The following is a 131,833-nucleotide window of genomic DNA, read 5'->3' on the forward strand; positions in this document are numbered from 1 at the left end:
CAGAGAACATTAAGTAGATAGCCCTGCAGAGTGATTCTATCATCTTCCCTGTGTTTCCTCCCATTTCCAAATGGAATTAAAAGGATGAGGGGTGACTACGAGGGTGTCAAACGATGCTTTTATGACTTTCAGCTCTGGTGCTCCAAATGTTCTGTTCATTAGGTGTCCCTGAATGAGTGGGTTGGACTGGAATATGAAGAACTATTGAATAGCACAGCACCATTGTCACGCATAATCAGTGAATCTGTAATAATGATACTCTACTGTTCCAACCTCCACACCTCCTAGATTGGAGAGAATATTGTATTTGGCTCATCAGTTCAAACCTGTATGCCAGTGCAACGAAGCAGACAGAACATAGTCAGGCCATGAGCCTTTGTTACTTTACTTACTGCCTTGATCATTCTCACCAGTCATGTTTGTATAAATCTAACAAAGGTTTGTATTTTGCGTCAATACAAAAATGATACTATACAAATCATACATTTTTGCACCAGACTACAATCTGCCAAACACAGCCTACAAAACTTCAAGTTCACTTCCGCTACTGATGCTGAACAACAAAATGGAAAGCTGTGTGCTGAGACAGCACATGTATAAATTGAGGTCAAGCTGCAATTTAAACTCTTCTGAATCCTTCTCCCAGAGAAAGTAATAGGATGAAGAGGTATTATGGGAAAGGCTGAGCCGTTGGAATTGTTTTTTTGCTATCGCAGAGTCCCTCAGGAAGAAGCACCTGTCAACAGGTGTCATGCTTCACTTCTCCTCAAAGAGGTTTCCTGCTTTTCACCTGCAGTGGTTTTGCCTGTTCTTACTGCTGAGTGTTGGTGAGGTAAAATGAATAGAATCTGTCACAAGTAGGGATTTGGTGTCCTCACAGATCAAAGTTCAGCTCCATTTTGAGGAGATCCTAAAAGTCCCTTAAATCAGCTGACCGAGAATGACAACAGACACATCTGCTGTGATCATACCGCAGCTTTACAGTCATGTTCTCTGTAAAACATAGGGCTTCTTTCCAAGGATATGACGTCACACAAGACAAACCAGCATCCTATAAGTGACAGAGGAATACATATTTCAGTCTCATAATAAATTTGTGGATGTATAACATTCTTAAGAGAACATCTTTTTCTTTGAGGAACCGTTTCTTAAAAAGGGGTTTGATAATGGGCAAAACAGCAAGTGGATATTACCTGGGAGACTCAGACCAACTGACATTAACTAACTGTCCATTACAGCCAGAAACCATCAGATTTCAATTAAGGGGGAGATCTCTATCCTCAAAGGACCAAAGCAGGCCAGTGGGGAGGCACCTTGAGGCTCTGACTTGAGTCTATTTCATTATCCTTTCCTTACATGCATGGATTTTTCCGTACCTGTCCCCAGTAGCCATTTTGTATTCAATTCACTCCATTTTGTACCTATAGAGATGTTCAAGGGAAATCAATTAAACGGACTGATGTGGACTCATGCGTGAACAGACAGAGTGCCGAGTGAAATATTTATGCTCCCTGCTCTAAGTTCTTGTAAATGGATTACTTCCTGTGGGTTAATACCGGTTCAATTATTCAATCCTAGAAACCTTATAGTTTCACCTCAAGGGCTTTGGTTATGGTGTTTTGTTAATGACATTTTCTTATGTTGTCATCCATTTTCACGGTTATCAGCCATTTATATATATTTTTTTAAGTATCTGAGAATATTGTTCTGTTCTTGAGTTTAGGTTTATGGTCATTTGAATGTGAATGGATAGCTGTGAGAATTACAGTTTGCACTGTGCACTGTTATATTTGGCTTTCTGTAGCAAAAGAATGACACTTAACAAAAAAATTATATGTTTAAGAAAATATGACAGAGTTCTCAATAATATGCCTGGGACCTTGAGAAATTACAGAATCGCTCAAAGACCATAGTTTTCAATCCAGGAGTTTGGATCCTTCAAGATTTGATAGAAGAACCTAACTTTCTGAACTCTAAATTGCCTCGTGAAGTCAGGCATGAAGAGAGAAGGTAGGTGCACAAGGCATGAATATAAAAAAAATGAGCACAGCTGAAAAATCTGGAATGTCATTTGAATGGAGTTGATTTATGAAGTCACCAGAGGCATCCCACCAAAACTCTATGAATGAGAATGTTAGAGGCTTATGCTGTAATCCTGTGGTTTTGCTGGAGACTAAAGCATTTAAGAATATACGGAGAGACAACGAACGACTGAAATAACAAATGATCTGTTTGTGATTAATATATTGAGGCAGGTATTGAATTGTGCCTTTGTTTCCGTGTGAAAATGCATTTCAAGGAAAACAGTGAACATTTGGGGAAAATGGACCTTTGAAATTGGAAGGCGTTGGATTGACTACTTCCTACAGTAATGTGTGCCAGTATGACCATGAAGCCCCTGGGTTACTGTGCCAAGTTGGCACAGAATCTCAGCACACGGTTGGACGCGTGTCGGTTCTGGAGATAACGGGATTGGCTGGAGTGACCTGAGGTAACTGCTTTGGGATTGGCTGGCTGGGGCCCTCGGGAGATTGTAAGGAGAGGTCATCCAACACTGGCTGTTTCCTGGAAGGCGTCTAGGTGCTGTGTCTGTCTATTGTACAGGACACCACCCAGTAGGCATCCATGATTACTGTTCTGATGATGCTGCTAGTTCAGGAGGTCAGCTACAGAGGACTGTGGGAGGCTTCTGGAATCTCTTTAATGGTCTTAGCTCCAGCCATGTGAACGGAGAGAGAGCGAGTTTCCACGCTGAGACGACAAATCCGTCTCCAGTCTTTATCGAAAGGTTCAAGATGATGTCCACTTGTTCTAGTGTGAGCGTGTTTTAAGAAATGCCCCCGATGCTCACTCATCTCACAGAGAAATTTGGTTCATTTTCCTTGGAGCATGCATAAATAATGATAATGACTTGGGTGAGCTTTGATGAAGAGACGGCTTTGTGTTTCCTGCGGTGAAAGTGCCCTTGAAAATAAAAGGATAATAAAAGGAAAAATAGCTTTCCTCATGCAATTTGTGTTGCATTTCGTAGGGTAAAAAACACAGTCTCATTATATATTTCAGAGCGGTCTTAGAATTGCCATTTGTGCTCCATGTGATGAATTCCTTCCACTTTTACATCTCTATCTTACACCTCATTAAGTGGGATACCAAATTGACTCCAGCACCAAAAAATATCCCTGGAATCAGTTTGACATGAGAAGCGTGTCATTGCACGTTTCATAATAATCACAGCTTCTGAAAGGAACTGAGTCACTGTCGCTCATTGTTTCTTTCACTAGTGTGATAACAGGGTTTAGGATCAGACATGCGTGACCCAGAGGCTTACCTCCTCCTACATCTATGGACTCTACTATCCAACTGACTGACACTTTCCCACTACACACCCAAGCTTGAAAATCCACTAGCCTGACGTACGCCCATTATTGTAGCGTTGTTACCTTCACTCTCTCACTCACTAGCTCTGTCACTCATGCATAGCCAAAGTTCTCATTTGACCGTGAATATTCTTCAAGGGATCTGGAGGTTGTTCATTCGACTGTCTGTTGTGAGTACTCCTGCCAATCCATCACGTGCAGACAGCTGTCAGACTCGCGGAAAAAACAATTAAAGGTTCCTCACACAGGTCGAACACCTCGGAGAGTCAATGAAATAACCTCTATGTGCAGCTTTGTGAACAATAGACTCATTAGAGGGAGCTGGAGGAGAAGGGAAGTGTGTGGGACACAATTAAAATGACCTATGGACCTAACTGGTATATGAGGCAGAAGACTCTTGAGGCTGACTCTTGATGCTTGAGACACAGAGAGCTTTAACTAATGTTCTTCAAGCATTGATCCTCTAAACACTGTGAAGAATTATTGCTAAAAGATTGCTTTGTTACACAAATACAGCAGTTGTGTGTACAGATTTATAATGTGAGCATAACATGAATAATACAACAAGAATGTAATTCAGGGGGGGGTGGGGGTGGAAAGTGATTATGTAATTCTGCAGGGCTCTCAAGTTTGATCAAAAGTTTGGCGTGAGGTTCCCGTTTAAGTCTGTATAACTCGAGTCAACTATCATCTCAGTATGCCTGCGCCTCGTCCATTAATTGTAATTAGCGGGACAAGTTATCCCTTGCTTCTCAGCGTGAGAAATGGTTGAAATGCACGAGTCTCATGGCGAATGTGTGAGACTTGAGAGCCCTGAATTCTGTAGGAAGTCATGTGTTAAGACGGGTGCCTGACTGGCCAGCTATAGGTCCAAATACAGTAGCCATAAGCCAAACCCACCAGCTGTCATGCCTTGACTCCCCACTTTGAACCAAACTAAACAGCCATGTGGGCCACGGCTAGTGCCAAGCCTTCGACGACATCCCCCCCAGCTCAATGCACATAAACACACACACACACAGTCCCTGACAGTCACATGTCGAAATGCAAGCACACAAACATGCATTCTAAGAAAAGACAGTGTTGGCCTATAGTTAGCCAATGTGCTCTTCAATGGACCCCATTGGGTTCTACATTAATCCAGTTGTTTGTGACAGTACATGCAATAATGATGAATCACACTAACTATATACTGATGTTGTTTTTCAGATGTACTGCAGTGCAATCAAGAAAGAAGCAAGTATTGAATCACAGTGCATTGTTCACTAATAGCACATGGCATACCATTGATTCTAGCCAATAGTGTTTAGCCCCCAGGCAGCAGGGATGGCTCATTGAAGAGATGCTTCATCAGTGAAAAAAGGTCAATTGAAGTGATTGATAACCTCTTTTATGAGAGGTAATACCGAGAGCATTACTTGTGAATTTTGTATGATGAATCAGGCTGACATTTGATACAATTGGGTCATAAAACAGACCAATGTGAGAGCTCATGAGTAGTAACATTCTTATTTTTTGTTTTTCTAATCCATGCAGCTGGTAATATATGGAATGATGGTTGAGAAGGTGACCCTTGGGGTTGATATTTGAGTATCAGTTGCAGTGTATGGAGAACTGATGCTAGGGCAAAAGCAGCTGTCCTCAAGTAACCTATGGATTACTTGTTTAAACATTGATCCAGTAGCCTACACAGAATGGCTGTTAGACATTGTGTCGTTAATCTAACCAACCTCTGTTCTTTGAGGAATAAATTAAAAATTGTAGAAAAGACTGAATCCAAATGGTGGAATTGAATATTTAGCCTACTGCTTGTGGGTTGAATGGTACCTCCAGGGAAACCATCTTAGGCCTCAGGTCCCATTTTTCCTTGAAATATTCAAAAATCTGCTAATCTTGAATTTATCCTCAGCCCCTGCACCTTCTTACCTTAGTCACTGACTGGGCTGATCTCATTTCATTTGCATATGCATATTTCTCATCATCTTCCATGCTTACAGCAGCAAATTCATAGCTCAACATGATACAGAAAGACCCATGCACAGCTAATGCTCAACAATAAATTTCATTAATTGTTTTAAGCTTTGACATATCAGCACAATTATACCTGTCTCAGCAGCGTCAGCAAATGTATTATTGATCAAAATGTTCTCATTCTTCAAACGAAATCCCACTTTGCCTGCACTAGGAAGGAAAGCATAGAGACAGATGTGCTTGGGTGAAAACACATTTCTTTTCCCAGGTCTGCCTGTCTGTGACAAACTTCCCACATTTCCTCGTCTCCTCTCCCGTTTGTCACTTATCCCAGTTTAGTTAACTGACAAGATTCATGGCACACAGTCAGCTGCATCTCTCAGCTAACGAGACTTAAAATGGAGAGAGGAAATTGTGTCAGTTAGGGAGATTATTGGTGACCATGGTTGCATGGTGAACAACCCTGTAAGAGAATGGATATGTTACCTTCCGAGGCACAGTGGGTATCACAGAGATCAGTACCAACCAGTCACTGTAGGCTTTTCAGGGGTGTTTCATACTGAACATGATGAGCTGTTTGTTCCTAAATACATCCATAAATGATAACTCTCTTCTCCAAGACGTCAGTTGGGATGAGTCAGTAAGATAAGTTGATCAGTTGGGATGAGTAGGGTAAGTTGATTTTCCCCTTACAGACAATTGCTTTATTTCAGTGTACTCAATAGAACTGAACATATTGAAACATGACATGCACCTATGCATTTCTTAGACACCCTTTTTACTCTGTGTGTTGGGCAATTTATCTCCTATTGACTGAATTTATGTCTGGGCTTTAGAGTGCTATTGAGCACCAGGATGCAAGTCAACAATAACATGAATAATCCATTGGCAGTTCCAGTCAGACGGCCAGGGAACGAGACCTCAATCGTGTTTCCCTGGGAAGCGAAGCCTGGCAGGAAAACACGCAGCGGCCACTCACTCCAAAATAACTTCAGTACTTTAAACATGGGAGGAACCATCTCACTAAAGCTCATTTCTTGAAGGCATTTAAATGATCTGATTTTAGCCTCCCTTTGTAAATATATAAACACTTTGTAGGATGTGGATATTGACCTCTGGCATTCTTTGTGCTGACTGTTTTAGTGGGCTGCATTATATACTTGTGTTATCCCTCCAAGGTGCTTTAATCACATTCAGGTTAAAGAGAGTGGAGCTCCTCCAGCAACAACAGGAGCCATAGCTAATTTAGAAACTTGCTGGTAGTCAGGATTTCTCCCTACCACAGAGTGAAAGTAGATGGCCTCTGGCTTTAGCATAACCAAGCGGAAGTTTCCCCTACTCTGCCCTCCGGCTGAGCGTGGATCATAATTCATTAGACATACGATTTCCATAAAGCCTGTTCTTTCGAAGTTTGGGCATTTGCTAACTGAACATTCCACCATCACATTTTGCAGCAGAAAGCCTCCGTCTTCATTAGTAAGACGTAAAGGCGTCAAGAACTTGTGCGATTTGGGTAAATCGGTCATTTCATGCACGTCTCCCAATCTGCCTGTGGACAGATTGGGAGGCTCTGCCTCTGACACACATGCTTCTTTTCAGCCATCCAAAAAACGATTTCTGAAGTTTCCACACATTGATATCTCCTTTTCAGCTTGCTGATGCTCTCATGGTCATGCTTTTTCCTGCAACATGTGGGATTGAGCAACAAGTAGGTCAGTAATTATTCATTATGGTCAGTGTGAGGCAGCGCTGAGTCAGGCATGTGCATTAAGAGAAAAAAACATAACACCGCACACACGTAAAGCCTTTATCATAACTGATTGTAGACTTCTGCACTGTACCTTATTTAGACTGGTCATTAAGTGTAACTCACTGTTCTGAATTGATGAATTGTGTCTCTTTATATATAAACACAAAAATGAATTCAATGTTATTTCTTGAGCTAGATGTGATTTATATTGCAATCAAATATTTTACTCTTCCAATATCATATTTGAAACGCTTCCGTCATATCTGAATATAACTTGTGTCATCAATAATAGTGCAAATATGGGGGTTATTTGGCATAATCTAGATGGGGAACAAATACCAACCAACAAAATGAAATTACAACACAACATTTTGAAAATTTGATCAGTAGACTCATGAAACATATTCCAGATATTGTCACCATTTTCACATTGACATTTACAAATAAAAATACATCTATAATACACCTCGCTACTGGGGCTGTCGTTACAAAGTAAACAATCCCATGTAAACTTAAGTGAATCATCTGATAATAGTGTTGTGCCATCATCAATACTGACATTTCCAGGTTATGCTCTTGGAGATATTATGGATATTATTACAATCATTCCATTACCAATAAAAAGTACTAGCACTGACTAGTTATAACGTACCTTAAAACAGAATAGTCAACATGTAGAGACAGACCACAGTGACAAAAAATATAAAATGTATTTTTAGGATATACAATAAATCTTAGCCCTAACTTTAACATCTATGTATATCATCATGGAAGGCTCTTGATATATAACATATATCTTTCTTTATTTAAGACCTGAGGAGACAAACGGACTGATTGTCAGTCGTCAGGGCTGAGGGCTTTGTGATGGCGCCCTGACTGGCATGTCTTTTGTATCGCTGAGCGAGACACATCCCCTCTCTAAAGGCAAAGTCATTCCAGTGTGTTTCACGTATCGCAGCATTGGCGATCACACGTTAGGCTGTTCAGATGCATTTGGGTGATCGTGAGTTTTCACATGGAAGTAATCAGAGTGTGCTCCTCTTTTAACTTCTTTCTCAAGCAACTTATTCACCAAGTCCTCTTTGTAAACAGCAGATCGTCCAGTGGACTTGAAGTCTTTATCAAGGGAAGTGTTGTGTCCCACTTCATGTTCCTCGTGTTTAAAATGCTTAGTTCAGTTGGACTGCCGTTTCTCTTGGCCCGGGACTTAAGTATGGTAATAGCAAGTCACACAGTTTATCATCCTTGTGTGGTGTCCTGTTGAACGCTCCCAATAGTCTGCTTGAGTCTCCTTGTGAACAGGTGGCTGGCTCTTCCGCAATAGGTGTGAGTGGTGGTCTGTAGCTTCACCTCTAGGGGGAGCAGGAGAGAGTCGGCCATGTTCTCACCAAATGTGTACTGCGGGGCAAACAAAACACATTTGTCATTGTCAGTTGAAAACAATATCATCATACCTCATTTAATTTCAGGTCAGTCAATGGTCGGTTGATGAATATTGAAATGTATCATAATTACCACAACAATAAGATATTGGGTTAGGTAAAGCATGACGGTGTTATTGAAACACCAGACAAAGCACTCTAGATATTACTTGATGGCTGTTTGCCTTTGTAATGTAAATGCCAGGGATGAAGCCCAACTCAAATGCCAGTCAATATTTGTCTTGTCTCTTGCACACCACAGAGCCCCAAGCACCTCAGTCCCCTTCATGAATAAAAAATCATGCTTCTTCACATTCTGTGGGTGCGCCTCACTTTTACAGCCGTCACAGTAAATAAGAGGAAATTACTTTTTTACGAGGTCTCATTTGACTCTTGTTCGGCCTAGCATTAGGTCACTCAAAGCACACTTGCTTTATTATGGTTCATGCACAACAGCAGGCCATAAAGCACCATTAACAGTCTTTCCTATTGATTTTATGTGGATAGTGGTGGTGCGTTGTCCACATCACATCATTGTGTCTGTAACATGACATCAGCACTAAAAATATTTACTACTCTTCTGAGGGCCTAGCTCTGTAATGGTTGGGCCCTTTACTGCCAGCTACCCTGCAGACCGGGCAAGGACTTGTCTGGGGAGGATTACTGGGCACTTCTTTGTGTGCTGCATCTGAGAGGTTTTTCTAGAACCTTCCACTCTGGGACTCGTAGGACGATCAGGGAGAGGCGGGGGAGGCTGAGAGAGGGCCTGTTAACCCAGCACTGCAGGGGCGGTGCTTCAAATCCCACAAAGTGTGGTAGAATTAAACGCCAGGACGAGGTTTGATTCAGCCACTCACTTCAGAACAATGTTTTAAACCAGTCTATTTTCACATGGATAATTCATGCCATCTATATTGTCTCTCTTAAACCTCCCCATGTCTGGTTGCGGCTTTTAGATAGACCTAACGGGTTTATCAGCATCTGTGTGCTTTTGTGTGGAGTTTGCTATAGGCTTGTGTTGGTTTGAAGATACCTAGTATAAGTTTATATGTTGTATATCTTATCATTCTCATCCGTAAAGGCTGAGTCCAGGGCTAGGGTTAACGACTTGCCACGAATCATATTTCTTTACTCAGTAAACAAGGCCTGTTTGACCATCCTCCCCATCAATCCAGCTCAATGTAGCAGACATAAGGGTGGCCAAGTGAGTTCATTTGTTGTGTGTGTGTGTGTGTACTGTACTGTGCGTGCTGTCAGAGAGGGATGGCAGTGTGGGGCCAAGTGCCCCCTAATGGAGCAAGCTCGTTTACTTAATGGCTGAGAATATTGCCCACAGTGATGGTGGCTGGTCTGGGGGCATGTGGTGGTAATGGATAGAGATCAGCTAATGAAGCACCCCCCTCCATCAATGCTTCTGCCTCGCCTCCCTGCATCCTGAGATCCCAACAGCAGGGGATCGAAGGCGGGCCGGCCGGCCCAGGAGTGCAGGGAGACAGAAGGCCACAGGCTTCCTGTTCTCTGACGGACGGACGGGAGTCAGCCACCCCCATCCATCACAGCTCTAAAGATTTCAGCATTAGGAGGACCGATCGGCACAGTGGAGGAAAGGGCTTTGGAGATTAGTTGGCTTTGGCGGAGCCTGGTCAGAATGACAGAAAAGTTAAAGGGGCTATTGATTTTGCATTCGGGGCTGGACGGAGGGAAGTCACCCTAATAGAAAAGCAATGGTCGGCAGTGCCCTGATGATATAATTGAGCGAACGCTGGTCGAAGAGGTCGTTTCATCACAACAATAGTGATTGGAGAAACAGCAAGGGCTGAGGAGATTTAACCACAATATAGTTGGTGGATGTTTCCCAGCCACAACATTACTCTAGTATTTCTCTGGGTAAAGATGGGAAAATACACTTCCAGCTTGACTTCAAACACCTTTCTACCTAAAACGTTACAAGTACTTCAAATCAACCACGGTACAAGGACAGTGGTACCTTTTGGATGGCCTCATAGACAGCCCGAAACGCTGGCTGCTTGTCATCATGGTAAACGCCTCTATTGCCATGTAGAATGAAGACTCCGTCTTGCTCGGCTTGGCGACAGTTGCTGCCGTAGATACAGTGGTCTGGCCGGTAGTTCCACTGGCAGGGGAACACATGCAGGCTTTCTGCAGGACAGAATGGGGAAAAGTTGCATTGCAGACATTTCTTGTAATAAATGACCTACCCGAAGAGTCTATGGGAGAGTGGATCTTCTAACAAGGATTATGACCAGAGTGATGATGTAAGAAGCTAACCAGAACTGTCCCCTGTGGTTTTAGCATTCTAGATCTATAGCATTTAATTATGGATAGGTATTAGATCAGTGGCAGAGTATTTGACTGCAGATCAGCAGATCAAGAGCTTGCAGGTTTGAATCCCCCGCGTACAACGCTTTGTATAAAAAGCAACTGCTAAATTAGATTGAGGTCAAGGTAACACTTCCAAGTGAGAAGTAACAATCCGCCATGAAACTGTCTCAAACCTGGGTTGTGGTGGAAGATGATGTTGAGGAGGTCCTGGTCCCCCCATGTGATGTTGAGTTTGTATTTCTGGAGGAGAGGCATCAGAAGCTCATTCCAGCTCAGAGGAACACGTGTCATGTCATTCTGTCAAGAAAACAACAACAGTCATACCAAAGTATTTCAAATTCAATAATGATAGACAAATAAGACAAAGCAGAAAGGGCAAACAACCAAATCCACACTGGTGTGAACCCTGAGAACGTGAAGCAGGACATTCACTTCCTTGTAGCGTGCGAGCAATCCAAACAAATGACAACAGTGACCTCCTCTGGTCAACACTGGTGGTACAACAGAGCCATAACGGCAGGTAGATTCAATTCAAGGAAAACAGGACTACTTTTACCTGAAACACACAACAACACAATGTCAACTGCAGCGTGACAATACCTTGAAGAGTCTGCCTCTGATGCGAGTCATGTTCATGAGCATGACCCCAGAGTTGACCCCCGTCCTCCCGTAGTAGGGGTGTCTGGCGAAGCGGTTGTACCAGGCGATGCGCGGCTCCTCGTGCTCCGGAGCCATGGCCGCTACATGGCTGGAGTTGAAGAGGCTGAGGAAGGACCAGATCTCCTCCACTGGCTGCAGGAACAGGATGTCTGTGTCTACGTACAGCAGAGAGTCCACGTCCTTCAGAATCAGCTGATTGACAACAACAAAAAGAGAATTTAAAAAGCTATTCAGTTAGACCTGGCATTCGTTTTAAAAGTCAAAACCACATTTCCTATGTGAAATATGCCATATATCCTTGTACAATAACAAATGGGCCGACTGCCAATCCCCACCTTTGTTCCCATTCCCAACAACACAAGATGACCTCAATTAGACAGTGATGGACGTCACCTGACTGAACTGAACTCTTGTCACAAGCATACGCCCCCACTTTTGTCAAACCCCGAGGATGATCGTTTATGGCGAAGGATGCAGTTGGATAACTAACCGGTAGGAAAAGCCTCTGAGACGCACATGGTTTGAACAGCTTTTTCCACTCGTTGGCATTCTCACGAGGGAAGGTGATGGGATATGTAGTATAATTGAACTTGTTCTGGACGACACTGGGCCAAGTGTTTAACTAGGAGGAAAAACAACACAACGTAGCCTATGTAAAAGCAGACATCACAGCTAATCAGGCTTTCATGAGGAAACATCTAGTCTTATCCCCACATTTGTAATTGATCACTCACTCTGCTACGAAGACTTACAGAATCTTTGAAGCTGTTGTGTAGGTGGTCCTCGGCAAAGATGTGGAAGTGCAGTGGCTTTGTGCTGAACAGGACAGCAGACTTCAGCATGGTGAGTGTCTCTTCCAGTCTGGGGCCACAGGCCACCACACCCAGGTGCATTCTCTCTGTGCTGGTCTTCACGCCAGCGCTTGGTTTCTCCCTGAGACAGAAGGGGGACATAGAAGAGATGTGTGTCAACCAACATCTGTGGCCCAATGTGTCCCTGTAGTGGGAAGAAAGAGGCACCCTAAATGGAGAAAGATATTCCGGTATGTTCTGTCTGGACTTCAAGCCCAAAGCATTTGTAAAATGTCACATGGAATACCTACTTACAGAGGCAGACAAACAATTAGGGCAAACTGGAGGAAACATTTAGTCTTGAGTTGTGTTAAGTTCCACTACAAGTAGTTGAAACAACTTAGCATACATAAAGAAACCAATGTGGCCCTCTCAGGAATTGCCCCAACCAAGCATACCTAGAAGGTGAATCCATAAAGCAGTTCACGTCACAAACATCAGGAGGCAGTCTCCAATAGGGATTCCAGTAAGACACAGACAATGAATTACACCTGACAGAACAAAAAGAAAATACCTTTTGGATTCTTCCAATACTTTTATTTGGGGCATATAGTAAGGGATTTTGTTAGCTCCCGTAGTCATTTATGAAATAAAACAGTGTCGGTGTTAGACACAACTTATGTGCGTAACATAACAGGTTAGTTTTCCGTAAAGCCGTACTGGGCTAAGAGCTGTTTGCCCTTTTGTAATTTCAGAAGTAAATCAATACATGATCAAAGAACCTCACTGTATGTATTCGTTACCTTGGATAATGCTAGTAAGCTAACTACAACGCATGTTATTTGCAAGCTCGTTAGCAAATGTTGTCCATACACATCAATAGGCAAGTGCAGAGCAGCTAGTTAGTTTTAATTGTTGGAAAATGTTGCCATTCCGTCATACCTGTCACGTAGCCTGTCATTTAGGCCTGCCACTCCTGGCTCTTTCCTGAGAACGTACCCCGTGTCATAACTCTTTCTGGAGCCCTTTTGTTTTTCCATGTCTGCCCATCCGCTCTGCGACTCTAAAGAAGACGCTAGTTGGTTAAATACATAAAGCACTGAAAAGAAAGCGAACACCATACACAGCGTAAGTGCTTGGAGATAGCATCGCATTTTTAACCCAGTTCGTTCGTATTTTGGCTAACGTCATCTAATCATGCTGCCTTGGTGTGTGGTTAGACTAGCTAGGTTGGTAGCTAACTAATCTGTTTCACTAACAGCCCCAGTCAATAGTAGGCGCCACCGTCCGAAATGTTATCTTATGAATGTAAGTGTTTTGCTTATTTCAGTCGAAAATAAATACTGAAGGCGTTGCCCGTATCTTGAATCCGTATCAACATTAGCTCTGACAATATTACATGACTCCAAAAGGGTGGAGAAATGAGGCAATTGCTTCTAAACATTATTCATGAGCATAATAGAGCAATCTCTAGCTCTTTTAAAGACCTAAGTTGACAGGGTGGGACCTGTGGATCGTCGAGTACGCTGCTGAGTAATAAGGCTGAGGCCCTGGCTAGTAGGCTACAGGCATTCCGTAGGGTACACATGACAACATGACCAACAGTAGGCTACATCTTTCATAAAAACACAGCTTTACTTAAAAACTTTACAGAATTATCACATTACATTTCATATAAAGACAATAAACGAATCAGTAGTGAAAAATCATGGGATCAACGTTTTACACAGACCTACATTGTCCATGTTGTATTTCAGATAATCTGAAACATCAACAATAAAAGGCACTGACCAATTCTATAACACCCTGAAAAATAATAAATACAACTTCAAACTTGAGCATTAGAAGCGAGTTCCTTTCATAACATCTATCATGTTGATGATATCCCACTTCAGTGGTCCAACCCGGGCTGGACCTCAGCTGTATCTCAGGTCATTCTCCAGGCCATAGATCTTGGCTTTTAGGGTCTTCAGCTCCCCCTGAACCTTCTTGGTGCGGGCATTGGTCTGGCGCACCTCGTGCAGAATTGCCAGGTCCTGGTTAGGGCCCACGTTCAATGTCACCTAAAATAGACAGGTGAGGTAAATTACAGACAACATCCAGTTGAGCACCAATGTGAAACAGATAGATTTGTACAAGAACAACAAACCTATCTATAAATATCTGACACAAAAAGTTTTAAGCTGTATTTGATTCATGTCTGCTTGCTACTGAAATCCCCTCATCTCTCACCTTGAAGAGCTGCTTCTCCACATCTTTGAGTTTCTGCCGCAGGTGTTTGATGTCAGTCTTGAAGCCCTCCACCTCCATGACCCGCCTCTTCTCCAGCGCCTCGTAGCGCTGTGTCATCATCTGCAGACGCTTTGCCATTTTGTCTGAGCGACCCTGCACATGTGATATACAAAACCACTCAGGTATCACAAGGATCACGCACACGCCCTCACGCATGCCCTCGCACATGCACACACATTACCTTAAAGATCTCTCTGCCCACATCCCCTTCCTCTCTAATCTGGGCCAGGTCTGTCTCCAGGGTGACGCACTGCTCCCGGTACATCTCAGCTAGACGGTGGGCCTGCTTCAGCTCCTCCTGCATCGACTGAAGAACAGATAATGGGGTGCAAGACCCCTTGTAACTTAACGAAAAATAGAACAGACTCAGGAGTAATCAAACATTTAATGTCATCTTTAATGAAGGAAATGATTTCAGCCAATGCATGATTAAATAACCAGATACCAGGTGATCTGCTACATGAATACATTACATAACATATTTTTGAAGTCCGGGTCCCACCTTGAGCTCCTCTCTGTAGACCTGGTCCGTGTCTGGTAGGGGCTGGGCCAGGAGCAAGGTTGCGGTGCTGGGACCCGGGTGGTCTCTGCCAACCCTGGCCTCCCTCAGTCTGTCCTGGTTCTGGTCCAGCTCCCGCAGCAGATGGTCCTTCTCCACCATCCAGCTCTTCTCATTGGCCCGTGAGTCAAACTTCAACTTCAGAAAGTCCCTGGTGCTCTCGTACAGCAGGTTCTGAGTACGCTGGAGTCTGGAAAGAGGGCCAGTAGAGACAAACTGTCGATGTACTGAGGCACAAATCGGGACTTGTCTGATATATTGCAAGTCGGTTTACATGGTGACACAATGCAGGACGGTTAGGATAAGGGGTGATGAAGCATTAATAGCAGTACTGTGTGTGAGGTTTAATAGACCTACTTGTCAGTGAGAGCAGTGATGCGGTCCTGGTCTCTCTGGTGCTGGACCTGTCCTTCTTCTACGTGGATCCTGCGGTCCTCCAGCAGAGACTCCACCTGCTCCTTTGACAGACGGGTCTGCTCCTCCATCTGAGCCTGCAGCGCCTCCACCTGGACAGGCAGAGACATTACAAGAGAGTGGGTCAACCTGAGACTGGTAGCCTTACTGGTTTGGGTTCTTATGTGTCACTCAGTACCTGTAGTAATAAGGTCTGGTTGTCCTTTCTGTACTGCTCGGAATCTCCATTCATCCCCTCCTCTGATCTGGCTCTCCGCTTGCCCTCTGCTCAGATACACACAGGATCAGGTAGCAAAGACAGGAAAATATTGCACTCCCAAATCAGATTATTCCACTTTTTGTAATCTAATTAGTTCTAAGAGCTGTAATCCTACTTACAAATTGGGAATTTGGGGGACTTCACTGTTTTGGGCTTAGGTTGATCTTACAGTAAAGGTATAATCTTAAAGTATTTGTATCTGATGAGAACATAGAGTTGCAGGAGAAGTTGGGGAGTATATTGCCATATTGATTTTGGTACACACCTTTAATGGATCCAACTCTTGATTTTGCTGTCCTATGAGGATCCTGGACCTTTGTCTCAAGCTTTTTTTGTGCAACAATGACCTGGAAAATAACCCAATAGATATAAAACAAACCAATGGTATGGTATCTTTGTAAATGAATCTTTATAACAAAATGATCATTACACATCCAAACATCAATACACCTATAAGTTAACTTTAAAATAAGCAAATAAGGAACATTTCTTCTCTCATTATTTGTCATCAACAGTTGGCTGGAACTGACCTTGTGTGGGGGGTCGCGGTGGAAGTAGGTGATCTCCCCAGGGTCGGGTCCCACCAGAGCAAGCAGGTGCTGGATCTTCTTCCTGTCCTCCAACTCTCTACAACACAGAGATGTTTAAGATGAAAAGAATAAGGTTTCTATTAATATCCGTAATCCTTTTTGTTTTACTGTTCAGAAATTTAAAACGTGAACAAATAGACTAATAAATAAGGGAACAAATAAAAAGTGATTGACAGTATGAAACAGTGTGGAACTACTGTCTATGGTCTCATCTTGTATTTGTTGGCATCGTATCTTTTGACAGACCACTCCCTATTCTGCATACTCATGTTTCTCTGAGGCTGTCCTACCTGATTTTTAGCCTGTCGTTCTCTGCGTAGAGGCGCAGGGCCTGTTCTCTCTCTTGGAAGAGGTACACCTGCATGTCGCTCAGCGCCTTCTGCAGTTCAGCAATCTCACCCTCGCGCTGACGCACCTCCCACTGCAGCTTGTGCTGGGAGGGCAGCGAGAGACAGGGAGATTAACAGGCAAACTAGTACATGTGAAAACAGACACACACACACAAACAGACTCTCACAAAAAGACATCTCTCTTACCTGGTCGTCTGTGGTAGCTCTGTACTTCTCCAGCATCTGTAGCAGATCCTCGTGTTCCCCATCAAACTGGGCAATCTTCTGCCTGTAGAACTCCAGCAGCTCCCTGGAGGGCCGCAGGTAGGCCAGGCGCTCATTGATAGGAGGCAGGGGAGAGTCGGGTTCCTGTCCCGGAGTACGACCAGTGGCTCTGGAGAGGGAGCGCACAGGAGACCACTGATCAAACTCAGACATGGTAACGTGAGGACCCCAGGGTTTTAGGGGTTAGAAGCTAGGGAATGTGGACACTAGGCTGAAATATCTAGATAAACCCAATTAAGGAATCATTCCTTAGAGTCAGATTACAATAGGAGCAGGGCTGGATTAGACACAATAACACTAGTATTCTGGGATTACAGTTAATTGTAGAAATCCAAATAGATCCTAATCACATAAATCAGGTCAGAGGTAATGAAACAAAATTATTTTTGCATAACCTCAACAGAAAGGTTGAGAGACAGAATTGAAATAGAGGAAACGTAATTTAGGCACAGATTTAGGAATTACAAAACTTGCATTTTAGAAATAATGTTAAGTAATGAAAATCCAGATACATTAGATATTCTAACCTGTTTGAAACATGATTCCTTGCAGGAGGGGACTCCATCTGTGTTGACCTGTAACGAATCTGCATGGATTGAGTAAATAACTATATGCTTATTATAATGTAGCCTACCTAGGAAACTGTTCATTTGTAAAACTAGCCTATATAGTTAATGTAGTATGACAAAATGTGTGTTTATTTTGAGGCAGTAGATTCTGCAAATCAAAAGTGATTTTACTGTAAATTAACGATGGTAGCTTAAGTTTCAAGTTCCCCAGTGAATGCTTAAATATTAATTCATCAGATGTCATAGAAATACCCCCACATTAATGTTACAGCGGGAACTAGTTTGTTGAGTGACTAACTGGTGGGTTAGTCACTCAACTCAATCCACTGCTCAGTTCGTTGCCACGACACGCTGCTCGAGTTTTCCCATCTCCTGCATATTGTCAAGTCGTTTTTGTAATGGTACTCGTTACAGACTGTACGTTGCAATTGCCAATTGGGCGGCAGGTAAAGCGGGACGTTTAAATCACGGAACATTTATATTATCTAGTGACACTAGTTTATTATGCTGGTTTATCACTATCTTAGTCATGGCATGCAAACAGCCACTGTAGCTGTACTAGTTACATTTTGAAAGCATGACAAAATGAGCTAATCGATTACTGGCAAGTATGATATCTTAAGTTAGCACACTAACAGTAGACTAGTTTACTTAGCGGAATGCGAATGGGTTGTGGATGAGTAGCCTAGCTAATTCAGATGTAGGCTACACTACTCACTTAGTGTCTGTTAGAAATCCACTAGTGTTTCAACCAAATATTTTCATTATCTTACCTCCACTGTTTTGAAGTTACTCTTTTTGCCGTTGTGCCGGAAATGGTCATAAATAGAGGAAGTAGGAAATGACAATGAAAATACATTTTTATTTATTTACCTATTTTAAAACCTCTGAGAAACATATACGACTAGATTATTACTGTAATTAACGTATAAAAACGCATTTATTTACTATATATGTATTTTTGTTATTTTGGTCTTGAAGTAAATTTTATGTGAATGCGTTTAAGTCACATGACAAAACAAAGATGTCGACGCCCTATTCCCACATGTTTTGATAAGGTTGCTATACATTTTGTTGTTATTTCTTTGTAAGCAGATTTAAATTCTCGGTATGTGACTACAAGCAAATTAAAAATCCTGCCAGTTTGCTACCCTGTTACTTGCTAGTCCATGCAGCAACCATACACATTGCATTGACGATGCTATTCTCTGTTGCAGTGCCTACTACATTATTCCAATATGAAGTCGGGAACTGCCCTGATATATGATGAGGAGATGACCAAATATAAACTTCTGTGGGTTGAGTAAGTCTTGATCTAATTCAAATATCGACTTCATATCGCCACCGGACAATTCTTTGTTTGCTTTAGTTTGTTTCTACAGCATTTCAAATAGTGTATTCAAATGTATGAATTTTATGTTTTCACGTTTCTCACGTGTGTCTGCTTTCTTTAGCCCAGCATGTAAGATAGAGGTTCCTGAACGCCTTACTGTGAGCTATAAAGCTCTGGAAGAGAATGGCCTTGCCCAGCGTTGTGTCAATGTGCCTGTGCGCCAGGCCACTGATGCAGAGATTCTACTGGCACACAGGTTAGTCTGACACAGTGACATACACACATCCCTCCTTCGAAAGATGCTGTGAAGCAAATACCATGATTTGCTTCTCAGTACATTATATAAATGTGAAATGGGTTGCTGAAATCATGTGCAAAAACGTGCCAAAGTTTTTTTGCAAAACCATATAGCAGGGAACTTCAATGTAGTTCAGAACAAGACTATGCACGCCTAGCTCAGCTGGACCCTGAATGCAGCTGGTTGGGAACATCGTCTGCCAGAAACAAACTTAAACGTAAATGTTCTGTTGTTTTTGAACGTCATTGTCATCAGTGTTGAGTCTGAATGTTTCAGCCCTATGCCTGGCAAGTGTGAGAGCGCCGAATTGCGTAGAGGCCAAGAGCGGTATTGCAGACAGAGATTTCAATTATAGCTCGCAACATACTGAGACATTTTTGGAGCTGTGAACTTAGTTAAACATTTTTAACTATGAACTGAACTAGTTCATAAAAAAAATTGTTAAAAATGAACTGAACTAGTTCATGTAGAAAGTGAACTTTCCCAACAATGTTTGTCATTACCTAGCATATTGATTACTTGGTAAACTGAAGCCATGTTCATTTTACATTTAGTCATTTAGCAGACGCTAGAGGCAAGTAGGGTGAAGTGCCTTGCCCAAGGACACAACGTCATTTGACTCGGCCGGGAATCGAACTGGCAACCTTCAGATTACTAGCCCGACTCCCTCACCGCTCATCCACCTGACTCCCATTTTAATACCAAGTTTATTTGTATACAGTAGACTAACCTTTTACAGCAGTGAGAGTAGGATGTATGTATGTCCACACAAAAGTTGTATTATAAATGTTTGCATGCATGTCTGCTTATGACAAGATAAATACAGTTAAATTACCCCCAAATTTCCAGTTTATTCCTGTTAATTCCTGTTAATTCCCGTATATTCCCGTAAATTCCCGTATATTCCCGTAAATTCCCGTGGAAATTTTCCAACTTTGAATATTCCCGGAATTTTGCAAACCTAGATATGTGGAGTTAGACTGTTGAACAGTTTCTCACCTGTTTTCAGCTCAGGTTTTGTGTAGGCGGGGCAAAACCCAACCTATCTACGTCACAGACGGTTTATATAACCTGCATTCTGTTACTCAGCTGGTATGATGCAAAGACAAAGTAATTAACACATAAAACACTCAGAGACTGCAGGTAGGTCTGATCTGATATCTGCAATTGATTTAGCGAGTTGTTGCTGTTGTTGCTAAATTCAATAAATTCGAGGGGTCAGAGCTTCAGCTCCTTCAGGTGACACGCCCCCCCAGTATCAAGCAGAGAAGACTGCTGATTTTTCTCACAATTTCAAAGCCTAATTTAACATACTTATCTGTGTTTTTTTCCATTCTAATTTGGGTGGGTAGTTAACAACACATTCTTCTGTGGTGTGATGAACTTACAACTCATTTTAAGTTCTGCTTTACAGCATCTTTAATCTCCTGCTCATCTGTCCCACAGTGAAGAGTATCTGGAGGCTGTCAAGAAGACCCCTCACATGACCCTGGAAGAGCTGATGACCTTTACCCAGCAGTATGGAGATGTCTACTTCCACCCAGTGAGATGAACACTTTCTGGAAGACACACTATAAATACAGTGTACAATATTTTAATTGTTATGGTAGAATGGCAGTATGCAAATGGTGTAGTGTAAATGTGTGTCTTGTCTCTTTCAAAGGAAGGGTGCTAAATACATTAGAAAGCCTGGCATTGGTTGAGCAGACATGGTTCACTGACTGACTTTGAATGAATGATGTGTCTTTTGTTGTTTTCTTCAGAACATCTACCACTGTGCCAAGCTGGCTATAGGTGCCACACTCCAGCTGGTGGACAGTGTGCTGACAGGGAAGGTGAGGAACGGCATGGCGTTGGTCAGGTGAGTCCTCATCATAGAGAGAGTATAGAATCAGCTACCGTAAATCTCAATTGTGTTGTTCTACTACATCTCCCAGAATGCTGTTCTTTGAGTCTAGGGGCTCACGTATCCGGTAGTTGGTTTTTACCCTTATTATTTTTCTCTCTCCAGACCTCCAGGACATCACAGTCAACGTAGTGCTGCTAACGGCTTCTGTGTGTTCAACAATGTAGCTATAGCAGCCCACTATGCTAAAAAGCACCACAATGTTAAAAGGTAAGGAGAAGGTGGGTAGAGCTTAACCTACTTACGACTGTGATTTCATAGTCGTAACATTATGTTTTCTTTGTTGTGTATGTTTTGCTAAATACTGCTGGCTGTGCAACAAATCCCCCCCCCCCCCCAGGGTACAATAAAGATGGCCTTACCGTACATGATTTTGTTCATCTACACTGACATTCCTGAATGTTTTGGGCAATCATTTTCTCACTCTTAGGGTGCTAATTGTGGACTGGGATGTACATCATGGACAAGGGGTGCAGTACAGTTTTGAGGATGACCCAAGGTGAGATTCATCACGTTCAGTGCCGGTCCTAGCACATTTGGTGCCCTACTAGGCAAGATTTACCCCTGGCGCCCCCCCCCCCCCCCCCCCTTTAACCCTAGCCCCACTTTTTAATGCCAGCAGAGGGCGCCAACCACAACACATACATATGACATGCCGCGGTTGGCGCCCCCTGCTGGTAGTGCGTTTGAAACTCAAGGACAGCGGGAGGGTTAATTTAATTGGATGCACTTGGGAAATCGCCGCCCCCCTCTTCATGCCGCTCTAGGCGGCTGCCTATGTCGCCTATAGCAAAAACCAGCACTGATCACATTGGACATTGTAATAATAATAATACATATATTATATTCAGGCTAAGATCATTACTATTCTGGCTTACTATCACTTCTGATATTTGCATACTCCATTTCCCAGTGTCCTCTACTTCTCCTGGCACCGCTATGAGCACCAAGACTTCTGGCCCAAACTTCAAGAGTCAGACTATGACAGTGTAGGCAAGGAGAAAGGAGCTGGCTTCAACATCAATGTTCCCTGGAACAAGGCAAGGCCCCACAACTACTTTCATGTATTCTTCATCAAAATCGTATATGATAACCTTGCTATTTTCACCTTTGTTTCGGTTTCAGGTTGGTATGGAAAACAGTGACTATCTGTCAGTCTTCTTTCATGTCCTCCTACCTGTGGCATACGAGGTGAGTTCATGCGATAGAGAACAATCTCTGTATTTACTTTAGGGATCTGAGAATAACACATTTCATGCTGCTTGTTTCAGTTCTGTCCAGATTTGGTATTGGTGTGTGCAGGGTTCGACTCGGCCATAGGTGATCCAGAGGTCAGTCAGTCTAACCTCCATATAAGGCCTGTTGCAACAGTACACCACAGAAGAACCTTTTTTTTCTAACCCTTTGTGTACATTCTATGTTCCAGGGACACATGTGTGCCACCCCAGACATATTTGCCCACCTCACCCACCTCCTCATGTCCCTGGCTGGGGGTAGACTGTGTGCAGTGCTTGAGGTAAGTGTGATGCCGCTGAAAAAAATAACTCAGCGGCCAATGGTGATAATAAAATATACCAAGAAGACTGTTACTGTTGTATACTTCACTACAAATCATTTGGTTTCTAGGGAGGGTACAACCTGACCTCTCTCGCCCAATCAGTATGCCAGACGGTCCAAACCTTGCTCGGAGATCCCGCCCCCCAACCGTCAGAGCTGAATGGCCCCTGTGAGAGGTCTGCTCAGTTATCAATCATATATATTGTGTCAATCAAAAAGTATGGTACCCTTAATGACGTGTCCTGTAGTGTTGATAGTACTGATGTTTAGCTCAATTTACGTCTTCGACTCTCTTCAGTGCTCTGGAGTCTATTCAGTGTGTCAGGGCAGCACATAAGCCATACTGGGACTGCCTCAAACATGCAGGTACAGGAAGGCAACGCACTCCTATACCCATCAGACACACCACTCACTCAATCTTAACGTACATCATTTCTTTTGCCCTTTACAAACCCAGTAACACTGTCTCCCCCAGAGGCTCCACCCATCTCTGAGCCCAGTACCAAACGCTGTAAACAGACAGAGGGAGAAGGAAACGGGAAGGCAGAAGATGGAGAGAAGGAGGAGGAGGAGGAGATGGTTGTCTGGCAAGAGTCTCCATTGAGGCTGGTCCCTCCATCCCGTACAGCTGCAGTACTGCCAGCTGAGGTGAAGCCTCTGGAGGGATGTGATCTGCTGGAACCCTCCCTGGCTCCTGCAGCAGACATACTGCAGACACTGAGGTCTGCATTAAATATTGGTCTGATTACATTTTTATTATAAAATATTCATTGTCATATGTAATTCTACAAGGACCAAATAGTCTACCATAAACAAGGACCATGAACAAGATGTACACCAATTCAATATGTCCGTGGACAAATTAGTTAAATTAGGTACATTTTGTAATCAATTGAAACACTGGAATTTGTCTCAAATGAGAATTGTTACGATTCCAGCTCAATACAATACTTACTACAACAATACTTGATTTTCTATGATTAACCTTTTTCTTTACATTGTACTGTTGTTTAATTGAAAAAGGAATGACCTTTTTGAAAAATCTGTGGCTGAAGCATCTCTCAAGACCCTTTACAGTGTCATTACTCTTTTTGAAAAAATGAAGAAAAATGAGGTGAGAACATCCTTTGTTGTTTTCCGCTCAGATCATTTCCATGAATACTAATATAGTGCTAAAATGGAAATTGAATATTGTTCTGACTAACCAGTTAACATGTTTCAGATTCTGAATGGTTTGGCGCTGGTTCCTCATGTTCCCATGGCAATTTCATGTGCTGTTAAGCATGCTGCTGAGTCACTTACCAACCGGTACTTGAAATGATAACCTTTGACCTTTTCCAATACTAGACCCACAGTACAGACAATATGTGGGGTATAGCTCATGTAAACACACAGACATCTGGATGCATTTATTCTCTGCAGGGTCCTAGTGGTGTTTGTGGGGGAGGAGGACGTCACAACCTACAGCACAGAAGAGGGGTGAGTATTTGGGTCCTATAGCGTTAACTTGTCTAGTAATATCAGATGTTTTGCATTGGATGTAAAGTATTATAGAATCCTTATTGGCATCTCCTGTCTTGTAGGAAAATGCTGTTCGTGCAGATAAGCAGGGGGCAGTCAGGAGAGCAGAAATCCCAGTATAAAGTCTCTGTGTGTCTGAAAAAGGTAAGCTGATTCAGTACTCATCCACACAAATATTTCATTGTTTCCTGAACTGTGGGCACTTGTTTTGGTCCTGGGAAATCCAAAGTGTGTGTGTGTGTGTGTGTGTGTGTGTGTGTGTGTGTGTGTGTGTGTGTGTGTGTGTGTGTGTGCGTGCGTGCGCTTGTAGTCTCCACCAGAGGACCGTAGTGGCCTAGCCGGGTTCATGCATGCAGTGCTGGGCCTGCTCCTGCCCCTGGCCTACGAGTATGACCCTGGTCTGGTCCTGCTTGCCCGATCGCCTGGCTGTGGGGTAGGGGAGGCAGCCTGGGCCCAGCTCACCAGCCTGCTCCAGGGGCTGGCACAGGGGCACACACTGGTACTCTTACAGGTGAGAGTGAGAATACAATCAATACAGGACTTCACTGGGAGTTCATCCTAAATTATTAAAACATTACAATCTGTGTATTTATTCTAATACAGTGCAGTCCAGATGAAAAATATATTTTCTTGTATTCTATAACTGTATATTCTGTGGTACTCTAGGTGGGGGAGGAGAAGGCTCTAAGGGGCACCGCAGCCTCTCTTCAAGGGGACCCTGTGCCCTCCTTGGGCCCCCTAGGACCCCCCCCACCTGAAGATGTTGAGGCAGTAGAGAGACAGAGACAGAGGCTGCAGACCAGCTGGAAGCTACTGCAGACCACAGGTTAGGATGTAACAAACCAAAATACAAAACAAGATCATAGCAATCTGAGACATATTTATAAGGTGTGATCACTTTATGAATACAAATGAAGATGTTTTGTAACTCTTGTATTGTTGACCTGATTTCTTGACAGCAATATCAGAAAAATGACCCAGGGACCAAGATGACCACGTTCACACCTGTGATTTACAACCAGCAAGATCCTACATTTTCAATTTTTATACAGTTTTCATAATGTGTGTAATATTAATATTAAATAATATTAATTGGTAGCACAGTTGTCAATTGTTAGCCTACAATTGTTAGACACTTTTATTTTAATTTGTAAACTTTCTGCTAAAATTTTAGGCCTATCCCTCCTATACAAGTATTTGATTTGTATTCTGTAAACTCTCCTATTAAATGTCAGAATGGTAGATGAAGGGGCATGTTAATGGTGTGGTTTGCTGGTTCCACTTCTCCTACCTAACGCTTGGGATAAAAATGTCTGCTAACTCTGTTAAGTCAGCCGTTGTGTTAAACACACCCAAAGATATGCATCATGGCAGGTGGTCACAGGCTCTCCCACGGTCATCCTCCCTCGCTTTCACGGGATAGCCTGCTTTATCCTTCATCCAGCCATTGACTGGCGCTGTGGGGTACGGTAGATAAAAGCATAGCCTTCCCATACAATGAGTCATCCGGGAATACTGATGCCAAACAATCGGTGTTCTCTTTCTACCCTATTGTTGCCGTCTCCGGTGACTGTAAAGTAGATTTCAAGACCTTAAGGCTACGAGTTTATTTTTAGGTCTGCGAAATCCAGGTGTTACTGAATGAATCCGTTTTGGGCTTTCATATTGAATTAGATTACAGTCGCAAACAGTTGTACGAAGATGTCTGCAGCTCCATCTAGATCTGCAACCTCACAGTCGGGCAAGATGAAAAAAGACGAATCTTTTCTTGGGAAACTAGGAGGAACGCTGGTTCGAAAGAAAAAGTGTAAAGAAGGTAACTGAGAGCTGTTAAATAATCGGCCGTAGTTGTCATCGATATGGATAGTATGATTACGTAGGTTATTTGCAAGTAACTGTCCATGGTTCTGTATCAACATTTTCTTGAGCTATCGTTAAATAGCTTTAAAGCATAATGAATAGTTGTCTACATTTGCATGGACCTACTATACAAATTGAGTGCAAATTATATATGATCTATAATTATCCAACATGTATGGCTTTCACCCAATTCCATGACTATGATTATGAAGTAGGCTAGGGTTTAATTTCCGTTAAGTGAATAAAGCTAATTTTAGAGAACTGTAGACGGTTCAATTGTAGAAAGAGTGCGTGAGACACTCACAAAGAAAGCTGCCTGGCATTCCACATGAGGTAATACACATAAATAGATACATGTCACCCTTGCCAGGAATGCAAGGTTATGAAGATAAGCTGTAATAGGATTACCTCCAGTTTTTGTTTGGTCTAGAATGATAATTAGCTTTTGGGGTTTTAAACTTTTATACTGCGCTATCTCTGTTATTTATTTACCATGCTGTTTGAAGTCTCACCACCACCTCCCTTCTCCCCCCTCTGTCTAGTATGGACAGCTGCAAGGTTTGACGCCTATATGTGTGTGTGTTTGTGTGTCTGTGTGTGTGTGTTCCCAGCCATGTGTTTGTCATTCTCCTCATAAGGAGCTCAAACAGTAGGAGAATGGGAAACCCCAATAAATTCCAAGTCAACACAACAATTCTATAGGTGATGTGGCCGCTTGTACCAGAAAGAGAGGAGTGGAACACAAAACTCCCTGGTGCTGTCATAGCTGTGTTTAGACTGCCCCGGTATGGAGAATGTGATGAGAGCCAATCCCAAGACTATATGTCGCAACTATCTAACTATATATATATATATATATATATATATATATAGGCCTACTTACATTTCTGAATATATTGGGAGAACAGCATTAGCCATAACAGAATTCACAAAGAACCCACTTTTCCAGCTGATGCTTTCAGATTTGGGGAAGTAACCACAGACTGTGGCAAATAGATGAGCAAGGTTGTACGATTACAGCTAACTGTGGAACTTCTCAGATTCCTGTAGTGCCAGAACTCACAATGGCCGTTGTCTCCAGATAAACTGAAGGGAAGTGTGTCTTTTTTTCCTCAAATGATAGTGTCACTCACTCGCAATGGACAGGCAAGTGATAAAGGGGCTATGAAAGTGCAAGTCACTGTCTCTATTAAAAAGGAAGGATGGGAGTTCACTTGCAGTGTGTTTTTATTTTAAGAAAAGAAGACTAATGCTCCCAAACCCTTGTAGTGTACAGACCACTTATTTACAGCAAGTAAGTCTCTTTTTGTGTATCCCAGATTATACAGGTATATACTTACACAGTGTTTTCTGTGAATTATTGTTGGATAATTAAGGACTGTTTGATTCAAGCATTGTCCTAGGTTAAGCTTGGGAAGAGAGGAGGGTTTTTCCACAAAATTTGCTCAGTTGATATTATACACTCAAGCTATTTTAGCTACTGGTCTTAGTTACTATGATCTATTCTACATATCAGCGTTGATACAATTTATAAGTAGTGTTTTGAATGACTGCAACAATAATAAATGACCTCTAGGCTCTCTATGAACAACGTTTTAGTAACTTTCACACCCAGTTTGTGGTCCGGGGTGGGACAGTGTCTCTCTGGGCCACCCGAGAAGCCCCTAGTGGTGTGACTGTGTCATCGCTCCTGGCATGTGACACTGAATGTATGACTGTGGATGTTTAGTCAGTCCTCCTGATCATTGCTGGCATGAATACCCAGGGGCTAATTTAAGGCCAGCTCTGTCTCCACACTGCACCATATCCTCCATGTTACACATCATGTCCCATTCGGTAGCATTGGAACTCTTCTGGGTAAAACTTGGAGGGAAATGTGTAAAGGTAGATTTGAATAGATGTGCACCATGACAAGCTTTGGACTATGCATTTGAATGCTGGTGTTTTTGCTGTTGTGACTGAGGTCATTGCCTCAGACTACTCTGCTAATGAATTTAGTTTTGCACAATGCTTGCCTTGCACAATGTTTTGCACAATGCCTGCAACAAAGCTGTAAAACGATTTATACCTCGAGAAGGCCTTGGGTTAGAATTGAGTTATTGTAATTCAATTAAGAGGGCTACATGTCCTGCATGATTGATTATCTAATGAAGCAAAGCTAATTAAATGTGTTCCTTCTTCCAGCATATCTAAATGTTTGCCATCTGGGCTTCCTACACATTAGTTAAGTGAAGATAACATTAAAAAAAAAATTTGATAACAGAAAAATGTTAGCCTGTTGTGCTGTAGACATGCTACCTGCCAGCTGCAGCGTCTCCAGGTCCTCTGTCCAGTCCAGGTTGCCAAGTTCTGTTTCCACTTTGGAGTATAACAGGGATCCGATGCTGTGCTTTACTACTTCTTCTTCCTTTCTCGAAGACCTCCCCTCTCCCTTCATAAACACACACGTGCGTGCGCACGCACAACACACACATCTTCTCTCTCTCTCTCCCCTCTCTTGTAACCAGACCGCATGGGTGGGTGGGGGTTTGTGACAGAAATAAACACGCGATGACGCTTCTGCCGCTGCCTAGACCCACCGGCTGCACCCCATGTACACAGACACACACACACACCTTCACGAGCTGCTAACTCCGTTCCAAGGGCTGTATATTTGTGGACATGGCTGGACTCCTGTGTGGGACCAAGAGGAAGAAACAAGGTAGTTTTGTTGATATGGTTGTAATGGTGTTTGAGGTCACTAAAGGGCTTCGAGGGAACCATGAATAGGAAGCATGATTTACAACCTATTGTATTGTATTTACCTCTGTGCCTGCATGGACTGTAATGCTGTTCCTTATTCCGCCTCATCGTTGATGAGAGAAATACTTTACATGGGCCATATTTGTAACATTTTAAGATCTTTAGAAAAAATCTTATTTGTCATAAGGTTTTTGAGGTTTTTATATATATACATATATAAATACAACCAATATAGCAGATTGTCGGAAGATGGTGTTTCCGCAAAATATGTGGGAACCTTTTCATTGCTGCAGTGTTTGTCTACATGTTTTGTACTACTGCTTTTGGCAAGGACGTGTGAGACAATGCTGGTGCTACTAATGGACCAGTGTGGCTCGGACACAGCCAGAGGGCCAGAAGCACTGAACACAGTAAGAGAGACAGATGGACTGAACACAGCCAGAGGGCCAGAAGCACTGAACACAGTAAGAGAGACAGATGGACTGGACACAGCCAGAGGGCCAGAAGCACTGAACACAGTAAGAGAGACAGATGGACTGGACACAGCCAGAGGGTCAGAGGCACTGAACACAGCCAGAGAGACAGATGGACTGGACACAGCCAGAGGGTCAGAGGCACTGAACACAGCCAGAGAGACAGATGGACTGGACACAGCCAGAGGGTCAGAGGCACTGAACACAGTAAGAGAGACAGATGGACTGGACACAGCCAGGGAAATGGCTCTATTACGATTAAAGGCGGACAGGCCTGTAATTATGAAGGAAATACTGATCTGTGTTTTGATGCAGCCACACTGTTTACCCTCTGGCAAGGACTGGTGGTAAACAACGGATCAGACTAAATCTGTAGAGAGTACTCCACCCAGACTCTCCACTCTCTGTATCCTTTCCCCAGACATAGATTAAGCATAGATAGTTTGTCTGAAGCGGTGAGATTAGGCTCTGGCTGGGAAATCAACTCCCTGTGACTGGTACCAGACACAAATCAAAGCGAGTGCTGGGTTGAGTGAATGTATTGGTAGATTCTCCATTAAAGCGGCTTCTTAGTCACAGACTTGGGTTGGCTCTGTTGAACGCAGCCCTTAATGTTTAGGAAGATGAAAGGACTGCGTCTGCTAGGGTACAAGGCCAGTATTTGATCTATAACCCCCAGAGACAGAGCTAGAGAAATCCCAAACAGATAGGCTTGACTGGGAAGGCTTGCCATTTGCATCTAAGAAAGGATCTATGCTACAGCTATACCATACTGAAGCAATGGTCCGACTCCAAAACGCAAAACTCTTTATACTCAACATTGCCTTTGCTTTTCCAATTTCATAATGGATTTGTCTCACTGTACAGAATGGACTGGTTGATTGGTTACCCTGCAGTGGGTAAGTGCCTAATTGTCCCTTGGTACTTGGTGGCGATATGCATGTACTCGCACGTATAGGCTGTAGCAGATGGTGTTAATAGGGTATAGAACTACAGAAGTAAAGACCTACAGTACCCAGGAGGTGAGGAGGGTGATGATGCGTTCAGGGATGAGTGTGGCATGAGTGACCAACAAACAGCTGAGTAGGAGGTACACTGAAGCGCTCTCTGTGTCTCTCACTCTCTCTCCGTCTCTTTCTCTCACTCTCTCTCCGTCTCTCTCTCTCTCTCACTGTCTCTCACTCTCTCTATCTTCCTTTCCCTCTCTCTCTTTCTCCTCTCTGTCTCCCGCATTCTCTTTCTCTCCCCGAGAATGTTTATGTATCTAATGGTGTCTCACTCCCCTGCCTGTCCCCAGTGAGTGACCTCACTGAAGAGGGGAAGAATGCCATCAATGCCCCCATGCTGCCCTCTGGGACCGAAATCCACCCTGAGGACACGCTGCTAGGTAACCAACAGGCAAACGCCAATTGCTGTTAAATACAACACAAACACTATTTTCAGCAACTTATAAATAGTTCACCTATAAAGTACAACTGAAGATCAAAGATCAGAGGTGCACAGTTCGAAACGTGTTTCAGCGGTAAGTTTCAAGGAATAGTCTGTATTTACTTAGCCGCATCGCAAAGTAACTCCCAGCTACCGGGCACGATGATGAGCGACCAGGCAAGAGGTGACTGATGGTGACTGGTTGATAGGAGGGGACTGACTACCGTGAGTGACTTCAGGAGGAGGAAATGAAACAAGAGAAGAGCAGTGCATGAAGGGTGGAGCGAGGACAACACCCTTTTTTTCCGAATCACTTACTATGTTTAGAGATGACTGATGGGAAGCTGTGTGTGTGTGGGGGGGGGGGGGCTTATGTATGTGACCGATAAAAGGAGTTACTCATTTCAAAACTGTAAATGTGTAAGACACACTCTCCATCTGTGTGTATTGTATGTTCCACTGTCTTTCTTTGGCTCATCAGCTAAGAGTTGCTCTCTGTCATGTCTTTGCTAGAAGAGAATGCAGAGAGGAACATGCTGGACCCAACATCCAGAGAAAATCCTAAATTCAAAGACCTTCAGAAGGTAGGTCACAGCCCTCAGTATCCCCAGTGTTAGGGTGTGTTTTGATATCGATCGGAGTTCTGATCCTGTCTCTGTGTGTGTGTGTGTGTGTGTGTTTGCGTGTGTGTGTGTGTGTGTGTGTGTGTGTGTGTGTGTGTGTGTGTGTGTGTGTGCAGGTACTTATTGATTGGATCAACAATGAGCTGGAAGAGGACAGAATCATTGTCAAAGACCTGGAAGAAGATTGCTATGATGGGCAAGTGCTTCAGAAGTTATTTGGTAAGAAATAGATGGATTTGGATAGTGTGTAGAGATGTTTGTGGGGCTGTATTCTCTATGCCTAATGTATACGTTTATGTGAGGAAATATTTTAGTATGTGCCTTCGTCTTATATCCTGTGTTTTGTCTGTGGCTGTGAGTAGCCATCTGAAAATGTTGGCCTTTGTTTCTTCCTCATCCTGATGGCAGAGAAGCTGTGTGGAAGGAAGCTGAACGTAGCGGAGGTGACCCAGTCTGAGATCGGCCAGAAGCAAAAACTCCAGATGGTTCTGGAGGCCGTGAACGAGCAGCTCCAGCCTCACGGATGGTCCATCGAGTGGAGTGTGGACTGTGAGTGGACGTCTGTTCGCTGACTGCTGTAGCCTGACCTCTGGACCACGGGCTTCCATGCAGCCGTTGCCACATTCTGTGTGTCATTCAATCAGAAACCATCCTGCTATAATGCACTTTCAGTTGTTCTTTATGAATGTGACTTTGAAAGTCTGCTTTTGTAATGATATTCCATCAAAAACGATCACTCTTTGTCGTTCGCATTGTACCTTATCTTGAAATGTAGTTTTTGGCTGAGAAGATATACAGGACAGACAAGTTTTGTGGAATATGGAGTCCCAATAGTGCCTTCTTCTGGCTGTTCTTTACAGCTATCCATTCTAAAAACCTGGTGTCCATCATCTACCTGCTGGTGGCCCTTGCTATGCACTTCCTGGCTCCCATTCGGCTGCCTGAGCACGTGTCTGTACAGGTGGTGGTGGTCAAGGTGAGGAAACACACCTACACAGTTCTGGCTGACACCTGGCTGACCAAGTTTTGTTACTTTGGCTACTTTGGCTGCCGTGTAAGGTATATTGAACCCGTTGTTTTGTTCCCCCACCCCTTCTTGGGAAGACAGAAACGAGAGGGCATACTGCAGACGTCTCATGTGACCAAGGAGCTAACTAGCACTACAGAGTAAGACACGTTGGGTGTCCTTATCCAAGGTCCAGTGTGGACGTCGCAGAAAAGAGCTGTGATGTTGTTCTTTTATTCTACCTGTAGTGAAAACAAGTAGTTGTTAGTGTTGGTGGTTAGGGTATTACTCTACCTCATGTGTTTTCTTTTTCTAGGATGATGATGGGTCGATTTGGTAAGTTACTTCTGTTCGATTACTGATTAATGAGTGGTCCGTTTAAATGTTAGCATTCATTTGATTCCACCTTTCATTTAATGTTAGATAGGGATGCTTTTGACACACTCCTGGATCACGCCCCTGACAAACTCAACGTTGTCAAAAAGGTAAGTCATCCGACTTCCTGTTTCCACAGTTTTTGTTTTCTCAGTGATTCACGTGCCGTTTTGTCTCCTTTCACCAGTCGCTCATCACATTTGTAAACAAACACCTGAACAAGCTGAACCTTGAGGTGACAGAGCTGGAGTCTCAGGTGGGACGTCAAGTAATACATCTCTAATGACTCCCACTTACTGTTAGAAAGATGCACATCTGATCTCCTCCTTTACTTACTTTATGCACTTTTTGTATGTCACCTTGGATAAAAGTGTCTGCTAAACAAATATAATTTACAATAAAATGCAATTAATCATTTTTGCATCTTTGGAAGATGAAACATATTTGCTGTGCTTTCTTGTGTGTCCTCTCTTGTGTTATCTGTTGTGTAGTTTGCTGATGGTGTGTATCTGGTGCTGTTAATGGGGCTGCTGGAAGACTATTTTGTCCCCCTCTACAACTTTTTCCTGACGCCAGAGAGCTTTGAACAGAAGGTGAGTTTATTACAAAGACATTGTCTTTGAAAAAAAAAAATTATCATCATTGTTGCTGTTTATTTGCCGATTTCCCATTGGGATTCTATTGCCTGTTTCCTGCAGGTCCACAATGTGGCGTTTGCCTTTGAGCTGATGCAAGATGGAGGACTGAAGAAACCCAAAGCTAGACCCGAAGGTGAGAAGGGGTCATTCACAGGAAGTACCACATAAGAGACTGCAGATCAATTCTATGTGGCCTTTGAGGATTCAAATGATTCATAACATATAACTTTTTATAACCCTGATGCAGTTAAATCTTCTGCTAAATGAATAACATGTAAAATGTAAACGCAAGTATGTTATGGTGTGCAGGTGTCCAGCAGGGGGCAGCCTTGTCTTGACGGAGAAGAGAATGGTCTCTTAGTGACTCGCTCACTAAACATTCCCAAGTCCTCAATAAACCACCTCATATGACTTATCACATCATATCTCTCTTACAGACGTCGTCAACTTGAACCTGAAGTCCACTCTGAGGGTCTTGTACAACCTGTTCACCAACTACAAGAACTCTGAATAAGCCATGGATGGACACTGCTTATAACAGAAGGTGGAACCTCCTCTAAATCCACACGCTATGGAAATCTGGACCCGGAGTTCACACTGGGACTATATCCTAGAAAACATGATACTGGATACAGGATACTTTCTTTGTGCTCTGTACTCACTAGAGCGTTGTGTTGGACTTGGACAGATCCAGGTGGAATGGCCTGAGGAGTCTCTTAATGTTAGTATTTAATCACTCTAAATGTCAGTATTTATTTAAGACGTTCTGTATGCTAAGGCTAAGCCGCACCCCGTCCAATCTTTTGCTACGTGCTGGAACTGTGTCAGCACTGGGAAGAATATGGATGCCCTTGTTTGCCATGTTATTATGAACTGAAGAACACCCCGAGTTATTTTATGCAAAGAGCCACTACTGCTTATGACTGTGATTCACTGCTTGAATGGCTTGCTGAATATTGTATTTCTGATATGAAAATTAATATGACATACACCATCTCCGACCCTCGACCCCCGTCTCTCAGAATGCTCCCAACTGATTGTAGAGCCGTATTTCCTAGCTGTTGCTAGCACTGTTGCCTTCTGCCTTAAGTGCCATGTTATTCTCCGAGCCACGGAGCGGGCCACGGAGTAGCTTTTCAGTAATCCTCCTTTCAGAGTGGTCTCAGTGGAGCTTCCTCCTGCTCTGAACACAGTGCAGCCCCAGAGCAAAGAGACCCTCTCATGCATTTTAGACCCAGGTTGAATTATTGAGAGGCTGTGAGTCAAGTTGGGATGAGAAGCAGAGGAGATGTACGTGTTTCAGCAGGAAAGCTGCTCTCTTGTTGTTAGCCTGTGGATGTGACCGTCAAGAAATAAATGTTTCAACGTTTCAACCATGTCCGCAGATGAACGTGTTCTGTTTAATGGTACGTGTCCCACTTGTCTGGTGGCTTGTTGTTCTTTGTGATCGCAAGCTTAGATCTCAAAAGACCAACGGTTCAGGTTTAGTCAGTGGAATTATGGTTTTTATTTTCAGACTTTATTTTCTTGTATGTGCCCCTTGGTTACCATAGCAACGTTTCCTTCCCCAAATTGTGCTTTCCCGCAGGTGATGGAAGGTCTTCCTTTTCTGACGTAGGCACAAGAGAGCGTGCATAGCGTGTCGTGTGTTTTATCTGTCTACAGATGATTGCGGATTGCTGGGGGCCAGACCACAAAACATTGATAATGCCAGTCTCAAATGGAGATGTGTGCGGAGTGCCTTGTAGCCACAGGGCAAGACTGTGTCACATTCATTTGTGGTGCCCAGAAGTGGGGTTGGAGAAGAATGTGTTTGGTCCTATCAAGTGAAGTGTCCTTACCTTTTCCTCTTGTGGTGGAATAAGAGTCCAAGCTTGTATGCATCATATAGACATGAATGTCCTCATCAGGAAACTCTCAGGATATGTCTACACCACAGTAACATAAAGAGGAAGCGTTCTTCTGAACCACATTTGTCTGTTTTCCCATTTATGCTATGCACTTCTTTCAGACTTTGGTTTTGAGTTTTCAATTAGGTTTTAGTTTTCAAATTGAATGAAGGCAACTTTTTTATATGCAACATTTCAGAAATTGTTGTCATTTGTTGTCAGGCTAGATTAGTTTCACTGTGTTGGCTTTTTTGAAGGTGTCAGGGTTGACGTCAGTCAGGAAGCAGAAGTTCCCTTATTCTGTCTGTTTACTTCTGTCGCTCTGAAGGTAAGATTATTCTAAAATAATTTTGTTGTTACCCCACTGAGTTTCTGTCAACCTTACGGAGAAATTCCCTCAGAGAGGACTGCAACACAAAGAAATACATGCTCAGAAAAGCTGAACTTCGTTAGGAGAGTTTGACAGACTCATGGTCAAAGTGCATCTCGTTCATGTTAGTGTTTTGTCAGAATGGGTTTCTTTTCAGTTTTCTTTTATAGTTTGTCTGTTTAGGGACATAAGTAGAGGAAGTGTCACAGCTAAATACAGACAGTAGCAGTGCTGGATGTTATACATGTGCAAGGGTCACCAACTTTGGCTAGAATGTTCAGTGAAAACGAAAGTAAACTAAGAGCACAGGAAGTGAGTTTAGCAAACCAGACAAGAACTGTTTGAACTATTTAAAGTTAACCAATCTCAGAAGCTGCACTACGAAAAATGTCTTGTTCAGGAAGAGAAAGATGGAGGGAAACGTGTTTGACTCACAGCAGGAGGAGAAAGACACCATTGACAGTTTTCAGGGTGAGTTATTATTTGGAGTCGGACATTAACCGACTTGCCAGTTATCGATTTGCCTAAAACCTAACTTTCATTCTGTCATGAATTCAACTATTATCAATTTTAATACACAGGGGAGAAGAGAAAGATCATTCAACCCTCATCTTTGCAAGACCCCAAACTTGAAAAGTTGAAAGAGGTAAGACGTTAAAAAATATACAGTCTACATAGACAGTGACAGAAAAATATAATACTCCATATACAGCACAATCCAGATATAACGATTGTACTATCCAAACAGAAGCCTTTGTAACAGTTTCATACACAACATCACTACGCTCTCCTTTGTCTTGGGCTGAAGATCATTTCACAGTCATGACAGAAAGTACATCAGGAGGACAATCTTTACACATGTATTCATCTGAGTTCTATTGCAGTCTCATGCTGAGAGAGGTGGTGAGATCAGTGAAACTTTAATGAACATCTTTATCTCAGAAGATGGTATGACAGATCAGAGTTATCACAAAACCTGATGCAATCTGTGAGGGTAGAATTTCCTTAAGTTCTCTGAAAGAATTTGATATGAAAAGATGTGCTTGGAATGACCCCTAAAAACATAAAGTTCATGGATAGCTGCTTAGTTATGTGGAATTCTGTTAGATGCTACCTTAGATTAGCACATAGCATCTCAATTACATGACACACTCCTACAGTGAAAACCTTCTACAGGTCTTGGTTGATTGGATCAACAGTTCTTTAAAGCACGAGCACATTGTGGTCCAACATCTAGAAGAAGACATATTTGATGGGCTGGTGATTCATCATCTCTTGGGTGAGACACACACACAAACACATGTGCATATACACATAAACACACACACACATATTGATTTGTTTTTCTCTCTGGTTGTTTGATCTGTTGTGTGTCTGTGCTGTCCGTAGTCAGGCTAGCAGGGGTGCAGCTGCCCGTGGATGAGATAGCTGTGACGAGCGCTGCTCAGATCCACAAGCTGGAGATCATTCTGGAAGCCCTCAACAAGAGGCTAGAACTCAAGGAGAGCACCATCAAGTGGAGCGTCAAACGTGAGTCATGCTCAGGATGTTGTCTCGTTGTAGGAACATCTGAATGTTGTCAAATTTTTACTGAAACATCATAATGTTGTAGAAACATCACAAGGTTGTCTTAATATTGATGAAACATCCCAATGTTGTAGAAACATCCTGATGTTGTCTAAAAGTTGAGGAAATATCACAAAGTTTTCTAGATGTTGTATTATCATCCCAATGTTGTCTTAATGTTGGGTTATCATCTCAATGTTGTCTAAATGTTGTAGAAACATCACAGGGTTGCCATAATGTTGCGAAAACTCAATGTTGTTTAAATGTTGTACAAAAACCACAAGATCATCTTAACAATGCAGACATATCACAGTGTTGTTTTAGCCTTGAGGAAAGTGTACACAAGATACATTTGAACACGTTTGGCTTCGGGGGTAAGGTTTGATGTTCACCCTAGGGTGTTGTCTGTTTCCTGTCACCAACTGAGAAGGATTATTGTTGTGGATATGGCAGCGCTACAGGGCAGCATGTTAATCATCACTGGTGGATATTACTTTGTTTTCTTGTGCCAGTGAGATGAAAGGGGGGCTTTCATGTTTACAGAATGAAAAATGATTTCTTATTTTCTTCTGTTGTCCATGTCAGTCATCCACAGCAGAGACCTCCTGGCCACTCTTCATCTGCTGGTTGCCATGGTGAAGTGTTTTCAGCCCGATCTAGATTTGCCTTCGAATGTGACTGTGGAAGTTGTTCTGGTTGAGGTGAGTTTGGGTTTCATCTCAAGTGCTTCAGCTGAGGCCAGGTTTCAAATAGATTTAATATTGTATATGGAGCCTGGAGATCTTGAAGTAATGACCTCATCATCTTCATGGAAATGGAATAGTATAGTGGTATGTTCGTTATTCCTTTGTTGTTGCATACAGGTCAGCAGAAGTGGAATCAAGTCTGACGTACAAATAGAGTTCCTGACCAAAGAAAGGTTGGTAAATTGCTGCCTATGAACTGCTTATTCATGGGCTGCTTATTCCCCCTCCCATAAAATGGCTGAGTGAACTGACTTTCATCTGCTTGCTTTGTCAACAGTGATTCAATAGACTCCCTGAGTAGTTCTAACAGTGAGTGCAATATTCGGTTCAAGTAGATGGGACCCATTTGAAGTAGTTACTGCCAGTCATCATTGAGCCATTGTAACCCTTGCCTGTCTCTGTACAGGAGAACATCCTATTGATCAGCTGCTTCAGCTAGACCCGCACAAAGTGCACACAGTGAAAAAGGTAATACAGACCTATTTTAGAATAGTTCAGTTCACACATGCAGAACATGTATTTCTGAAGCAGTAACAGGAGTGAATTTTCCCCTCATCTATCTTAATGCTCAGAAGTGAAACCTTTTCTTGATCTATTGCTCGACACACAGTTACAGAAGACCTAAGATCATGATTGGGGAGTGGGGTATAGTTCAACAGTAGAGCATTTGACTGCAAAACATGAGGTATCAGTCAAAGGTTAAAATCCCCCCCTGTATTTCATTTTGTATTAAAGCCTCTGCCACATGAATATAGTTACATTGCCATCGTTTTTTTTCCAGGCCATTCTGCACTTTGTCAACCAGAACTTGTCCTCCCTGGGTCTGCAGGTGATCGACTTGGAGAAACAGGTGAGTCAACATCTACTCCTGCCTTGTTTTCATTGGTTACTTCTACAGATCGCTTACTACATTGATCCCTTAGCACGTTTTACTAATGAAAAGCTAATGATTGACTCCCCTGCCATTGCTTCAGCCTGTCTGGGTGACATCACTGTGCCGGTGTTGTGTTCCTGTGTAGTTTGCAGATGGTGTGATCCTCCTGCTGCTGATTGGGCAGTTAGAGGGGTTCTTCCTCCCCATCTGTAACTTTCACCTCACCCCCGTGAGCCACACTGAGATGGTGAGCATCCACAACACACTGATGCTGAATGGAGAGTCGCAATGAAATGATTACGTTGTTATCAAAGGCTTTGGGTCCCCTATGTAAGGATTTGGCTATTAATGGCTATCATGTTCCATGTCTCCCCTGTCTGAGATGTTAGGATTTTCCATTGTAAGTCCACTTGTAGTGTGGCATGTGTTTTGATGTCAATTCAATGTACTTTCCCTGGCCTAGCTTCACAATGTCACGTTAGCCCTGGACCTCCTCAATGACCTGGAGCTGGAGGTGTCCAACGTTGACCCACAAGGTAAGCGCGTTGACATTCTGCGGCTTCAACAGCTGGCCTCATACTGTCACTCCTGCCGCCAGATGACTTAAAGTGCCAACTGGCATCAAGACAGCAACTCGTATCTAGCTGAGGACTGTAACCATGGTTGCATTCTACAGCAGTTTTCAGGGCATGGAGAAGTACTTCAGGAAACAAAAACATCAAAATAATTCAGAAGATTTCCTGTGTGAGAGAACTTTATCTAGGTGATAGCGGCATGCCACAGAGTTTTAATGTCAAGTGAGAGACAGGATTTGTGCTGATCAGTTAAGACCCAATGCTTTGGGTTTGAATGTGTGTCTGAGAAATGTTGTCGAATACAATGGGATTGTTGTTGAGCAATCTGTATCAGATATGTTTTGCTTTGGGTGACTGGCTAAGTCTGAGGTCATAATCGTTCATTTTTAGTTTTTCACAGGGACAAACACGGGAGAAGGACTATATCAACTCGATGTCTGTGGATTGATACAGATATTTATTCATCTTATTGCAATCTCCGTCATTAGGTCTGTGTGTGTGCGTGTGTGTGTGTGTGTGTGTGTGTGTGTGTGTGTGTGTATGTGTGTGTGTGTCAGGCAGGCATGTGTGGGTGAGTGTGTGCATTGCATATAACTCCCTTTTCTTTACATTGCCTATACGCCTATTGGCTATTTACGGATGATGCTCAGTATAACTTTCTGTTCGTGCTCTGGGATGAATTAACGAAAATACTTTCCCAACCAGTACATAGTAATATTAATTTCTAAAGTTTCAAATTAGGAGCTGCTGAATAGTTGAATCAACACCTTAAATTTAATCAAGGAACAAATGACTAATTAAATTAGAGTTTTGTGTCCTTTTAATTACCGGGTAATCTCTCTGATGGAATAAGGCATCACAACGTTCAGGGACTACAGACACACTCTGAATACATTCATTAGCTCAGCCGGAGCTGAAGTTGATCTTAATAGTGCATAAAAGTGAATTAATGCTTCACACACACAATCTTGGATCTTACCATACCCTCTATACTGATTGGATTGCATCTCATTTTGTTTTTCTGACCTCATTCCTGGCCTCTTTACAGGTTGTGTAATAGATGTCGTCCTCGAGTGTCAGTAAAAACACAATGCTGTCAAATTGCTGATGTTGCAGAGCAGATAATCCCCAATTGACTTTGTATCTCAAATAGACATCATCTCCCAGGATGCATCAGCCACCTTGAGGGTCCTGTATGGCCTATTTAAGAGGCACAAAGCCAAGTGAGCACGAAGCGTGGCTAGGGGGAAGGAGTTGATGAGGAGATGTCTGAAAAGTCTCCTGCGAAGCCTTGGATTCCCTGCCTCAACCACCCATTACATACCATGTTGGAGAAGTTAAACCTTGACTCACCTTTGATGTTAAAACCACAGCATCATAGGTTAATCGGCATATATTTCTCAATACATCGTTTTGTAATATAAATGGCTTACATTGTGTGAATACATCCTTTTAATTATGTGCAGTAATTGCAATAACTTCAACCTTGTATCCCTGCGATAATTTAAATACATTATTACTAGACTGCTAGATGAGTTTCTGATAGTCTAGGGTAGGATACAATTGTGTTGTACTTTATTTCTTTATTGAAACAGTTGCTCATTACAGCAATGTCACAAGCTCAATGTCACAAGTCGGACAGCAAGCTGTGTTGGGCGTTGCTGTGGAGCCTCCTGTTCATCATGTAAATGGCTCGATTCAGCAGACAGCTTAAGTGTCCTGTCAGGTCAGCTGAATGGGCTTTCTTCACTCGCCGTTTTGTATCGACCTTCCAATTTACTACTCCTTCAACTCTGTGTCCCATATGGTTGTCTGCCACATCTCCCATTTGCAGTTGTCGACATTTGAAATCAAGCATCCAGTTTAATGTCAGTCAGATGTTGTGATCCAAAACCCCCTGTCACAGGTAGTTTAATAGACACATCTTCAATCTGGCAGCACTAAAAGCCAATGTCGATGAGTATTTTATGATGTTCTGTAGAATTGGTTAAAGGCTGTAAATCAGGTATAAAGAGCTGGAAAAAAGCTGTATTTTCTTGGAGAATTCCCATGTACTTTTAACTCTACTTGTTACAAATTGAAAAATAAACTTGAACAAACATCGGGGACAGTTTGCTGTGCTTCTTCAACATCACAAAGCCTCTCTCTCCTCACACCCATGGCAGAGAATCTGATGAGTGCTCCAACTGGCTAGCCTGGGGTTGTTCTCAGCATGTCCGGTGATGACCATCCGAGTTTACTCCTCACTTTCCTCCTCTTTTCCTCTCAGTTTAGAGCTGACGTCAAAGGTCCAACGGCACAGGAGAAGGACCTCTGCCGGCTAGGGGGTTCTTCATGTGTCGTCAGAGGATGTGTTTGGTCATGAGAGACATTGTTATCCTGACCTTCTTCAACTCTCACAAGTAAACACAACCACTCTGAAGACACATGAATATCTAGCTAGCTGGCAGTTCCTGCTGTTGTGGTTCTCTTTCTGAACTTGGCTTTGCTTGCTGAGTTTAAGGCCATGTTGCCTTAAACTCAACAGAGACTGGGGCATTCTCGGGCATTCTTAGGGGCTTCAGTACAATATGTTAAGGCAAAATCATCCAACGACAACATTAAAAACCACTTAATGTGTCTGTAATGCTACAGACAGAGCTTAACCTTGGGTCTGAAGCCTGTGTGGGCCGGGGCATGAAACCACATAGAGATGAGGACTGGAATGAGTTTTTAATAGGTGAATGCTAGTAGGGTGAATTCTCCTCCTGCTCGGCTGTAATGGCTGGAGATGGATACCCAGGCAATGGCTTCTCCATGGTGATGAATGGCAGCAATTATCTTCAAATTCTTCTTCTTTATCATCTCCATGTCCCCCTCCTCTCCGGATGATACAACTGTTTCAGAGAAATACATTCTGAAAAGGGCCTTGGCATGGCTGGTATGGAAAATCAAGAGAGAGGGATGGATTAATGAGAGAGAAAGCCAACTCTCATCGACGGATAGAACGGTGTAGGCTTTGGAGAGAGAGCTTGTGAGAAACTTCGAAGACAAACCTCAATGTCTCCTTTTAATGAAGCAGACTTTGACATTGCTGTTTGGCAGGTGGTTCACTTCCAGCTCTTTAGACGTGTCTGTCTCAATCTTTGTGTGTGTCTCATCAAAGTGAGGTCCAGGACGGTCTGTAATTCAGAAAGTCCATGGTGTTTTCATGTGCTGGGCTTAGAAGTGTCCAAGGTTTCTCTGTTTGTTTTAACCATTTCACAATAAAAAGACAGAGCACATACAGGACTTTAAACACACTGGAAAAGATAAAACTTTATTTCTCCCTGTTGTAACAATACAAAGTCAACATGTGCAAGAACAATTCAACCCCAAAAAACTGCACTGTACATTCTATCTAGTTGTTCTACATAGACAGAACGTAATGTGTGTCGACATTATCCTCATCGTCATAAAATCCATCATCACCACACCCATGTACCAATCACCAAGCTTTATTTGTGTCAGGTGGATATTTCACTGTAAGGCAACTATTACCAAGACAACCTGAAGACCAAAACAGACATGGGGACTGATCCTTACCACAAGGTAAGGATTACAAATACATTTACAATGTCAAAAGTTAAGATTCACTAAAAGAGACAACAATCACACCACACTTTGAGAAAAATGATCTCAGGGATTCCTCTCGTGTTAAGGGGACAGAATGAGATGGGTTGCTTGGCACTGACTGACACTTTGAGGAGATGAGAGAAGGGGCTTTTTTGGTGGGACTCACTGCTAGGCTAGCCTCCATGTTGTTGTTGAAGGGGGGAACTCCCTGCTAGCCATGTAGCCTGTTTCAGTGTCAGAAGGGCTGCAGCAGTAAGGCTGCTGAGACGATGTGTGTTTCCTAACATATCCGATCTGTGCAGTTTACCTTGCTTTGAGGCCCAATTAAATCCCTTTGTAGAGCTGCAGCTGTTTAAAATTCGTGTTCCTCCTGGCTTGCTGCTGCCCCTCACTTTGGGGGAGGGAGACGGGAGAAAGAGAGGAGAGAGAGAGAGAGAGAGATAGAGAGAGAGAGAGAGAGAGAGAGAGAGGAAGGAGAGAGAGAGGGAGAGAGGGACACGGTCGAAAGAAAGAAGAGAGAGAGAGAGGAAGGGGAGAGAGAGGGAGAGAGATAAGGAGATGGGAGAAAGAGAGAGAGGAAGGAGAGAGAGAGAGAGAGAGAGAGAGAGAGAGAGAGAGAGAGAGAGAGAGAGAGAGAGAGATGGAGGGGGAGAGGGGGAGGGAGAAAGGGGGAGAGAGAGAGTTCCAAGGCTGCTCTCCAGGCCAATTATATCTGAGTTGGGCCCACTTTATATCTACTCTGGTTGTGATGGCAGAACACTTGCAATTAAAATGCGCATTGAAGTTAACTTGCTCTGACCTGCCAATTTGAACGTTATTGCTAACTAAAGATTAGCAGGCCAGAATCCCCATTGTTGTAAGAGCAAATGTCGTAGTCACACTGACTTACTCCAGTCTGCGGACTCCTGTTGAAACATGATATAATGGCCACCCCATTGATATTCTCTTCTGTCTTGTCATTTTGTTTTGGTAAGTGAAGCTACTCTCAGCTCTCTGCTCCAGGGTTGTATGTTAGACCCAGTAACCATTTATGGCCCCTTTGTACACCTCCAGGGACTCTGCAGTCTGCTCAGGAACTCTCTTTGTGTAGTTGTGTGCAGTGCCAGACTGCAGGTTACAGACGCAGAATGGGGTTGAAGCACCCACCCTCTGTCTATCCACTGTAGTGGGAGATAGACAGGGCCGCCTGGCTCAGTCTCAGCCTTTTATGTTCCATCCCACACGCAGTCTGGCATGAGCAGATGCTTCCTGTGCTCCTCGGAAGAAGACCTTCGCTTTATTGATCAACCAGGAAATACATTAGCAATTAGATAGGAACTAAGCAGGATTAACTCACAATTGTGTGACATTTTGTATGTACGGTTAATGGGATTATTTCGTTCCTCTCTCATAGCAAAGCTCGCTGGCAGCAGGAGGGCATCAATATTCAATAGAAGTTAATTATCCTGATACATGTCTGTTCCATAGACTTCACCTTCCTATTGAATGTGCCCTTACTGAGAACATTTCATTTGCACCTCACTGGTTACTCAGTCTACTGTACAGTATGTGCTCATTTTAGTGGAGGTCTCCGCAGGGCCCTGAATGCTGTACATTATTGCTGACAGAGAAAGGTGTGTTTATGGGCTGTACATTTTCTATTATGGCTAATCATACATTTTCTAATCATGAACCAAATTAACATTGTCATTTTATTGCTGACTGAGCTAAAGCCTTACCCCGGTCTGGACTGGGATTGAAGATTAATTGGCCATAGTCATAAAATCAATTTGAACTATATATGTTATGTTGAAATACCTGTGATCCCAAAAAAAACACTTTTACATAACTTCTTTAGCTGGCATGGGATAGGGAGTCATTTGGCTGTCATTGAAGCATCCCTGATTCTTGCTTTAGTTTGAATTGAAAAAAACCCTCTATAGTCAACATGAGCCCTTCGGTTGACCTACTATTTCATAAGTGTTTCATGGCATTCATTCTTCATCTAGAACAGTATGCTAAATTACTGTGTTCATTACAGCATCTTTGTCGAGCAGGGATTAGTGCTCAGTCATCAATAGTCTAGAATAAGATCAAGTATTGAGAAGCTCACACAGAGAGAGAGACAACACTGTGTCTGTGGCTTCGACAAAGTTTTCAGTACACAAAACATAAGAGATGCTTGGCATCAACTCTTCACTGTGACTTATTCAGAATGTTGACCACAAACTCACAGAATTCCCTGACAATCACATCAATAGATCACCAATAGATAAAACCCCACAACTGCTTCTAATGGATACAGAATACAAACCAACACAGCAGTGTAATCAAGACTTGATATCTAGAAAGGTGTTTTTTCTTTTCTTTTTTTAACTAGCGAGCCCTCTTTAGCCTCCTCAAGTTCAGGTTTTGTGTTGGGTGCTCCAAACTGTCCCTCCATAATGTAGGTCTTCTGGTGCCTCGATGAATGTTTCTGTCATTTGTTGTGGTAGGGCTCGACCTCTACAGATCCACAGAGGCTGAAAGGACCTCATAGACCTGGCTCTGTAGGTCCAACGGTAGGCCTGGTCTGGTACTGAGAGGATGGGTGTGTTGAAGTCAGTGTCCAGGGCTGCTGTTCGCTAGGTCCAGCTCAGCCAGCATTACTGTGGTGCTGTGTCAATAGTCCAGAGTCTGCCCAAGCTCGAGCTCTCCTCTGTCAACTCAACTGAGCAGCTGCCTTTCGCCAGTCTTCTCACAGCAATACTCTGCCCAGACAAAGACACAAGGTATTAGAATCGTCACAGCACAGACAGTAGCACGCCAAATGCAAGAGTTTCACAAACAATGTTAAATATCAACTTGAGCGATCTTCCGACTAATTTAATGAGGGTAATTCATGCTTTTGTTCGTGCCGGCTGGTCCATGGTCAACTTGAGGAAAGCAATTCCAGCCAGGGCTTTTTTTCTTTGAACAGCCAAACTCAACCAGGCTGTCTTTTGCAGTTTCCATGATATTAATGGATTAACACCACATCAGAATCAGAATCAGAATCAGAAAGGGATTTATTCGCCATGAAAGTTTGCACAGACAAGGAATTTGCTTTGGCAGGAAGGTGCATACAATAAACATATACCTAAAATTTAAATATGTGGACTAACTATACTAAGGGTACATAAACTAGCAGTACTAAGTGGGATAAATATAAGTTGCCGTAAATTACAATATAAAAATACAAAAATACAAATATTACAAAAAATACAAATGTACAAGATACCATGGTGAGTGTTGCACTGTAATTGGACAATGTCTGGACATGCTGCTCCACTGATAGACAGGAGAGGCATAACAAAAAACCTATTTCCAAGACCTATTATTATAACAAAATTTCCAAGACCTATTATTATAACAAAATACTCTTTGATCACATACAGTGCCACAAAAATCAGATTCAGAATTTGGTTTATTCGCCATGTATATTATGGTCAGTTATGGTGTGCTCTGGTTATTTCTCTGGCAGGTAGACAGTCAGGTGGGGAGCCACTGCCTTCTGGTCAATGAAGACAAAAAAAAGGAAGGGAACAGACATAGCCTTGACAGAGACTGGACTGGTTGCCAGACAAGCCCATGTGACAGACTGACTGAGATGGCTGTTGAGTCATTGAGCTCCAACTGAAAGTGACGATCTGGTGGCAGTTCTTAGTCAGGTCCTGTGAACATGGTGGCAGATGCCAGTTGCTTGGATCGTTGTGACGACCGGTGGCGAGGGCTAGGTAGGTGGGAGGCAGCATGGGATAAAGCCTGCCAGGACCCTCAGCCAATGGACCTGCTAATCAGCACCACGGAGACGTTAGTCACATGTCTGGGGTGGCTTTCGGTGGCCACGTGCGCTGCCCACTCTGTTTACACACTGTCACTGTATACAAACCTAAATCAACAAACATCCTGGCGTCAAGCTCAGTCCTGAAGTCCTGAAGACCAGACCTAAACTATACTCTGGGCCTGGTTTTACTCAAACAATTTGGCAAAGCTAGACTAGGGCTGGACAGCAGGGCTCTCAAGTCTCATGCATTTGCTGTGATACTCACGCATTTCAGCCATTTATCACGCTCTCACGCAACACCTTGTATTTCTCACGCATTTCGACCATTTCTCACGCTGAGAAATAAGGGATAACTTGTACTGCTATATACAATTAATGGACGAGCCGCAGGCATACTGAGATGATAGTTGTCTCAAGTTTAGAGTAAAAGCCAATCAGAAACGATAATTAGAATAATGTTTTTTGGGGGAGAGGGGGGGATTGACTCTGAACCAATCGCGGGGCCCTAAACAAATGTTTTGTTTGTTTATTGGGTCGGGCCGGCCCTAAATTAGAAGACCCAATTCTGATCTCTAGCTATGGTGTTGTGTTCTGATCCTCTGAGGCAGGAAGCACGAACACACAAGGAATGCAGAGAGCGTCACTAGAGAGGGCTTCCTCGGCCAAAGCCCCAGAACTGAATCCAGGTCATCTCTCTGGTGTCCAGAAGACTTGTGCCGCTGCCAGGGAATAAAGCAGGGCATCAGCCCCTGAAGCTCATGGCCCAGGCATTGACACAGCTAAAAGTCATCCACCGATTTCTGCATTTATAACAGTCAGGCTGTCCATTTAATAATTGAATGTTCTGGCTGACAGCAATATGTTGGGAGTTTCCAGGAACAGCTGTGTTTACCACTGTTTTTATGGTTGCTGGAGGTCCCAGGAGAAGATGAGTACATGTTTCATGGCCGTGCCATTTTGGTGTAGATACTTTGTGAAAGGAAAGCAAATAGCACATTTACATTACAGCATCACAAATCTGATTAGTTAAGTGTCTTGCCAGTTCTTGGCTCAGTAGGGTATGCTGTCATTAACTTGATGGGCCCTCTGTTTGAGCTTTTGTCTGAAAGGATATTTTAAGGGTCTTATTGGGTTGTGTGTGGGTGTATTTTTGATCCATTAAATGTATGTATGGGGTAAAAAGTGACTTGTTAATTTATGCCATGGCTTTTTCCCATCAGGCCTACTGTACATGACTACATTTTCTTTGTTTGTTCAAACTAAGCTCCATACCTGGAGAGCCAAGTTTAATAAAAGGGATCCACAGAGAGAAACTAACAAGAGCTTCCTAGGACCGCCCACTCCAGGCACAGAACACAGCTGCCTATCTAAAAATGCCCATACCAGCCTTCTAAACCAGAAATATGATACTCTCATTCCCTAGCTTGCCATATAGACCTTCATTTCAAGAAAATCGAAAGGGGATGCTTGGAGATGTTTATCAAGTATGGTTTTATGGCAATGTCCGAGTTTTAAGACTTGACCCCATCTTGTTTGTTTACATCAAAACCACAGATGTTGCGCTTAGTGACTTCAACGTTTCTCAGCAGTGTCTCTGGGGATAGGGCTTCGTCCCTCACAAATAAACCAAAGGCCATTCATGACGTATGGTTTGTCTTGTTTCCATGTAGGAAACAGAGAATGAACGACTGGTGCTTGGGTTTCCACTGGAAGGATAGAATCTTTGTGATGTATTACAATACATCACAGGAGGCTTACTTGTCGTGCACTTTGTGAGACACTCTAAGCAATGCAATAACAACAAAATATGCGACATATTTTGAGAACAACTTATCCTCGAAGACCCTAGTGCCACCCTTCCCAATATTACGAGTCAAAATTCAAAGCAGTTACCATCCATCACACATGATATCAACAGGTATTACATAAACCCTGCAGGTTGTTGTCATGGTTCCATCCTCCAATGCCTATGTAGTCGTTTAAAATGTGTATTTTGCCCCAATTCCACTATTATTTTGTGTGCCTACTATCTGGAATGCTGGCATCCTGCTAGAACAGGTCAACCAGTACAGTGTGAGATTGATGAGGCCTCTCTTAGTGAGCGGATGCCATGTCTAACTAGGTGGCTCGGTGGGTATTTCCGTTTGTAGTTAGGCATCTGCCAGTGTGTGGACAGCCAAAGGATTCCACTTTTGAAACCCTAGCTCCTCAATCTGTGTCAGGGCACAGGCTCTGACGGTCCAGTCAAGCTCACAAACCCATTTGTCAAATCTCTGCCCTCATTAAGTTAGTATGGACAGAAGGAGACAGTGTGGTGCACCGGGGCAGTCTGCGACTGCATGAGGAAACAGCTCCTGAGTTCTAGAGTCTTGCCACAGACACACCACAGAACGCCTGGAACTGAGAACCAAATGATTGAGGTTATCTTTGTGCTGTTTCTGTTCTGGACCAACTGTGTTTTGTCTGTGTGTACTGATACATCAAGGTGGCAAGGCTGTAGGTGTCCCCCGGGAACTGATTATTTTATTTTCCTCTCTCTTCGCTTGCTTTAAAGAGTTTGTCTAAGGCTCCCACATGCAATCCAAAAATGTGAAAAGGTCATAAAGGACCGATGGTGTTTTCACTTAAAAATTCTCTGAGGAGGTTTAAATGTGAATGTTAGATGATACTATTGCATTTAGTGTGAGTTATAGGTCACATTAGCATTGTGTCCCTAGCTAGCATTTCAGTTGGCACTTGATTTGATGACGGCTTCATTACGAGATGACCAGGGAATCACAGAAAATATACAATATTGAATATTGATGACTCGACTATTTGAGGAGCCAAATATTCAAATAACTATGCTTTCTTAATATTCACTACTGTAGTTTTAAAGCACTTTTTGTAAAGCTCTCTCTTGGAAGTTGCTTTGGATAAAAGCGTCTGCTAAATGAATAAATGTAAATGTAAAGAGTGTGTATTGCTAAGTAGTGTGTGTGGGGGGAATGAGAATATCAGTGTGTAGGATGTTAGCATGTCTGTGTGTGTTTGAGAGAGAGAGAGATATTGAGAGAGTGAGAGAAATAGAGAGGTAGAGGAAGAGAGTATACAGGTATGTGTGGGGGGTACTCAACGATTCATTCTCAGTCAGCCTGCAGAAAGGTATGGAGGAGGGAATACTGTATTGTAATGCTGGTTTGGAAGTTGACATTTTTGCTCTTTGAGTAAAAACATACAGAACCCAGTAATATGTAGGCAGAGACCAAAAAAAGACACAGAAGCATAGGAAGAAAAATGAATTGAGGGCTTAACTGTAATGGGTTCCCAGGAGCTTGCACCTGCTTTCCAGGAGCTACTTCATAAGCTAAAATGACCTACACCCAAAGTTGCACGTCAAACCAAAATTTAAAAAGATGGCCGTTGTTGGCATTTGTAATGAGAGAGAACGAGACTCACCAGGCGGTGGACGTGTTGTAGGACAGGAGCGTGGGGCTGTTGCTCTCTCCCCGCAGGCTGTGTCTGGGATGATGGTGACTCTGTACCGTGGGCTGGGCCTGGGCCAGGCTGTCCTCCTCCTCTGGTACCGGCCGATGCCACTGGTTCCTGGCTTTCTTCAGCCAGCGCCCGCCCAGGCCCCACTTCTCCAGGTAGACCCGGCACACCTCATAGTTCATAGCCGAGTAGTACAGGAAGTCCAGGGCTAGCAGCACCATGACGAAGAACCCATAGATCCAGACGCCTACCAGAGCAGTGTAGTTACTGTATGGGAAAGACAGGGAATCAGGTTCACTATCGTTCAACTTGTATATATTCTTCCTCATGCAGTTTAGTAAATTGATAGTGCAATGTAAAAAGGGAGGCTTACTGAGCCATCTTTGGTCATCTCCATTTCTCTATGCTAAATCTCTGTAGCCGGTATTCATCTCAACATTCCTCACAGTTGGCTTGCATCTATCAATAACTGTGATGGTAAATGTGCTCAAACTGTTTCCAATCACCCTCAGGTGAGGCCTGTGGGATGTGAGCAGTCGTAAATAGCTTAGGATGCGCCAGGGGTTTTATGAAGTGGAGAGCTAGTAGGGAATACCCTGGGAGTTGATGGCATCCTATTAGTATGCAAAGCTAGAAGACACAACTCTGACCCTCATCTGAGTTAGAGTGGATGAGAGACAGGATGTCAGCTTAATACAATCTTTGATTTAAATGGGGTGTCAACCCTTATTTTGAGTGTCAACATTTTGGTTGGTGGAGGTAAATTTGGAACAAATGTATTCAAATCCAGTCTTTTATGACAAAAGACACAAAGCGCCACAGGATGTGAAACTGACCAAAGCAGCTTGCATTATTAATGCACTCTTTACTGTCATGACTCACGTCTAGTGTTAGTGGGCCTCAATGCTTCTACACCCGAACCACAAAAGTACTCCCTTATTGCTTTGTAGCCTAGCTCACTGTTTGCTAAGCCTAATCTAAAAAGAAGTGTACATTTGTCTTTGTGTGAGTGTGTTTAAGGTCAGCAGGCCATCCATACCAGAGTGTGTTTTAAGAGAGCCTCAGAGTAAACAGATGGTACTGTTTGGACAGGCCTTTGTGTTGAGAGAGAGATTGATGATCACCACACAGCTACAACAAATGTTTGACGTTTGTTAAACAAGGCAAATTGAGGGGCAAAATACAGAGATTGATTATGTGTTAGTATTTGGGGCGTTCTTCTGACTGAATGTCTTCTTTACGGATTTTCTTGGATGATTTGCATATGGGTGGAATCTGCCAACACCTGATTTGAATGTCAGAATCAGATCATGAAATCAGATCAGTTCGGCCCACATACCTCTACTTGTAAAGATACTGCAGTGCACTGGAATAGCAAAGAATGGCTGATTAACAAAATGACTTCTCTGGCCTTGACATTTACAAGAAATGATGTGCCAGACAGAAAGATAACTTAATTTGAGGCCAGTGGTAAATATCACACTCTCAAACCCTCCGTCTACAGGAAATGGCCTCCCATCAAGTCATGTGAAATATCATGACCTGCCATAGGGCAGAGAGGCCGTCCCTGGCAGAGTCCTGGTGAGAGAGCATTAGTGGAGAGAAGCTCTGTGTGTGTGCGTCAGGGAACCCTCCTACCAAGCTCCTACACACTCATTCTGACTCTCGCTCTCCACAGCCCAGCTGCGCTCGACTAAAGCCCTGTTGTGGTGACAGGGTTGTCACTCGAGCCACATGTGTTTACTTATTGTGACAAGTGTTTTATGTCACAGTGTCGGGTTTATGTAATGTACTGATTACATAAACATTTACAGATTGCATCGTATAGTACAGTATAATACGAATGTTTGTTTTTTTAGAAGCGTTCTGGGATTTTGGCAGAGCACTGTGCTGAAGGCTATAGTGTTCTGATACTCAGTACAGCGCGGTACTGCGTACTTGACTCCTGCACTACTCTCCACTGATCTCCCATGCACAGGCATCCCACTCACGGAGGAACAATTGACAGCAGTAGCAGCTCTTCACTGCAGTGTTTCTGAATCTCTCTGTAGCTCTCTGGATCAATGTCGGAGTGCCCTTTGAACACAGGGCAGAGGGTGTCATTGAGAGAGATACCGTCTAGGCCAACAGTTTAACAGTCAGTCACTAGCATTTGAAGCCTGCCAAACCAGGGTTGTATTTTCCTCTGAGAAAATGTCAGAATTTGAGTGGTGCCGTGTCAAGATTTCTCTTAAAGATCCTGTAAAGCAAATTCTATGATTTGCTTCGAAGTACATTTTTTATACGTGTGAAATGAGTTGCTGAAAGCATGTGCAAAGTGCGAAAACGTTGTCGCACTGAAATGTGGAGTTAGACCGTTGAACAGTTTCTCTTCTGTTTTCAGCTCAGGTTTTGTATAGGTGGAGCCAAAAACCGACCGATCTACGTCACAGCGACCGATCTACGTCAGATCACAGACGGTTGCATTCTGTTACTCAGATGGTACGATGCAAAGACAAAGTAATTAATACATAAAACATTCAGAGACTGGTCAGACGTAGGTCTATTCTGATATCTGCAATTGATTTAGCTAGTGTTGCTGTTGTTGCTAAATTCAATAAAACCGAGGGGGCGGAGCTTCAGCTCCTTCAGGCGACACGCCCACCCAGAATCAAGCACAGAAGACTGCTGATTTTCTCACGATTTCAAAGCCTAATTTAACATACTTGTCTGTGTTTTTTTTCCATTCGAATTTGGATGGGTAGTTAACAACACATTCTTCTGTGGTGTGATGAACTTAAAACTAATTTTAAATTCCACTTTACAGGATCTTTAACTTTATTGAAACATTCTATTCATCCAAAGGATTTTGGACCTTTTTACAGCATACAAGTAGTGAAATTTAGTTGATAGGAACTGTGTTCTGTTTAAGTAGCCATGGTAAGCTAGTCCATTCATATGACCATTGAGAAAATAACTTGGACTTACTTGTGCGCATAGCCATCTGAGGTGGTGGTCAGGTTGATCTGCATGACTGTCTGGAACTCTGTCTCGTTGCAGCAGTACTTGAAGGCTGTGTTGTTGTGGTGACAGCAGAACATGTAGGTCTTGTTGTCTGAGAGGCGGGGGCAGTGGAAGCCAAAGTGGTAACGCCCCTTGTGGTCGGAGTAGGGCTCACACACTCGGAAATGTGCCGAGAGGGCTGGAGAGATGGAAGGCCAGATCGAATCAGGCAGGGTGAAATATTTAGATTATGTGATATTTGGCATGCAGTTGTGCTGTTCTTGTTGCAAATGCCATGACAGTAAATGCGTGGATGGTCACAGTTGTGACACACAATTTATCCAACTGAAATATATTCTAAATGGCAAATTATGGAAAGAAATAACAAAATTCAACACTACGCTTCTAATCTCTGTAGAACGTTTGGAATTTTAAGAAATGAGTCATGAATATGAAGTCTTGCAACCAAGAACCTTTTTCTGTCTTTGAAGTCATGGAAACATCATTTGGCAGGCGAGACTCATGTAGATGATAACCAATTACTAGCCTGTCAGCCAAATGGACCAGTTATAATGGATGTCAATTACACATGTCTGATGAGGGTTAACGCTCAACAATGGACCAAGACAAAACCACTTGTTTGACACCATCAAACCCTATCAGCTTCAGAGAATTTGGCATCCTTTCACATTTAATCCCTGCTAATCACAGGATGTAAATATATCCTACAGATAGGTGGAGACAGATACTTTTGTTGTTGTTGCATGAAGCCTGAATGAACAATGTAAAAGGGGAAGAAAAGGAAGGTCGTGTCTTTCTGTCATGTGCTTCCCATGAATAATGTACCAAAGATAATTGAGAGTGCTAAAATGGATAATGTTCCTCCAGGGTATTTGGGGTGATTGGTCCTTCATATTTCTGCTGATGGTAGAAAGCTTTTATAATCTTGGACAGGGACATATTGGCCATGTGAAGGAGCCTAACACTCAGGGTAGAGAGCCTCAATTTGTGGCTTACTGGGTTCTTTCCAGCAGCTCTCTTTGATAGGATTTAATACAGGAAGGGAAAATAACTTGAGCATGACGTGCAAGAAATACAACAAAAAAAACAATGCTGTTCAATTGAGTTCTCGAGATAGGGACTGAGTGCAGAGTTGGAAGGATTATGATCTCTACAGCTTGACATTTCAGAGGTGACTGCAGAGGTAAATCTCCAGAAATCAGATCTATCGTTCATAAATGTCAAGCATCATCCTCAAATAGACATTTAAAATATCTTTATCTTTATTTGTCATAAGCCCATGGCAGTAAAATCCATGGTTGTGGTGTAACGACACTTGATGATGCTGTAAACTTTAGGAAAAAAAGAAGGATTGGCAGTTATAAGATCTACCAATGAGGAAGCCAAGGATCTATGCACAGGAAGTGGACCATAAAGTGCTCTAATGATGCAAGACTTAAAGGTACATGTGGGACATGGGGAGTTGCGGTATTAGGTGGAAACATCTGGCTTTGGTCAAAGTACCATTCTACACATTGCCATGTTATTAATTACATTAACACCTTTAAGAATGTTAGGATACAGTAAACAGTGTATAAATATTGCATTATATTTACAATCTGTGAGCCCAAACCCTGAAAGGATCTCCCTCAATTACATTTGTTTACAAGTCCATGACAGCATTTCAGGAATGTTGATCTGACGATCAAATATTGCGAATAGTTAAACAGTGTTTCTGTGATGGTCGGACATGTATGTTGAAATTCACACATACATCTGTGCAAACACAAACACACACCCACACACATATACACACACACACACACACACAAACACACACAGTGGTCTGACCTGCTGTGGACAGCAGGAGGAAAATGACTGTCAGGACATTGAAGGACTGCCGGCTGGTGATCGTCATCTTGTCGTCCTCATAAGGGAGCAGGACGGAGAGCGGGGCTGGCTGCTTCAGCTGGACCTGGACATCCTCTGCTTTCTCACAGCTCCTCTCACATGGCTGCAGACGTACACTTGAGCCCCTGGAGAGCAAGGAGACAGATCAACACTGATGCATTAAGAAGACATTTAACATTTAGGTTACATTGACTACATAGATGTATCTACATCTACAATATACATAGTATAAACATTGTAGTTTAGGAAAAGACTTATTGGCAACACTTTACGGTTACATAAACTTTAATTTGACTAGAAGATCTATAGTAACAACCGTGTAGTTAAATAGGAAATGCATAGAAATAGCCAAAAGCCTGGGGTACTAAGACAGTATAGTGGTTTGTCGCATAGCTTTCTTTTACGTGTAATACTTACGGTCCTGTACCATTAACCACAGGCCAAACTGTTGCTGTCACTTAAAAAAACTGAAATGTCCCTTCAGTGTGTTTCACAGCCCTTGAGAGTTCTGGCAAATGTGGACATTTGTTAGTTAATGTGTTTTTCACTCATAAATCACAGCAAAGTTTGACAGATAAGGACCCTGTGTGGCAATAAAACTGTTCAAAGATGAGCCTGCTGCTAAACGATGCTTCACTGGAGTCTGTGAAAGTATATACTTCTTCTTGCTTGCTGCAACATCACCGCAAGGCTACCATTAGCATGGTAGTACTCTGTCACAGCTGTCCCAAGACTGGCACTAAACGAGACAAATGGACAAAGATGTTAATCGATTCAGCTTGGAAAGCTTTTGTTTTTTACTCTTCTGGACCGTTGTTGACACTAGGAAGAATGCAGGAGAAATGCTAAAATCGGTATTTGTCAAATTCTGTTGGTTCAGTTGTGAGCTTACATTTGTCAATGTAAAATGTACATTAACTGAAGGTTGAGTCACACGGCATCAATCACTTGGAAAGTAAGGCAACGTTAGCATAACCATCTGCCTCATGGCTGTGTGGGTCTATGATTGCCCCATCAGCAGTTTGCTTTGGTGACAGACGGAGATTGATGCAGCCTACAGTCTGATGCAGAATAAGTCAGAATTCAAGCATGGTTTTCCTGGTTTCTTTCAGTCAGAAACAAGAGGTTGAGGTTTGTCCATCCAGCCTCCAAGACTCGTCTATCCATCCTCCTTGCTCTCTCCCTTTCACTTCCCAATCCATCTCTACTCACCCTTGATGCAAAGTCATCAGTCCAGAAGTCTACCTGATGAGAACATTGCTCAACAAAGGGGTTAGAACCCACCATAGCTGCAGCACCGATATCTCATATAGAGGACGGTGGAGACAGAAACATGTGTCCTGGTGGTGGAGTGATGCGGTGGTTTCGTGTTGTCGTTTCTGCTGTAGCATCCGTCTCTCTGCTCCTCAGAGAGCCTGGATGCAGACACCACCGGAGGCTTGTTAGAAACGTTTGCCTTCTTTCTTCTTCTTTTTTTTTCGAGCTAGAACGGACAAAATGTTTTGTCAGGCAGCAACATATGCTGTGGGACCAGGGATTCCCTTTCCCAAGGTTGATGGACATACGTTCCTGTGTTGTGCCGTGCTGTAGGCTGACATGTTCCTCCTAATGACGTGTGTGTTTTCAGCCAAAGAATCTGATGTGAAATCAGTTGTGAACGCTCAGGTTTCACTGGGGTGATGAGTTTAATAGAAGCAAAGCAGAATGCAGTACAGTACAAGCAGGCAAGGACAACCACACATACACCCCACCCCACCCACACAGAACATACAAGGATTCAAACAAACACATAGCTCTCAGGATGAACATGTTGCACACATGAAGAGTCTGATGCTGACTAGATGCTGTTTACATCACAGCCGAAAAACACACAAAACACACAGCCAGACAACAAAACAAGGCACAAACTGCGACGAGCATGATTCTGATAACACTAATTATTACTAAACAAAGAAATGATCCCTAACAACCCAGTTTATCTTACCACTTAACAGACTCAAACAGCATAAAAGTAAATAAAACTGCAATTACCCCTGACACTGAGAAATTCACAATTGCAACAAAGCAGGGAGCTTAGATCAGTTGGTAGGGTGATAAGCAAAGTGGTTTTGTTATTTTCAGATAACAAATAGATTCAAAACAACCTTCTTGTATCGTCATGGTTTTGATCAGATATTTGCTCCAGATATTTGCTCAAGTACTGTCAGAAACACATGTTTTTCTTTCCAAATATATATTTATTTTATTTGTGTGTACTGTTGAGCTTCTTTCATCCTGCAGCTTTAATGCTAATGCATTGACCTGATGCAATATTTTCTGATATCCTCAGGCTATTTATTGAAACCAATTTACCATAAGATCCCTGCAAAGCCATGGGACATAATACAGGACATAATCGGAATCATTTGACTTTTACATTAAATCTATATGGATTATTTATAGCATATCATTTGTTTGTTCAAAGCTAAATAATAGGCATGCCCCAAACAAACAGTACAGCGTGATAGACATCTTGCTTCAGGAGTCTGTAGGAACACAGGTGGCAGCTCGGACCTCCTTCAACAGACATAGCCTCTTCATCATCATCCCAGTCTTGGGTGTACTGGTGGCAGGCACCCAGATCATACTGCTCACTATTCAACAGAATAGCTAAGATGTGGTTACTTTGCGATGTGGCTAGTGGCAACCTGGCTACAGACCGTTCTCTGACCACCGATATACAGTTTGAACCATGCACTTCTGATCCTTGATCTTCTGCTGTACTTTTACATGTACTATTTGTACCATTTGAATGACATGAGAGCATCACTTGGATACTGTGCAGAGCCCTGTGAGGATATGTGCCTACATTAGGGAGGTTGATTACTGAGCCTGGTCTGTGCATCATGATTTCTGAACTGCTTGCTATGTGTGTACATTTATACGTAAGTGTGTGTGTGTGTGTGTGTGTGTGTGTGTGTGTGTGTGTGTGTGTGTGTGTGTGTGTGTGTGCGCGCGCATGTATCCTAAGATTTAAAAACCGTTTGACTTGAAAAGAAAACATTTCACTTTTAGATTTTGATCTGGGCACTGAGTTGTTCAAGAGTGTCTGTGTGCTTTGCGTGTATAATACCTTCAATTCCCATCCTCAAGACTCTGCAAGAATGGCCAAAACTCACTCTGCCTGAAAGGCTAGACAACAAGTCCGTTTCACAGGATAAGGAAAGAACACAGTATATGAAAGGTGTATTCAAAGAGTGAATCAATGAGACATTTACGCCTGGTGTCTTGGACACAAAGCAAGCCTTATCATTGCAATATGATCACTCTTGAAATTTACATTTACATTTAGTCATTTAGCAGACGCTCTCATCCAGAGCGACTTACAGTAAGTACAGGGACATTCTCCCCGAGGCAAGTAGGGTGAAGTGCCTTGCCCAAGGACACAACATCATTTGGCACGGCCGGTCCGGGAATCGAACTGGCAACCTTCAGATTACTAGCCTGCTTCCTTCACCGCTCAGACACCTGACGAAATGCTGTTGTTAATAGTCCAGTTGGTTTAATCGGTTGTTAAATCAATTGCTAGCTTGTGAGCCCTGTTGTTGGCACAGTACACTCCTTACACTTAACACTGCTTCACAGGGGTGTCAAAGGAGTCTCCACACGTACAAATGCTGGAACTGCCCTACTTTACATCAGCGACAATGCAAACTATATCTCCAAACATCAACCCCCACCACTGCCACCCTAAACAACATTTTAAAAGGCAGACTGTGAAAAACCAGTGTGCTAATAAGCTACTGCTCGACACAGACGGACACACCTTCTTCCAGTAAATAATCAGGAAAAGGATGGATTTTGCTCAGTCTAGTAATCAGCGTCTGTGGTGCTCGAGAACAGGAAATGAACAGACAAGAGTCGCTGTCAAATAGGAAAGAAGCTGCTGAAAGAACGACACAGCAGGGTTGCCAGGGAGCTTGTTGTGGTGAAAGTGGCCCATGCTAGTTTAATAGGTTCCTCTATTGTGTGCCTGCCTGCCTGCCTCTCTGCCTGCCTCTCTGCCTGCCTCTCTGCCTGCCTGCCTGCCTCTCTGCCTGCCTCTCTGCCTGCCTGCCTGCCTCTCTGCCTGCCTCTCTACCTGCCTGCCTCTCTGCCATTCTGCCTGCCTGCCTGCCTGCCTCTCTGCCTGCCTGCCTGCCTGCCTCTCTGCCACTCTGCCTGCATACTGTATATGGTAAGGCTGCATTTGCACAATAACTCTGTATTAAGTTGACACAATCCAAAAATATGTCAACACTGTAATCAAAGTCAGATTCTGTCAGCCTGCTGTTTGTCAACCTGCTGAGATCTTTCATTACCGTCCCCCATTCCTGTACTTCCTTCCATCTCCCTCTCTCATCTGGAACTGTAAGACTGGTTTCGAAAGGTGTAATTGTGTTTGTCAAAGGATGCTAGTGGGGATCTTATACATAACATCTGACTGAGCCTAACAACACAGAGGGAACCGAATGGTTTCCTCATATAACCACAGTTCATGACAACTGAAGATTTGATAGATAGCCAAATGCCAAAATGTAGTGTATCATACAAATGTCACACTGTACAAGCAATAGTTACAGCTAAATCCAAATTTTATTGACGGAAATATCACACAGACACAATTATATTAAAGAGTATTCAACTGTTTGAACCAGTCATATGAATAACGTTCAACCTCCCAGTCAATGTGAGCTCTTAGCTGGTGTGAATACTTCTTGCATCAGTCGGAAATTAAACTGAACATTCCTTTGGGTGCATTTCCACCCTGTGATAAAAAACATATTCAAGCAGGATAGGGATTTCTAATGAGACTGCCACTGGAGTTGAATCAGCGAAATTCATTATAAAATCACAGTTGTGAAAGTCGGGGGAGGGGGGATTGGAATTTATTAGACCTCACGAACATAATGTGAGCTTTGCTTCGTATCTACCAAGCCCATGCTTCCAGAGGATAGAACAGACTGTGGTTCTCGGGAGTCTCTAGCTTGCTACCTGTCAAGGCGAGGGATTCTCTTGCTATTATTAGACAGCCCTCCCATCAGTAAGCAGGCATAGTGAATGAGGGGAACTAAAGATGAGCAGCATCAACAGCACAGAAGACTGATCCTCTATTTTGGTTCCTTCCTTTAACAGCCCCCCGTTTCATTGGGTATAGCTCTGCGGTAGAGCATCTGACTGCAGAGGTCACAGGTTTTAATCCCCCTACGTACATCGCTTTGGACACAAAGGCTCTGCTAAATGAATACGTAGCCTAGTTTGCTCTGGTTTCCATGTTTCTGCTTTGATCAGGGGGATGATGGATGCGTGACACTGGGAAAGTGTTCTGAATAATCCATCATGTCCAGGGCTGGAGACATGACATTCTGTATCGTTCAGGGAGGTCTTACAAAAGCTGCTCTTCGTTGTTTGTCAGACTCCTGCCACCATAGGACCTTTAGCTTTTCGTGGCTGCCGTCACATACCGCAGGCTGATTAATCATTCTAGTGTTTATGCGTACTGTATTTTAGGCCAGCGTGACTCTGATGCTACCCTTTATGGTTGTAAGGAAGAGAACCAGGGGGGAAAAGGCGCCCAGCACCCCAGGAGGTCACGGACATGGGGCCCCTTCGGCTTCATCTCCCAGACACAAGTTGAGCCCTGTTTGTTTGATTTTGCTGTGACACTACGCTTTGGGCTGATCTCATTTCTTCTGGCTAGTATCCGCTTCCTCATCCTCAGTTGATCCTCGAGAACCCAGCTCTAAAATAACGCTTCACTGCCCGCCGGGAATGTCAAGGAAGAAATGCAACGCTCGGCCAGACACCAGCCATAAGCGTGTGACGAAATTTGTGATTCAAACATCTAGATGAGCTGAGTGGTTCCCGAATGGCCTCATGCATCTTCATCCTCAGATTGCATTCCGTGGGCTCTGTTGTGGACAGGGATATCTTACTTACAGACTACACATCAATTCTCACCATGATACGCAATTGCCAACAAGCCTGATAAATGGCCGTACCACACATTCTTATCTGTGGTGTATTTTCATGTTCTGGTGTTTGACAGCGCCAGATGATACTTCTGAAGCACAGTCACAAAGAAATCCCAGGAGATAAACATAGACAGCTCACACACCTACAGGTCACACGAGGAGATCACTGAGGCCAAAGGGCAAAGGTCAGCAACTGCGCAAACATTCTTCAGAGTATAACACTGTCACTCTGAGGGATTGTTTTTAATATATTTAACTCTCCAAATTCAAGCTCTAATGGAGTTTTGACAGGTGATTTTTATGTGACATTAGAAACCCAGAGAGTTATTTTCAGAGATCATTAGAAGATGTGCTGGGTGACTGTCCGTCACAGAGGAATCACACCTTATTACTGAAGCTGTCGTGATCTAAGGGAACCAGACGGAGCTCCGCTCGGCAAGCAGGAGCCTGAGAATACGTCTGCACAGCGCCGCAAACCACCGACACCTGATTGGTTCGTACACGCTCTTTCAGCATGCATGAGATGCTAACAAGTGAGTCACTTAAGAAAACGAGAATCCTTGTAAGGGAAGAATCCGGAACCCTTTGAAGGACGATGATTGAAAGGATTTTGATCAACGTGAAGGAGTTGGAATTACACAAGGAAAATAGATATACCGAGTATAATGAGTGATGTGACTCACTGTCCTTTGTCTCTCTAGTATTACAACTGATGCTAACAGAAAGCATAGTGATTCCTATTCCCCATCATGCCAGACAACAGCGGCAATACACACCTGTTATTGTCGCCTACGAGGGAAATGTCACAGTTTGTGTTTAACGCACACACACTCGTCATCGTTGTCGCACACAGTGTGAGGGTTCCTCTCTGAGGTGTTTGCCGTGCGACTATCAGACACAGCTGCTGTGCTGGGACTGTAGATAACATGTGAGACCAAACACACACACACTCAAATAAACCTCAGTTCCCTATTGTTCTTCTGTCCCTGCACCGTCACCATGGCAGTGTGGCTTCCCTTACCTACCAGGTCGGCAGCACAAGCACAAAGAACCCCCGTTGTCACAAAGAACACATTGTTCCACCGTTTCTCATTTGTTTGTGAGAATGCAATGGCAGTGTTCTTCAGTTGACTTCTGCGTGGTTGGGAGGGATCTGCATGTGCGTGCGTGTGTGTGTGGAGCGGGCATTAAATGTACATTGTTTAATAACGTGAGGGACAATTGTAGCGGAGAGGAAGGAGATGAGGAAGGAAAGTTGTCATTCCGAGCGTGATGGTGAATTCAAACTATTCAATAACAATGTCCTTATACTCTCCCATGCTCCATTAATCCTTAATCCCCACTTGAACCTCCCTTCGGGAGTCAGAACGCGGAGGTCAGCCACTCATCCAGACAACCAGCTACAGACCAGGCTACAACTGATGGTAAACTGGAGGTAACAGTACAGGTCTTCAATCGTACCTCTGAACCTTTGTCTGTTTCAGTGTGAGGGACATGGGGCCCTGGCTCCAACACTCACTGCCCTTTTATCTGGATTCAAGAGCTTCTCCAGCAGACTGGGTGTCAGCAGCTCTGCAACACCTGCCTCAGCCCCAGTAATCACACTCCAGAGTCACACATCGACTTTCCTCCCCGTCCGCTCTGAAAACAAGTCCAAATACAGGCACCTTGACTTTCATGGTCCTGCTCCTCTTGACTGTTTCCGAGCAGAGTAGGATTTTCCGACCTACATCCTGTATGATTCGAAATCTGAATTTCGACATAAACAAGGGCCGATAAAGGATCAAAGCTTGTGTGGCCTTAGTTCTCTGGTGGATTCGGAGAACTAATGTGTATTGACACAGCCCAGACATTCATTTTGTATTCAGATGCCGGTAATCATTTAATTGATCTGTGGATCCATATTGCATGTGTGTGACGTGGGTTAGGGTTGTTTTTTAAACAATACATTCATGGATTGCTTTTGGCAACAAAGAAAGACTTTCGGAAAGTCAAGCTAAAGCCCACCAATGCTCTCAACACCTTGACAACCTGGTTACGAGTCAGTGCAATATTTCCCTGCTTGTTTGTTGACCACAGAGTAGCAAACAGCACATCAGCATTCAGAACAGCCGGTGGGTGAAAATGTCTCTGAATTTCAACAGCACGGTTTGGATTTTATCATTCCTGCCTCTCATTTGAGCAGGTCAGATGCACAGGAGAGAAGATGCCCTTATGTTTATTTGGTGATAAACCCTTTCCATCTAAATCCATCCCTCTGAGTGAACAACAACTACCTACAAACAACCATAATGTGAAACCGAATGGAAACAGTTTGGTGGGGATTATGACAACAGACTCCAGATGCCATATTGCCACCTCTACATAATGACAGTGTTTAATATGGTGTTATTTCCTCGGTAAACACTGATAAATACCTCTCATTTAGTTTGATTTTGTGGCAGAGATCTGGAATCCTGACAAACATTAATAGAATACAGTGTATCATTGGAGTTACAAAATAGACAATATCCTTTACAGAGTAAAAGACGTGACCTCTACAGTACTTGACTGGCCGGCTGACTGTCTGGCTGATTGACTGGTTTGCTGCCCGACTGACTGGCTGAATGCTTCTGGTGTCTAATGGTTACATTATTTGGATACAGGGCTACGCAGCGAGAGAGAGAGAGGACACAACTGATGCTTAGCTGTGTGTATGTGTGTGTATGTGTGAGTTTGTGTGTACCTGCGCATGCCTGTGTGACAGAATCAGGCTTAGTAGCTACAGTAGCTATAGCTACGGTACTTGATGAGCTTGAGACATTGCCTTTGATGCTTCCAGCCTTATTCATCCAGTTGTACTGAACAGATAATTATCTAGCAAGGTTCATACACACACAGAACATCACAAGAGATGGGGAACTCTATAGGAAGGAAACAGACACTAAGACAGAGACCAGAAACTAGTCTATCATCCAGAGTGTTTATGATCTCCTGGTCTGTTCTCATCAAAAGGCTTTGATTAAAGCGCATGCTGTGATTTTCAAGTACATTATGTTACTTCTACATTATGTTCTTATTCAGTTAGCAGTCAATTCCTCTTGAATGTACACATTCATTGGAGGCTCATGACATTTCTCAGGTTTGATTATCTTCTTCAATTTAATTCAAATGTTGAATTAGAGCCCAGGCAGTTCAGTTTGTTCTTGTCACAGCCTATGAACGCTTCTCTGAGGGACAGGCATACAAGATTTTCCTGGAGAGATGAGATGATGACACCGGTTTCATTTAGATCAGATTCACTTCCCCATGTCTGACTTTGTGTCTCAGACACATCTTGACACCAATGACAGTGTTCCACTCTTTCGAAACTAGCTCATCTTTCTTCACCCAGAATATGAAATGCTTCTTACTCAGTTTACAGCAAGGTGAGTCTGTTGTGTGAGTGTATGCGTTTGTGTGTCTGTGCGTTTGGATGTGTGTGTATGTGTGTGCGTTTGGGTGTGTGTGCGTATGTCTGTTCATGTCTGTGTATGTTTGTGTCTTTCCAAGGCACCAGTCGTGACGTTCCTCCCGTCTCCTTCACTCTGTGTGTCAGGCTGGCTATAACACCATCACGGTCAGTGACTTCTCCCACTGGGGAATGTCAACAAGCGTCTGAGTATTCTGGTCAGTCCCCATAAGGACCTGCTATAGACCTGTGTGTGTGTGTGTGTGTGTGTGTCTGTGTCTGTGTGTATGTACACTGTTTAAGATTGTGGGCTGGCAGTCCTCTTCTTATGTTATCAGCTGAAGTCACTTGTGATTAGGGTCTTAACACTGGCCAAACTACCTATAATTATGCATAGGCTTCGCTGAGAGGATCTGATATAGAATTGCAAATAATTCATAAGATGTTCAAGTGGAGGGGAGTCAGATGGCTGAGTGGTGAGGGAGTCGGGCTAGTAATATGAAGGTTGCCAGTTCGATTCCCAGCCGTGCAAAATGACGTTGTGTCCTTGGGCAAGGCACTTCACCCTACTTGCTTCGGGGGGAATGTCCCTGTACTTACTGTAAGTCGCTCTGGATAAGAGCGTCTGCTAAATGACTAAATGTAAATGTAAGTCATGCGTTTCCTTAAAGAGAGTGTAGGGCGTGAGGCTGTTGAGGTTTTGCCTGTCCTCTCTCTCTCTCTCTCTCTATTCTCTCTCTCTCTCCCTCCCCTCCTCCCTCCTCTCACTCTCCGTTTACGACAACAAGTGAATTCTTGTTCATGCAGACCTCCCACTGGGCTCTAATAAAAGATCTGTTTTTGCTACGTCATGAACCTGTAAGGAGATGAAGTCCTAGCCTCTCCTAAAACTAATTCTTAAATGCATTGTGAGGAATCCAGTGTGTTCACAGTGGCTCACAACCCCCGCAATCATCTTCCACTTTAAGCCATTAAACGTGAGGGATCAACGCATGTGTGTTGATGAGCATTAGCACTAATGGACTCATTATCTCTAAAACACTCCGGTGGGACTTTTTTGTATGAGTATTACATGTAGAAGTTCAGATTATATATATATATATATATATATATATATATACACATATACACACACACACACAGACAGGCAGACAGACAGACAGACAGACAGACAGACACACACACACACACACACACACACATTCAACACCTGACCAAACCAACTTAAACAATGACTGCTAACAGAAGCCCTGAACTTATTTTCCTCTCTCTCTCAAACACACACATACACAGACACACACACACACACACACATTCTAATCCTTGTCAGAGAGAGAAAGGCAGCTGTCGTCATGTACAAAGGGATCCTCCTCATTTTTCTTCTCCTCTCATGTACCACGTACACCCCCACACCCCCGTCTCCCAGCCACCGTCCACGCCTGCCAATCCACCCTAATTGCCTCACATATGAGGAGAAGGCTGAGACGCCCTCGTCTTTCACAGAGCTGCCCACCAGTGGATAAGAAGAGAGCAAAGAAACGACTCCACCTGAGTATCGTAAAAACGTGCGTAAGAGAGAGAGAGAGAGAGAGAGAGAGAGAGAGAGAGAGAGAGAGAGAGAGAGAGAGGGGGACAGGAAGAGAGAGCGAGGGAGATACAGAGAGCAAGGAAGAGTGAGAGAAAAATACAGAAATAAATTACAGTGTTCCCAAGCTGTGGAATTCCTAACTGAAACTTCCCGATTACTGTTATACATATCTGCGCATCTGAAAAGGGATACCCTCAATAACCATAGCAGACTCCATCCAAGTTAATGACTATACCACATCAAATCAAACTACTTCCTTCGGATCAAATCTAAAAGACAAGGAAACTTTGAGAGCTCAATTAGCCATGACAAACACAAGAGGAACGTAGAGCTTTTGTTTGTTTGTTTGTTTGTTCGATTAAAAACAGCTTTCCCCACTAACCTTTTGTTTAGCCTAGAGGAGGAAGGAGAGTCTCCCGTTCTGTCAAAGACTCCCCTTGTTGCTTCTGTGTTACTCGTCCTTTGTTGCGTCTTCACGCCGACACATCCTCCTCCTCATCCCGGGAAAGAGATAGACATCAACAGCTCATTAAGGAGAGAGGCGAGGGAAAGAAAAGCCCAAGAAGAAAGGCAGAAGCAAGTCTGTCTCTCTCCCAAGTCCCCTGCTCGCTATCCCAGCCGTTCCAGCTCCGCTTTTGAGAGTGAGGGAGGGAGAGAGGGAGAGATGGAGCGATACTGAGTGAGCGAGCGAGCGAGTGAGTGAGGGAGAGAGAGAGCAGCGAGCGGGAGAGGAGGGAATGTAGTGTTTTACTGGAGGGTGTGTGCGAGCACGTGTGTGTGTGTGTGTGTGTGTGTGTGTGTGTGTGCGTGTGTATTCACTTGTGAGTCTCGTATTCGTCTTTTAACAGAAGGCACCAGGTCAGTTGCTGCTACCCTAACAGAAGTGAGTTCCCTCAAGAGAAAAAGACCCTCTGGTTATCTCACTTATGAGCATCCCCCTGATGAAGACCCTTTGATAAAAGATCACCCATTCATCTGTTTAACCTGTGTGTCTCTCTCTGGTTCTATCTCTGTTCCCCTCTCTCTCTCTCTCTCTCTCTCTCTCTCTCTCTCTCTCTCTCTCTCTCTCTCTCTCTCTCTCTCTCTCTCTCTCAGCCCAGCCCCCTCAATTGATTTGAATCCCAGGGAGAGTTAATGTAATGTCCACCCCCAGCTACACCCTCGCTGTTTGGCTAGGGGTCACTGCCTTATCACGGATGTGCACAGAAATGTAAATTACACACGCTCCCGCACCACGTGCACGTACACTCACACAAACACACTTTATCCCAGTGGCCTTAGAGCTTGATGGTGAATGTTCCCCTTGAGGGACTTTGGGGGGTGAGTGTGTGTGTGTGTGTGGAGAGGAGGGGCAGAAAGACAGGAAGCTAACAGATGGAAGTCCCCACATGCTCAGGAGACTTGGCCCATTTCAAGCGTTTGAACAATGTCTTTATGCAGCTACCATGCAGTCTGAGTGGGAATCGACTCAGTTGTCTCTCTGCAGGCATATTTACTGATGTTGATGACGTGTCGTCATTCCCCGATATCCCACGCCAAACCCCAAGTAGCGACGGAGGACCTTTGCAGAGCGAGAGCAGAGGGAGAGAAACATACAGAGCTGTCGTTGGGAACGCACGCGTTGGCTCAGCGCGTGGGCGGCCTGCCTGACAGAGCCCTTCTCCAGAGAAACCGCCCAGGGTTGTCCGGCAGACTTGCCATTGATGCTCAGGTTCATCCGACGCGAGCATGAGGAGAGTTTGTGTGTGTGTTTGTCGAAGAAGAAATGTCACTTTCATCAAAATGTAGGTTGGGGAAGATCTCGTAAGGCCGGAGACGCTTGGTGTTTGTCCCCGGCTTGGGAAACCCAATTCAATTCTGGTTAGATGTTCAGGGAGATAATTGACTCGTTAATATCTGACTCCAATTTTAGAAATGTACACAAGTGCGTTACCTGTAACCTTGAGCGCTAAACAGTTAATGACATGAAACTCTGGCTAAGGTAAAAATCGTCTGCTTGATCAGAGCATCGACCCTAAAGTATGCGTGTTCACTAATCAGACGGTTATCATTACTATAATATGGATTTTAACCATAGTAGACCTAGTATGTAAACCAATCACTCAGAGGCTCCGGTAAGTTCCTTCGGAGCGTGGAAATCCACCGTAAGTGACTCAGAGGACTTAAGTTAAAACCTACTTCAAAAGTCTGTTTATAATCAGTATTAGCCGCATCAACCAGACTAGATCAAAGTTTTTACCGCCGTAGCGTGATAGATACGTTTCAAGGAGAACAAGTAACTTCAAATGCACAATAATAGTTTATTATCTAAATAGTAAGATAATCAATACAATGATAATTAAATATCATCAAATACAAAACATACCTTCAGAGCAATGGTTAACAAAGGTATTCACAATGAAGACTAGGCGCCTAATGCACCGGAGCTGTATCGTAAACAGAACTCAAACTGAGTGGTAAAAACTTCTTCCTATATACACCCAAACCTGACTAAAATTGGGACACCGGTCATATGACTGAAAAGTTGTCTAACGCATACAAATTCAAATTGGATCATTAATCAAGGCTGCAGTAGACCAAGTAGTGCCCTTGCAAGACAAGGGGATATGTTAGACACATGTTGGTCTGCCGCAAGCACAAACTCTGTAAACCCTGTAAATGTACATGTTACAGCAATACAATTATTTCTAGAAAACTGTTTCGAACAATATTTACAAGAACACAACTTTTAATGACAATTTCAGAGTCTTCCTCGGTCCACCTTCCTCATCAACTGTTGAGACCACCTTTCCAGAGGTGTGTCATTAAGGTGTGATTGTCATTTTAGCATTCATGCAAATCAACGATGTCCCAGACGAGTGTCTGGGTGACCAGTGAGAAAAAGGGGCTGCCAAAACAGCCCTACAAAAATAACAGACATTAATTTATTTTTAAGATTGACTTCGTAGAAGATGAAGCTCCAAATCAACTCTACTGAGTATTGTTGCTTGTTCAGCTTTCTCACATTTGAATACAGAATATGGCCAACTTGGTAAAAAGTCTCATGAAATATTAACTGCTGTGAAGTATGCTGTGGGAATCAGGTCATATTAGATGCATGCAAACTGGAGACACTGACTTGTTCACACCACATTCCAAAGACATTGTGAAGCTTTCACGAGAGCGAGACCCTTCACTAAGAGGTTCACTCCTAGAGCTGGCTGCTGATTTCTCCTTGTGCACTAGGTTTTAGGATGGGGATGAAGGGAGTAATAATTTCAACGAAGGTGTGTAGCTTTTCAAACGGGTAAATCTTTATTGAGATTCCTGGCACTGCAAAATGTGTGCATTGGGGGTGGGGGGCTGAGGAATAGAAGATGACTGTACCGTACCATTGCTTTCCTTTCTAGTCTGCATTTCATGTGTATTTCAGAGATTTCTGTTCGCGAGAGACTGAGCCCCAAGTTGCTCCTGATAAGTAGGTATGCATGGCAGCTCCACCGCCATTGTTTGTGTGAGTGGGGAAAGGAGAGGCAAAAAGATTTAAAGCTGTTTGAGTACCTTTAAGGTAGAAAAGCGGTAGGGTAGACAAATACAGTCCATTTACCATGAATTGCGTTGATATCTTTTACTTATAGTTCCCTTTCAGAACTGTTGTTTGTGAGGGTATATTGTGGGCCTAAGGGCTCCCAAAGCTGCACTTACTGCTTCACTCCTTGTTGTACCAGCAAATTTGTCTGTTCTCTGCATGTTGTATTTCAGATCCAATTGTTGCACTGTCTCATAAGAGACTGCACTAACAACATTGTTTGATGTTGCACTGCAGAGATGTTTTATTGTTCTGTAGTTGAGCTGTTGTTATGGTTACACTGTTTCTGGTGGCTAAGATATTATTATTTTGAGCAGTGCTTGGTAAAATACCGACCAAAAACCGTCTTCTAAATTACTAAAATGCCAAATGTTCACGTTGTAAATATTTGATTTTGTCCTCCTCTGTGCTTTTGTACTTATTATTCTCTCTTATTCTTATTTGTCAGAAATCCTGGAATTTTCTCTGATGTGACCTTCTGGGATTGAGCCCAGCTCAAGGAGATTTCTTTGAATCCTTTTAGGAGTGGCCATAAATGTGAAGGATCAGCTTACATTGCCACCCATTAAAACCAGGAGGGTATTCAATACAGATGGGACTTTCAATCTCTAAAAAAAAAGTAATCTCAGCTCTGCGATATAGTATATGTGCAGAGTGCAATGAACCAACAGTTTGAAGAGGCTACCTTGTGCTTGTTCTGTGCATGTTCTTTCTTTCTCAAAGGAACAGCTTTCAGATTGTCGTTGAGTTACTTTACGTCTTAGGGTTTGTTTTCTTCACTAGGTTTGTAAAATTAATTTTGGTTCCTTTAAGGCAGTGCCCCATGAATCATTGACTGACCAGTAACACCCTGTGGTTCTCTGGCGACATGGAGGGGGAGGGGGAATCTTCTTGTCAGGCTTCTCTCTGGGGCTTTGGAGAGAAGGACAAAATGGAGGTCACAGGGAGGATGGCAAGATGTGTAATAATTTACTACTCATCCACTAACACCATTGCCAGCCTGTCAGGTGGAGGTTAGATTGCAGATAACAACACTGATTCCCTCTGTTTTACACCATTTGCAGAAATAAGCAATATTGCAATAGTCAACGAGCAATCATCTGTCAAAATGAATGTTGACTGTGTTAACAACACTGATTCCCTGTGTTTGTTACTATTTCTTTTTTTACTTCACCATTGCAGCAATAAGCCATATTGCAAAAAGCAACCAGCAATCATCTGTCAAAATGAATGTTGACTGTTAATAATGGTCGCTGATTCTCAGAGCAGAGCATCACAGGCTCTCTGAAGGTCAAACCATGCTCCTATCTGACGGGACCTACGAGATGGGTATTTCCGTACAAGTTGGTGCTTGGACCACATAATCACTTGTCATTTAAGTCCGAGCTCATCTATTAGTTATCCTGAAGTACATTTACATTACATTCAGTCATTTAGCAGACGCTCTTATCCAGAGCGACTTACAGTAAATACAGGGACATTCCCCCCGAGGCAAGTAAGGTGAAGTGCCTTGCCCAAGGACACAACGTCATTTTGCACTGCCGGGAACGGCAACCTTCAGATTACTAGACCGATTCCCTAACCGCTCAGCCACCTGACTCCCAAAGAAGTAGCCAGGTGGAGCGTGGTAGAGCTCCTGCTCCCCTCGCCCCGGTCATGTGGACACAGGCGCTGGTCCTGTGCTGAGGAACGGCACTGACAACAGAGGCAGCCTTCCCCACAGACGATCCCCCGGCGGGAGGGCTTTAGCTTGTCTCTCCTTGGCTCGGGGAAGTGCGTCCTCCTAATTGCCTGGAAGACATTGTTGCTCATTACAAAGCTGTAAACCCCATCTTGAAATCAATGGGGTGTCCCTAAACATCAGCAATTACAAGATTAAATCATAAACTGCTCAGCCATCTGAAAAATATTAAGATAATTATTTCTTCCCCAAAAAGCAAACAAACAGCGTAGACTACTACGCTGCTGAACAGACGGTAGTTTTACTACCTCACTCTTTGAAAACTCTTCATCGAAAGCTTTGCAGCTGCTTTCCGACTGTTCTGGTCTTCTGGAGAAAATTATAACCTGAGTTGGATGCATATTGATATACATACCAACAGCTAGGCACGGAGGTGTATTAATTTCTGGTTCCTCAATATAATTTGAAAAGACGTTTTTAGACCCAATTATTCTTAATGATAACAATCCCGTTCTAGTGAAAATGTATGTGATTAGTAGAGGAGAAGGCCCATATCATATAATTTCTTCTCTTGTCTTCACTCTTCATTTTTCCAACTTTGGCTTTACCCTACAGTAGCCTACAGTCACATGCAGACTCAGTCCTACCCTACTCCTTCCTGTGTTCACAGTAAACTACAGTGGCATTGCAGCATGTCTAATCAATGGCCGCCTTCACTGCAGATGCAGGATATCTAGGCTGACAGGAAAGTCCTGGGTTTTTACAGAAACGGCTGCAGTCCCTCGCGTCGCCCTGACTTTTACTTTTCCTCGTTCCGCCAGCTTTTGCCCTGCCTCAGGCCGCTTCTGTCTCATTGGCTTCTGTGTTGTATCTTTCGCTTACTCAGAGCGGCCCGTCACTTTAGTGCAGTGACAGCGGCTTCACAAACAAAGTAAGCACCTCTCCGCTTTCCCCTCGGCTGGGCAATATTTTCTGCCCCACAGAGTCCCTGTGTTGCAGGGGTTCCAGGTAGCTCTACAGCAGGCTGTCAGAGGGATAAATGATACATAAAACGCCCTGCCTGGCAGCCAGTTGTCAAACTACATGGCCCCTGTATCATGCAGTAATAACATGGGGCTATCCTTCCCTTTCATGGTGGATGAGGAAAAGGTAGAGAGGGCAAAGATAAGACATGAGACAAAGGGACAGGCCCATCAAATATTTACCAGCTGTCCATGGTACAGCTGCTGTGTTCTCCTCCCCCCTCAGTGAGTAAACAATACTGCCTCAGAACACTGTCACCCATCATTTGTCTGCTGGCTGGATCTCCACAGGGAGAGGGGAGCGAGCTGTCAGTCAAGTTCTCTGGGAATTCCATGTGTGAGAAACACACAAGTTTTTTAAATATTTTTTTAGTATGTAGCGTGAAATTATCTGCGTTAAATTTGTTCTCGGAAACATTCACATTTTAGTTTTGATTTCAGACATGATATGGACATAGCTGAGAGCATAGAAAGGAACTAAGACAAAAAAAAGACTGAACAGTTCAAAAACTGTTAATATAATTGTAGACCATTTTAGATGGCCTCTATGGCATAGATTTGGCACACACACACACGGATGGGTACACATGCCATCCTAAACACTCCTTTCTACTTCATCCTGTTTGATGGGGTTAGCAGTTCCCAGTGAGAGAGACGCTGCCTCTAACAATAGTTCATAGCACTGTTGTCTATTTGGACACAGCTAATCAATAGGAAAAGAAAGCAGGATGCTGAGAATTCACTGGACTTTCAGCCACCGCTAGTATTAGGTATGGATTTTATTTTGTTACTCAACGATTCAAGATTGAAAAGAGATCACCACTGCAGGATTGATTACCAGCATGGACGTAAATCTGAGAAATATTGGGCGCCCTGAAGGGTTTGTGATGAAAGACATTTCACGCCATACTAGAAAAGTGCCCCAGTGTGGTGGTAACCAGAGAAAGGATGGAGGGAGAGGGGGGAGAAGGAATGGAGGGAGAGGTGTAAGGAGAAGGAGAGGTGTGTGATGTGGGTGTGAAGGTTGGGGGAAGGGGGGACAGAAGGGATGGAGGGAGAGAGGTGAGGAGGAGGAGAGGTGTGTGATATGGTGTAAAGGTTGGGGTAGGGGGAAGATGCATAGGAGGACATGCTGCTTAGATGACTGTCAATTTGTGGTTGTTTGAGAAGCATGGACTTACCCTGTGCTTCTGTAATGGACCGGTTCACTCATCTTGAAACTAGCAAACAAACTGCTGCCACTCTGCACTGTAGATGTACTATGCCTGCTCCATGTCTCCCCTCAATGCCCAGTTCAACACACATGCCACCCGTACAGGTTCAACAATCAAACCAAGGAGAACATCCAGTGCTACAACAAGGCTTGAATTACAACCCTGTCGTTGGCAGTAGCACAAAAATGTTTAAAAGCAACATTAGGCTACAAATCTTTGACTCACAAGGCTTTTTGTTTTGTCTGCCCGAGTCAAATCTAACCCACCTGGATGTCTGGCTCCTCCGGCCAACCTGGTTGGCTGACGCATCTCCGTGCTGATTCACCGCGTTCGGACTCCTTGACCCGGAACATTCTTAGGGGATGAAGAATAGATCCGCCCCGAATAACGACCTCCTACATCAAACCTTTGATCAAAATGGAGCAATCCAGGAGCATTTACACAGGGAGCCCTGCCAAGGTCAATAAGTGGTGGAAGCAATGAAGGAGCTTATGTCACTCATGCTGTCATATTATCTCTCCCCGTACATCACATTTTATTACTGGTCCATTATTTATTCAGAAGTGTGTGAGATCAGGCACAGGTCAGTGTTTTTTCAAAGGGTAAATCAAGGTGAGACTTAGTCATATGAGATTCACAAGAAGGAATGAGAAGGATCAGAAGGAGAAAACATATTGTATAGTTCTTTGTTGTGTGTTTATTAATTTGCTATCAAAGTATAAAAAAGAAAGGGGTCTACGTTCTGCCTTGAACTTGTATATATACCCTGTCCACACACACCGTTGAACACACACACCAACATGCATAAACACGTCGAAAACAAGACAGGTACAATCATGAGAAACTGATCTGTTGATTCGTTCTGGCTGATGGAGCACACTCTTATTAGCAATCAGTGTAAAGTGTATGAACTTCCTGATTGTGATGGCTTGTTAGCTTACCATGGAGCTTCAACTGAGAGCTCGGTGGATGATGAACATCACAAGTGCACACTCGTCCACAGGCAGAATGACTGATCACGAGACCTTTGACATTCACTGAGTCATTTGTGTGTGTGTGTGTGCGTGTGTGTGTTTGTGTGTGTGTGTGTGTTTCTTGTCCAGACAAGGTAGTTGCTAACGCTCAACTCTATCCATATTAATGACCCAGTCTATGTTTTGATGATTGTTTACTTTCATTGCTAAGGTTGTCAATCACACTGATGAGACCTGAGCAAGTTTGTCCTTCAAACACGCACATACACACACATTCACACATTCAAACACACGTACACACACAAACAAACACACATACAGTATACACAAACTCACACACACACACTGTTATCATAGAGCATTCAACCGAACAATCGAATGTATCTGTTATTGGGATACAGTCATTAGGAATGTTCAGGTCCCTAAGGGAGAGATATAGTCTATATTTAAACAGGCAAATCAAAACATAGGATCAGAGTCAATTGAGCAGGGCTTTGAAATATAGAGCTGACAAGCTGTTTGAACTCACAGGCATACAGTCCTCTGTTTCCTTTAATTAGAATCATGAGCACCCAGACAGGAGATGTACATATTGAGAATTAATAAAAGGAGCAGAAGAAAACATTTTGCAGTCTATAAAAGGCTTCCAGATGAAGACGTGAGACACAGAATCACCAGTGAGGTAGTAGCAGTGTGCTATTCTCTCATTCATCATTTAAATGGACGACTTTAAACAGAAGAGTTGGAAATGAATGCAACACCAGGGTGCGTGCTGTTTGGAGGTTATATGGCTGGCAAGAATTATTCATTAGTATTGACTACAGACTGCCTTGTTGATCAGCCTTGCTTGAGGTAACTGGTTAGTGTTCTAGACATGCTGTCCATCTGTGTGGTTGTGTGCATGTGTGTGTGTGCGTGTGTGTGTGCATGCTCATGCCAGTGTCAGTTGGACTGTCAGACATGTGTACCCTTCTGTGTGTGTGAGTATGTGCGCGTGCTTGTGTGCATCTGTGTGTGTGCATGCTTGTGTCAGTTTGTATCAATTTGATTGTCAGACATGTGTACCCATCTCTGTGTGTGTGTGTGTGTGTGTGTGTGTGCATGCGTGCCTGTGTTTGTATGTCACAACTGAATGCAATCTGATCAGTGTCACACACACTGCACCTGATGAGTGTCTCTTTCTATGTCATGGTCCTCTCTGTACTGCCACAACAGTATTCCAAAAATGATAAGAAAGTCACCAATACAATCTGTCTGTGATTGTTCTTCACATTAGTCGATATTTTCTTGCATTCTACCATGTCCAAATGCAAACTCCCACACAATTTTGCCTGTGAATAATGGTTTACGTACAATGCAGCATCTTGTTGGTTTGGAAATAACTCCCAGTGCTCGGCAACCAGCGGTGAGCAACAATAGCTGACAGGACAACAAAGACAATAGTCAACAAACTAAAAGTTAATCACCCAAAACAAAAACACAATCTGATTATGCACAGAACAGAACACATTCAATGGCACATGATCAGACAGGGTAATAAAACGTTTGTCTGAAGAAGATAGTCTACTTCAGACAGCGAGAGAGAGAGAGACAGAGAGAGACAGAGAGGGAGGGAGAGAGAGAGAGATCCATCTCTGCTGTCTCCCTGTAATAATGTTTGAAATTATTCTCAGTGTCAATCTCCACAGGTTCAAACAGGGCCTTGCTATCCCAGTAGCATTTATACACTGGTCTGGTTTGGCTTCTGTCTCGGTAATTGCCTGCAGGATTGGCAGATTAGTTTCTATCACAGAGAGCACATGCCTGTCACCTTACCATTCTGCTGTCTCGGTTTGATTCCATCCTAACGATTCCATACCTCTCATGGAACTACCACTGTGTGTGTGTGTTAACTCCCGGTGGCATGTGGAAAAGTTAGTAAGGCGCCAGGAAAAAATTCACTAGGTGGATTTGATTTGTCATTGTGAGACGCAGGGCTTTTCTCACACAACACACAACACGCAGCTCAGAGCCTCGACAGGCTAGGCAGCATCTGCTGGTGAACGCTCACAGACAGGGACATGGGGGACAACATGCAGCAAGTGTGAAGAGCAGATGACAAACGAGCAGGCGTGGCACACACAGGCATCCATCACATCGTTACGAGGCTAGAATCCGATTAGTTCTCCCGAAATAGGTCATGCGTCCTGCGTCTTCACCAGATTTACTGTACAGGAGGCCCTTGGAGGTGTTCAAGGGAAGGCTCCAGACTTCCATGACATTTTATGAGTGACTGTAATGTTGCGGATGTGCAGCGTAATGTGAGCAGGGCGAGTGCTGTAATACAGTTTGTCATCAACCCAAATGATGCCTCTGTGTTTTTATAATCTCATTGAGGAACATTCACCTCCTCAATTAATATCCGAATTTAATTTCATGATAACCGTATTAACCTTCATGTGGTTTAATTGAAAACATGTGGTTAGGAAACAGAACTAGTGATGGCTGTGTGTGTGTGTGTGTGTGTGTTTGTCCGAGTGTGTCTAAGCATGTTAGTTCATGTGTGAGTGTGTTTATTGCTTATTGCGCTGCAAACAGAATGCAATTAGCAATGGTGGGTGAGCAATGGTTCTTTGATGTTAATGAAGAGAAATGTTTGAAGACAGAGAGGGAGGGAAGGACTATGTCATCACGGCAGCCGGGTTGCCATGGCTGGGGCTGACGCACGGAGAGACAGGGCCACAGACAGACTCACAGAAAAAAACAGCATGGGTTGTTATTTTCAGCAAAGCCAGAGTCCCTTCAAGGTAATTTGGTAGATCTGTTTCAACCCGCTGCCACTCAGGGCAGATGGGAGGAGGGGCGGGTGTCTTTGGGGTCAAGGTGGTGGGGGCTGGGGTGGAAGGGGTGAGCATGAAGTTCTGGAACAAAGCCCAAAGTGCCAGGATGTAGGATCAGACAGCGAGCTAGTTAGTCAGATGACCCCGGACCCTTCGACAAGCTTTCATCTGCTCAGAGAAAACATCCACATATAGTACACAGTTATTTTCACAGAAAAGCAGAATTATGCTTTTGTATTTGCTTGCTGTAAATACTGAGCGAGGTATAGCATGTATACTACAGCGTACTGTCCAAAGTAAGCAAGTGTACTGCACATACTGTACATGTATGCAAATAAACGTGCTGGAAAACGTACATTTAGCCATGAATGACTGAAATGAATTAGGCGGGTATTACTCATCGGAGACCATTCAGGACAAGGACTCATGCTCTCTGGTGTGGCTCCGAAGAACCATGCAACACACAGTCATCTAAGAACACCGGAGCCAGCATCAGACACATGGAACCAAGCAGCATCAGACACCTGGTGTGAGGGCTGGGGAAAGGAAAGCCACGGCGATCCGTCAGTCATCAATTAGTCCAGAAATAGCCTTTTTTGTAGAGGTGAAGGCAGTCGTGACAGAGAGGAGAGGAAAGGAGAACAACATGGTTTGTTTGTGGAAGTGATAGATGAAGAGGAGACAGGTGGCAGTGACCAATCAACCAGCTTTGAGTGACGTGACTCGGAAACCCATTAGGTGAGGGTTTTCACACGCTCAACTTGTAAGACTACCATCTTTAAAAGTTGTACTCATAAGTAGACCCACGTCTGGTGTCAGGTAGAGGCACACATATCCAATGAATTATACTAATCTCTTTAGTTGTGTGTGTCCATAACGTATAAAAATGGCATCCAGGGTCTTAAAAGTTCCACTTAGGATCAAGGATTCTACGACCAAGGATTCTCGGTCAAAGTGTTTAAGTGGATCTCTTTTTAAAGGTATTTTTGTCCTTACAGGCCCTCCAGCCCTGCTAATAATCGTTGGAGGGATCATCCAGTTTGGGAGTGGGATTCTAAAAGGGCTTTTTTAATGAGAAATGCAATTTGGCTTTCAGGCTTTCTTGCTAAGGTTAAAGCGCCCTACAATCTTTGGAAGATTAGAAAGTAATCACAAGGTATTAAATTTGACTGTCTGTCCTGCCCACGCTTTTAACTAGATTTAGGGGATACTCTCCGCCATTATTCCATGTGACTTTTCTATAAATAACTGACATTTTCAACAGAAAACAGGGACAGACATAATATGGCTTTGTTTGTGGAGGTGTCGGTTGGGATTTAGTAGGCCTTATGTACTCCCTTAACCCTGGATCCCTATTCAAGCCGTCATTAGGTCTCCAATCATGGCCCCTCAAAAAAGAACGAAAAAGAGAGAGAATAAGAGAAGAAGAGAAAGTTTAGTGGGAGTTCAAAGGCAAGAGGAAATATGAACCAGCTGCGCCGGCCCCACTTTCCTGGTCGTAAAAAGCATTTTTGTATATTTTTATATCTAATAACTGGGCTCCATGCCTCACGGCCATTTTCAGACACGGTCTTCAGCCCTTGTTGGCAAACAAACATTGAAGCAATTAGATATTAGCCAAACATACAAGTTAGACCATTGAAACAGTCATATCTCCCAGACATTTCAGTGGGGTCGAGCAAAGTTTACAGTAAGACAGCCTCCATTGTTACTGTCTGCACACACTTTTGCATAGACAACTGTTAATCTATAGTTTCATATAAAACATTTAAAAAGCTTTCTTCCAGAGCATATTACAAGGACAAGGATAGAAATGTTCGAGATCTTATCAGTATTCCCCCCACCCCCCTATTTTCTTGCCGAGTTCGATTTCTCACGATAAAACGGTTCCCCTTTTTCCTCGCAACGTCAGAACGAACTGTTTCCATGGCAACCACCCTCCCTCAGCCAGCTGTCCAAAGTAAGATAGTGCATGGCAAGTTGGACAAAGACTTCTCTAAATTCCCCCTGCAATTATATACATTAGCAGCTGTGCTGTGCATTTGCCTCTAAACTGATCACTGCTGGTCCGGCCGCCAGGACTGCAGGACTGCTTGGGTTCATCTGCGTCTACATTTGGTGAAAAACCTGCTCAGCAAAATTGATACTGTTGATACTAGTGACAAAGTCATCTTGATATGGATCTGCAGAGTTTAGACCACATTGTCTCTTAAGCTTCAACAGTAGCACACAGATGAAAGCTTTTTCATTTGGGGTTTTCAGACACACACACACACAAACCTAGTTTAACATGTACAGTTTAGCATCAGCGCTCCCCTGAAGGGACCAGGTAGTGCCAATGTCTGCCCGCCTGGCATGGTCATGTGACAGTGTAGGTCACCATCTGGTTCCATGATCCATTGTTTGCCCTCCTGTGTGGGCTAAGTGGACCACATCAGACTCGTCAGCATATGTCATGTTGAAACAGATTGTCTGTGACATACTACGCTTGTTTACGTGTCCCCATAGCCAGGATCCAGGTGGCATTGTAGCTTGCCTAGAGTATGCCCTGCACCAACCTAAATCTCATAGCACCCAACCGAATGACACACAAAACCTCAAGAGCAGTTCATTGGCCTGGTATTGAGAATAATATTTACAGATGTACACACTGATTGGCTCTGGAGCAGACAACCACTGCCAATGTCGGTCCGGGCAAAGTAGAGCACTTTGCCTAATATAATTAGTTATGACCTGGTCTTATGGTGAAAGATGCCTCTCTTCCCCTCTTCACCTTATTTCAGTAATGGCTAATAAGTTGCCATGACAACACAGCAGTGTAGAGGATTGCCCTTGTTGAGCTCCGGCGCTCTGATAAAAATGAGGTTTCCCTCTCTCTCCTTCTCTCTCTTTCTCTCTCTCTTCCTCCCCCCTCTCTGTCTCTCTGGACCAGTACAATAGATTGGATTATTATAAGGACTCATCATCCGTATAGAACATTCTCATTGGTATCATATTATTGTTAAATATTAAATTACATAAACATTACTGTCGAACGGTCAGAAAAAAATATTGTGTTAACTCGTCCCTTGTGTTCTTTAAATGTAACAAATTAGACAGACCAAATATCTTGCATGATCCTCTTCATAGTATTATTGCTACCCAGCGATAGGATGATTTCACGACATCAAGACTATATTAACAAACTGGCATCTGAAAAATCTATAAAAGCTCACAACAAAAGAATCAAAGGGCCTTTGTAAGTGGGTGTCTATATTAGGAAATCCATCATGGTGTTTCCATATCGATCCCAGAGTGTGTGAGAAACCAAGCCCAATTTCACAGCTTTTAATATGCACTCCATGTTATATTGGGCTGCTTAACTCTTCTCTTTCTTTCTCATTTTAATGACTAGAATCTCAGTCAATGTCTTCCCTTGGCTTGTTGCAGTTTCTCTTTCGCTCTCTCTCGCTCTCCCCCCTCTCTTGCTCTCTTTCCTTCTCTTTCTCTTCTCTTTTTCTCTCTCCCCCCCCTCTCTCTGCTTTTGTGTTGCTCTGTGGTCAGAGTGGGCTTTTGGTAAACGAGTGGATATAGAACAGAGCAGACACACCCCATCGTTTTGGAAGGAGAACAAACTACGAATTTTCAATCTTCATATTGAAATGAAAGCTGATTTTAAAAAGGTAGGGATACGTCAGACTACATTACATTTAGTAATTTAGCAGGCGCTCTTATCCAAAGCGACTTACAGTAAGTACAGGGACATTCCCCATGAGGCAAGTAGCCCAAGGACACGTCATTTTACACTGCCGGGAATCGAACCAGCAACCTTCTAATTAAAAGCCTGATTCCCTAACCACTCAGCCATCTGACCCCCACTAGACAATTAGGGTTTTAAAAGGAATCCTTGTGGATCAAGGAACTTGGAAAGATGAATACCAATACGGAGATCAAGAATCAGTTTAGGAATGAGGAATGTGTGTGGAGAATCCCAGGAGAAGAGGACCCAGAGAAGGGATATGTTGACACATTTAGCCTCAGCTTGGTGCCTGCCTACACAGCAGGTTTGTCTTACCTGTCGTAGCTTGTCTGTAAATTTACAACAGAAAAGTCCTCTCTGCTCCACTGAGCCAGAGACACGACATGAGAGAATCTATGGGAGAAGTTGAACGAGAGGATAAGGATAAATAGATAAGGATTAAAGATAAGGATTAAATGTCTGACTGACACACACTCCTCCAGGGGGAATTACCAGTTAAATTACAGCCAAGAAGGCCTGTCACTCCACCATAAAGCCGTCATTACGACATCCCGTGCCAACATCCTATCCCCTTATCAACCCCACACCCTGGTCACCAGCACAAGCGTTGTCATGTTGCAAGTTTCATCCCTAATGGCTGTTTTTCATTGCAGCAGGTTCAAAGGGTGAAGGTTTTTTAGTGGATTAGTGAGGGTTTAAGGCTGGTTGATGTTTACAGGGTGAAATTTTTCCCTTAACCCCCTCCTTTCTCAAAACACATTGAGATGTAGATCAGGGCCTTTGCTGTGCACCTCTTTCTCCTCCCCTTACTTTTGTTTGATACGATAATGGATTCCCTCATAAAAAATTCCCCTCATCTGATATTACCAGCCCTGCATCACCACTAAGCAGCAACCACAGCTGACATTTCCATTTCGATCCTTTGTTCTTCCTCCAAGGACAAAAATAGTGAAAACAAATAAGCACAAAAATCCTTCTTCTTGTATTGTTTCAGAAGAGAGAGAGAGAGAGTCGATGCAAAGTGTACATTTGTGACGAATGGGGGCGGGGAAATATTGTGAAAGAAAGGTCAAAGGTCACTCGATGTTTGACGTCAGGGGACGTTTGACGAGGAGGCGGTCTGCTGTGTTCCAATCTTCATTCTCTCTGAGAGCAGCGGGCAGCAGGGCAGCGGGCAGCTAAATGCCACGTCTGCTAATGCCACGGCAGGCCGACAGGAACCCACTGACAGACCTATAATGGCTGCGACTGGCACCTCTTATCTCCCTCCTAATGGAGTCCCCCTCTTTCTCTCTCTTTCGGCCCATCTCAAGGCTTGCACACAGTGGCTACTGTCCTCGTGTCAATTTAGTGGCTCAGCTTCACGTAGAACAAACACACTGCTGCCGTGTGTGTGTGTGTGTGTGTGGAGATAAGAATGTTGTATCTTACATTGTGTGTGTGTCTGTGTGGGCCTGCATCCGTATGTTTGTATTTGAGCAGCTGGGCGGGCATAACAGAGGGTTGTATCTCAACTATTCACACTCTCAGCCGACCAACCGTGAGGCTCCCTCTCCTTCCTACCTGCTGGGCTTTTCTCCTCCCCAACCATCACTCGCTCGCCTGCAGAAATATCCCTTTGTTAAGGTGGAGTGGTGTGCTCGCCACCCTATCTCGTCTTTTTACTTCATTAGTTGTACTGCGAGGCAGGTTGTTATTGTACTCTGTGGAAGCGATTATAGCTGTAATGGACAGACACAAGTTAGGCACGGAAATTGGCTGTCTTTTGGTTCACCACCATCAATTTTGTCTGTACCCCATGCGTGGAGAAGTGGTTTTTAGATTTTTCCAACTCCGTAGATATGATTTACTGTTTGGAAATTGGAAAGCGTACCGTATATTCCCTACAGATATGTCACGGTGAACCATTTAATTTGCTCACATCAGAGGTAAAACACGAACTTGAAAGTCACAAAAGAGGAGGAGGAGAAGAGGTGGGGAAAAAAAGGGTCACTTATTGAGGGATTATGTGTCATCATTGACATTTGCAGAACATTTTTATCGAGCCGTATTTATTATCTGTTGAATGACTCCCTTTTTAGCGCCTAATCAGCCCCAGCGCAGATTAGCTGGAGCTCATGTAAAATGTATTTCATGCCTCTGCTTTAGCATGAATAACCACTCAAGGCAGTGAATGTGTCACACAGACACACGCCGTTTCATTTAGTAGTAGTGTGCTGAGGAAACAGAGACGTGAAGCATAATAACTAGCCAATGAGAAGACTATATTGTGTGTTCTTTATATTCTTACAAATGGCAGTTGAACAAAAAGGGGACTTGACTCAACACCCCGACTACTTTATTGCAACAAGAAAGCAGCATTTTTTGTTTTTCTATTTGGCATGCCTTCTCTGTTTCCTGTTACTTAGAAGTCTGTTGCTGTGGTTGACCTTTCGTTGGAGGGGAATTAAATCATCCTCACAACCTATTGATATGGAGGACTGCACATTATTAATATGGTAATACTCACCAATTCTCCCCTGATACTCATTAGGTTGAGTAACAATTTGACCCCAGGCGACATCATGTCAACAAAATAAAGCTTACACAATTTGAAAAAGTTGTTTCATTTTAGATTTACTCACCACCAGGGCAAGAGTTTGGTTTACATAGTTTGCACACTTATGTCAGGGCTTCATTTGCCACACGAGTGAACTGTACAGTAAGTAACTCTGCTGCCCTGCATGTTGTTTGTAAACATCAGCATCGCTCACTGATTATGCCCATGTGCTAGACATTAGGTGGTCACACATTAGATCACACGTTTGACTCATTTCATGGAGAAGATTTGTGTTCTGGGGGCATATCCCAGGCTAGAACTTATTCCTGCCTGTCTCTCACGCTGAGTTGGCAGGTCATTGGTTATCACTGGGAGTGAGTCTGTCTGGGGTGAAGGAACTGGCGGAGCTAGGCTGATGGTGAGCTTAAACAGTACAGTACACATATCTAAATAACACTACAAACTAGAGAGGGTACAATTTCTGGGGAAATTGTAGGGTGTGCTTGCTTGCGTCGGTTGCACAGGGGTCCGTTTTTGAATGACATTTTTACAACTGATATTTCTGTATATTTTATTTAAAAAAATGCATACTTATTATTTATAAAGATGTCTTCTCATTTCCCCTGCAAGAGGCAGCCTCATCGTTGAAACAAAACGAATAAATTGGGCAGACCGGTGTAAAAATTGACCTAATCTCTATGACTTAAACGTCATTTTAAGTTTTTCCCTTCTCATGATATTTTCAGGCATTTAGCCTACTCATTGCATTCATTCATTAATAAAGAACCCCCTTTGAAGATTATTCTACGACGTTACCCGGCAGTAGAAGATGGAATCGCGATTCAAACAGTACCATCTGCTAACTGAAAATATGCCCCCCAAAACGTAAATAAGCTTGACATTTATTTAGTGGAAAATCGCTCATTCATAAAAAGCTCAGTGGTAGCGATCATTGTCAGTAACAACGCAAAATGCGATATAGCCCTGTGTGGAGAAGCTGCCCCGATAAATTGTACTACTACGGTACAGTACTAGACTACTGCTGTGTTCGTCTTGGTAGCGATTGCGTTGGTTGAATTGGATTTAACGTTCCGTTGTACGGTTTAAGCTGAAATTAATTATTTTCATGAACAGATTGACAACGTTTAGGCTGTGGCAATGAAGTTCAGGTTAGTAGTTAGATAGACTTTTGATTTAAGTAAGGTGAGTGCCGAACATGTTCTGTGCCGTTTGACTTCCTAAACAGCTGTGTAGTGTAGATGTTTTTGTAGTGTGTCTCGCGTAAGCTACAGCGTTGCAGTGAGCTACACTGGTTTGAAACCACAGGTAATGGTAATTTCACCAACAAATCGTTTACTAATGTCAGAATAAATCCTACAACGAAAATGTATATGTGAGGAATGTTTATTTTAACGATTGAAAACAGATAACGCTACATCATAGACCACTGTAGTATGTGTTGCCCGGGCAACACAGGCTAATGTCATGATGCTAATACTTCAGTGAAATAGTAGACTACTGTTTCCGAAGGTAGATGTACTTCCTTAATAATATCAGCTTATATTGTACATTACACATCACAATTGTGTGTCATATCACAAAGTAAAATGAGTAAATAGTTATCACCCTGGCCTCTTTTCTTGTGGCGTTTCTGCAGCTGCCTTGCAGTAAAGCTATAGTTAGCCTAGCTATCCCCCAAGTTAACAGATGCTAAACGAATGTTCTGGCAAAGGTAGTCACGCGTGTTTTCGTGACGTTAGTGACGCAGTGACGTTAGAAACGTCAGTGACTGTGGCTAGCAAATTAGCCACCGTTAGCTTCACTTTTCACCACAAAAACTTAACCAAGACGAAACTTTTGACACCTACGTTGTCTATGTAGGCCAAATATTGACTGAATTTTAGGGGGGCAAAAAGAAATAAAAATAATAATATATATGTGAGAGAACAAAGGTTGTGCTCTCGCCGAAGGCTTGAGCACACCCAAATATAGGTATGCAGAACTACTGCTCTGTTGGATTCAGGAGGACAGACCAGACGTAGGTTTCCTTCCATGCAGACCTCAGTCTTATTGATGGCACCTCCCGTTGCTCTATCCCTACTGGGCACGTCAGGAACGTTTGTCCCTCTGACCTCACATATATATATCACACACATTGATCCCTTTAGGATTGCAGTGAACTCAAAACACAGACTGTTTGTCAACTCTGACCACCAGAATACCGTTAGAACTATGCACTTCTGATACTTGACCTTCTGCTGTCCCTTCGAAATGCAGCAGTTGTACGTCGCTTTAGATAAAACTTCAATTGCGATTGTGAATGCTCCTGGTTTCCCACTACAGGGTATTAAACAGGATGTGTTCTCGACAGGGTCTCAGTCCAGGTCAGGGAGCAGCTGAAGTGACATGGAACAGGTGCTGATGGGGCCCCAGGGAGACATGGGATATTCCATTGATCCACAGCCCAGATTGAATTCCCTTTAGATGTTAGCGGTGAAGTTGATGGCTATCAGTCATGAAGTGAGCGTGGCAGGAAGAAGGAAATGGGACGACAGCTGCGTCTCCACGGTGATTAATATCAGGTCCTTCATTGATCTTTTGGGGCTTCGAGGAGTAGAAATGAAAGCATCAAATACTAAAGCCAGTATGTCAGAAATGTGAAACTAATGCTGATCTGAGAAGCTAAAGCTGGTTATCTGTAAACAAAGTTCAAGTATGATTCTTAATTCAACTTTAAAAAGTATTTTGTCTAAATGTGTATTTGGGAAACCAACATGGTTACTTATCTTCACGTGGAATAAAATAATGAGAAGGATCTCAGTTGAAAGTGGTCTTGGCACTTCCTTCTCCCTTACCTGCCTTTGAAACTGTATGGCAGAGGCTGGGTGAAAAGGCTATATTGTGGCCCCAGTCAGAGCATCATGATTCAGATGTCACAGAGCTTAGAGGGCGGCCTTCTGTGCACAAAGACAATCTGTGTAAATGATTTGAGCCAGTGAAAGGTCAGACCACACACATTTATTCCAGGAGGGGAGACATGAGTCATGCTCAGAGACATTAGTTGGGTTGGCTGAGGATAGACTGATATGTTGCAGCTTTGAGTGTGTGTGTGTGTGTGTGTGTGTGTGTGTGTGTGTGTGTGTGTGTGTGTGTGTGTGTGTGTGTGTGTGTGTGTGTGTGTGTGTGTGTGTGTGTGTGATCAGGTGGGCTAGCACTATTACTAGATTGACATCTTTATTTCTTCACTGTACAATTCATTGTCAGTTTTTTTCGAGATTGTCAAAATCGTTTGTTCTGTTGTGGGTGTGCCAATGGGATTCAAGTAAATGAAAACATTAATCTGTGAAAAAAACACAGCATTCATTTAGTTATTTGTAGTTTACAAAGCATGTCTTTTCATCAAATTCAATCCAATCGTTGCATTTTCACAAATATCTGCAAAACAGTTTCTCGAAAGACAGTACTCTGTGTCTCTCTGGTGTGATCATGTGACCTGGCAGAGGCCCTCAAGCTGCAGAGTCCTGGACGTCCTGGACCGTTCTGGCTTTCAGGCGCTGGGTGGTTCTCCGCTCAGACACATCGTTACTGACACTTGTGTTTAGGCAGGGCCATAAACAGAGAGCGAGATAGGACTAAGGAGCCAGACTCATGGTTGGGTCTGAGGGAATTGATGCAGCAAGCAAATGGGCTTTGGTCTCAGGGCCAGGTACTCCTTGATGGTGTGTTTTTGCCAGATATGGTTCTGGAATCGGGATCACAGTAGACGTTCATTCCATTTCATGTTAAATGGGCACAGGGTGGACTGGACTCACTGCACTAACAGCAAAACCATTCCCAGTTCTCTCCAACTCTGGCTGAAGTGTCCAGTGTTAAAACTCCTTAGCTAACATTTTAGTCATGATTTGTTTGTCCTCTAAATTCGATTGAGCTACTAGGACAAACATGGATTTAAATGACACCACACTCCGTTTGTGGGGATCGTTGTCAGACAAAATAATTTGCCCAGCTGTGCCACAGCAATATGGCTGCCATACGGAGGTGTTCCTGCCCGCCTGACGCTCTCTCCTATCTGCCTGGAGACAGACAGCTGACGAGGAGGCAGAGGGAAGTGGGCGTCTCCAGTCAGCGGGGGTTCACCCCTGTCGCTCACCCTCCAAACTCATTAGACGGAAGACTCTCTGTGTGTCGCGTTGACGAGCTGTAATTAAGGAGAGCGCATCGGAGCAGTTTAATTACTCAGTGGAACATCTCGCTGGGACAGGGGTTACTTATGCTAGCATCTGATGTGACCTCAACCTCAAATTAGAACCTGAAGGGTTCTGGAATGTGAGGTAACAAAAGCGGGGAGGGGGTGGTGGGGGAGGTGGTGTAAACCAGATGTATTCTGATAGAACAACTTCATATTTCGCTCTGGATAAGAGCGTCTTCTGCTAAATGACTAAATGTATTAAATATATATATATATATATTATATATATTGTGACGTAGCACCGGCTCTGACCACCAGAGGGTGCTGTCACAGGTGTGGCGACACTTGCAGAATCAGAAAGGGTTTTAATCCCCATGAAAGTTTGCACAGACAAGGAATTTGCTTTGGCAGGAAGGTGCATACATTAAACATATAGGAATCTTACATTTTAATATGAGATCTAACTATACTAAAGGTACATAGACTAGCAATACTTAGAATTAAACTAAAATATACAATATTGCTATAATTTACAATATAAAAATACAAATGGTACAAAAGATACAAATAGTGTATTGCAGTGCAAATTGCAATGTGTTTAAAGACATTAAAGTCATTTAAAGTCAGTGTGAACCCTTGGCCTTGTTGAAGAGGCCAACAGCGGATGGGAAGAAACTTCTTCTGCCGGAGGGGAGTGACTGAAACAGAGTGTGTCCAGGCTGGGAGGAGTCGGCCACAATCTTCCTTGTTCGCCTCAGGGTCCTCGAGGTGTGCAGGCCCTCGAGGGTAGGCAGATTGCAGCCGGTCACCTTCTCAGCAGCGCGGATGATACGCTGCAGCCTGCTGTTGTCCTTGGCAGTGGCAGCAGCGTACCAGATGGTGATGGAGGAGGTGAGGTTGGACTCAATGATGGCTGTGTAGAAGTGCACCATCATTGTCTTTGGCAGGTTGAATTTCTTCAGCTGCCGTAGGAAGTACATCCTCTGTTGTGCTTTCTTGGTGAGGGAGCTGATGTTCAGTTCCCACTTGAGGTCCTGGGAGAGGAGAATGCCCAGGAAGCGGAAGGACTCCACAGTGTTGACTGGGGAGTCGCACAGGTTGATTTGGGGCTGTATTCTTCCTGAAGTCCACAACCATCTCCGCTGTCTTAAGAGCATTGAGCTCTAAGTTTTTCTGGCTGCACCAGGTCACCAGGTTGTCAGCTTCCCATCTATAATCAGACTCGTCTCCACCAGAGATGAGCCCAATGAGGGTGGTGTCGTCCGCAAACTTCAAGAGTTTGATGGATGGGATAGCCCCTCTAAAAAGGAAACATTTGTTCTAGTGGGGGGGGAGTTAGAGAAAATACAGGCAGGTGGAACTGGACTGCGGTGAGAAACCACCAGCCACTTCCTCAGTTGAAGTGACTTTTGTTGAACCCCCAGTTGGGGAACCTTTTGTTTTTGATTATTCTTAACACAACCGTTGTCTGCCTGAATCCTGCTCACTCTGGAAATAAAGCACCTTGATCTTTCCCCTATGCCTGGGTCCTTGTTTATCATTTGAGCAACCCACACCTAGAGCCCAGCTAATAGCTCACAATATATATATGTATATATACACATCTCACGGCACAATGGCTAAATCTGGACTTTTGGATAGCTTATGGCAGATCGCAATGTGAAAACTAAAACACTGTGATGAGAATAATACATGCCTGGCTCCAGCCAACCAATGTTCCAACTGAGAGTGTATACACACCTTCCATGATGGACCTTAATTGGAGCTGTGAGCCCGCTCTCCATGTCTCAATTTGTCTCCCTGTTTTGGCAACAACATACCTCTCGCCTACAGATCATTGTCGCCTCATGGTTCGCCTCACTATCATTTCTTTATTTCTCATTATTCCCAACTTATCTTGGGTTCTCGTTATCATGATTACAGGGAGTTTCTGCCAACGCACACACACAAAGAGGCTTGCTGCTGTCGAGGGTGAGTAAGTGGTAAAGTCTCCATCTGAGTGCATTCTATTCTCTTGAACATTCTTTGATTTTGCTCAAGCTTATTTTTCTCGAGCCAAATGTTATACCACAGATGAATCATTTTGAACCTATTTATCTTGTATTAGTTACGTCTGAAGTAGCCTACAGTTACTTTATTCATTATGTAGTTTTCTGCCAACATGGAGGTATCCTGTCAGTAATATGATATTTAGTCAGAGGAATCCTGAGAGCACTTCATTTTATGAGTAACCTTCAGAGTTGCGAAAGAAAACCCCTTCCATTTGACTCAACAAATCCACTTTCTAATACCTACTGAGCCGCAACCACAGCTGCCTAACCCCACATCTCCCAAAAGACCGAACTTTGTAAGCATAAAATAGTGTTGTGTGTAGAGTTACCATTTCCATTTGAGACTCCAGTCATCAGTGGCAATCCTCCGGTCCACGGAGCTAAACTGTGAGTCATGAGGGATCTGTACATTCTACCCTGCACATCAATCACAGAGACTGTTTCCACTGTAAACTGGGCCCAATATTTCCTCTTTTAATTAAAGTTGAGCTTTGTCAGTGACTAATGCCACCCACAACACAGAAGCCATTAGCTCTCTCAGACCAGTGCATGTCGTGTCCAGGGGGAAAATGCCTAAGGCCTTGGTTAACCTGATTTGATTTCCCCCGACTCCAGGTATAGATCCACAAGGGGGAACTTCCCTATGGGTTTGGCAACCATTTGTTTTCTTAATCTCCCAGAGCCCCTGAACAAAAAACATTTGTATTACTAATTAACTTTATAGACTTAGAAAAGAGTCATATATATATATATATATATATATATATATATATATATATATATATATATATATATATGAGGCTCTCCCTTTAATTAATTTAGCTTGTGGTATTTGAAGATTTCCAAGGTTAAATAGCTTCATCACATTATGCTCCTGTTGTGTTCTTCCTTTTGAAGGATGTTGTTTGGTGCTTCGCAGGAGGAAGGGCCATACCTTGTGTGTGTCAGCTGCCACTCCACACTTTCACACCGTCCCCCAGGGTTGCCATGGATGGCGATTAGGGAATGTGTCAAAGCTCTTTGATCAACAATCTGGCCTAAAGGGGCAAGACACTCCACTTACCTAAGAGCTAATTATCTAGAGACCAGGACAACCAGGACAGTGACATTCGTGGTGCCAAAGCAGTCAGCTGCCATGCTATCGCTGTAGCCTCTACAGACAACACTCCAGAGGCCACTCCATCAGGCGTTACCTTACTCTGACTCTTGATAAGGATTGTTTTATCATGGTCAAGCTATTCTCTGCAAAGATGGAACGTTTTCAATTTACGACAAGTTTATCGTTTTAAACGTGTCGTCTGTAATTTGTGAGATTGTAGTTTGAAACATTTGATCTTTGTTTGACGTCTCTAGGGTTCCTGTTCATTTCATTGGCCTTGTCTTGTCTGAGTCCAAATGTGTAAGCTTTGCAAGAAGAACACAGACTATGCAGTTCCTTTCTGACGCTGAGGAGAGGCACTATTCGTACAATGCCTGAACACGTTTCTCTCATACACCATGTGCTTGATACAGCTCAGAACATGTTCTTGGAGGGATGCATTGTTCAACCCTATACAAATTCAGGGACAGATTGGTGTTTGTTCATTACCACCATCATGAGAAGACTTACTAGTGAGAAATACTCTTTGTTGCCACTGAGCCCGAAAAAACACTAGGCTCCAATTGAAGGCAATACTACTGACAGCTCCGAGATGAAACAGGGATTCTTCTAGAAGTTTTCAAGGCATGCTCTAATGGGATTAGAATCCCCTCTGATTCCCTACTAGGGAGACAGTGGCCAAAAGGGAAATATATTTCTAGCCTGCAGCCACTCTGGAGATTGTGGACTCCACATCATTAAGGTGATTACACCATCTGTGCACTGTTTGCACTGTTCTGTACTCAGGCATCTATTTATGTACCTATGTATGTATCTATCGATCAATAGATAGACACTGACAGACTTTTGTAGGTGTATATCATCTATTAGACTATAGTATGTTTCTCCAGGTAATTGTAATCCTGTATTGAGTCAATCTTTACCTGAGGACTGAAGACCGGATACTACTGTCTGTGAATTTTCCAGCATGGCTGTGTATGAAGAGACCTTATTTTACTGTTAACTCTTTCTACGTGAAGATCCATCCTTGTGTGTGGCGATCGATAGCATGTCTCCTTCTTCGATGACTTGAGTGGTGCGGAAACTATCTTGCACCGCTCCACTATAAAGAGAACTGAGTCATGAAGGGGAAGATGGACCTTGACCTTCAACCATCAACTGATGTGATGTCATCAGTGCTGACAGGAGCAAGGGCTGCCTGCGGGGCATGTCCTGTCTGTGTGTGTGTGTGTTGTGTTTTCCCTTAACTGTCATTTTTATAACAGGCCGTCACTCAATCCTTCCTTGTATCTCAATATTTTCATTCTGCACTGAAAAAAGGAAGTTCTCCTCTTCTTACCCGACCTGTACTGGCCCTGTTTGAGGTGATTTATAAATGACAACTGTGAGGCTTTTACACAGTCACTATACCAGGCTCTCCATGCAGTGATTTCACTTGGGACTTGTGCTTGTAAAGCTTCCTCTGAAAAAGTAATGTAGAATCCATCTCAACTATGACAAAAGGAGCTCAAAATGTCTTGATACATTTACATTTAGTCATTTAGCAGACGCTTTTATCCAAAGCGACTTACAAGAGAGAACTTTACAAAAAGTGCATATGTCAATGATCCTAAACAAAAAGATAGCCCCAAAAACTTTGTGGGTAGCCAAAACATGAAGCATACATTGTGAAAAGCAAATAATTGCCAATGGGTGGAACCAGAAGAACATGTAGTTAAACAAATTTCAATTACAAAACATGATCCTCAAAAGTGCTAGTGTACCTGGAAGAAAGCAAGCAACAATAATTTAATTCACAGCGAGTACAAGCAGTTCAATCAGTTAGAACTAACCAGCTAACTAAGTGCAGCAAGTCCCTCAATAAGTGTCATTGTGTTCCTGGAGGAAATAAACTAACATCTGATCCAACAAATCTTTCTGAAGTACCGTTATACTCCCGGAACAAGTGCGTCTTTAGTCTTTTCTTGAAGGTGGAGAGACAGTCAGTGTCTCTGATGGAGGTGGGGAGATGATTCCACCATTGGGGGGCCAGACAGGAGAAGAGCTTGGGTTGTGAGCGGGCGCTCTTTAGAGGTGAGTCCACCAGACGGTTGTCCGAAGAAGACTGTAGATGGCGGTTGGGGGTGTAAGGCTGGATAAGAGACTGGATGTAGTCATATGTAGTCCAGTTCACCACTCGGAAGGTCAGTACCAGGGTCTTGAATCTGATGCGGGCCATGATAGGTAGCCAGTGGAGGGAGATGAAGAGCGGGGTAATATGGGAGCATCTGGGTAGGTTGAAGATCAGGCGTGCTACTGCGTTCTGAATCCTCTGGAGAGGGCGGGTTGGGCATGCTGGGAGACCGGTGAGAAGCGAGTTGCAGTAGTCCAACTTGGAGAGGACAAGTGCTTGGACTAGCAGCTGGGTGGAATGCTCAGACAGGTATCTCCTGATCTTCCGGATGTTGTAGAGGGTGAATCTACACGACCGGGAGACTGCAGCAATGTGGGCCGTGAGGGTGAGCTTGTCACCCCGAGGTTCCTGGCAGAGGATGAAGGGGTCAACGTCGCAGATCCCAGGGTGATTGAGAGATTGTGGGAGATGGAGGGCTTGGCCGGGATGATGAGAAGTTCTGTCTTAGCGAGGTTCAGCTGGAGGTGGTGCTTGGTCATCCAGGCGGAGATGTCTGTGAGGCAGGCTTCGATTCTAGCTGAGATCCCCGGATCAGTCGGAACGATAGACCTAAGGCCCTAAATAGCTTCCAAGAAAACCCATTTTCCAGCGATAGTTTGTCATAAGTATGATTACTATGACATTTGCCTCGACAGAAGCTCACCAAGACGCCATGACCCCGAGGATGTTTGCTGCCAAATGTCAGCAATTGTTATTTCATCGCTAGGACAGCATATCTTCCTGTCGGTGAGTGCCGCCAGGTCCCTAGGACTGTGAAAGAGATTAGGAACAACTACATGAGAAACAATTGAAGGGGGTAGGCAACAAACCAGAAGCCCCTGTGTTTATAATTTCAAAATCAATATCTGGAAAGAACGCAAGCACGAAGGATAATTTGAGGTTTTCTTTCCCCACCATTTTCTCTGGCACTCGCTTTGATCGTTTTCCCGAGGGACTGTCCAGAGTTGCTCTCTTTTTAGCAGTTGATCCCAATTACGCTTCGTGCCTTGACTCCATTAGTTTGGGGCTTAATGGAAAAACAGGAGAAGGAGAGAGGGAGGGAGGGAGGGAGGGAGGGAGGGAGGGAGGGAGGGAGGGAGGGAGGGAGGGAGGGAGGGAGGGAGGGAGGGAGGGAGGGAGGGAGGGAGGGAGGGAGGGATTGAGGGAGGGAGGGAGGGAGGGAGGGAGGGAGGGAGGGAGGGAGGGAGGGAGGGAGGGAGGGAGGGAGGGAGGGAGGGAGGGAGGGAGGGAGGGAGGGAGGGAGGGAGGGAGGGAGGGAGGGAGGGACATGGAGTAAACAAGTACGGAGAGAGGCCGGTTGGCAGGAGGAAGTGTTGACATATCGAGAGCAGGGCTGGTGACAGAGACAGCAGCAGCAGGACAGCCACAGCCTAGGAGGTCTGTCTGCTGTGATAGAGAGGTATGCGTTTCGTTCCAGTTGATGAGGAGGTACAGGATAGTGGAGTCCTGCCCCCAGCTTCACTGCAAGGTCAATGATATGCAAGGTGCCCATATGTGAGTTCAAATATTTAAGTAAGGTAAGTGGTTTGTGTGCGCGTGTGTTTGCGAGAACATCTAACAGTTCTACTCCCTCCACTGATTATAAATCGTTTTGCCTTCTGTTCACATTCATCCTAACTCAGAACCACTTCCCTGCTTAATGACAAGGCACCCAGCTGTGCTTAAGTCGAACACCAGAAGATAAAAGAGCAGCACATGCGGGCTGTTAGTAAACATTAAACATTCATACTCTGCTTGGATCCACACGTCATCCCATTTCCTTCACCTCGTCCTTGTAATGTGCATTCCTCTGAAGAAGAAGGTCTTCATGTGTCTGACTGTACGTGCCTGCTGGGTGAGTGGATACACTCCAGTCATTCATGCTGTTAAAAACACATGGGTCAGCGTTAGAGTCAATCTGCCCCTCCAAAACAGATCTCTCAGTCTTTGAGTAGTGGCAGCTGCCTTCATGCTGGTTGCTGGTGTAAAGTGGATTATTAGTCATGAAGGCTGGTGTTCTAGTTTAACGTGGATTATTAGTCATGAAGGCTGGTGTGCTGATGTAACGTGGATTATTAGTCATGAAGGCTGGTGTGCTAGTTTAACGTGGATTATTAGTCATGAAGGCTGGTGTGCTGATGTAACGTGGATTATTAGTCATGAAGGCTGGTGTGCTAGTTTAACGTGGATTATTAGTCATGAAGGCTGGTGTGGTGGTGTAATCTGGAGGTGTGAGTGGATTCTCATCTGTCTTGACTGACATCTTCCTGGTGCTGCTCTTTTGGCAGGCGCCTGTCCTGTGACACATTTGGAGATGTGACATAGAGGTTGCTCCTGATACGCCATCCCACAATATTGTGTCAATTATTCACAAATGATCATATTTCCCCACATGATGTCATCACACAGGTGTACATCAAGGTTCATGGCAACTGCTGTTTCTAACGTGTTTTCAGCAACAGCCACATTTCAAATCGGCACAGGAGATGCAACTGTGATACACTTCACCAATATTTTTCCTAGTGTTTAAGATGAGGATGGTTCATAAATACACTTAAGAACAAATAAAGCGATGTAATACATTGAAATCTGTTAACCCTAGATGTTAACAGATTTTTTTTCACCTTCTAGATCACAGAGAGTCGTGAGGATTCCGAAGATCGGAAGATACAGGAAGAAGAGACATCAACAGTCGCCGCAGACAGTCCAGATGCTGCATTTTTATCCGTCAGGAAGTGAGACAAGAGCGCTGGCTGGCTGGCCGGCTGGCTGGCTGGCTGGTAGGTTGATCAAACAACCGTTGCTGGCATCTTCAATTATTCATCATCCCTGTGGAGAAGCACTTGGCACTACTGTACGTCTGTGTGTGCGCGTCTGTCTGTTTGTGTGTGTGTGTGTGTGTGTGCGCTCAAGTGTGTGAGTGCGTGTCAGCTGCGATGGCAGACATCTCCAGGAGGCTGCAGACTGGGCCAGACAGCCCTGGTCTTGCTCCCCACCAGACTGGTGCTCTAGATGGCGTGTCTCCAGGAGGTGTGCCACTCTGCACCAGGATCAGACACGAGGCGACACAGGAACGCACTGGCACTCTGCTCTTTCAAATCCCTGCCTTCCACTGGGAGCAGTCTGGTCACTACGATGGATACTTCGAGGTGAGGCACAGAGGTGGGGGTGTTAGAATGCTCCACGTTTGATCTGTCTCGAAGTAAAAGACAATTACTGCGCCTAACTAAAAGTACCCAGTTTTTTTCGACTGTGCTTTATTCAGCCAGCTGGTCTCCATGTTGATTGGAATCGTAATTGTGCTGAAACACACTGTTCCCTGTCTGCTCTGTCTGTCTCTCACACGCAAACACGCACACACACTTGGGGACCAGAGGAAGAAGGAGGACCAGTCTGTCCCCACCTCAGCCGATCAGATAGGTGGACCGAAGCTCACTCGCACAGGATATTACCCTCGTGGCAGAGAGTTCCTCTCTGTTACTCTCACTCAGTGTATTCGTTGAGATGACCCTCTTATCTGTATACACACAGGAGCCCTAGTGAGACTTCTCCACACAGTCAGACGTTTTCAGAATTGCCTTAGCATACTTTAGACACAATACTGGCTGACGAGTCCTGACAAGTCCTTTCACTCTAAATAAATTGCTTTTTTTCGCGATCTGATGGGAGGTGCACCTGGGATTCATGTTTTTTTTCTTCCTTGCAGCTCTTCTCAAGCTGTCTTGTTAAGACAAAGACACGTTAGATGCATTTGAAAGAGGCCTGTGGGTGTAGACAAGCCCCAGCACCACAGAAGCTATTAGCATGGCTGTGGACACCCAAGGGGGCTTGATTGTGTGTTTGAGCGTGTTGATTGTTTTGTTTAGGAAGCCCAACATGACACGAGTGTTGCCCACTCTTCCTACGCTGGAAACATTCTACCCTTGCAGAAAAGCATAGCCTACGGCCTGGACAGCCTCTAAGATTTCTATGAAAAAACTCAACGGTCTCATATTAGAATTTCAGATTTCTGTTGCTGGAGGCTTTTGTACGATAGAAAATGAGACGCCACTGAGCTGTTTTTCTTGATAAGGATGGGGTGTAAACAAGTGTGTAAAATTTGGGTTGTTAAATTTGGACTGGATCGTACCTTGATTAAATATTAATTACAATTCCTCATTTAGAAAATGGGATTCTCCTGAGTAGATACTCAGAGAGTATTTAATGAAAATGTAGGCAATTACCATGTGCTTACTTTTTCATCTCCACAACAGAAGTTAACTGATCGACCAAAACATTTAAATAACCATTCCAGTTGTTTTATCACATTAATTTGTAGAGCTGCAACTAAAACTGCATGAAAAACGTGTGTCTCAGGATAGCATAAAAAATGTGGTTTCAGCCTTATCTAACTTCACAGAATCCGATACATAAAAAAGGAAAAATTATGCAATTGTTGTAGAGTGACACGTCATCCTACTGTTTATACTATTCCCAGTCTAGAAATATAATTGGAGTCCTAAGGATGTAGATTCTAGTTCATCTAAGAATAGGGAGTTTATTCATCATATTCATCACCAATGCAAATCACAGACTGTGTGATATTGTATTACCAATGAGGTTATTGTCTGTTTCTGGGGTTTAAGTGACTGCTACCAGCACTCTGTGTGTGTTTATGTGTGTGTGTGTGTGTGTGTGTGTGTGTGTGTGTGTGTGTGTGTGTGTGTGTGTGTGTGTGTGTGTGTGTGTGTGTGTGTGTGTGTGTGTGTGAGTGTGTGTGTGTGTATGCGCTCCAGTTTGTCCTGTATAGTGCCTACATGTAGTGCTGACTTGAGTGACCTAGTGTTTAGCCAGTGGAAGGAGAACCTGTCCGACAGGGAATTTGTCGTGGATGTTGACTACATGGTGATGCTCCATCTCTCCTGTATCTCGTGTGTGTGCATGTGTGTGCAAGGATGCGAGTGCATGCGTGTGTCCCGTGTGTGTGTGTGTTTATGTATGTGCATGTGTGTGTGTGTATGTGTGTGTGAAAGTTCTGCCAGAGCTAGAGATAGACGCTAATCAGTTCTTTGCACCTGCTCTGGGAAATAAGAGCAGGGCTCACTAGTTCAGGAAGCTGGGAGGTAAATCCTCCAATAGAGCGTTGTGATTCCCTGGCTTCGACTACTGACATTTCTTTAACCTCTCTCTGTTCCCTGTGTCAATAGATCTTGGTTTAGATCAACCCTGGGATTCTGTATCACCGGAGGTAAGTAAGTAAGTAAGTAAGTAAGTAAGTAAGACTTTATTTATATAGCACATTTCATACAAGGTGTCTGTAACTGATAGTGTCACTGATTACTTCCCCTCCATCACTGCCTGGACAGAGCTGAACAATAAAGTTTTTAGAAGATTGTGTTGCACACCGAGTCTGTCAGCTTGCTTCCATTTCTGTTGCGGTCTTAAAAATGTCACTCAGAATGCCTCAGTGTCCAGCAATCCAACAGAATCGCCAACAGAATCATTTATTTCACAATAACGATCATTTCCTGAATAGCTTTCCATGAAAACATTTTAACCATTATGAGTCATTTATTGTTTGACCCTGGCTCAGGTCATTCTTTTCTGCCTACTCATATTTCAAGGAAAGGAGGGAGAACAAATGCAGGAACAAATTAAACGCATAAAATAATTCAGCAGTTCAGATTCAGAGAGACAAGTGGAAAATAAACTTCAGTCAAGAAGCGATTAAATAGCAGGCGTAGGAGTCTTCTAATTCACATTCACTGGTAAACCACATCACAGATAACCAGATACATGAAATAAACCAATTAGAGCTATTACACATCTGATCTTTAAAGCTAAATGGATACATACCTAATGTATACTTTCGAAACAGCTACTTATCTAATTGGGAGGAAGACCATATATATGTCTGCCCCGTCTGCCCAGTGAAAAACATGACCTCTAAGTACACACTAGGACAGAAAGTCTCAGAAAGTCACAGTTTGTCTGTGGTAACTAAGCATACTATCAACGCTGATTTCCTTTTCATTATACTTTCTCTCTGGACGCCGCTTTGGATTGAACATGTCTGCTAAATTCCTCATTTGTAAATGTAAAATGTTTTCATTAAGTAGTTGCTGTTACCCAAAGCGACAAACATATTTGTTTATACCGTACCAGTCAAAAGTTTGGACACATTTTCCCATTGGACACATTTTCCCATTCAATTGAATGGGAAAATGTGTCCAAACTTTTGACTAGTACTGTATGTTTGCATATATATACAAATAGTCCAGATTTATATGCACTGGCTGCAGCTGTGTCACATGGGAACTGTTGCAGTGAGTGACTCAACTGTTTTGAGAACTGAGGCCTATCCCGTTGAATCTCGAAGTGTCAGGAAGAATAAAAAAACATCAAGTGGACAATAACTTGGCTCAGACTTTAGCTTGTTAGCAAATTCCACTAGTTTCTCATGACTCACTGTTGTGTCTGAGGTTGGATTGCAAAGCCGAGGTGTTGGTCACAGGGTGGGAACAGGTGACACCAGACTGGAGGAGAGACCTGAAGGGAAGGACAGATGGTTGGCAGCTGTGACAGCTCTAACTGTTATGCCTGCCTGTCTGATGCCGACGCTGAAGGCGATATCCTGATCAGCTCTGATGTGTGTGTGTGTGTGTGTGTGTGTGTGTGTGTGTGTGTGTGTGTGTGTGTGTGTGTGTGTGTGTGTGTGTGTGTGTGTACCGATTGCCTCTGCTGAGACAGAAGCACATGGCTGTGGCATGAGATCTCTGAGCCATATAACATTTACAAGACTTACAAGCCAGGTGATATTCATATTACAGAATACACTTTCAACCCAGTTAGTAACATTGTGTAGAGCAATAATCCAGCATTGTCCTCTCTCCCTGGTTCCTCATTATAAACCCAAGCACTGACTCAGAGAAGGAGATGGTCCTCAATTCATATGAATTAGAAGCCTTGACCTGCTTAGACCTTCTCTTTACAGAAATAATGGGATTTATTGAAACAGGAATGGAGTTGGTTGGTCTGGGTGTGTGGCAAAGGCTCCATGAAGAAAAGTCCTTTTAAGAAGGCTGAATGATTTCAGAGTGGTCTACTTCAAGGGAATAAAAGTATTTTTTCCATTTGCCAAAAGCGGGGAAATGAAGCTTATTCACAGTATATTATCAGTTTTATAGAACATTTTACGGTGTTCATACTCATTCCTTAACCTTTCTACAAAGCCATAAAACAAAAGCTAGATTCACAAAGCGTTGCTCAAATATATTCTTCTACAAGTAGGCTATAACTGAGCATAAAAGGGAACCAAGGATGATCTAAATCAAGTAAAAAAAACTGAGCATGAAAGGGAAGCAATGATGATATAAATCAAGTAAAAAAAGTTTAAAATAAATTGAAATGAAGACATTTCCCCTACAATTCCCATGTAGACGGGACAAATATGTACGCCTACAGGCAGACACATTCTTTAAATGTATACCCATTATCTTTTGACGCACACATTCTATATGCAGCCCATTGCCCAGAATTGCATCAGAGGAATTGAACGTTTGAGAACAGCATGATGAAAACAAACGTTGTAGCCATTGCCATTCGTGAAGTCCACTCTGGTCTTGCAGTAGCTGTGGGGTACACTGTGTGAAGCATGTATGTCTGAGTGCTTCTCTCACCATAATCTTGTAAAAGGAATCCAATTAAAAGCACCCTGGCCCTGAGGAAACCGGCGAGGCCGATACCTTTCAAAAAGTCATTTGAGAACCCTGCCGGCTGCAGCCGTCTGGAGAGTCTCTGGTCTTAGCAGTGAGACAGCAGGAGAGAGCTGCATCTGGGATTTCTCTTCCTCTACACGCCAGAGGAAAACCTGCACCAAGTGCAGTCGCCGTCACCTCAACTTAAACACAATGCACTTGTCTTGTTCTGAAGGGATGACATTTTATTCAGCGGTAACAGTAAGCCTAATGGAGATCCACATAACAGTACAGTATATCTGGGTGTAAAGGCCAATCCTGTCAAGCTGGCATGGATGAACAGGACTGCTAGCTGTGTCGCTGCATCTTGATTGAAAACTCTTTTATGATTCACCCATGTCAGCGAACACCTTTCAGCCCACTACTAACAAAGAGAAGGAGAGCAGGAAAGGAAGGTCGAGATAACACACAATCATCTCAAACAGGGAGCACTGAAAGGTGATTCGAGGCGGCGTGTTCACGGTGACACACGAAGCACCTAAATGAGCACAACCTCACTTGTAGTATGAGGTCATTAGGAAAACATTAAAAGAGAGGGGGGGGGCTAGAACCACGTATCCAGAAATGGCTCATTCTGAATAACTGACAGTTCTGGTGATCTTTCCGTTCTTTCATCTTAACTTTTAAATCATAGGTGTTTGTAAGTAGGCTATGGAATGCGGTTCTCTTTAGATATTAATCTCCTGGATCTGGGAGATGCTAGGATATGGGGGTAATTGGATGCACACTGCACCATCTCCTGTAGAGTGTTGTTCCCTGATCTTGATGTTTTCTCTTTGTTGATAAATAATATATTTTTCCCATCAGTTCACAAAGTTGTCACTGAATAGAATTATGTAATTACATTACATTTAGTCATTTAGCAGACGCTCTTATCCAGAGCGACTTACAGTAAGTACAGGGACATACCCCCCGAGGCAAGTAGGGTAAAGTGCTTTGCCCAAGGACACAACGTCATTTGGACGGGAATCGAATCGACGGGAATCGAACTGGCAACCTTCGGATTACTAGCCCACTTCCCTAACCGCTCAGCCACCTGACTCCCAGGATTAATTCACATTTACAGACAATTGCAAGAATAATGATTTTGGCTATTGTTTTGTCCTATTTAGAAAAATCTATGAATTATTTTACATTTCTTGATGACTGAATGGAAATGTTGCAGTGAATACATGGCCATGAATGTTCATGTTCTTTGGACAATACATAATAATTCATAATATTGTATTTGTCTTCCTTAGTTGCCTCTAACAAACATGTCTGCCCCGGGTGACTGGAAGACAAGGCTTTCCTATGAAAGAACCTGAATAGAACATACTAACTTGATATTCGCAACTGTCAAGCCTTGCCTTGGAGAGTGAAACCAATTCACACAAAGAGAATATTCTCACACGTTTTCTCAAAGAACTGAGTGAGGATGCACTGCCGGTTACCATAGCAATTGTCGACAGTGTCACATGGTTACCTAGGAACCAGGCCTGTGGTGCTGGCCAATTTATTCATTTGTTTTTGGCACGCCTCCATGTACAACTGAAATATGAAATACAGTTGTTACAGAATGCATGGGCATATTTCTAAAGCGCTTGACAACAGACTTACAAATGACAAATATGTGTAAATATTTGGGGTGGGGGCGTTTACATATCAAGTAGGCCCTTACACAGAATCCTGTTCTACATTGCATGGCTTGATAGTTCAATAGGGTTCAATACAAGCTAATCAAATCCAATACAGGAAATGGATGCATAATGCATCCATGGATACCTCCTATAGGGTCATATGTAGGCCAACAGGACCACAGAGACAGTATTATATTATCTACCATGGAAACCCACCCACCGGAGACTGACTCATGGCTACTGGATGCATAGTGGAAGGCTTGGGCCATAAGGCAGGTCGTAAGTACAACCGTACAATGCCCATAGTAATAAAAGTTAACGTAGGGCAATGTTCCATGGCCTAGTTTTGTTTATACTGTGGAGATAGCAATCACCAATATATTCTGTCTGCCTAGACAGATTTGTTCTCCACTCAAAACAGAGACGCAAAAAAACTGTCACATGTGAAACAATAAAACACTGTGAGTGCGTGCACATGTATGTGTGGCCTCGACGTGGAAGACACCGAAGTCAGATACAGAGAACAAAAAGAAATGTTGATTACTAGTATTACGTGAAACATAATCTTGTAAGGAGCCCATCTGCCAGATTAAGTGTCAGCCCTATTTACAAGCCCTCATCTATATACAACACTGCTCTCTACTGGTAGATAATAATCTAAACACTGCGCCAGCATTGGTTAAGTGCGACCTCTACAGACCATCACGTTTACAGTTGTAAGTAATTATAAATACATTACACTAGTTGTTGATTTGGATAAATCATACCCAATTCATTTTATACATTATAAATAAATCAAATAATCGCAGTCAAATATTATTCCGCAATCACACTTTCATATCAGCTTATTTTCTTTCACAAGTATAGTCAGTCTCCTTAGAAACCGTCAAAAATTGCCAATGCCGACTATATTGCAAGTCGTCACGGCGGGGTATTGGGTAAAGTTTTCAACTAGCAATAATCGCGCCTCGGATAAACCTCATAGGCTACGATACTGCCACTGCGCAAAGCTAACCTCACCACGGTCTTGGGACAGACCCTATATCTGAAAGATGAACATCCCAGTGATGGTTTGCATCGAGACCGTACTAATTGTAGATATACAGTCCTTTCAAACTACATAGACCTTACATTAAGTGATGTGGCAAAACAATACTTCGTTAAAGTATGTTTCGGTCATTGTTTTTGATCATTTAATAGAAACAGACTCACAATGCATTGTGGGATGCACCGGTTTTGTCAATGGCGAGATGGTCAACCATAATTTTACTTAAATTTAAAATGTTCACATCTACCTGCGTTGAAGAGTTTATTATCAAATAGTCTGATTGCTTAGTATAAATATAACTCATATCCGATACGTTCAAAATGTCACAAAGAAACACCTTTGAAACATTTAAAACTACGGTGGCCACAAAAAGCGCGCAATAACAAATAGACACCTGGTGGTAAAAGCTCTCTCCACTCATAGCCTACTTCCATTTATCAGCATTCCAAACTTCAAATTGAATTTCACAGGAAACCGATATTTTTTGCACATTTACTGTTTGGAAAATATGGTTTTATTTATATAAATGTATGTCGCCTGTATTTCATTTACTGGTGTAATCACTATTAAGCACGTTTCCAAATGTTATTTTCCTTACCCTTTCTCGTGCGAATTTATTTCAACCGCTAGATGACAACCTCTCCACCTAAAGGGGTAGGCTATCAGCCGTATCACCCATACAATTTGCACAAACGGTGAAAACGTTGACAGTATGTGGAACCCCTCTAACTATATGCCCCAATTGCGAACGAAAACATAAGGTTCTAAAAGTCCCATATGTCAGCGCCTCTCACTCAATCTTGGCTTGGGTTGTTAAATTCTTGCATTTGTACAGAATCTGTTGTGCACAAAGCAGGTTGATTACTTAACACCACTTGATCGTAACACTCAATCTCTTTCTACTGGATCTACTTTTTCGGGTAAGGTAAACCGTCGAGTCGATTTTGTTTGGTACATTCTTTAGAAAACTAATCCCAATTTGAAATGAGCGCAATCTGTAATTAATCGGCAAGAATTTTCCTCACGGTCTGCGCCAAGGCAGGGTCGCCGTCGGTAGACCAGAAACAGAAGGCTCAGTAATTCACATTCACGTGACTTTACATTAAATAAAAACATACATTTCCTAATATTTCATCATCAGTTAATGAAAATGAGTAGTAAAACATTTGACCACAAGTAAGTTAAATAGCCTACTAATACTAATTAATTGAGTTTACAGTTAAATAAAAATGTACTTGAATTATTTTTACTTTACTAAAGGGAAACGTTGTCTCATGAGACGTCTCCCTCAGGTCTAACAAGACAATTGAACACCAATTACACAAGTAGCTGTGTGTAACCCCAAAGAACATTCGTGTAGTTCTAGAAAGCATTTGTTGTTCTGTAAAGCCACACTGGGATAACGCAGGTGCTTTGGAAGCTGAGCAGATAAGCAGAGTCGCGCCAGGTGTAAAGCCTCCTGTGCTGACACATTAGGGGGGATTTACTGCTGACAGCCAGGCCAACATGCCCCAGAGAGGCAACGAGGATCACCGTCAGGGACAGGTAAGTATGTAGATAAAGGGATTACACTGTGTTTGGCCCACATAATCTCAAATGAATCCTGCTAGCTTCTGTTTCATTCCAACCTGGCAATCCATGTATTTACCCTTCCAGTCCACAACCCAGAAATTCAAAAGGACAAAAATGGACAGCTCTTGTGACCTACAGCTACTTTATTGACCGTGGTCACAGGTCATTGTTCTCATTTGGAGATTATCAACAATAAATATTCCTGCAGAATTATTTTTCGAGCCTCATTCATCAACATTTTGTCCAGCCTCATTGTACACCCCATCCTCTGTCCACTCAGCGACTTGTAAGCTCAGTATTCATCTGGGATGAGTCACAAATGAGATCTGGCCTTCTTGTCCCTGAGGCTGAGATTGGACCTGTTGAACAAAGATGTGTTGGATATACGTATAAGAGGGCCATGTGTGTGCAGTCCCTAGGCCCCTGGGCGTCCTACCAGTAGGCACAGAGATGAAAATAGAAAGCAGCAGATGGCTGGGCTATGGCACCGTTTCAACATGGGCTTCTGGGCAGCCCACATAACACCATGTCTTCCAAAAGGGGCCCTGTGGCAGTCCATGGTCTTAAACACACTGAGCCATTTCCCCTTCAACCATCAATCACAAAGCTTTTGTCCCCTCTGAAAATCAATGTTTTCCTCAGGTCAGCATCCAGTCTGTGGATAAATTTATGCCATGTGGACCAGCCCCTAGTAGGGTAAGTATCATATTTATTTGTTCATGTATTTTATGGGGTGGGGTAATATAAGCTTTACTCTGGTAAAGCCCAAAGACTGCCAATGTGCCAACTTGGCTGATCCAGCTTATACTGAATCTTGTCTCTAATCACACATTCTCAAATCTCAGGCTTTCAAGAGACCTCAGTCTCCTTGAATCGCGGATGGATGATTAATCTGGACTGGGCCAATGTGTGTGAGTGTGCATGGTCTGAGTTACATCCCACATCAAGTTTAGGGACAGATAATGACTGTGAGAGTCCCTCAGTGTGGACCACCTGGACTCAGGCTTGGTCGGGCAAACAGTGATTAGATTGTATGGGAAAGCAGAGGTGGGGAGGGGGGGGGCATAGTGACATTAGTCTTGGTTGAAATGACAGTGCTGTTAGCTCAGGCAAGGCCGAGGAGATCTCAGACCTGATGGGACAGAGATGAACGTCACATGAGATTTTTTTGTTTTAATTTTATTTTAATTTTAGTCCCATTTCACCATACACTGTGAGCTCAGGGACATTACCACACCCAGGTAGAGTCGTAGCATCTTTAAACACGCGAGCATGACTTCTAAACACGTATTCTACACTGTGTACAATCTAACATACACACAAAACCCCCATGTCGTTACACAGCTCACACCAGCCCACACACTGCTGCCACTCTGATATTCCCGGCGCCTATTCCCATAGCATGGCACAGTCACACCAGCTTGTCTCTTTCTCTCTCTCTCTATCCCTCAGCCCCCCCACTCATTCCAAAACCAAAGTCTTCCAGTAACATGCTGCTCCTTATGACACCACAGAGCTCTGCCCCCCCCCGTCAGGTTAGGCTTCTCCTACCTCCTTCTTTCACAGTTAATAAGTCAGGTTGACAGACAGGTGATGTGGCAGCAGGTCAGGGTGCCATTCAAATCAAACTGCTCGTCATGCTTTAAATAACCTTCCCCTGTTCTCTGTTTTCACACCTTCACCTAGACCAATCCATGACAGTTTCCCATCTCTGGTAGGAAGCTCCATCTGTTATCCTGATGTCTTCAGTCTTCCATTCCAGCACACTACATCTGGCAACCTTCACCCACTGACAAAAAGAGTAATAGAGCATCTTTGTTCTAGACGATAGCGCTGCATACCAAGGATGGGCTGGTGAATGTGTTTGCATAGTGTTATAAGGAAAGGCAGGGCGGTATCTAATATACCCAGATAAATATTGGTTACGCATAACTACACACACCACTTTAATATACTGGCAGGATATTGGTCCTATATGTGACCACCAAATATGCAGTCCCGGAGATTGCATTGTAGATAGTCAATATATTCAGACTTGCAGAGAGAGTAGGTTTCTGTTGCAACAATGGTTAAATCCAAATTCAAACTCTAATTAAATAATAATTCCCCCTGGGACTTAGATATATTGCTCATACTGTATATGGAGTATCCATCCCTTTAATTGTATGGTAATAAACATTTTGTACTTTCAGTTTAGGGCATGGAAGGAATTACGCAATACCATCTACAACCAGTAGAAGGCACTCCATACACACAAATTAGCCCCTTGACGTCAAATTCAGATCAGACCTGGAATTGGCCTCTCAAAACGAATAAAGTATCAACAAAGACTAATTTGCGTCACATGTAATACATGTAATAAAGATAACGTCTCATTGGGTACAAGAAGCAAGCTGTGCAGTCATTGTCACAATATTCCTTGTTTGTGTCTGACAAGTTGTTTACCTGTTGTGTAAGTGTAACTGTCCATTTAACCATAAATGTCCTGTAAGGCTAGACAACATCCCATGAGCTAGCTAAGTCTGTTACTGATTACTCTTCAGACAAACAGGCCAGACAATTTGAAGTCAAACAACCTAAACCTCCTATGCTCTACTTGGCTGGTTTCCTTTCCGTACAGCCCCATCCTCTACTCGAGCCCAGGGAGAGATTGTCTCTCTTCTCTATCTCTCTGTGTCTTTGCCTGACACATGTCTGGCATGGCCTACTTTCTCCTTGATGCCATCAGTCATTGTGAGGACCTGTGAAGGCCATCCCTCCCTGAGTGTCTCTCTGCCACTGTTCAGGCTGTGTCAGCAACAAGGGGCTGACTCACACCCCGACAATCCCCCTCGGCCGTCCCCCTTGGGAAAAGAAGACACATCGCTCCCCAGACGGACGGCCTCATTTGCATGGCTATAAATCACTCACAAAGTGACAACCAACCCGTACCGCACAACATAAGCAACAGGGCCACAAAACTATATGTGCCAACCATAGCTTCGTCTGACTCCTGTGAGCTGTGGCAGGGAGAATACCGGGTGTCATTTGGAAATCTTGGTGATGGTTTGTGTTGTTGACAAGGTGGGTGTGGGTTTTCATTCTACATGTGCAGGCATGTTCAGAGCCCCTGCAGGTAGGTTTTCATCCCTGGACTGGAATGTAGCACGTGTCAGGAATGGTTGGATTTATGTGATAAACCTGATTAATAGGGAAATGTAGGCTCGTGTAACTGCCCAGTGCTATCTGCTGAAGAGTGAAATGGTGATATACTGGTGACTGTAGAATGTAAGCACTATTTTAAAATGTTTAATCGATACGTGACTTGATGAAGCTTGAATTAAACAGTTGAGACTTGAACCAACCAGTCCCTAAATCATGACAATACAGTTAAGTCTCTATTAGATCGATAGAATGGTTTGTGTGTTTTTAACCATATAACCTTAATGAAACGTCCCAAATCTCCGTTTAGACATTAATCTGTAACGGATTAGGATACAAACACTTAAAGATTTATGTGCTATAAAAGAAGCATCCCAGATAATTTGCAGCAGAGATTGAACGCTGACCATCCATTGCATATTCTAGCCTATAATTCCTTTTTTTTTATCAGTTCATTATCCGGCATTTTGAACTTAGCACGCAATGTTAAACCTTGCTATTTTGTTGTTAGTTATCTCATTTCGTTTGATATCTCTCGGCAACCAAATGTTCTGTGTGAAGGGGGAGGAGAAATCCACTCTTCCCGGTTGATGTTGCGCCAGTCTCACTCTGCGCGCATTTCCCTTAATTTCCTGGTTCTCATATGCAATGTCACCCGAGGCGGATGTTTGACTCACAGGTGTGTCGCTAACTGAGCCCTAGCTCAAGACAAAACACACCTGGAATCACCATGTGATCCTGTACCTGGGCGTGGAGAAAAGTCCCTGCTATTATCTGTCTCTTTTGTTGAGTTGAGCGATCATTTTTTTCTGGTGGATTTGTCAAGCGCTACACCAGTATTTGAACGGAATAGTGCCTTTCTACAACCGTCTCAGCGCATGTTGGAAGAGTAAAATGTGAACTTTACGTGTAGGCTATTACTTGTGGACTTATATGTTGTTGTTACGAGGGCATCGAAATCTTCACTGCTCGCATTTGTGCAACTGTTCCTTTCTCCAAGGTGAGTTTGGGATATCACGGGTGTTATCCCGTTAAAGCTCAGTCTATGATATGCATTCCGCTTCAGTAGAACTATACAAATTAGGTCGCTTTGTTATTTTACATGTGTCACTTAACAAAGCGCTACGCATTTTTATCAGACGAGCGTAAAAATGGCTTGCGACTTTTACAGACAAATGTCAGTACTGTATCTACCCGAGGGTCGGGACTTGTATGTTTAACATCAGTCGTCACACTCATACGAAAAGTTAAACCACAGGCTAAAACAGTATGCTATCATACATGGAGGTGAAGGTGTGCTATTTAACGGCCTAATTTAAATGGAAGTCGAGGTAGGGTGGCGCGGATTATTTGTTTTTACTTTGCATTATAAGATCTAAACCATTACAACAATAGTTTCAAAGGTCGACGAGTTGCAATCCTCTTGCAAATCTGCACATGGCTTAACTAACTAGGCATAATAGAATGTTGAAGTTGTTTGCCCCTTTCACCAATTTGTTGACAAACTTCGTATTTCAATCATTAAACTGCGGTTCTTAACAGTATGGATGTGTTAATGGCGGTTTTTAAACTTGGATTTAAAGTCAAGACATAATGCCAGGAACGTTGTCTCAAGGACTCTTAGGCTGTTCTGAATTCGATGGGTTTGGTTATGAGGGCTTCACATAGACAGATCGTAACATGCATGAACAAAAATAGGTCTATATTTGTGAGACTCATGTACTGTGAGTGTGAATCATCCCCCTGCCTGTTGACGGGAATAAGATACTTTGTTTGTCGATTTGGTAGTGAGCAATGCATCCTGTTAACGTTTTGTCTTTGCTGTGGAGACAGTTTCCCCATTCATGTCAGTAGTGAATCTCAGGAGTTGCTCTGTCAGTCCGTATCTCTCTGTCCCTGGCTCGGCCCTCGCAGCTCACTGTACAGCCTTGTTGGCTGTTTAAATCCTCCTTTTATTCCTTAACCCTGTATCTCCTGCCCCTCACACAGACCAACTGTCCATGCGATGTTCCATCTTCTGTGGATTATCCCCATTAAATGGTATTAAACAAACGTTCTCATAGTTGAAATGGATTAGTCGGGGTCGGGGGTGGTTAGGGGGGCATGTGGAGGGAGGAAGTATGGCCGGTGGGGTAGTTTAGAGGTGGGAGTGTGTGTGTGTGGGAGGGGGGGGTCAGCACCCAAACTCCTGACAGAGAGAAGCTGGGTTTCCAGTGTGAGCCATCTGCTTACAGGGACACACACAGGCAACAGAAAACGGTGTCTCTCTCCCTTAACCCTCCTTCTGTCTGCCTGCCCCACAATGCTTCATTCAGGGTTAGTCTCATGCTCTGTGAATAAATAGACACCCAATCTCTGTGAAAAACAGTGATACATGTTTTGCCTGCCTTCATCAGAAACGAAATGATCCTCTCATGGTGTTTAGAGACTTACATTACCCATTTACGTCACATGCAAACATTTCTTAATTCAGGGAAATTGTCCTGGTCATCGCCCTACCTCAGTTCATTAGTCATAAGGGAATGAATAGATGACATTACAGTTTCAGAATGATCATGATTGTGTTGGCTGGAGTCATGGAATTATTTATCATCAGGTCTACTTCGTGGTGAGGTCTTCTTTCTGATGTTAGAAAATGTTTAAAAACAAAGTTTAAACTATTTAAAGTTTCAAAATGTGGAAACATCTCTTACGGTTTATTGTTAGTTTCCGCTTAACTGCCCTTATTTACTAGGTCATTAGTCACCAGGACACCAGCACATTTGTTGTTTTTCTCCTCAGTCATTTTACCATTTTATTCTGTCATGTCTCAGCTGCTGGTATGTCTTACAGCGTGTCAAGTATTTGAGTTTTAAAGGTCATTAGTGGTTGAATCGATCCTTTGTCCTTATTTTCATTTGACAGGATTAGTGAGCTCCTAGTCTTTTCAATTTATGAAGGAAAGCCATAATCCCGGTAAGCAGTGTCGGCCTGTCTGTCTGGCACTGCCGAAGCATCCTCTTCTCCAACCCAGGTGAACCTAATGCTGCATCTCCCGTCTCTGTGAAAAGGGCGTGGCACCATCTGACCTAAAACGCTCCTAGCTTTCATGCAGCATATTTGTCTCATGCATTTTCTAGAGGTTGGTGCGTGCTGCCGGTGTGTCAGTTTGGCATTAGAGAATGTGTGTGTGTGTGTATGTGAGGGGTGGGGTTGGATGGAGATTGGAGATCTCCTTCAGATTGGAGATTTGTCTTTTCATGTCAGGGGGGATTATCTTGTGTTGAGGCGGTGGCGTGCTGAGGTGGATTTGAGTGATCTCATCTGCCTCTGGGCTGTATGGCTGCCACTCTTGGATTACAAGGTCCTGTCCCAAACCTTGCCTTCACCACCTGTACCCTTCAGGCTACATTTTCCCCTGTAATATTTCTATCAGACACCAGGGAATCCATGGCCGCGTGCCAAACCTATCATTCCTGTACCGCTGAAGCTCAATTAACTACCAATCCAATTGCTACTCTAGCCCATGGTCTCCATTGTCCATACGCGATCCCAAACCTAGAATTCACCTCGTCTCCTGTGCCCTTCAGGCTTCATCATGTGACTGCTTCTATAGTTGGTCTCCACATACCTCTATAGCCTAAATCTACTCCGTTCCCCCGCCCCCCCCGTGGTAATGATTGGCCTACCTCTGCGGTGAGATCATATCATTCTCACGTCTTCCCACCAGCAGCTGGCCGCACGGCTGGGTCCTGTTTTCCGGGGCGAGCAGGCTTCCTGAGCCCCCCTGCCATGCTCTCCAACTCCCACTACCTTGCAATTAGCGTAGCCTGGCCAGAGTTTGGGGAGCCCTCCCTTGGAATTTCCCCGCCCTTTCCACTGGTTCCTACCGCAGGGGTCCAGGCCCCGTTCCTCACCCTTAACCATTACTGCCAGATTAAGCTCTGCAGGGTTCACGGTGTCACCTTCAAACAACCTTGACTCGCTCTCAACCCACACACTAGACCTTTCATCCCACGCTGACGCTCTCCACAGTGCACTCAACCGACCACGGCTCTCTTCTCCACGCAACTCCCAACCCGTGGGTTTAAGTCGCTCGACTTAAACCCACACCCCACTCTGCCTCTGTGGGCACCTTGAACAGACGATCCCCCATCCACTCTTGCGAAGGTTTGCACATCAGTCAGAGTGAAAATGTGTGGAGAAATGTGCTTGGAAGAGATAAATAAACTGGCAGTGTGGGAGATAGGGCAACTTAATTGGTGGATTGGAAAGGTTGGACAGGCACTTTTTATGCAAAGGGAGCCCGAGATGCTTATCTCCCAGGGAAAGTCGGGAGGACGATGGTGGTCGTGATTTCATGCGAGGCGGGGGAGTAATGTTCACAAAGTCAGCCTCGAGGAATACATCCCCCGTCGCAGTTCGAAAGATGGTATTAGGAGTGTCGGTGGTGTAAGCTGTCAGGAGTAACCCTGAGGAAACGTATCTGAGGACTCTGCAGGTACAATACAGTCCTGGGTGTTCACTTTCTTGCTGTCCTCCTCCTTCTCTTCTGGCTTCCACCTGACGACTGACAGACTTGACAGGACGCCCACAATGGATGAGCTTTCGAAGCTGCTTGCTCATTGGAGAGGTGTCAACCTGCTAGTCTAGGCCTGCTGGCAGAGGCTCATATTGTGATACCCAGGGCGGAGAGATGGAGAAAGGAAAATTCCAGTTGGCTATAAATGTGAATAAGGTCACCTTCATTGCCTGCTTTGGAAATGTTGGTCAGATCTCTCTCTCAGAGAGACATTTTGGCTTGAGAAAAAAGCGAACGAAAACCCAATTTGTTTCTTGTTTTGGTAATTGAACCTGGCAAGTCGTGCTAGTCAAATGCTATCCATTTAGGACTTCAGAGAAAGTCTCTTATGCCCGTTTCCATCAGGCTGATGTTGACCGAGAATGTTTAGTCTGACTCTGTTTTATGAAGAAAAGAAGACTATGGGATCTTTCAGACTTTTGAGTTTAATGAAGATGAGTTGATGCATCATTTCAGTGTAAATTGAAAGAGCATGGAATTGACATCTGGATGATGTATGGCTTTCTTTAAGAGGTTTGGGTTTGAAAGCAGTCTCAAAGTTAAGAAATAATTGAAAAACTGCAGCCACTCACTACCTATAATGACTTTCTTTGCTTTTCAGTTGTTTTTTTTATTTATTTTTTAAAATAAGAGTGGGTCCAATTTGAGTGACATTTCATCCTAGCAGAGGCGCTGCAGGGCGCAATCCATTTTTATCCATGTGCGTAGTGTCACAGTTAATCCTCAAACAGACCAATTTCCTCCTGCCAAGATCATTTTTAATTATCACCTCGACTATGTGACTAATAGGAGGTCCAGCTGGTTGTTGCTAATATGGTAGTGGCTGTTAGGATATTGCCCTCCCTTAGATTTTTTGCATGTTCACTGGGCGATTAATTATGAAGTAGTGGACGTGGGCCTTGGCCAAACGGGGCTGGTGTACGACAGATGCAGGAGGGGTCAGTGCTATGGCAACAGCTGGAAATGAAGGTCACTCCACCCTGAGAGAGGGAGATATGGAGGGGAGAGTAAAGCTAGGGGGAGAGATGGCCAGATAGATGGAAGGAGTGATGGACCACTGAACTGGCAAAGTAAGTCTGAAGGACTTAGGTGGTCCAGAGAGAGAAGAGAGAGAGGGGGATAGAGAAGTCGGGCTGTTTGACTCCTACATTTTAACGAAGTAACTGGTGCTTCTCAAAAGATCTACGGTTCTTTATGATCCCACAGGAGAACTTCTCCACATCCATGTCTCCATAAATTAAGCAAGGCCGTTCAGTAGCCTATGGCCCAATGGGGACCCATTAAAATGACCCCAACAGGAATTCCTCAAGTTACTGTGCCTCAGGCTAAATGTCACAGGATCAGCATCAGCTGCCTCCCATGTGGACACTACTCATGCTGACCGACTGTAGTTTTGCAACAACGTCTGATGCTTGTTGTCTAGTAAGCACTTAGCAGCCTCCTTGTTGTGGTAATGCTGTCAGAAGTCCGTTACCAGAGAATACAGAACGGGCTGTGTTGGTGTGTTCAGGGGAGTGTGGTGAGTTTGGGTTATCAGTGTTTCCCCTAGGTTTAAGGCTTTGGGGGGAGGGGGGGATAAATAAGATAAATAACATAAGGCCATTTAGTTTGTTTAATAAAAGAGCAAGCTATAGACCAGTTTTATAGGAAAGGTAACCTTAAATGACTTATTTTGTGATCTGGCGCTATATATTAAAAAAAAGGTTTTTACATGACCTTCCAGGGGGGCGGGGGGTGCCGTTGGGGGGGGCGGGGCGCCCCCCTAATATAATGGTAGGGGAAACACTGGGTTCTTAAGCAGTTGTAACAGCATTTTCATTTCCTCCTTTGTTCCCTGGTTTAGTACTGCTGGTGGTTGAGTTTGGATTGTCTGTAAGTCGCTCTGGATAAGAGCGTCTGCTAAATGACTAAATGTAAATGTAAATGTCTTGATGCGGACAGATGAAAGATGGTGAGTAGATGTTGGTCAAATGATAATTTTATTGTTTTACATATACTTGATAACAGGTAACTCAAATGAAAAATTAATGAAACTATCATTTTAATTCAGTTATGGCACACAGAAAGCCCCTAGATGCAACAGCCTGTACCGCATGGCACTGCACGGTCAAAAGAATGTTTTCCCACTCTGACACGCGCAGATTTGGCTACCAGTACTTAAGGCCTTGCCTTTGGGTTCCACCTTCAGCCTTTCAGTTATCCTCGGGGGTGGGGGGGTGGGGGGGGGTGGGGAGGGAGAGAGATTAATCTGTGACCATCTGCACTCACTCAGTTACATACTAACAACAAAGAGTGAAAATAAACTCAACATTGGGCTCCTTCAGGATTCATTTCATAAAGGTGAGCCAGGCTCAGGGTAACAGTCCTGTGCTAGTTGCATAACAGGCCTGCAGAGAAGTGTTCCTTAGTGGAGCGGTAGTAAGCTTTAGGAATCTCAGCTATGCCCATTACCCGAGCAGAGCCAGGGAACAGGCAGGAGAACTTGGACATTGGGAACGGAAACAAGCGTTCGAGCGTTTACGACTTCCTGTTTTTACTCTCAACACCTCCGTCTCCCGAATTGGTTTCAATTCTCTTTTCTACCGCCGCAGCTCTCCTCTTCTCCTGGTTCTTTTTATTCCCAAACTTTTTTCATCCAACCTTTTCTCTTTCTTTGTCTCCCTTTTTTCTTTTTTTTCTCTCTCTCTCTCTCTCTCTCTCTCTCTCTCTCTCTCTCTCTCTCTCTCTCTCTCTCTCTCTCTCTCTCTCTCTCTCTCTCTCTCTCTCTCTCTCTCTCTCTCTCTCTCTCTCTCTCTCTCTCTCTCTCTCTCTCTCTTCTCTCTCTTCTCTCTCTCTCTCTCCCCCCCCTCCCTCTCCCTCTCTCCCAGCGTTAGCCTGTGTGGATATTAATCCTCGTGTTTCAGCGCAGCCCCAGGCTGGGAGCTGTCTGCTGAAATGCAGATCTGTGGAGATGTCACTATGGCAGTGCGTCCCGGTGTGTGTGCGTCCCCTGCAGCCACCCTCTGCTATTCAGACCCAGCCATGTCATGCATTATTCCTCACTGACTCATCTGGGCAGCCCCAGACGTCCTCCAATCCCTACTCTCTGTTTGGTTTCAACTTCCCTCCAATGGCGGAGAAGCAGGGGAAAAACACTGATTCTTTTTTCTGCCTGCAACTGCATTTTACGGACATATTGAAAACATGCGTATGTGATATGTTTGTGGATACATTCACCATCTCTCTCTTTCTCCTGCACTGGGTTTGTGTTTGCCTTCAAGCCAACCAAATTACAGACCGTAGAGAAATGGCATCATGGTATTTGCCAGATGCCTTCCAAAGAATGCTTGGATATTTACAAGCCCTGTCACCATGCACTCTCATACTGGCTTACACACACCCAACCACACGCTCCCACTCTTGACATGCTACAGCCTGGTGGTTTACCGGCGCTAGCTACGTCTTTTCTACGTCGTGTCTCGCCCGATCCCACGTCATTGATCTTTTAGTGGCGCTCAGCTCTTTAATTACAGTCATTAGCCAGAGAAGGTTTGCTGTAGCTGGGGTTAGAGTACCTTATTACCCAGACCTTGTCTCTCTCTCCGTCTAAATTTCTTCGTCTGAAAACAACAGATGCCCCAGCAGTTACAATGTTTACAGAAAATACACTGCCAAATTGGATCCCTAAATCGTATGGATAATAGATTTTTTCTTCCTCCTTTCCAGCGCTCCACTTTTCAATTCCTGCTGTTATTGGGTGACTAGGCAGGGTCAGATTATGCTCTTCTTTCCTTCTAGAGAGTTCCATTAAAAGACTTTTCTGAGTGCTAGTTTGTACTCTCTGTCTGAGTTCATTGCATTTGTCTGTTTTTCTGTGTTCTGGTTCTTGTCCATTCCCTCTCCCCTGGTCCAGAGTAGCTCTGCCTTCTTTCACTTCTCTGTCTGAAAGCTGTACAGACATTCCTGAGTGTTTAGGAATAACTCTTTAGTCTGACGGACTAAGTTATGAAAACTTGCTGTCTCTCTGCGCTTGGACCTCACTGCACGTCTCTCCTCTTCACGGACTCCGAGACACAACAATGTGCTTCTCCCTGGAGTGGAGAGCTAAAGCAGCACATCTGTTCCACATGCGAGATGTAAACAAAACAAATTCTCATCACCAACGCTTCTAGATTATGGTGTGTGTGCGTGTGTTTAAAATGGCTGAGGAGAAAATCTGATCAGGGAGGATCAAGTATTTGATCCATGTATTTTCCAAACTTGTGAGCGAGTTAAGTGAATGGTCCTTTCGACTTTCACACAGGTAGCACTGCATCATAAAGCTTGGGTTAACACTGCACTGGTTAACAGTCTAAACTGTCAGTCTTTCTAAGAAGACTGACCCTGGTTGGAATACTCTTACATAGGCTACTGTAAAGCCACTATTACCTACCAAATAGTTTTTGTGTATTGTTGGCGTCTTGAGTTGAAACCTGAATAAGCCTACACTTAACCTTGCCTTTTAAAGTAGGCTAAATTTGGTAAAAAAAAAAAAAATAGATACTTGTATTCCAGTGCAGTTTCAACTATCCCCAGCGCACGGCACAATAGGTAGGGCATGTTATGTTTTGCTGTACCAGGGAAGTGGAACTTAAGATGTGAGTCATGCTGAAGTCTCCTTACATAGCAGAGGGCAACCAGTGAGGCCTGGCCTTCGACAAAGAGGGCTTTCTGAGAAGTGGGTTAAGCCTGGGAAGAAAGTGATGTGCTGTGAAACGCATGGTGTCAGTCTGGCCGTTTCATCCTCTGGGGAAGTGATAGAAGGACTCGGGACCGGAAGTGGACGCTCAATTTACTCTTTCGAAAGAGCAGCTGAAAATACAGCCATGTATTTATCAGCAATGAACCGCCGTCGGCACTTCGCCTAGCATCCAGCGATGCTAATGGTGAGGTGCGTGTATTTCAGGGATTAACAATAGCCAACCTCTCCCTCCCCTAAGAACAGACAAATGCAAATCCCATTTCTCCTTTCCTTATCGGAGGTGTGTGTGTATGTATATATGAGTGCCAGGGAGGAGTCTCTCCTTGAGCAGTTCCATCCAGCTGGACCTGTGTGTCATGGTCAGGCCCTGACAGACACAAACACAGCCCTGCTCTCCTCAGCCTGATCGATTCACTGTTTGCTCTGTCTTGTCTGAGAGTGCAAGCTCACACTCCTTGGCTCTGCCCCTGGAAAATAATCCCAAATTGGACCACAACACACACACACACACACACGAGTTCTGCCTAAGGGAGTTGGGCAGCACAGGCATGGATCCATGAATTCCTCATAACGCAATCTGTCGTCTGATCAATAATTCAATTCTATCTGTGAGCAAGCATGTCTGGATCCAATCTCACCTGCGCCTCCCCTCAGCCTCCTCTTAACAAGGTGGGCGTTATGTCCTTGAGCCAGGCTGGGCTTATAGGTGTGTGTGTGTATCCATCTGTGTGTGTTCACCACCCCAGTGCTTTAAGAAAGTGTTCATAATCATATAGTGTACATGGGTCCATCGTGTACAGCTTGTATCTGTGTATGAGTGCATGTCCAAAGCTGTGCGGTGGAGAGTGTGTGTTCGTCCACGAGTATAAGTGTTGAACTGAGTTTGCATTGTTCTATGGCTATGCGTATGAATGAGTGTGTGTGTGTGTGTGTGTGTGTGTAGGGGGGGATTGTGTGTTTGTGTGTGTTACCAGGTCTAGAGAAGTGATGTGTATGCGTGTCCGTCCAGTGGTAGAGGACGTGTGTGGATGAGTATGCGCATGCGGTCCCTCCCTCCAGGTGGTTTGGAGAATCAAAGGTGTGAATCTCATTAGAGGATGTGGTGCCTGTGGAGGGGTAGGAGCTAAGTCGTGTGATTAGCAGGCCCCCAGGCCTCTCCTCTCATCCCCGTCCAAGCCGGGTCTGGGGGCCACTGGAACCCCCCCCCCCCCTCCCTCCCCAACACACACCTCCACGCCACCCGCCCCCAGCCCCAGACAGGTTCACGGTCACCAGACAAGGACACGTAAACCCCCTCCCCTTCCTATCGCCCCCGTGCTCCACACTCTCATTTCCAAGCCCTAATCAGCTGTCGGTTTCCATTGCAGTTTTTTTTTTTTATCCCTCTCTGAGTGGTTCATGAAACAGCACACACGCGTCCCCTTTCACCCAGTGGCCCTTCATATCAGGCTTCAGAGCTTTGGAACGGCCTACTTCCTGGGTTGTCACTGAGCGTTTCAAGGCCTTATCAAGGGCTGCGACCGTGAACCCCGGCCCACTATCATCCAAGGAGAAACTGGGCAACAGAAGACTTCTGAAAGACGATTGGCGCCTAACTTGTTCTCAATGGGCTCCATCTCTATGTCTGTCTGTGTCTCTCTCTCTTTCCCCCTCTCCACGTTTCCTGGAGTTTAATGCCTGTCCAGATAAAACAACTCCAGAAAACTTCTACTTTTCACCCTCTCCTTCCCACAGATAACCACACTTTATCTAAAAGTAGACACTGGCAGCACTCCTCTCTCTCTCTCTCTCTCTCTCTCTCTCTCTCTCTCTCTCTCTCTCTCTCTCTCTCTCTCTCTCTCTCTCTCTCTCTCTCTCTCTCTCTCTCTCTCTCTCTCTCTCTCTCTCTCTCTCTCTCTCTCTCTCTCTCTCTCTCTCTCTCTCTCTCTCTCTCTCTCTGTGCTGTCGGTGTATTGCATGTAATCAGTAATGGAAGGCTTGTGGTTTTTTAGAGGCCCGGGTGCTGGTGTGGGAATGATTGTGTTGAGGGAGGGAGGGGAGGCTATTTGGGGGAGAAGGCAGGAGGGGTGAGGCTGGCTGCCTGGTGTGTATCTGCTGACTGTCACTTCCATTAAGCGGCCTGTCTTCACTAGTCTCCCTGTATAGCCTGGTCCTGGGCTCCCTCAGAGAGGGAGAAGGTCCCTTTTGTCCCTACAGATCCGTCCTGCCTGCTCCAACCCCTCCCTCCCTCCTAACCGCTCCACAGATATGCTGTAATTACAAGGCAAGTCTCAGCTTAAAGTTTCCTATGAGAGGATTTTGATGGTCTTTTTTTAGGGCTTATATGTGTCATCTGTGGCTGTTTCTTCGTGGAGTTTGTCGAAGTCTACGGATGTTTATCTCTGTTGATATAACTTTTTGGCCTCAATTTCTCAGAGATAGAGAACAAGCAGGGTACAGAACTCTCTCCAGACACCCTATTTATACGTTTCCCCCAGTCCCTCTCCCAATCAATAAAATAAAGAAACGTTTTATATATCATGAGGCAACTGACTGCAATGTGGGGAGCATCCTGAAAAGAAAACAATCTCCTGCTTTTCTTTCTTGTTCATATTATCAGTTGTCCTGGCCTATATGAACTTTCGTCTGTGCTCCTAGGAATTGTGAATCGTTTATTTTACAAATAAGTAAAACTGTTGCATTTTAAAGGCCGCTGCAATACCCCCGGTTGTCCAAGCCAGTTTAGTGAAACAATCAGTGCAGTAATTGACAAAGGCAGCTCAGAATATCAATTAAGAGACACTTTATTTGCAGTCATGTCACACAGGGAAAAAAAATCAATTAGAACCAATTGTGGGCTGCTGTTGTCTCTGGCTGGTAATTATTTGTTACTTTTGGGTTTATAAAGCCAGCTATTTACCCAGTTAGCCTCCCCATACCCGTCTGGGCTTCGCTTTGTTTATTGTTATTAATAGTCTGTGGTCTTGAGATCCCCCATTTGTGTTGGTGTGTGTGTGTCTGTTTGTGGTGTGTGTATGTGTGTGTATACAGCGAGACCAATGTGTGCTGTGGTACAACCTCGAGGGCTTCATATCAGCCTCGCTCAGTCTTATCCCAGTCCAGACACGCTCCCACTCTGGAATGACAAACATCTCTATGGCTAACTCACACACCAGAGTAGGCCTTGGCACTAGCACATACACAGTTGTGTGGACAGAGAAACTCACACAAACACAGTAACACTGGTGCTCATACTGACTGGCACATGCTCACACACACACCCACACACACACACACACACACACACACACAATGCTTACGCAGACACACAGACACATACACTCTCTCGCTTTCTCTCTAGCTCTCCCTGACACACACTAAGCTTTCATGTCAGTCCCAAAGTGGGGGCCATTCTCTTTCTAGTAATGACACGGTTGTGGTCCTCTCAGCAGTCTTCTCAGGCAATGTGTGTGTGTGTGTGTGAGAGAATGAGAGACAGAAAGCTCTTACCTAGAGGTGTGCAATCAGCCCTGCAGACGCACACTGTCATCCAGCTTCAAGCAGAACCCTTCACGTGAAGGATCAGTTGAGCTCTTCTGTCTTCAACCAGCTTCCGGCTTGAATATTTCTCATCATGTTTTAGATTTTTCTATCTTAAGAGAATGACTCACACTTTCCAGCTCGACGCCACCCGGGTTTGATGCCAATTATCATTGGCTTGTTTGTTCGTCCAGCCCTATTTGGTTGTGGCAGAACCAATTAAAAGAAGGGGCTTTTGCTCACTGAGCGTAGCGAGGTGGTTTCATGGCGTGCAAGCCTTCCCCATGTGTATCCCGGGTGTTCTTAGTGAGGGTTAGTATTGGCTCGTGATGCGAAGGCCAGCGGTGGAAGGTCGATTCAGGCCCAGGCCCGGTTGACTTCAACCAGTGAAGGAATGTTGAGATGTCAGAGTCACTCGTATACCAACTGCTGATCTGCACAGAGGGGTATTAGTGTACTTTGTACTTGCTCGTTCGCAGTTATGTTGTTAAGGTGGATGTTCATGAGTCAATCTTCTTCCTCTTTTCGTTCGTGTGAGGGGTGATGTAGAGGGGGCACTGGCAGACCTTAAGTGAAAAAGATATTATTCTTAAAGTATACTTACAAAGCAGAAGCCCTCATACAAACATACTCATATTCTGCAAAGAAAGTTGTCAATAAGTGTGTGAATATTTGAAATCGGTATGTTATAAACGTTATATGTAATGTTGTACCATCCAATATTGAATGTTTGCCATATGTGACTAGCCGCGATGCTAATATTTGCTGTTAAACAGTATTGATTTATGCTAACGCCGAACGTTCAACATTCTGTTATTAATATCAATACAATACATCCTACGACCAGCGGGGACGCTAACACTTGCATGAGAGGGGCCTGAGGAGAGGGGTCTGCCGTTGGACCCGTATTGAACAGAGCCCAGCTGGCTTCTCCAGGTGAGCAAAATGGTAACGTTACGCCTGCTAGGAGGTGCTCTTCTGTAGCTGACATCCAGTTCTCAAGGGACTGGAGAAGGTTTTAAGTGCGTTTAGCTAAGTTCTGTGTGTCGTTTTGCGCCCTCCGTGTCAGAGACACACTGTTGGCTTATGGCCTCTGGCCTTGATTCAGCTCCATCCAGCTAACCACCCCGTGCCTCCTTTGCTAAACTGAGCCACGTCTACATACCTGGATACCTTTAGCCAACAGCCAGCGGTGGGGGAAGCTCATCCACAATGTTTCAAGAAGCGTTTGGGGATTAAGCTTCGGGCTGTTTGAGGGGCCCAGACCAGGAACAAGCTATTTAGCTAGCACCTGCCAGAGTCCCTTGCCATACACCACCAGCTACAAGGAGAGCTTGGTGCAGGGTGTAGTTGCCACAGAGGGTATTTCAATTCATGACCCAGCCACATGATAATGGCTTCTCCTTCTGTTTATGGATTGCCCTCTCACTGCCCTTCATTTGCACAACTGTTTTGTCGTCAAGAACATGTTCAGGCTTGTTGACAACCTTGGAGCCGCTAACTGCTAACCGCTCACAGCTAACTTATCTTCTGAGCTGTGATGCCAGCATCCTGTCTGTGCTTGTTCATGGCTGCCACAGCTCACCCGCTGACTAACGTCACTGTGAAATGAACTAAGCCTGTTGTTCCAGGGGGCATGAACCTATACGTAGGGATGGGCGCGTCGTCATTCAGACCTGGAAAGGACTGCTCCAGATGGGTGTTTAGTCACACTGGTGAGTGTGTGGGTGTTGGTGTCTGTAATATAATTACTGCTAATGTGTGTTACAAACAGAGATCTAGGTGATTACTGTGGATGAGCGAGGCTAACTGTAATATTAAATGTAGTGTGTGTGTGTGTGTGTGTGTTTTACCGAAAGGGCATGCCGCCTAAGTTACTATACTGTCTTTGTAGAATGCATTTTTGTCTCCAGTTAGCAGTGTATGCGACTGGATTCTGTGCACCAGGGTTTGTGAACACGCCAGCCAGGTTCACTGGTAATGATAGTTGTGGTGAACAAGCTTGGCTCCCAGCTGGGTACGCAGAAATGTATGTGGAGAGGAGGATAGGGGTAGGGGGGAGGGGTGGGAGGTGGGGGGAGGAGGGATTGAGCGGAGATCGTGGGTTGGGGTTTATTGTGCAGGTGCAGTCATCCGAATGAACAGGCAGAAAAAGAGTGAACATATGTGCCATGAAAGATTAATTGCTTTCTGTTAGTGCTAGAACTCATCATCACCTCCAGAAATACTAGAGAATAGCAAAAGGACTGCGACGCAAGCCTCACCTGTGGAGTTGTGACATATCACACACCCACAAGGCAGTCCAACATTACTGTGTTTCTGTGTTAATGATGAAAAGTCGTTTATTATGTTTACCTGAGCTAGTTAGTGGAAGCTGGCACCGTTTTGAGGGGGTACACATTGAACCTGTATGTGTGTGTAATTGTGGATGCATGTCTGTGATTGTGTGTGTGTGTGTGTTAACCTGTGCTTGTGTGTGTTACTGTTAGAGTGTGTGTGTGTGGATATGGGGGTCATTGTGCTGTCCACAACCACAGCTGTCGTCGTGCTTTAATTAGTTTTGCCTGGCACAGGGACCACACCAGCTTCTCACGTGTTTAAGAGCCGAACAATAGGTGTTTATCAAGGTCTAAATACAGCCAGAGAAGAGACGTTCATTTTGCCAAACGCCTCAACAAGATTTTAGACTCAGACCGTCTATATGAACCTAGGCCAAATAACGCTTGGTCTGAGCTCATAGCTGGCTACTAAATACTGACATACCAGAATCTTCTCAGCTTAGAGCTTTGCTCCCTCTCTCAGACTTTACTATTGCTTTCTCTCTGCCTCCCTCAATCTCTGCCTTTTTCTTTGCCTCTCTCTCTCTGTCTCTCTCTCTCTGTCTCCCTCTCCCCATCTCTCGTCTGTCCAGGGACAGATATAATTCTGCATCTCTCTCTTTAACTCGTTGTCCGCTCTTCTCCATGCCATTGACTCATTGGCTGAGTAGTCCTCTGCTATCATCTCTTCTTCTTTGATTTTCTTCGACCACACTGGGTCCCAATCCGAACAGAAGGATTTTTTTCACTCCAGCTGATGATCCGATATGAGTCGACAGACACCCTCCCTCCCTCCCTCTGTCCTGTCTTCTTCACGTCTGTGGATGCTACCTGACGAGGCTCATTTGTCAACCCCCCCCCCTCCAGCCACCTGACTCTCCATTGCTGCGTTGGGGCCTGGGCCAGCCAAGCAAAGGCTGGGCAGCTGGGCGGAGGGAGGGAGGGAGGGAGGGAGAAGGGGAGAGGCAGACTTGAGACGGTGAGAGAGGAGGAGATGCTGAGTATAACTGAACAGGACTGAGATCTGAGTTCAGGTGTGGCTCCTCTCTCTGCCTGAGGGTCTTCCTCACTGTTTATCTCCTTCTTTCCCGATGCTCCCTCATTTCTCCCGCTCTCCTCTCTCCCCTTTTCCCCTCGTCTCTCTCTCCCCCTCTTCCATCATCTCTCCCGCTCTCCCCTCTCGCTCTCTCTCTCTGCCTGCCTCTCTCCCCCCCAGCTCACCCCGGCCCAGACAGTGTGACTCCAGTGAGAACTTCTGCTCCAGCTGTTGCCCCCTCCCCCCTCCCTCCCTACCCCCCTCCCGGCACCTTCGCGTGTCAAGGCCTAGAAGCGGGAGGATCTGACAGTAGCATCGCCCCCAAGCTCATTGTGCAAGCTACAGGAATGCTAGGGGAGACTCCATTTTTTTGTGTGTGTGTCCTAACCAGATTTCACAGGCATTGTAGTCTGCTGTATTAACACAAATCTAGTCCCATATTAGGACATCCAATTCCATAACGAGTTTGTGCAATAGACTGGAGAGACACACACGTGCACACGCTCTCACACTGCTCCCTGGAAGAGATTTCAGAGATTTGTGAAGGCTTGACCAGATTAGAATGCCAGCAGGAGGAGAAATCCCTGTTCCATCCTGTCATGTGCGTTTCCATTGTTGCCTGTCATTCCCCTGTTCTGTCGTCGTCTCTCTTTGTGGGCTTGTGTTTCTGCTTGCTATCTGGCTCGCCATTGATAACACCCAATCCCTGACGATTCTTGGCGTACAGGATCCGCGGCGATTGCAGCGGAACGTGTGTTTGTCCACGCGATTTGTGTATTGTCTGTGTGTGTGTACTTTGTGTGCGTACTTAATGTGTGTGTGTGTGTGTTAGTGTACTGGATGTGTGTACTGTATGTGTGTGTGTGTGTGTGTAGGTTTGGAAGGAGAAGGGATGCGACTCCTGTCGTGGTTTATCTACCTTGCCACTTCCAGATGGCGCTCAGCAGAAAGAATCCACTTCCTGACACAGTCCTTCTCCCCCTCCCCTTGTTCCCTCGACCGCTCCTTCCCTCCCCGCCTCCCCCTCGCCCTCCCGCCGCTCGCTCCTGAATACAAGCTCGTTTTCAGGGCCAAAAAACGCAGTAGGCGATGAGGGGGGGGGGGGGGGGGGGGGGGGGTGGGGGGGTGAGAAGGGGGCCGGAAGTGGGGGGTAGGTGGAGACCAGGCAGGAAGGCAGATGGAGACTACAGGAAGAGTTCTGGTATGTCAGGTGTTGCTGTGTCAATGTGTGTGTGATTGCATTTGGGACATGGGTGTGTGTGTGAGTGCAGGTGTGAAAGTGTGAGTATTTGTGAGGGCGTATGTGCTTGTGTACATTGTCAGCAACACTTTGCTTCTTGTAACGTTGGTTTGTCTCCATGCGTGTGTCTGTCTGTTTGCCCTGTTAGTGTGTGTGTGTGTGTATGTTTGCATCTGTGTGTGTGTCCTGTTTGTCTGTATTAGTGTGTTGGAACTCTTTGTATCCATTGTCTGCACGTTTGGCTCCGTATCTGTGTGTTTGTATGTTTGTCTCTGTGTTGGTGTGTGTGTGTATATATTAGTGTGTGTATATTTGTCTCCGTGTTGGTGTGTGTGTATATATTAGTGTGTGTATATTTGTCTCTGTGTTGGTGTTATTGTGAATATATTAGTGTGTGTATATTTGTCTCTGTGTTGGTGTGTGCGGGCGCTCCTGTACACATGAGTCATTGACACATTTCCATTCGAGGTCATTGGTTCACAAAATCTTGTCTGGCGCTCCAATCATGTCGTCCAGCCTCGTCCCTTTGGCCGAGGATTGATGGCCGGTCACCGCCGGAGATAATCACATGGTGTCAGCCTCCACCGATCCAAACTCTTATCTGCCTCTCCCTCTGCCAGCGCGCCGCAAAATTACCACCAACCGGGAGCTTCGCTCTTATTGTCTCTCCCGCCTCCGCTTAACCCCTCCCAGGAAGAACATTCCAGTCCTGTACATGGCTTTCGGTTCTAAACGACCCCCCCCCCTCTCCTTCCTTGATAACACCACAGCTCCCCCCCCCCGTGTCCTACCTGCAGGAGCGCTAGTCTCCTTTTGTTGTCTGGAAAACGCTTCATATTGTTAAGCTCATAACACAAACAGGGCCCCCTGATGATGATGATGACGACAGGCTTGTTTTCAGCCGCTCGGTCCCTCCCTCGGGCTCGCCGCGTGTTCCGTCGTGCTCCGGGCCCGCCGTCTGCCCTCCCTCCCTGCCTGGCTGTTCCGTTTCCTCCTCGAGCGACCCGGCTGATGGACCTGGGAGCGTCGTCCTGCGGCGGGGAGGGGAGTGTACTAATTGTGGCCTAATGGGAGGTGCTGCGGCGCGAGGGGTAAAAGCGTCGGGGTGTCTCCCGGGGGGGCAGCGGAGGCAGAGCAGGGGGCTCGGCTGATGATCGCCGCTCCCTGCTCAGCATGATTATCCTGTCTGGTTAATGTGCTCTCGACGCACAAACTAATGGAGGGGCCTCGGGAGGCCGAGTCTGCATGGGCTGTCAGGAGGGCCAACAGATGGGATGGAAAGGTGGAGGGGGGAGAGGGGGAGGGGGCAGAGGTGGAGGGTGAGAAAGACATGGAGAGAGTAAGAGAGAGAGTGATGAAGGGCGAGAGGGATGGAGTGGGAGACCGAAATGGAGGGAGAGAGAAAGATTAGTGTGGAGAGGCAATTTCGGTGAAGAGAGAGGTATGGTTTGATCAATTATGAAATGGAGCCCTTTTAGTCAGTATTGGCAGCGTCCCTCGCTGGTTAACTATGTAAAAGGGTCATTTGGAATGGTCTCCTAGCCTTTAGGAATAAAAGCTGCCCTTGTTTAGAGTTTCAAGTATCCGTCCACACACACGCGCGCACACACACGGATGTTCATTATCCACATGGAAGTTTGCACAGAATGTCCTGTACAGTGACTAAAATAACTAACATAAGGCCATTTAGTTTGTTTAATAAAAGAGCAAGCTATAGACTTGTTTTGTAGGAAAGGTAACCTTACAATTACTTATTTTGTGATCTGTCGCTGTATATATATATATTTTTATATATAGTATAATTTTTTTAATTAACTTGACCTTCCAGGGGGGGCAGGGGGGAGCTGGGCGCCCCCCCTAATATAATGGTAGGGGAAACACTGCTGTGTATACTGTATGTTGGAAGGTGTACGTGTAGTTATGTTGGAGTGTGTGTTTGTGACTGCGTGTGTGTGTGTGTGTGTGTGTGTGTGTATACATATCGGAGTGTGTATAAATGTCGGTGTGTGTGTGTCGGAGTATGTGTGTATACATGTTGGTGTGTTGGTATGGAGTAGGTGGTGGGGTATTCCCATGCGGCTGGCCTGGCAAGCTCTGATCCTAACCCCTCTGTAATTAATCACCAGAGGATTACAGGCCAGTCTCTTATCCAGGCCTGCTCTCCACCGCTCTGCTCCCCTCCAAAACACTCCTCCAACTTTCAGCCTAGTCACACTTGATAGCCCCGACAAAACCTACTCACTGCTCTGAAACCTCCTACACACACTGCCGCCCTGCGTCCCTCTCTGTGTTGGTGCTAAGCAGTGACTCCTGGGTTTGACTGACAAACTGAACTAATCTGATAAACAGCTGGAGGTCAGCAGCTTGCAGAACACACACGGTCACCGTCTTAGCCGTAGCCAGAAGGCGCACACCAACATGCACCAAAATGCATGTGTGCGTGCGCACACATGCGCACACACATCAATGCTTCTTGTCCGGTCAAAAACCGGGGAAATCTACCGCCTCCCTCTCCATACACATTCCTAAGTCGGTTTACACACACACACACACACACCCTCTCAGCTCATTGGGTAGACAGAATCCCCTGTGACAGCAGCCCATGCCTGACTCCATCTCTATCACCATGAGCACCTCACAGGGAGGCTGATCGGTGCTACGCTGAATACATTCCCCCCCGCCAGACAACTTCATAAAGCCATGCCCTGTTTCCCAGGTGGACCATGATCAGTGACGGGAGGGCATCGTTGCACCGTACCCTGTGGAAGGGAGAGGGACAGAGAAGCGGATGATGGGTGGATGGAGAGGAGGAGAAACAATATGGCTGTCCTGCGACAGATGAGCAGTTGAATGCCTGGAACATTTCTCACTGGGGGGTAATGATGCGACGCTTGAGGCAATTAAGAGCACAGACTCCCGGCGTGCGCCTGTCAATCACTCGGCCGTCATGGTGACAGCTCGAAAAGTGCGTTGTGTGGAGAAGCACCGATCCGACACTCGAATGTTCGCTCACCTGAGGTGGTCTCGCCCACCACGTCTCCCTTTGTCCTCCTCTCCCCCCCCCCCCCCTTCCTCTTTTCTCCCCATCCGAGCGTGCAAGGAACAGTCCCAATCAACAGTGCCGTTTCCTAATGTGTCTGGCGCACACTTCCTCCTCTGAGGTGTTGGAAGCCGGTCTCTCCGCTCCTCCTCTTCCTCCTCCTGTTGTTCTTTTTTGTTCTCCAACTCCCCCCCACCCACCCCTCCACTCCTAGCCCGTCACGGCTGCTGAACGATTTCCTCTCACCGGGCATGGTTCTCACTGTTTCCCAGCCCGTGTCAAACGAGGCTCCTATTTAAGCTCATTAAATGTTTCCAAGACAATAGGAAATCAATGGTGCATATGGGTGTGAGAACTTTTCTCTTAATTTAATCCCCCCCCGCTATCTGTTTGCAGATCTTTCTCTCCCTCTTTATCTTTCTCTCTCATTCCACCCTCCCCTCCTCCTCTCTCGATCTGCTACGTGACTCTTGGGTGAGGGGTATGGGGGGGTGGGGGGGGGGGGGTAGGTAGGCGGAGGGTTTCGGAAACCATCTATGCCACGCCAATGCCGTTTGGCGCCACTGCGTACTGACGTCCAGCTTTCAGGATTCACCACACGACTCGCCAACGACTTCAAAGATTCATTGACCCGACAGCCCGCCGTTACTGCTTTAGTGTTTGCTTTGAGCCCCGAGGGAAGGAGTTTGAATGACGAAGTTTGGTTGTAGTCTTGAGGAGAGATGGAGGAAAGCAGGAAATGGTCATGTTCCTGGATTTAATAAAACACAGCTTTCTCTTCCTTTACCTAGGTTGCCTTCACACTTTTTCCCCACTCCTTCCCTACCCCCTTCTCCATTTCTCTCCATTCTCTCTCTCTCTCCCACTTTTGCCCTTTCCGTTCCTTGCTTGTCAATGTTTGAATTTGATGGATTCTGTGTTCTTGTGGGGTGTGTGTGTGTGTGTGAGTGTGTAGTCATTGTGTTTCTCTCTGTGGGGGTGGTTTGGACCTACACCTTTTTTTCCGGAGCTCCTGTAATTGCTCTTTTGGGGGGCGTCTCTCTACCTCACAGCTCTCTGTCTCTCTGCTGTTCTGTCTCTCTTTTTGTTGGTCTCTTCCCTTCCTCCGTGACCCCCTCCTTCTCTCCCTCCCCCTTCACCTCTGTCTTTGACCCCCTTCCCCCACTCTTTCTGTGTCCCTTCTTGGCTCATTACGGAGGATCGCCCAGCGTCTGACTTCACACACACACACACACACACACACACACACGCTTCCACTCAGCAATTTTTCTGAGCTGGCTGTCGCCTGGTGCTGTGCTATCTGCTATAAAACAGCTTTGCTAATACTGTTTGGCCAAGAAACGGAAACAATGGCGCCCTGTTCTTTTTTCCCCCTCCTGCTTGTGGAAACGGCCCCTTCACATCGCTGGACTGGCTGACAGGAGCATGCAGGAGCTTCCCAGTTGAGCTTCTCCTGCTTCCATCTGCAGCCTCCAGCCCCCAGCCTTCAGCCCCCAACTCCAGCCCCAGCATCCGGCTCTCAGCCTTTACATTACGTTTACATTTAGTCATTTAGCAGACGCTCTTATCCAGAGCGACTTACAGTAAGTACAGGGACATTCCGCCCGAGGCAAGTAGGGTGAAGTGCCTTGCCCAAGGACACAACGTCATTTGGCGAGGCCACCTGACTCCTTTAGCCTCCAGTCCCCATCCTTCAGCCCCCAACTCCAGCCCCCAACTCCAGCCCCCCATTGTGGCGTATAATGGAGGGAGCCGGTTGCAGCCTCCCAGCTCAGAGCACCATCAGAGGAGTTATCTATCTAAGGGCTTGAGTGGCCCGTGATGAATGGCTCTGTGTCTCTGCGATCGATAATCTGCTAGGACCCAGATGAGCTGGATGGGGGCCCCCGCTCTCTCCTCCCCTTCCCCGCCGCTCTCCTCTTCCACCATCCCGGCCAGTCCTTTCATAATCTCCACTATGTTTGTGAACTGTCCCTCCCATCCAGTAGGACTCGAATGGACCATTGATCTTTTTACCCTCCGCTTGTTTTAAAATAAAAGGCCGATCTCCTTTCCACCCAAGCATGTAGCAGCTCTGACAGCAGTGATTGCTACAGTGGCGACTGGCACGCAAACACTACTTTAGGCTGATCGAAGGGTGTAATAGGAGAGCCACGCGGACAGGCAGAGAAAGTGCAATTCACCCCTCACCCCCCCCCCCCCCCCACCCCCTCCCTTATCCCCCCCTCTGTGAGATGAGTAGAGTGCTCTTCTGAGGTTACCAGAACAATACAGGGTGATGTAAGCGATGGGTCCTCATGTGAATACATGCACTCCAACACACATGCATGTGTGGGTACGCACACTTACACACTACACACTACACACTACAAGTACTGCTGCCTAGGCTTATTGAATGTAATCGGTCTCAAAGCTTGTCTAACAAACCCCACCCCTTCTGAATGAAAAGGGTTGTTTTCCCCCCCCCGCTTAATCCTTTTGTATTTTTGTTTTGCATCCGGTATTTTCGCATCGCAGCCCTCTCCCCGGACCACCAAACAAGGATGTTCTCTGTGGTGCGCGGGCTGGGCTGGGACTGTAGGTGTTGCGCTTTTTGATCTGCTTAGCACTCACACGCGCACACACACCTTGGCTCCGCCGGAGAGGGATTTGAGATGAAAAGAAAGCGAGTAGATATCGCTTCCTTCGCCAGGGACCCACAGCAGAGTTGGTATCCTCCCCTCCATCTCTCTCCCTCTCTGTCTCTCCCTCTCTGTCTCTCCCTCCTCTCCCGTCACCTCTTCTAGCTTTCAATCCCCCCCCCCTGCCCCCCCCCCCACCCTCCCCCCTCCACCGGCTCTCAGCTTCACTTCCCTCCCCCTAGTGTGACATTAAAGGAAGGTGGGGGGGGGGGGGTCAGAGAGGGCTTCTGATAATTGCATGGCTGACGGCCACCACACCTGTTGCTGTCAGTAGTGTGTGTGTGTGTGTGAGTTAGAGAGCCTCTGGCCTGGTCAGGACCCCTGCTCGGCTAGTCTGGCTCTCGCTGCACTGACGATGGAGGAGACGGGGGGGTGTCTGTGTGTCATATTGGAGAAATAGTGAGCCTAG

General features: G+C 44.4%; 6 protein-coding genes and 1 non-coding gene across 14 annotated transcripts; 3 read left to right on the forward strand and 4 right to left on the reverse strand.

The window, feature by feature from the left end:
* Positions 1-7,293: 7,293 nt before the first annotated feature.
* On the reverse strand, positions 7,294-13,707 carry LOC136941910 (glucoside xylosyltransferase 1-like). Of its 2 annotated transcripts, XM_067234563.1 has the most exons (8): positions 13,256-13,707; positions 12,772-12,864; positions 12,275-12,455; positions 12,013-12,144; positions 11,463-11,714; positions 11,036-11,159; positions 10,507-10,679; positions 7,294-8,496 (listed from the first exon to the last, which is right to left on the reverse strand). In XM_067234563.1, exons 1-8 carry the CDS (start codon positions 13,465-13,467, stop codon positions 8,338-8,340), a joined length of 1,326 nt encoding a protein of 441 aa, XP_067090664.1. In that variant the 5' UTR covers positions 13,468-13,707; the 3' UTR covers positions 7,294-8,337. The 2 variants fall into 2 exon arrangements, with proteins under 2 accessions (XP_067090664.1, XP_067090665.1); XM_067234564.1 differs by lacking the exon at positions 12,772-12,864 and having other exon boundaries at positions 13,256-13,706.
* A 244-nt stretch (positions 13,708-13,951) lies between these two features.
* ccdc77 (coiled-coil domain containing 77) lies at positions 13,952-18,411 on the reverse strand. Its single transcript, XM_067235197.1, has 12 exons — positions 18,384-18,411; positions 17,569-17,616; positions 16,964-17,150; positions 16,718-16,860; positions 16,368-16,464; positions 16,103-16,184; positions 15,757-15,842; positions 15,522-15,670; positions 15,108-15,354; positions 14,787-14,912; positions 14,546-14,698; positions 13,952-14,376 (listed from the first exon to the last, which is right to left on the reverse strand). The coding sequence occupies exons 2-12, from the start codon at positions 17,604-17,606 to the stop codon at positions 14,230-14,232; spliced, it is 1,455 nt and encodes a 484-aa protein (XP_067091298.1). The 5' UTR covers positions 17,607-17,616; positions 18,384-18,411; the 3' UTR covers positions 13,952-14,229.
* A 227-nt stretch (positions 18,412-18,638) lies between these two features.
* On the forward strand, positions 18,639-25,460 carry hdac10 (histone deacetylase 10). 2 transcript variants are annotated; one of them, XM_067234894.1, is made up of 21 exons: positions 18,639-18,718; positions 18,828-18,913; positions 19,065-19,199; positions 20,688-20,784; positions 21,005-21,102; positions 21,253-21,357; positions 21,578-21,646; positions 22,061-22,187; positions 22,273-22,338; positions 22,419-22,478; positions 22,574-22,663; positions 22,774-22,880; positions 23,003-23,070; positions 23,180-23,426; positions 23,728-23,818; positions 23,927-24,012; positions 24,127-24,183; positions 24,288-24,369; positions 24,536-24,736; positions 24,892-25,051; positions 25,185-25,460. In XM_067234894.1, exons 2-21 carry the CDS (start codon positions 18,849-18,851, stop codon positions 25,199-25,201), a joined length of 2,028 nt encoding a protein of 675 aa, XP_067090995.1. In that variant the 5' UTR covers positions 18,639-18,718; positions 18,828-18,848; the 3' UTR covers positions 25,202-25,460. The 2 variants fall into 2 exon arrangements, with proteins under 2 accessions (XP_067090995.1, XP_067090996.1); XM_067234895.1 differs by having other exon boundaries at positions 18,645-18,668.
* A 370-nt stretch (positions 25,461-25,830) lies between these two features.
* Positions 25,831-34,746, forward strand: parvb (parvin, beta). Of its 5 annotated transcripts, none has more exons than XM_067234294.1 (13): positions 25,831-26,041; positions 30,598-30,687; positions 31,242-31,312; positions 31,468-31,570; positions 31,760-31,900; positions 32,212-32,327; positions 32,460-32,518; positions 32,674-32,693; positions 32,781-32,842; positions 32,920-32,988; positions 33,224-33,325; positions 33,431-33,503; positions 33,808-34,746. In XM_067234294.1, the coding sequence occupies exons 1-13, from the start codon at positions 25,927-25,929 to the stop codon at positions 33,882-33,884; spliced, it is 1,098 nt and encodes a 365-aa protein (XP_067090395.1). In that variant the 5' UTR covers positions 25,831-25,926; the 3' UTR covers positions 33,885-34,746. The 5 variants fall into 5 exon arrangements, with proteins under 5 accessions (XP_067090395.1, XP_067090398.1, XP_067090396.1 ...); XM_067234297.1 differs by lacking the exon at positions 25,831-26,041 and adding an exon at positions 27,361-27,379; XM_067234295.1 differs by lacking the exon at positions 25,831-26,041 and adding an exon at positions 28,674-28,786.
* Positions 34,747-35,404: 658 nt separating this feature from the next.
* parvg (parvin, gamma) lies at positions 35,405-41,479 on the forward strand. Its single transcript, XM_067234300.1, has 13 exons — positions 35,405-35,587; positions 36,030-36,100; positions 36,211-36,275; positions 36,806-36,908; positions 37,019-37,159; positions 37,781-37,896; positions 38,059-38,114; positions 38,219-38,250; positions 38,348-38,409; positions 38,723-38,791; positions 38,961-39,062; positions 39,279-39,351; positions 40,544-41,479. Exons 2-13 carry the CDS (start codon positions 36,040-36,042, stop codon positions 40,615-40,617), a joined length of 954 nt encoding a protein of 317 aa, XP_067090401.1. The 5' UTR covers positions 35,405-35,587; positions 36,030-36,039; the 3' UTR covers positions 40,618-41,479.
* A 2,780-nt stretch (positions 41,480-44,259) lies between these two features.
* On the reverse strand, positions 44,260-66,669 carry shisal1b (shisa like 1b). Of its 2 annotated transcripts, XM_067235234.1 has the most exons (5): positions 66,529-66,669; positions 55,076-55,260; positions 53,210-53,423; positions 50,207-50,509; positions 44,260-45,713 (listed from the first exon to the last, which is right to left on the reverse strand). In XM_067235234.1, coding segments are annotated over exons 2-5 (585 nt in total). In that variant the 5' UTR covers positions 55,143-55,260; positions 66,529-66,669; the 3' UTR covers positions 44,260-45,712. The 2 variants fall into 2 exon arrangements, with proteins under 2 accessions (XP_067091335.1, XP_067091334.1); XM_067235233.1 differs by lacking the exon at positions 44,260-45,713 and having other exon boundaries at positions 50,203-50,509.
* Positions 66,670-103,419: 36,750 nt separating this feature from the next.
* On the reverse strand, positions 103,420-103,560 carry LOC136942639 (U4 spliceosomal RNA). The gene has a single exon (XR_010876633.1). It is a non-coding gene; the product is annotated as a U4 spliceosomal RNA (small nuclear RNA).
* Positions 103,561-131,833: the final 28,273 nt, after the last annotated feature.

This window comes from Osmerus mordax, chromosome 4 (assembly GCF_038355195.1).
Source record: "Osmerus mordax isolate fOsmMor3 chromosome 4, fOsmMor3.pri, whole genome shotgun sequence".
Taxonomy (NCBI): domain Eukaryota; kingdom Metazoa; phylum Chordata; class Actinopteri; order Osmeriformes; family Osmeridae; genus Osmerus; species Osmerus mordax.

Excerpts from the sequence above, each read along its gene's own strand:
- hdac10 (XM_067234894.1), top strand. The coding sequence starts at position 18,849 with ATGAAGTCGGGAACTGCCCTGATATATGATGAGGAGATGACCAAATAT. Across the intron at positions 21,647-22,060 it reads AGTTTTGAGGATGACCCAAG|TGTCCTCTACTTCTCCTGGC; the intron begins GTGAGATTCATC and ends TCCATTTCCCAG. Across the intron at positions 24,184-24,287 it reads ACCTACAGCACAGAAGAGGG|GAAAATGCTGTTCGTGCAGA; the intron begins GTGAGTATTTGG and ends CCTGTCTTGTAG.
- shisal1b (XM_067235233.1), bottom strand. The coding sequence starts at position 55,142 with ATGACGATCACCAGCCGGCAGTCCTTCAATGTCCTGACAGTCATTTTC. Across the intron at positions 53,424-55,075 it reads CCTCCTGCTGTCCACAGCAG|CCCTCTCGGCACATTTCCGA; the intron begins GTCAGACCACTG and ends CCATCTCTCCAG. Across the intron at positions 50,510-53,209 it reads TCAGATGGCTATGCGCACAA|TAACTACACTGCTCTGGTAG; the intron begins GTAAGTCCAAGT and ends TTTCCCATACAG.
- ccdc77 (XM_067235197.1), bottom strand. The coding sequence starts at position 17,606 with ATGGAGTCCCCTCCTGCAAGGAATCATGTTTCAAACAG. Across the intron at positions 15,355-15,521 it reads ATCACTGCTCTCACTGACAA|ACTCCAGCGTACTCAGAACC; the intron begins GTAGGTCTATTA and ends CCCTCTTTCCAG. Across the intron at positions 14,913-15,107 it reads TCTACAGAGAGGAGCTCAAG|TCGATGCAGGAGGAGCTGAA; the intron begins GTGGGACCCGGA and ends TCTGTTCTTCAG.
- parvg (XM_067234300.1), top strand. The coding sequence starts at position 36,040 with ATGGAGGGAAACGTGTTTGACTCACAGCAGGAGGAGAAAGACACCATT. Across the intron at positions 38,792-38,960 it reads TGATCGACTTGGAGAAACAG|TTTGCAGATGGTGTGATCCT; the intron begins GTGAGTCAACAT and ends GTTCCTGTGTAG. Across the intron at positions 39,352-40,543 it reads GTCCAACGTTGACCCACAAG|ACATCATCTCCCAGGATGCA; the intron begins GTAAGCGCGTTG and ends TATCTCAAATAG.
- LOC136941910 (XM_067234563.1), bottom strand. The coding sequence starts at position 13,467 with ATGCGATGCTATCTCCAAGCACTTACGCTGTGTATGGTGTTCGCTTTC. Across the intron at positions 11,160-11,462 it reads TCAGAGGCAGACTCTTCAAG|AATGACATGACACGTGTTCC; the intron begins GTATTGTCACGC and ends TTTTCTTGACAG. Across the intron at positions 8,497-10,506 it reads TCTATGAGGCCATCCAAAAG|TACACATTTGGTGAGAACAT; the intron begins GTACCACTGTCC and ends TTTGCCCCGCAG.
- parvb (XM_067234294.1), top strand. The coding sequence starts at position 25,927 with ATGTCTGCAGCTCCATCTAGATCTGCAACCTCACAGTCGGGCAAGATG. Across the intron at positions 32,843-32,919 it reads AACTCAACGTTGTCAAAAAG|TCGCTCATCACATTTGTAAA; the intron begins GTAAGTCATCCG and ends TCCTTTCACCAG. Across the intron at positions 33,326-33,430 it reads CAGAGAGCTTTGAACAGAAG|GTCCACAATGTGGCGTTTGC; the intron begins GTGAGTTTATTA and ends TGTTTCCTGCAG.